The following is a 121896-nucleotide window of genomic DNA, read 5'->3' on the forward strand; positions in this document are numbered from 1 at the left end:
TTGAGATGTCAATGGGTGCTAGAAGTGGACGTCATATTATGGTCCTTGTTTCTACGAATACATTCTATTAATACAGCAATGTACAGCACTCGAATACCAAATTTGACCGCCTGCCTGCTCATTCATAAGATAGTCTTCAATCACTTTGTGTGCAACACCTAATTTTTTTAAAATCTCATCAAGCGACAACAGTCTATTGAGTTCATAACCTAGCGACTGTTTTTTCAATCGGAGTTCTGTTGAAGAATCATTTCGCAGCTTCTTAATACACTTTTTAGTATAATCAACTGTTTTACTGCGTTCCATAGAACATCCCTCACGGACTACATGTAAGTTTAAATATAGTTAGATGTCGACTTCGATCAAAAATACTCGAGTGAACTCGTAAATCGGTCCGGTATCGTAACAAACTTCAGAAATCCAACTAATGCCGAAAAATTTTTTTTGATACGCAAGTAAACGCTCAAATGGGCACAATAGTGTAGCTTCCCCGGACCTATGGCGACAAGGCGACTGTTGAAGACTCTGATAAAGCCGGTACAATAGGGGGATATTTCTAAAACTTATACATCCAGCCAGACAAAACGACTTTAGACGCACTTATACAAATTAGTGCATACGTTAATGAGTGAATACCCAGAACCGTCACTGGAAGATTTCGATGAACTAATGGCAAATGCAGTCTTGCTCCCACAAAATACGCCCGATGTTCCTTGAAAAAGGCCGTTTACCCTCTTCGAATCTCTCTGAAATCTTTGAACTTCACTCGGAATTTGAAAAACTGGGTGGTTTTTGCACTGTTCTGTGAATCTTTTGTAACGCATTGCTTTTAACGCAAGACAAGTATGGGCCTATTGCATACCATGCATCATAATGAGATCGTTGATGTCTTTCACTACCTCCTATCACGAAACAATATGACTGATACCTAAAGGCATGCTGTCCGAAAAGGGTGGTTTACTAACACGCAGCTGCTAGAAGTATATAATGACTGAGCATCCACGCGGCACCATTTCTTTCTAATTCAATATTTAGGGAGTGGTCGTACGTAAATTGCTCATCGCTTGTCGTACCTCGAAAATCGAATTTTCGCGGCTTAGCAACTTATGCCTGTTCAAACCGCCAGTTCCACCAGTTGCGTCTTGACCATCGAGACGAATGATACGTTTCTCCCTCATAATATTTGAAACTTGGTGTTTTAGCAGGGAATTTCGAGGGTTGTTTTTTGTGACTGTCGGCAAGGCTGACGAGAGTGTGCCCGACGGTTGCAATAGTAGTAACGAAACCTAGTGACGCAGTAACTGGCGAAGACAGAGATACCGTGGAAATCACTGCGGATCGACTGTTTCATCCGGTGCTCGGAGAGCGACTGACAAGGTGCATCCATTCTTTGCCGAAAATTGCCGCTGCTTTTATGCCAAGTTGGTGAGTCATTCTGTACCATTTTTTCTTCTTCCAGGTCTTTAGAACACTCGACCTTCTAGATAAACTGGAACGCTTTTTGAGCGTTCCAAAGTTTTCAGCTTTACATAGTACACAGGCTTACATAGATACAAGATAGGCATTCCCAGCTAGGCAGGGATTGAAGGTTGAAACTTGGACAAATATACAAAGAACGTTAAGGAACAGCGACCTCAAACTTAGCGACCAAAAGCAAAGTAAGGTATAGTACGGCATATAACTTATCTTTACATACAAGGCCACTTCCAGGGGTATAATACGATTGAATTCCAAGCATTTCGGAACGGGGAGAGAATACGAGTTCTACCATATTCTAGTGCAAGTAATACCCACCAAGAAACGGTCCCAAACAGATGATCCAGCACCTAACTGAAGGACAGACTCTTTCCTGTGAGTAGAACCTGTCTAAAAGACTCCTTTAAACGTGAGTAGGAGCAGCCAGAACAAAAGCCAAACTCGGTAAAAAGACGGAAAATCTGCCCAAGCAGCAACCTAAGATAGCGCTTCGCCAAAAAGCATCGCAATAAGGTTAGAGGACACACGAGCCAAACGATGAAACATATAGATCGTAAAGGAAGGAATAAAAGAACATAGCGATACGTTACTTAAACCCAAAACCAAGGCGGGTATCGAAAGACCTGCAACAGCGTCTTCGGAAACGACAGGCATCGCTCTCGGGCTACTTCCGCATGCGTGACTTATAAAGAGTGCGATTAAAAAAGAGAAAACAACAATGAAACGAAAGAGGGAGACATAGATAACGTGCAAACAATTCCCCGGTGAGTTAAAAAAAACGCTTCCAGAAGCTCACTCTGTCGACTGAAATGCTAAAAGAATTAAGAGTAACATAGCAACACGCAAAACTAGATCAAAACTGAGATCATGAGACCAGGAGTAGCCTACTAGGTAGAAGAGAGAGATGCTGAAGACAATTGCCATGATAGGGGATGGCCAGCAAGCCTCTACAACGCGCAATGCTAAGAAAAAAGGGCACCCCAGCAATGCACAATACAAAAGCTATGCTGATCGTGCGTGAAAAGAAAGGCATTATTGGGAAGAGTTCTTGGTACAATGCCCTTTAGCAACAGCTGTAACAAACCTACCGGCTGAATGAACCGTAATTCTCACAATAGCGACTTTATAGAGATAATTAACGACGACGGAAACCAGTTTCCCACACAGCAACGAGCAATTATTGGGATTCTTATAGTGGATATAATCGCGATAGACGAATCCTTTACCAGGTTTATTGACACGCTTGACAAGTCTACCATAAAACCATAATGACCAATAGAGAAGAACTCTAGCCTCCTAATGTCAGAAAAATTTAAGGGCTCGTTGCTGAGCCATTCGGTTGAGGTTCTGCCAAATTGTGAACAAACATGATAAGATAGCGGCTGGAAAGCTTAAGACCCCTCAGAGCGCGTAACGAGTCACGTCGCATAAGGGAATGATAAGAAACGCACAAAGCAATGCCGGCGTTAAAATCAAAACAGGGTCGACGTTTGAGGGAATACTTAATGCCATTAGAAACTACGTAAAACCATAAGAAGTGCGCATTAGTTAAGTTGTATCACTAAAACCGAGGATGGCAGAATTGTCACTAGGGTACCTGAAGCAGCACTCGAACGAGGGCATTTTTACAAAAACCATCCGAGGGAGCATTAACCCAACTATCGTGTAGAAAGCACTAAATAGCATTAATTCAGTAATGCCTAGGGGTTTAAATCGATTTTTAATAAAGAAATAGCAATGAAACTTAGACTAGTGTTGTGTCAGGCAGAAAGCGTAAAATTCAAAACGAAAGACCAACGTGTGGGTACAACTGGAAGATGGCATTTCCATGCCACTACTACCTCGTGCAGGGTAACAAAAATGCTACTGGCTCGAAAGAAGATTTAGGTCAGAGAGTCACTCCACAGGTTGAAGGAATAGGTAGCACTTTTAACATGTTCCGGGCATAAAGGTCTAGGGCATGTTGCACGAGACTGTAAGCACATCTATGTAGTGGAGAGATGTTAATATATCTGTAGGTAATTGGATATGTAGCAAAAGACTGCAACAGTTTCCCCCCCCTTCCCAGCGTTGTGAGCCTCGCAAACCGTTTGTCTTTTTCGGCCTCGCTTTCTCGGTTAGGTCCAAATGTTTATGTAAACAGTACTACGGTCGATGAGAAAAATGGAAACAACCTACCGAGTCACAACGACCCTCCAGATTTTTCACCTCACACGACGCGCTGTGTCTTATAACTCTGCAGCAGCGTTATTTGCATGACTTTTGTCCTAAGTTCTAGACCTGGTCTTTCTTATACTTCAAAAACAGCTTTTTTCTTTTTACATTTTTTTGCCGTGTGCCAATCGCCCAAGCGTTGAGGGTCTTGGTATATAAAGTTAGTAACTTATGTATGCTTCTGTAACTAATGTAGTAACTTATGCCATGCTCCTATAACTAATATAGTAACTTACGCTTATTTGCTTTCTGTAATTCTAACCCCTTCAAAAGCAAAACATGAGATGTAGACTACATCCTCCTCTGTTCTCAGATTGCAATAATGCAGCAGTCTGATAGGACCTTATTTTAGAAAAGCAATTCTGAAAGTCCCTATGTCCCATAGTCACCTTGGTGGAAAAATGGGCGATTGTTGTTCCCCGGCATTTTGCTATTCCGTTAGCGTAATTTCTTTTTTACTCTGTTATCACTCCTATATTTTGTCGGCCGTTCCTCTGTTTCGTAGTTGCGTTCTTTTTTTTACTTCCAGGTCGCATGAGAAGTTCCGTTAATACAAATGCAGCCGCTGTACTGATTGTTTTATATACCAGTACGACACGCAACGCGGCCAACGTCTGGGTCTTGCTCGTGTGATCGAGACGTGTGATGAAATCTTGCGGATTTTTTCATCACACGTCTTGATCGCTTTCTCATCCATGCTAAGGTTCTGAAGAGAGCAATGGATTCCGACAGACATCAAGAGCTCTGACGGTTAGCGCTCTACAGTTAGGAAAGAAGGATTCTGTCTAGTTAGTTCGCTACCTTGTTTGCTTTGGCCGAGGCCGTCTTCATGTGCAAGCTGCAGTTTAGTATTTTGCCCAAGCGAACCCTCAAATATCTTTATTACATTTATATGTTGGTTAGTTAACCTGAAATCAGTTTACCGCACCTTTCTTCGTCCAACCGGAAAAATAATTCTGCTCTTTTCTCAAGCCAGTTCCAGCCCACATCTCGTCATCCAGTTCGACACAACAGCTAGAGTCTTGTCTGCATATAATTCTATTTCCATTGCTGTCTTGGTCCGTACGATAATAGCAAGATAATCTACCTACGCCACTGTTTCTACTCCCCGAGAGAGAAGCTGCAGCCGGAGTATACCACTGTACGTTATGTTTTGGCTGCAAGGCCCTTGGCAATAGTGTTAGGTAGGCAGTTAGGCCGCTTCCCCAACCCAGTAGTACCACCTTCGCCTTCATCTTTTATGAGAATATTGTTGACTTTTGCAGCTGTATTTGCGAACTCCTTAAACAAAATTGTTACTGCTTCTAAAGGGATATTTTTAGGTCCCAGTAACTTCTTTTAGTTTACTCTTTAGCTGCTTTTACCACTTCATTCATGGTAACTGGTGGTATTATGACCAAAAGAAGGCGTTCCAGTTCATAGGTCTTTTGTTGGAAGTGCTCATGTTAGGGGAAAAAACTTTTTCCAATATGTCTTTTCGGGAGGTGAGATCTCGACTTTGGGCGATGGTCCCCCTCCCCCCCACTTGGGGTGGCCGCCTCCAGGAAATTTTTTGAGCTTTTCTAGGGTACCTCTAGTATCTCTGCTTGCTGTCTGCAGTGAAATGTTTAAGGAGGGCTCAACGTTGGTGGTAGATGGCTACCAATCCGGGCGCGGTTTGAGGGTCGTTTCTGGGACTTCCGTTATCTCAGCGAGCCTGCAGGCAAGTTTTACTCGGCTATTTTAGGATTTTACGATTACTTTGGCGTTATCGGTTTGATTCGTCTGGACGTGGGGTTGGGACGCGGATCATCTAACAGGCTCTAACGGAATTGTACTTTATGAAGTCATCTCTTATCGACAATCAGATCTTGTTCTGCTATGACCCTTTGTAGTCGCTTATTGAAAGCTCCTGAGATCCCACACCTGAGAGTAGTTTTCTGATTGATAATTCCTTGTCCGTCTGAGTACTCTATGCAAAAATGGTCATTGAGTCTTCTCTCATCCTATCTACCTGTATACAGTAATATTAATCAAGTCACCAGATACTATAGTTAGATCCTGATGAGACTCTTCCCTCGAGCGGTAAAAAGTCGGCTTTCTTGCGTCATTTGGAAAAACTAAGGTGTTTATGGAAAACTATTCCATGATTGCCTCTCATCTTCTACCTGTATTTCTAAAGCTCCAGGTTTCATATGCTGCGTTAAAGCCACTACCATAGAGTATCTTGTTTCGGTTTAGTGTACATTGGATGGATACAGTAAGACCGTCTAAAAAATTTGTTAAGTCCTTTTGCTTTCGGTTTGGCTTTATGTGATAGGGATATGGTCAGCAGAGTCTGTTTATGTGCAGCCATAAAGAGCCTCTTCCGTGGCTCTGAATGGATGCTGGGAGTGGGTAGTCTGAAATAATGCATGCGCATTTGTCTTCATCAGTGGCCCACTTGGCTTCTTTGTTTAAAATCGCGCAATGTGGCTTACTAATAAATAGGAGTTTAACCCCTTTTCTGCTAGCTATTTCCTTTTACATTGCACGCACAGGTTTGTTAAGGTCGCAGTTGATCTGAATCATTTTTACAGTACTGCCCATTTTCTGCTATAACAGCTGCTGCTTCTACAGTTGACCACCTATAGCGGCCTAATGTAATACTCCTTACGTGATTGCCTATTTCTTGTTGAATGAAATCGTTACATTTCAGTTTAAGCCTTCTGCTATTCCTGCAGCCTCAACAACCTCTCTGTACTTCAAGCCTATTACAGGCTGGCTGAGTGCTCATCCCTGGCATATTTATAGCAGCGCTCTGTCTAATCTGAATAAACCATATAAACTATCAACCTCTACAAAAAAAAACTTCCGAAGTCAGATGGACCGATGACTTCCAGGTATTTTCCAAACTAGTTTATCGGTATGCAATATTTGCATAAGGCTTACGAAAGGCTCTAACAACTAGGCATTAGTTACAATATATAAGTCAATAATCCTGACATATAGGTTGAAGAGCTGCAATTGCGCTCAAGAAATATGGAAAGTCATTGATAACTTTGGACATTTGCAAACGCAAACGTTTGCCAGGCAGATTTTTGGCCAAAATTGCTTTATTCAAAAGGCTAAGTGGCCTTCTGCTTCAGTAGGTTTACTCTCGTTAAATATGTTTGAATATTTGACTTTTTAGTTGTATAATAGTCATACATAGTCATGTATGAATGTCCTTGTACTTTCATTTCAACGCGTATAGGACAAATTTGTGTTCCACACAATCTTCCCTAACTTTACTAGTCTCTATACGAATAATGCCACCTTAAAAGTATCACTGTTATGAACAAAATATTCTTTCGTATTGTATAATATGGATTAGTACACAGGAGCAGCAAGAACTACCACGTTTGTGCATCCCAGATAAATGAAAAGAAATATCTTAGATATTTACGTTCTGGACTACGATATTAAGAATAATGTTAATAACAGATATACTAAGTGACTTGTAAATATCAGCTACAATGTTACAGGAGATTGAAACTTTGAGCGAAAGGTTTATCTTATCTCACTCAATATGAATATATTGTTCACAGACACTCGAGTAGGAAGGACAAAAACAGGACACTGATACTAAAGCACAGAAAAATTCTCTGAGCAACTATCTTTATAAGAGAATCGGCGTTAAAACCACTCTAACCAAGTTAACTATATATTCGATAAATAAGTACGGAACCACTGACAGCATTTTTTAGTAACCCGTATCAGATAGAAGGGACCTAAAGTTCAAAGGTATGCTCTTTTGAGGAATCTTAAAAAGGGAGAACGTTATTATATATTGGGCCCTAGAATTATTTTCTAAGCGAAATTAGAAAGAAATTTTGTAGATAGTTTAATTGCCTTAGGGTAGAATAGCTGTAAGTTGTTTTAAGTATCATAGGGAAATTGTTGGAATGGCCAACAACAAATATAGAGGAAAAGACGCCCATCTGTCGGAATGTTTCAACTACGAATACCTGTTTAAGACTCTTCTAGTAAGCAGCGATAGTAATCTTCTTTTGTAATACACTCAAGAACGTATTTTGCGTATTACGTAGTCTGTCACTTGATTACGAAAAATAGCTATATTTGTATATGGGACACTGATTTGTATACGCTGAGGACCAGTTACGTATTAATCAGTAACTCTAATAAATTATAGTGTAAGATGTAACTTTGTTATGTTTGATATACTACCGAAATAGTCCGTAAGTTAGAAGGCGCGGTAGAGAGAATGCGAGCAAACTTTGACAAGTGTCTGACAAACATTGCCTTCTGATTGCATAAACCGTTACGATGCTTTCTATTTAGCTCGAACGCAATTTTTACAGTATTCATCAATTTGATTAATAACAATGAGCTCGTAGAACGCACTGATTTCTCGTCATCAAAAAGACAGCACTAGCCAGCGGATCAGTATGCCCCTGTCAAATTTTTCCAAGACTCGTTACAGTGGCTAGTGTGAAAATGAAAAGAATCAACGTAGATTAGTGAAGCAATTTTTAAAAAACTATTTTCACCAACAAAATTGTTTTTTTCTTAACAAAACGTTACCCCATAATATATCCTTTCCCTTCATTTATCCCTTGGTGAAACTGCTGTAAGTACCACGTGGCACAATACCTTCTTTGTTCTTTTTCCAAAAAACTTCGCCCTTTTTTTAGCAGGCTGAGGAATCTTCTTTTTTCAATTAATTTGTTACGAATCGTGCTTGCGCTTGTGCGACAATTATCGCTTATGCATCTTTTACGGCACATAGAGGCCGGCCATTTTTCTGCTTAATGGCGCGCGTGCAACGCTTTAATCTCGGTATCACGATAACAACAACAATGACAATAATACATGCAAATCTGTTCTTGCATTGTTACATGAAGGACAATATGTTGTGGTCCAGGTTCGAATCCGGACATAAACACTCTTCGTTTCGTGCTAAGAGCTAGCCAGGCCTTTGATAGAATACCTGACGGTGATCCCGGATGTACAACTCAAAACATAAAGGTACAGAAAATCCAGGTACAAAACACGTCAATTCACCGTTTAAGTAAGTTCGGATCAACTGTAGAGCTACGCTTTGCCAATTACATAGAAAATTGTTTTCTTAAGTAAAAATCTACTCCTTTCTTTTCTAATTTATTCTTGTCTTTGTTTTCAGAACAACGAATGTGACTGAATCGATACATAGACGTAGAGGCTACCTTTGAGGTTTTTACTCAAATAATTGATGCTAGCTAGTACTCTGCACATGGGGATTATTATCATCATAATCACTAACTATAAGTTACGCCCTTTATAAATCCTACCTTGCTGCGAGATCAACATAGTGTCTATTTCAAGTCATAAAAAGATGTGGTAAACTACATTTGTAGAAGATACAAACATCGGTCATTGTTAGAATGAAGCTTCGGACCTTTTTCAACGTTAGTTGAGTGTTCATTCGAGGGCCGTTCGAGGAAAAGAATTACCGGTTCATCCATCCTAACAAATACACTTATTATATAATGTGTTATCATATAAATAACAAGCATTGTGTCGTCCTACAGCCGGCTTATGCCCAGAGTTGTAGGACGAATCAAATATGTTGTCGATTTTTGCGGCGTTCTGCTCTAAGTAAAAATAAAAAAAAGTAAAAAAAAGCTCTAAAAAAAAGTCGAGTTCGACAAATTTGCTGGTGATCAAAATTAATTAATTAGTAACTCTGTACGCCTTTGTAGATGTCGTCTACCTAACTCATTAATGTGATCAATCTATCAGTCTTAATCACCGATCAAATTGTTCCTACTTGATTCCACGGTAATTTAAACTAGGTTGATTCGTACCTGACATTGTCACATGAAATTTCCATTAAAATATATTAAACAAAATATTTCTATTGACGTCCACTTACCTTGCTGTCAAAATGGGGGCCCAGCTAACCTGGGGTGAGCTTTGAAGGGAACTAATCATGCTTTTTTGTTTCAGCTCCTCTACTGGTCGATTTACTAGCAACATTTCCTCAAGCTTCTTTGGATAGGTTTTCTTTTTTTTGGACAAAAGTACACCTTTGACCGTCTAAAAGGCGGAAAAGATGTCTATTAGTATTCAGAAAAACTATTGATAATTCCGCTCAGAAAGATGCAACAACAGAAAAGTGTCAACAGGTGGCTTTGAAAGCCCAAGGTAGCTCCCGTCTCATCGTGTTATACTATAGTGATTTATTTGTGAGTGTTAGATAAATTGAGCACTCGACATGTAGGACACAAGCACTTTTAGGATGTATACGCATCTGCCTGACTAGCGCCAGGCCATATTGTCGACGCAACACGATTCAAAAAAGGGCTATGCACTTCACTCACCTTCTCCCCGTCACTAAACAAGAAAGCTATGGCTGAGAGATACACACAAAGTTCATTCCTCGATTCAGCTGTTGTTTTGGGAAGTCACCATCGTAACCGATGGAAGCACATCGATCAGTTTGGCCTTTAGCATAAACACCTGTAGAGTAAAGCTAGCCCTCGCACAGACCGTGGCCAGTTGCCTAAATCACCCTCGTTCCTATCACTACCTGATAGACAAAACAGTGTTTTCTTATGCATGTCGAAGTAATTAAGGCCATATATGGAGTCAATTTTTTCTTTTTGACTGAGACTACTTTTGTTCACGTACACATTATTGTGAAGACGACTAGGCCTTGCACAGTGTGCAGTGTGTATTAATTCGCACAACTTTGTATACCCCTAGAAATGAAAAATAGGCACTTTTGACCTTGATCCGCTAATATTCATCATCATCATCATCATCATCACTGAAATGAAAACACCAGGGTATCGTTAAACTACTTTCGCTAGTATTTCTCGTAGAACTTTTCCCGGGACAGGAAAACATTTCGTACTAGTGAGAAGTCAAAATAGTAAGAGATAATAGAGAAATAGGACGAAAGTGAACGCTATTAGTAACAGCGTAAGAGGAACACCCAAAAGCTACGAATGAGAGCGTCGGCAAAAATCGAAACGAGAATAATCGTGGTAGCAGGTAAATTACTGAACTTCCGAATACTTTGGGTTGCATGTCTCGTAAGTTGTCATAAGTTTAGACCGCCGGACGTGTCTTTGACATCATTCCACTCCGGTTAGGAATGTTTCGGGCGTTAAATACCATTTTTTAGCTATGACGTGAGTTGATTATAAGCTTCTTTTAATTTTATTTAAATAGAGTATAGAGGTGGCTTCGTCTACTAGGCATCTTGGAGGCATCATTCAATATGAACTGTTTCCACAAGTGTTTTCTACGATCCTTATCATTGTTTAACATACCTGTTACATACATATATATCACTATACATACAACGAACGTAGTACGTTTTTTGTGCATCACGTAAACCAGTTGCTAGTATGTACTTGCTATTTTGCTTTAATCTCAGCTGACAGATCGATTTCGTCACAAGATCTGCAAAACTTGATTTTAATAACGGTAAGGCCGTTTTATTTTATATATATTTTTATATATATATTTTATATTTTATATATATATATATTTTTATATATATATATAACGTGAAAAGTACATATAATAGATTCTGTGATGCAGCCGTTGTTCGATGCTGCGTGTCCCACTATTTTATTCGTGTCTGTTATCGGAATAATTAAAAGTACATTACGTATGGATTTGGAATGGTTCAGGACTGCTTTTATCAGTCCCTACCACCATAATATCAGTTACTAAATTTTATAACAATTAACCCATCAGTGCATCTGTCTTCTTGATGTAAACTAAAGATTATATATCAAACGAAGTGTATACTATAAATAGAGCCGTTGTGTGTGAACCTAAGGTAGTACCTATCTCTGGTAGCTAAGGCAGCAAATCATACAAAAAACATACAGGTTATACCGAAACCTAATACACATCCTTTACCACTCCTAGGGGCTTTCGATATAACGATGCTTTTATTCACCAATATTCCTTGGCACAAAGGTAAAACGTAAGCAGATTTTCTAATATTTATACGGGTCCTTGTAAATAGTTACATAAAAAAAAAAAAAAGTTCAATTTTCATTTGCACAGAGATTGTTCATCAGATTCCAGTAGCCAAAATTCTACTAATTCCAATTATCAGTATTGGGATCGGTGAAATCAGCAAAGACAGTTTCGTTTCTCGATAATACATCGTCTAAAGAACAAGCCATTGTAACATATTATATTTTATATCATTCAAGAATATATAGGTCTTTAATTAAGCGAATCCCTCCGTGAGCGACTTCGGCTAGCGCTCGTTGGGAGCCTTCCATCCTTCGAATATTCCTAGAACGAATGTGGAGTGGGCTCCGTTTCCTGTAGCTGTGTGTTGATTGAAAGGACAGCTGTCAAACGATGTGCCTAGAGCCGTTTGGTGCAACAGGCTGAGAGTACAATAATTTTTATGGTGGCATTGTCCTTGAGAAATACTTCGATATCTGTGGATCGACGAGCATGGCTTTGAGCAACATAGAGTTGGTCGTAATTGAAAACAGATTATTCAAGAGAAATAACCTTATTTATAGTTTGGTGTTCTTTCGAGTATGGCCATTATGCACCAATGTTGAATCGGCAGCGGCTAAGTGATCTTCGAAAAGAATGAGAATAACCCGTGGCAATTTTTAAGGTAATGAGGTGCGGGTAATTTTGATGTCATTGTATGGCTTCGAAGGGTCAAGGTTCCTCATGAAAGTAATCGGGAAACTTTTTTTTTTTTTCAAATACAAATACCTTAAGACTGTCAAGAGCTCAATCGTGAAGTGCGTCGAAGACGGACTGAACGTGCGGACTTCCGAGCGAAGGGACCAATGCAAGATTGTCTCCGACCATTCAACTAAGGTATTGATACGCGTGTTACTGAGAAAGTGTCTCGAACTAAAGACGATATAAACCTTTTTCGATGCCCAGTGTTAATGGGCAGGATAATAGTATTCTTGGCAGCTTTCAAATATCTGTATTCAGCGATCTATTACACGAAGTGAGAGCAGTCGCTATCAGCCTCGCTGGTGGTCAATCTGTGTATTTTGAAGTGCCTCCACATGTGGAAGAAGCATCCTCAATGTCGACATCAGTGCCGCGTCTCACGACACCGAGCCAACTGGCGTAAGCTGACGCAGCGCACTATTAAGATGCTTTAAATCATTCGTCTCTGCCACATTTGTTATGGAGAGATCGATTGACGGCCCTCGAGGCCTCGGGTTTGATGATGTAGCCCTTGCCCCATACAATAGATGCTGTTACACGAAGACCAGGTGTTTTCGAGTTTTTATCAATACTGCATAGCTTGTTTTCGGTGACCTTAATGATGAGTACGCGGTAACGCCGTCAGGAACTATGGTTGCCCAAAGGAGCCACACCAAGCAACACTTTCCCGTTAGCGCACATTGTTTCGGGGAACGAATTAATGTTAATGAAAATAGTGAAACGCGTGGAAGTATAGACTCGCCTCTAGACAAGCACAAGCGTTACTGTAGATTTCTGTAGGCGCCAGTTAAGAGTCGATTTAAATGTTTAAATTTCATATTTCTGTTTTACAGTTGTCGTTGAGGCTCGTTTGCTTGGTCAGCTGGAGTAAAATATGAACTTCTTGACTCTAGATTACTGAATTATTTCTTGATTTCTAGGTGAGCGATCGTATTGCCAGATTTTCTTTCGACTAGGTCTGGCCGATCTTCAGACCATTGACCCTCGGGGAAGTGACAAAGAATATATAGCCACTGTGTGTTATACGTCATAGATAGGAACAATGAAGCATTGCCGAAAGTAGAAATGCGTCAAGGAATGGATGTATCGTCTGCTCATTATGGATAGGTCATCATCATTGTCGATTGAGGCCCTTCGTTGCTCAAAGAACCTGTTGATTGTATTGAGGATTATATGTTCACCGCTACGTAGGCAGGGTACTGTTAGTTCAGGCTGTCTATCTGATGCAAATTCACTAGCCCTACTCATGATGCAGTATGTATAGTAGCAGGGTAGGGTGAGTTTCCTGTTGTGCGTTGTCCGAAGCTGAAGGTGCCAGCCATCGCTTCTAAACTGGAACAAAGGAGTATATTAAAGACCGCCGTGGAGTCGGTGTGGTTCTGAAACGAGTTGGAGTCCGGCCGTCGTTGGGCTGTGTGATGATTGTCCTTCAGGACTATCTTGGTAGCGGAAAATGACGTGCCAGGGTGTTATGCACAAGTCAGCGACAGTTTTGAACAGTTAGTTCTACTTTATAAGTTATGGGTGCACTCTACGTGCGCCGAGCGCCCTTCATAGTTGTCGATTTCGTATAAATAACATGGAATAACGAATATAGTAGTTTACGTGTTAAAGCATTCCAATAGTTTATAGCGTGCCATTGGCGTCTGATCGCAGCTTGAGGGTTAAAGTAGGTTTTGAAGAAATCGACATTACTCTTTCATGTGGAGGCGCCAGTGAACCTATTTGACAACAAAACAGATTGTACGTACGCCCAAAGTATGCCAGCCCACGCCGAATGACGTCATGCCCTTGATTGCAGCTATGGTGGTTCTATATAGCGCATCGTGCTTCGCGGGTGGAGTGAAATTACCTCCATGCAGCAAAAATATGCCTTTGAACAATAAAGTTCTACAGTGACGGCACATCTCGTTAATTGAACCGAACACTTGGCTGACAGCGGGTTGTCTTGTGGGTTCGTGCTTCACTGGACAAACAGCCGAAAGGGTGTCATATGGGTCTTGATAGGTTTGCGGATGATTGGAAGGGGGGCTTCGTTGCGCAGGTGGCTGATTTAGCGGGCTCATCGGATGACTGTTTTCGACCAGCCTAATTTATCTTCCGAAAACATGTAATACAGTACATGTTGAAATAGAGTGTGTATATATATATATATATATATATGGAATGCGACACGAGTGTATGTTTTTTTCTAATTTTAATTTAAACAATATTCTATGATTTGAATGTTCTTATTGAGCTGTTGAAATTTTGCAAAAGATCAAACTCTGGGGATAAGGTCTTTCTTTGTTGCCGTAGCCCTTGACATCCCGCAGGGTCATGCAATCGCAGTGGAATACCTTTGTTCACTACCTCTCTGTGGAGTTTCTGTTTAATTATACCCTCCAGTTATTGGCAGTGCATTTCAGCCGCAATCGACGAACCAGGACTAACAAGGTAACACCTACATTAGACCACTAAAAAGCGCTATTAACTATTCACGTTTCACTAGAGTTATATTCAGCCGGTTTAATTGCACCCACTCTCTGATGTCATCGTCGGAGTTCTCATTCAAACTCGATGCAAGAATAAGTTACCCGAGAGCCAAATTCATTTTCATAGAGGGTTTTGTACAAAATGCATTTTCGAAGTAATTCTTCAAACCAACGGCTCACGGTGTTTGTGTAATAAACTAGATACAGTATGCGTCCGCTTATTTACAAGCACATAATTTTAGTTGATCAAGTTGACAAACTAATGTTGTCAAAAGCATCACTGCAAAGTGAGATTATTTTACGTGCATCTTTAGTTTGTTTAAATGTTTAAAATATATTATATCAAGGCCAAATAAATCGGGCGTTCCTTCAAAGTTCTATGATGCGTATTGATGAAAACAAAAAAACTTCTCTCAGTGGGTCTATCGACCCAACAAAATAATTTAAGTCTAGTTCGGCAAATGTCAAGTTATTCTGCGTGTGTGTCGCCTAAAAATGTGTTATTAAAATAATCAAAATGACATCTCTTAAATTTCTCAGTGGCCTTTGTAAGTGGTAAATAGTTCGAGCATTTGATTCTTCTATAACGAAAAACAATTTATGCTTTGTTCGTTGTCTTCTTAATTCGGTTTAGTGCAGTAAAATTCATTTACCCTTCTGTAGTAGATTATAAAAACTACAACATTCGGTATAAACGTATTCTTCTAATAATTGTGGAAAGACCAGAAACAACACATCTTTGGTAGTTAAGATGCTACATTTTTTTTAGCAAGATTACATGAAAGCCTACTCGGAGATCATGGTATCTACCATGCTATATTTTGCATCTAATACAGACACCTTTTGGAGTGACATGTGGCTCATAATGCAAGCGAAGCAAGTTCAAAGAAACATGCCTTTATTTGGTGTCTATCCCGTTAGCAGTTACTGGGGCTATCTTAAGATAAAACAGCGACTGAGGGATCGAGGTTTCTGACGATAGACATCGCTATCGTTGTTTTTGTGACTCTGTTTGTGAAGTGCGTTTAACAACTTCTACGGCTGAACAAAAGAAGTATTTCAACATAGCGAAAACAGTTTCCGCAGGCAAGGACGATCCCGCTATCGATAGCGCGTAATGGGACGTGATCCGCTCTCTTCTCTTGCTCTTTATCGCTACCGTTTTCGTCAGCTTGACAGTTAAATCGAGTCCTATTTAGATTGCACGCAGTCTAACTAACGCCTAGTAGACTTCGGAGCAGCTACTTCAATGGATAACTAGTCCGTCATTGTACAAGGCTATCTTCACAAGATATTTGGGCTCTCGGGTCCTCGCTAGTAGAGCCTTCCAAAAGCCTACTCTCCCGCACAAAGCCTGTGGTTCTTTATTTGATTTTCCCGAAGACTAGCCACTATAAGCTTAGGGTACATAGCTTTTTTAGGTATATCTCGCTCTGCCGGGAACCTCAGAACGCCGTTTATTGGTATCGAGCTAAGGCTAAAGGCTGCAAGCCCACAAACACAACGGCTTAGTCTGCTTAGCTTATAAGCTTTTGCTATCGACCAGCAGAGCTTCATACGCCATCTTGGTAGATCGGTAATCCGAAAAACCGCGCTATTTTTCCGGAAGTTTACGAAAACTTATTTAATCTTACTGTTACTAAGAAGACCACCAGTTTGTAGCTTATACTTTATTTGCAATGTCCCGTCAGGACGTTAACATGTTAGAGCCTCCCTTATTATTAGGAATGGTTTGGAGTATGGCATCTCTCCGTTGGACAGGTAGAGCGCTCTTTTGTAAGGCATTCGCAAATCCGCGCTGTCCAGCAAATGACTAAGGCGAGGGCGTCCTTCAGGTATATGTTTTTATCCGACATGAACCCTCCGTTTTATTAGGATGCATACCAAAAAAGGCATTGATAATCTTTGTCACTAAAAAAACAGTTGACAATGTCTTTCTTTACTGATCGTCTGCTCCAAGGCCGCCAAGATTACGATTAAGTTTCTTAATGTTGAATCGTTCGATCCGGACGCTGCAATGAGGTATTCGATCAGAATCGATGAGCTGATCGAGTACAGGCTCAAGGACGATGTGCGGTCATTTATATCGCCGGCGTTGAACTTCACGATCTAAGTTGCTGTTCGAGGCAACTTAGTCATGTGAGGCATAAGTCTCAGTCTGGGATAAGTTCTGAGTTCTTCAAGCAAGGCGACAGACTGCGTTAAACGCATGCTGTTGTTATTCCTAGCACGATTATGTATAACCTGCTGCAGAATGTCGACCAGTTGCTACGCGTAATTTTCGATATCGATAGGATCCGGAATAGGTAGCATTTCAACAAGGAACTCCTTCAGCATTTCCAGAGTCAAGTGCTGCTGAAAAAGCTTTATTTTCTTCACGTTAAACATGAAATACAGCCTTAGATCAATAGTAACCGGAACGTAAACACAAAGTGAGATTCCTCTTTTTGGGTAAACTACTTTTACCGAGAAAGTGTACTTTATTTGTTCATACATTTGTCGCCAAAACGTCGATGGCCGAACTTCCATTGTGATCGATAAATTAACAACCCAGCACCTAGAATCGGGTGGCTGGGCTAAGTTTCACCGAGTATCTTGAGCCTGGTGTGCCCAATCTTACGTCAAAATTTCCACAGACAATGAAGAGAGCTGACAGCTGCACTCCACGCAGTGCATTTAGCAACATTTTGATCAGTATAAGTTTCAGTATCTGGTATTCGTATGTAGGCAGTCAACAGACTGATATTAGACCCGTTCCGGACAATTAGATCAATATAAATTAAGGTAAGGAAGTCTACCTGTCTGCTGTAGAAAACTAAGATCCCATCTCGGGAGCGTTCCACACTGGCTCCGTTTTAACCAAAGCAATCTTAGTGGTCGTAACAATCAGTAAGGTTTACGCCCTCTAGTGCCGAAGGTGTGAACAATAGTATTGTCGCATCTTTGCAACCTAACTAATATGTCGTCGGCTACCTTACAGTCGATGGATAACAGCAGTGTAGATAAGACATGCAGCTCTTATCGTAGTGTGCGCGAATAAATACCTTTCCTTAAGTTCCATGCATTTATGGTATCTTGCTTGTACAAAGATCGTTACCGAGCCACTCAACTAGCTATGTACTTCCTAGTCTTTGTTTTGATAATTTTCACATATTTTTTTGGTGCGGATCGAACGATAATATGAGTCTTCTTCAGTAGAAGTTTCCTCGCCGCCGGTTGCAGTGCCTGTACCACTTTGTCACCAACCCAGGACACAGTTCGCACCGGCCGATTCACGCTGATTATTGCTCTCTACGTCCATTGGACCTCCGTCCCAGACCCTCCGCCTTGAAAGAGGCCACTTCTCGTTCTAAGCACAATAGACGAAAAACGTGCCATTTCACCTTTCATAGAGTTGGTATCGGAAAATTTCATAACGTGCTTTAACGATCAGTTTTTCGTTGAAACCTTTTACACATGACACAACCACCTAATGGAAACTGACTGTTGAATTCGTTTAATCCACACGACACAAGAAAAAGATCCTGGCGCGATCTCCACGTAATAGGTAAAGTTTCTAGCTTACAGTTAGCATGGTGTTGACATTCCTGCGTATGGCATCAAATCTACGCGGGGAACTGCTGTTGTCGCTTCTGTTAATTGAAAGGTTAAAGTGGGGTCGCTATGTTGGGAATCCGTTTGCGCTTCAAACCTTTGACGAGAATCGAGGATCGACAGCCGGCCATTCCCTCGCTGAAAGATCCATCTGGATTCATCGATATTCATAGAAAATAACATTCTTTTTTGTACTGTTTCTGTCTGAAGGCTCCGATGCACACCAGCTGCTGTAGGGTACTGCTGATGTTCCAAAAAGCGAACTCCTTTAGAGAAAATCGAGGGCTCGCGTAACGTCCTACTGGGCCAGTACATAAAATCTGTCTGTGAAAAGCTCGCCTCCGTCCCGTCAAAGATTACACCGGTTCAGCCTAGTGGCTGCTAGTAAAGTGCGTCGGATTCCACTCGTTTTTAGCTTTTTTACTTCTGATCTAGCTATCAGGGAAGCCGTACGTTAACGTCGAAACTCATTGAGATTTCCACGTCGGAAACTGGTTGTTTTGTTGTATTCTCGATGAGGTCAATCGAACTTCGTTGCACAACAATAAGAGCAGGGCGTAATAGTCGGTATCAATTATTCAATTGATAGTATGTTGAACAATTTGTGACACATCTATTCCAGTCGATGATCACAGACGATGTAATGTAACCGTTTCTTGAAAAACCTGTACATATAACGTTATAATCAAGCTTGACCCATAGATCAGGTATGATCGACACATTTGCAGATGTTTGATACGATTTCTGCTCTGGGTCAATCACTTAAGTGTATTGATATCTCGATGATGTTTGAAAACGAAGGACAAAACTAGTATTTTGAGGTAATCACTCGACAGAAAATGACTACCGCTGCCAGAAACCTGAAGGTCAGTCGTTCCTTCTACATCTTCACTACCGAATTCTATTGGATTACGTAATATATACTCGCTTTTGATAATATAATAGGTTAAAGAAGGAGCACGTACTGCGCTCCACATCAGTGTCTGAAGCACCGCTAGAGAAGGCAGGCAAAGTTTATGCCATTTTTTATAAAAAAAACTAGTGTTTATAACGCTAGTGTAACTTATCGTTAGTTAAATTTTTTTTTTTAAATATTGAAATGACATCTCGCGAATGTCATTTCAAGTAGTATGAGATCATTTGCGCCCGGATGCGATCTTGGAAGCTAAACACAATGGTCACAATCGAATACCCAAGATGGCTCGTATTTCTGGAACCATTGGCTTTCTCCTCGAATAGGAATGGCAGAGTTCAGTGAGTTTACTGTACAGATGTATTTCTTCCAGTAGAAAATATGAGAGAGATTGGGGCGGGTGTGAAAACAATCCCTTGTGCATTAGTGGAACAGTTGACTGATACTGCTGGGCATGCCAATAGTTGAACCGTAATTAAATCTTGCCCTATTGCTATTTGCTTTCACTAGCAATAAGATTTTTAACCTACCAGACAATAAAGGCTGTGATTACGATATCGACGTGTAGTACAATAGAACTTTTTTTTGATAACCTACCGGCTGTTCATTGTTCTACAGTTATAATGTACAAGAAAGAATCACCCGTAAATGGCAACTTACAGGTCGAAAAGTCGTAAAGCGGTCGATAGAGACAATCCGTGGGGGCTAAGAATAAAGCTGTCAAGGTCGTTCCGTATTTGTCTGTAATATGCTGAGAGGAACTTTGGCTAAATTAATAGATCGACTAATATACGTTAGCGGTAAGCCAGACAAATACGAGTGACGGCTCCGCCATTTTTCCTGGATCTTACTGCCTCAGTTTTGGTTGGGTCGATGGTCAGTTCCAGTATCGAGACGGCGAGCTGTAACTTGACTGGGGCTTATTGCACATTACAACGACTGCTTCCGGGAATAACTAGATCATATGCATGGGTGGGGGCGAACATTCACCATATTTCTGGGCCCACATGTCCTGTCCGGAAGATCCTTAAATAAAACTAAGAAAAGAAGAGGGCTTATGTTATCACCTTAGGTAACATTCGTAGCCTGAAAGATGACTGGCCACCCTGAGACCTTAATTATTCTCAGACCCTATTCTTTTCGAGTACCGCTCTTCAGGTCTTTCGATGAAGGCTTTATAAGATTCACTTGATATCGGCAAGTGGAACCAAAATTATATACAATTTTCGTCGAACGCTTTTCTCTGGGTCGCACTCACATCTTTATCACACAGAATCATTTAGTGTTCTTGCCAAAAGATACGAGAAAAGTGAATAGAAGACGCTCTTCTTCGCGATCCCGCATTGGGCCACCTTTAGGATGATGAGAAATGTTGCATCTCACTAACGAAAAAAAGCACTCCGCAGCAAAAACGTTAGTTGAACACAGTTATTTAGTATAGCAGCTTTAAGATTTTTATTCCGAATCCTGTCCGGTCTTTGAGCGTATGCTCTCAGGCGTCAGAGCCATTTACGTGGCTGAAGCTCGGCCTCTTCCAGGAGAACAATTTCCTGCTGTTCGAGATATGTTTTGCTTTGAGTATTGTACATCGTTCGACAAACCACTTTAAACGCTGTAGGCAATAGCTCCGTTGCTTGTTGAAAGCTAAAGGCATCCTGGGCGAGGCGCCAATTGTGATCAAACTACCGTTGACATCTCCTAAGGCGGCTTCTATAAACTGTAGGTAGCAAGATGCCGATGAAATGACTCGAACAGACCCCAATATTAATTCAGCTCGGCACTGCGAGTATCTCATGAGCTTTATTGTAGCTCCTTCAAGTCCAATTTATGCAATAAAGCTTTACTCTTCTGGACGAGCAGTGGTTACAAAGGACCTATAAGAATCGTTATCCAACAAAAATGTCTGCTGTCCTTTTACTCTTCGATGTATTTAAGTTCATCCGTGCTCACGTTCGTTGCGACAATATTTCCTGCAGAACTTTTTGCAGGATCGAAAAACGTTAGTACTGTGCTAAGATTGATTTTCCGCTAATAATGCTCTATTAATGTGCTTCAAAGAGCTGCTCGAGGTCCAATTATTAGCGCTCATTGAAGTAGGGTCGTAAACGTTGGAAATAGAATTCGCCACGGTTTATTGAGCGCCGAGAAGCTTTTCCACAAGGGCTAGAATACATACTGTACTGCTCAGTCACACTTACGCGGTCACAAGCCGTATTCTGCAGCCCCAAAACCATGACGTTGCTCTTCACATGACACAGAAAGACATCCCGAAGTCTATGATTGTAAAACACTAGGAATCCACTGCTGGAGTGGGCGCGGCTCTTTATATTCTGCGCAGAGTAAAATCCCGGTAAAAAAAATAAAATCCCGCCTAACCGGCAGACGATGCGGGATGCCTCGTTGGCGCAAAGGGCGTGAATTCCCTGACTTCTACGGGCGTTGCCAGATGGCAGACAAAGGAATCCCTATTAAGAGCCCCAACGTAAAGGCGCTCCCTCAGTCAGGCCTCCCACTGAATGATCTTTAGCTTTTCCCATGACTCTGATCCCTACCTCTGCACTGAAAACATGCTCGCAACTGACTACGAGGTTTGGAGTTGCTGTTCCTAGGCGTGGTCTACATTTTCAGTGTAGTCAGAATTTGATTTAAGAAGCCTTCGGTTATCGGTGATAGCATGGCTGCGACAATCCCACGGTAAGTAGCGACACATCGCTCCATCGGTCTGTATACGGGAAATCTTCTTAAAGGGTCAGGGTCGGCGTCAATCTTACGGTGCGTTTCTTACGAAACTCAAGAGGACCTCTGGACTGAAGCCGGCCGACTGAACTGTCGAGTTTCATCGCGGCAGGTCACCGGCGTTGCACACGTATCCCTACAACTCTTCTATAGACCTTCTCTCAAAGTCCTCTTGATTTTGCAATTGATAAAAATTTCATATATTTTGCGATATTATATGTGACCTTGTTAGCTGTAACACGCTTACTAGCTATATAGGCCATTCCCGAACGATTTGACGCTGTGAGATTTAGAGAGGCATAACAGCAAAAAGCAAATCCTACCGTGCTGCTTTTTTGGCAAGTATATCATAGCCCTATACAAAAGAGGGAGCAAATAGACATTGACGTAGCTTTTTCAGCTTCGTCGCAAGCGACCCAATGGCGGCTACGAATTCGTCCTCTTCGAACTCCACACATTGTATTCCCGCTAGCTGTCTTTATACAGTCTGCCTATATAAAGAGGGCTACCGGGCTATTTAAAACTTGGCTATATCACAGTATTTTCGTGGCTTCACGTACCGCGATTTATGTTTTCCGGGGCGGAAGCTCCCGCAAGGCTAGTTTTAGGGGCTCGACGCTCTCGTCGCCCGTAACTAATACTGTATTCCGACTTCCCTTTCTAAAGTTTTAATTGTCTACACATCTCATAAATCGTTCGGTTTACCTGCTCGCAACAGTTAAGCTGTATAGCCAATACAAGCGTTTCCTCACTAACTTAGCCAGCGGTCTGTCTCATAAGCCGTTTGGCATGTATGCTATCGCAGCATAGGCTTAGTCACTGCAGTCTTTCATGACATCGTGCACATAAGAGACGGAATCCTTTTAAATATAGGAATTTTTTTTTTCGCCCATTTAACAGTTGAAAATCTCTATGTTACACGAGCTTTCACGTCCGGCATTTTATTAGTCCGCTGGCTCCCAGTATCAAAGGAATTATGTGTCTACGCCCATGTTCGAATTTAGACCATGGTTAGAGTTGAAAACCTGAAGTCACTGCTATGTTGTCCATCGCCGCTATTTCAGCAGTCGTGTTTCGTTCTTGTACCATTTCAAAACTAGCGAGACAATTTCAAAACGCGAACTTACCCTTGCAGAGTTTACACAGGCAAGCTAGAAACGGTTTTCTAGCTATCCTTTGGTTTAATCGACTGAAACAAAGACTACGTAAACTTGGCTCGCGGATGAAGTGCGAAGCAACCGTGCCTCGGTCTACTGCCGATTCTGCTCGCAATCGAAAATCACAATTCAGATACTCGTATCAGCAGATCCTCCGGCGATCAATGTACGGGGTTGCCATCCGTCGATTGCCACATGGTCGCACCCGATTCGATCTGCAAGACCGCGGTGGTTACCAAAGAGTATTTTGCACACGTCCGTTTAGTTCGAATCTTCAAACAGTACGTAGGTGGACAATGATACTGATCTAAAGTGTGCCTTATAAAGTCAAATAGGCTCCGTTGGCCCTAAATGAAAGCGTTACTATCCGTAGCGGGTCTCGGCAAAAGAGGTCGGATGGCCTACACTGATATATTATTATTCCTTATAGTTAAACAAGATCTCTTGCAGCCAGTGTGAACACTGTATGCCTAAAGGTTTATGCTTTGTATGTATGAAGTTCATTCACTGAGTACCGGAGATACAAATAGCATCCCGGAGGACCTTGACCTTGTGCTCGATCAACTCATCGACCGTAAATCAATCGTCTACTTAATCGCTATGTTTCAACTGAAGCATACTCAGGGAGTCCTTGTGATTGGCAGCCAGCGATCAGACGATCAGTGGGGACAAACACATGATCGTGGCTGATTTCCTAATGACGGACATCGTTATTGTTCTTTTAAGTCCGCACTTCAGTAACGCAAAAAGGTCGGATCAGATAAGAAACGAGCGTTTGAAGGATGCCCTCATCCTAGCTTCTTTTTGGACGGCGCTCCTTGGTTAGTGCAAAAAAAAGGCGCTTGATCTGCCCAGTGATTAGAGGCCATTTAATCGTTCCTTCACTTGCCAGCCTAGTGGTACAGCTAACAAAAGTGTGTGTTACAAACTGCTAGCTTCTCTGATAATGACAAGGCTAAGTCAGTTCCTGGGCACAGGGTAGTTTTCGACCTGATCTATCAATCACTACGATGTGTAACTCTGCTGGTCAACGTCAAAAACTGATTAGATGTGCAAACGCGGCCATTATTTACCATGCTCGTGGATTTTAAAGCGGACTTTCATTCGGCGCTAAGAGATATCGTACTGAAGTTCCTGGTTGAGTAGGGATTCTTGAAAATATTCTGGAACTTTAATATCCAGTAAAACTAAATAAAAATCGACGAACTTCCATTTTTCCCTCAAAAGAATAACCTCAATTCTTATCTGTTCTCGAAGCTTTGGAAGTGTCTAAAAAGCCCAAGAGCTCAGAAACCTTGTGGAGATAGTTTTATGCGCTGATTACCTAGTTGTTTCTGGAAGAAACCATTTCTAAATTTAGCAATAGTTAGCTAGACTGCATGTAATCTCAATAAAACTCGGCCTAACCTTGTATCTAGTGATGAGGTTTAGAGGAAGAAGGCGGACTGCTTTCCAAAGCCCGCTTCCTACTGCGGGATCACCGCTCACCTGCGAAAACAATTTTCTTTACTTTGGATTAGTTATTTTGCTCAATGGTAGAGGCTTTTCGTTGCACGTCACGAAGAGATGCCTAAAGGTAATTGTAGCGATGTACACCAGCAAGAATCCCCATGTCCTCTTAGTCCGGTTTTTCGGCCCTAGGATAACCTTGGCTGCCGCCTACGCCATAGTGATCATACGGGATCGCCCCTTATTTGCAAACTAAAGTAGGCGTTTTTGAGGCGATTCACTTGCTTCATCTTAAATGTATTCTTGTATTCCACGACACGACACAAGATGGCTGGTTCACCTCCCCTCGGTAACACCTGTATTCATTTAAAACTTAAAACGATGTTTCGGCCTATCGCCTACTCCGGCGTATAACAAATGCCTCGTAACTTAAAGGTGTTTACCTCTGCAAGTTCGAAAAGTAGGCCCAAATATCTATGAATCTAGACCTATTTGAAAACACGCATGTATGGCACTGAACCGCCATGTTGTAACTAGGTGCATGGTGGATGGCCTCCGTTATGAGCTAGGCGCCACACCAAATTATCATAATATAAACAAATAAAAAGTGTATATATTATATGCAGGGAGCCATTCAATAGGTACCAGGATACATATAATTTACAATAATAATACAAAGAAACTCAACATTTTTACCATCCCAAAAATATATTGTTTCTAATGTTCGCAAAAGCTATGTCAATGGAGAACTCTGAAATTCCATAGTTTCCGTCTTTCTAAGTTCTGTTAGCAAGTGTGAGAGGTCAATATCCTCTACTCGAATAAATGCCTGGACTCTTTATGGTCCCCCCTATACCATTCGGTTAATAAATGGATTCGTTCGCGCACAATAAAAGAAGATTTATTGATAGGTCTAATTTCGAACCCTCCCCTTGTGTTCTAGATCGTGCTGCATAGCTCCAAACAGCTGTAATTCAATCATACATGATCTGGGGGTCAAAATTATTTTCCTGATAAGACTATTGTAAAAAATGCGTTTTTCGGTCGTTGTGCTTGCACAAAGCAGAGATAACTTTCTTTCTGCTGCACAAGCACTGAAATGAAGTTGGTCAAACGCGAAGACGGCAGTGTCAGATAAATCGTTTTTAGATCCTATTATTTAACAAATAAATGCAGGTAAATGTTCGCAACAAACCCAGCAAAATGTGAACAGTACGTAACATACTAAACCTAAATTAATTGATGATTATTCTAATAACTTTAAGGATACCTGTATTTTCGTAAAAATTCGTATAACACTGAGGACAGACTGGATAACTTTAATTACGTGCCAATTAAAATCAAGTTATTTGACGGTCACCTCGAACTTGATCCAAGATGATGACACCTTTAAGACAAAACCATTTGACAGTACAGGATATTACTGTTTTTAATAACTAAGATACATACGTAAAATGATATGTCTTAGATAACTATTTTACACAAAGCTAAAAGGCAAATCCTATATTTACTTAAGCTTACATTTACCTGGATCTAAAAGCGGCGTGCTTGTAACAAGCAGATTGCCTTATATGTACAAAAGTTTCAACCTTCGATAGAATCTTCTGATCCAGTTGGTGGAAAGCCTCAGAAAGCTTTAAGTGAATATGGTCGAACGAGTTTTATTAACAAACCGCAAGTTGTTGACTTTCTTTTTCAATCCGTAGTTAGCCTGATTTGAAGTTTTCCTCTTTTTTACGAATTTAGGGTGAGTACTATTTTTTAAAATGCTTCATTATAGTACCAGCGCCATATGAGCCACAAAAATAACTGGTTATCAGTAATAGGATTTTGTGTGACTTTAGGCTGCGTTTAAAAAAAGCTCGCTAAATTTCAAGATTATATCTGCCTCTGTCATTTTTAACGTAAAATACGTAAAACGCTGTTCACAGCTGCTTGATATGGATTTTGACTGAAGCCGTGTAAATTACTTTGCTATTAAACAAATATGTTAAAAATATTAGCTTTATCAGCAACATTTGCGAGTGTTTCTCCTAGTCGAATATTATACCTGATTGTTATAAATAGCGACTGTATATATATACAGAGTATAAACAAAATGTGAGCTCATTTCTCTAGGGGGAATAAAGTTCAGTAAATTAAATATGTTTACCAATAAAACCATAGAACGCCAAAATATCATTTTAAAGCAAAAAAGGGGAAATTTGTGAAAACGTAGCGTAGTAGAAATAGCTTAGAAGAATATATTTCTATGTAAAGACTACCGTTCTGTTGAAAAGCTGAGAGCTTTTCGTATAAAGGAGAGTTCTCTCTTTGGTTCACCGCTTATAAACAGGGTGATTACAAATAATTGGTAGTATTAAGCCCAATAAGTTTCAGCTGTGGGATGACATACTGCACCAATTATTTGGCATATTTTGGAAAAATTTAATGGTACTCGAAAACGGTAATACACGTTTGACAAGGAGAAGTAAGATAATACCTCCTTTAAAGGTAGTGGGTTTTTCCGAAACTACCTTCGTGATCTAATCTGCGTAGTAGGGTACAACCTGTGAAGACGGCTGAATCAGCGTATTTAGACGCTATAGTGTATACTTATTTGCACACGAGATTTGGGAATCATTGGGTTAGCGTAAAAGAGTCGTTGCTCGACAATTGTGAAAGTCAGAACTTGTAAATTTCTGCCCTTGTTGTTAGAATAAACAGAGGTTTTTGCCTGAAACTTGGGAAAGAAAATACAAAATTTTTTAGAGTTCTATTACCAAGGATTCCTTCTTCCGACCGTGACAGAGGATAACTTTTTCAAAACTGAAAAATATTTTGTAATCGATTTAAAATCCTCAGTATATTTTTATCACACGTTATTATTAATCCGCTAACCAAAAAAAGACGCGAGAGCAGGCTACATTTTACAACTAAATTTGGTCATCACAGCGTTTCCTCCGCAGTCATGCGTTTATCCCTGCGACATCTGCCATGCAACTTTTCGCAGAATTCCATTTTTAGCTATAAAATTATATATAGACCCCTCGCCGTCTCATTGAAAGAGCACTGATGGGCCTAACCTGGATTTAAACTAGGATTAGCATACTTTCCTTAGCTATGGCTTCTGAAGCGCGAAAAGCCGTGCACTTCCACAAGATCGTTGTTGAGCCTTTTTTTCGAGTGTTCATTGCTAATCGCTTCAATTTTTTTCACATTCTTAAGGAAACCAATTTAGAAAATATACACAACTTAAAGTTCTAAGACCCTCTAAGACCCCTTTGCATGGAATAATGTGGAGAAATACCAAGGGAAATGGACCAAGAAGATTTCCATCGGTGGTATTGAATACACCGTTATCACCAAAATGGTGGTCGGTCCTGGCTGGGACGTATCAATGATTTGTTCGATTAGTTGCCCGTCTCCACTTTCGCCCTCGTTGCCAAACCCGTTGCCTATCATCTGCACTAGCAGTGCTGCTAAATTATAAATGTCGACCTACATTCCGCCTATGTGCATCTCCTTTCCGCATCGACTATATAGATATATATATATATATATATATATAGAAACAAACAGAAATGCTGAGTCACTCTCTGACGGCACCTTGTATTAACATCATCGATAGGCCGACTTGTGGTTTACACTGCAGATACTAAACAGATACAGGCATATTGGCAAAATAACGTTCTGTATGATGTGCAACATTCGGCTGACTAGATATGGTAGGAAGAGACGAGGGCCAATACACGTTACCCATTGACAAAACCATAGTATATGACAATTCTCAGCAAAGATAACCGGACGACAGCAGTGGTAAATGTAGTTATGCGGTGTTAAGTCATTGGGTAGACGGAAGCCCTACGGCAGAAGCGGGCGGACTTACAACACCGGCCCTAACGAGAAGTAATATATGAACCCTAAGCGATAAGTGGACATAAGGAGAATCGATGCCTATGTACGATCGTAAGACCGCGAAATACAGGAACGCCGCACAAATAGGAAGATATGGGCGAAAACAGGATGCAAGGAGTAAAGAAGAAAGGGCGTTTACAACTATATAAATCAGATTGCAGCAAGCTACCTATCACTCTATTAATAGCACCTTAATAACAGAACAACTCCTCTTTTTGAGAAGTAAGGTTCTGGGAGAAGGCAAAAAGAAAGTTGACGCAAAATATCTTGCCGTTATGATTACACGTATCGTTTACTGTTCCGTATTATGGTTGCTATTATGAGATTGAAATCTTCCGAGAATAATGTTTTTAGGGAACAGGAAAGTTGTCGCAAAATCATCTCAGGCCTATGCTTTTTCGTTCAGTCATCCGTATACACGCGCCGTTCTTTTTTCAGTTATTTCCTATGTTCATGAAGTTTAAACATCTACTTCTTCAACAATTCCTAGCTAACGTTCGAATAAAGACGTATGTTAAAGTCAAATGGCTGACCTCTCCAGTACTGTGTTGTTTACCTTTTTTGCGGCGTTCGTCAGCTAACGTGAATTAAGTTTACTAATCTTATCACTGTTCTATATAAGACTTCAAAATTGCTTGCGAGAAATGAAGTTACTGGAGATTGGCAATCGGTGCTTGGGACAGTGTGAACAACTGCAACCTCGACTGGTAGGTATAGAGAGCATGTTTTTTCTAGTGCCTAAGGTTTGTTGTATTGATAGAAATTCTATCTGTTTTACTCTTAGCTAAATATAAGCTCCAAATACGTATTTAACCTAATATCTTAAGATTCAGGGAAATCGATTCTAATGTGTTGATTTGAGACAGCTGACCGTCATCTGCTTAAAATGACAGCCTCCCAAAACCTTTTCACCTTCTTTGCATTCGTCCGGCACCTCGTGCATTGATTCGAAGACTAACAAAAGGCTGTCATCTCATAATCGTTATCACAGAGATAGAATATGTATAACTATATATAAACAATGCTAATAGATATCAGTGATATTGTTTTTGTACGCCGTAGTAACTTGTATAGCAGTTGTTTTTCTGAACCGACTCAAAGGCATTGTGAGCATCCTTGCGTACAAAAATATTAGCAGCACCATTGTGTCTTTGGTCATTTTGATTTGGTCAATATATGCGAAAGACGGGCTTGCCAGCGAAAACGTGCTCGATGTGTGGTAAAGGTACGAGCAACACGATGCTTTTATATGCGCTTCTTAATTTTAGGTTTAACAGATACGATGCTGTCAGCAAAACGTATGCGATAAAGTGTTACCCTCAGATATCGTGCACCGGCCGCACGTATCCATTTATTTACGATGATTTAACGTTAAGATTTTTAATTTACATGTTGCATAAACGCGTTGAATATGTGTCTGCTATATGATTGCGTATATCTAAACGATTAAGTCATCCCAAATGTGGAAATAGAGTTGAATTTAAAAATTACCGTGTTTCGACATTAAAACATTCTTTTATCCAGATCTTTAGACAATATGTATAGGGCTGTAGTCCGAGACCTAAGACTAGTTTGTTTGTTTGTTTGTTTGTTTGTTTTGAAGGAAAAATTACATATTCTTTTTATTTCGGGATAATAATTGGTCTCGAGACTGTTTGTAAAAACATTTCTCAGCGTCCGTCAAAAAATGTATCTGTACCTATCGCTAAGTCACGGTGCACCACGTACCTATAAATATTTAATATAAATATTTATTTTATTTTTTTTACATTTATTATTATTATTATAAATTACATATATATAAATATATAGTGTACGTATTGGTACATATGTATACACGATTCTTTATAAAAAAAAAAAAGGCCCATCAGAAGAAGATTAGTATTCTGTATGTTTCTCCACTCCAACTAATCATTCAGTAATTCAAGAACCCCAAAGGATTACGTTTCAACTGACCAATATGTCGGCGCGTGGAAAAATTAGAAATAGGTTATCATTCTACGATTTTCAAAATCGCCGGAGTCAATAGTTTTCGGTGATGTACATGTGTGCATTGGCTTTAGTTTAGAACAAGGTCATTATTCCGCGTTTCTACACAAACAGACTTAATGTACCTTTCTGCTGGTAATCTGCCGTAGAATAAGATGAGCTCTGCAAGTTACCCATCAGAGACTCAGGTACAGTCCGTGCTTCTATAATCCAGGAGTCTAGCGCAACTCAACTGCCCTAAGGGGCTGTACACCGAATCGACTAAGAACCTAGCAGTTTCCTGGAAAATTGCATAGTTTTTTATTGGTAAATAGAACGGTTGCCGGGAGAGTAAAACAGGAAGTGAAATGTTTTTAAATTTATGAGAAACCACGACCTAATTCAGAGGATCATTGTTTACCTACACATTTGCGCTAATAAGTATGAAACCAATGTTGATACAACGAAAAATTAATCTATAATTCCTCGTCGGCTATTCAGTATGCCAATGCTAAATCACTGCTCGGGTTAGTGAGCATAATAAAACAATATACGCTTAGTAATATCTTCCTTTGCCTTGTTTTTCTATACAACACGGCCTTGCCTTGTCACTACGACGATCGTTTCTAAAGATATGTAAGCTGCTCAATGAGAGTACTGATATTCAACCAATCATTTAATAAAAAAAAAAAAAAAAAATTTCTTATCTATCAATCTACCAATTCGGAATTCTGTACGCCATTGTGCACAAAATTCGTCTACCTGATAATATGCCTGATAAAACTTCTTAGTGATGTATGAATGCCATTTCATTAGCCACTAATTGGCCGGCGAGGTTAAAGGGTCTCCCAAAGAAATGAGATGTAGCATGTATAGCACTATGATAAGAAAAATAGACCGTTTGCCCGAGCGTTCGCATCGCACGCTTTTGTCTACCTATTTAGCAGCTAACATTTAGCAAACCTCACTGAAGTACAGCCTTATGGAGTTCTATTTGTAACGGAATTGACACTTAGAATAACTATGCACTTTATTTATCCATATATTGAAGGTACGATGACCTACATACTGTCGTTGGCAAGATCCTATTATTATTATTATTATTAGTAATAGTTTTTAATAAGTTAATAGTTATTCAGCTCTACTGCAGGTGTTAGTTACCTTCATCTTACCACGATTCGTCTATTGTAGTTCATATATATATCGTATAGTAGAAGGTAATAACTTCCACAAACGAAAGTTATTACCTTTCGTTACCTATAATGTAGCCACTTGTCGTGAACAGCGGGAGCTTCTAGACAATCGAAATCTGGATTGTGTTGCAATATGGAACTTTGCCAGCATATCGTCTATCTTGGCATTATCAATGATTGAGCATCGATTTTACGCGACAGTATGCCTTACCCCAGAATTTGCACTCAATTCTACCAAATTTTTTCAGCATATAATTGCCAGTACAAAAGCGAAGTAATAATGTCTAAGGCATAAACTAAATGATAGTGATATAAAATATGTGGTAAGTTGCAAAGCATGGAAGTTGCATATAAATGTAATTAATATTCAAATCATGTCCCGGCTGCAATATTATCGTCCTTACAATATACGATTAAATACTATTATATGGCGAGATGGCGACGTAAAGACTACTGCCTTATAGTTCTTTTTTCTTCAAGTTAGGTACCATATAACTGGGATGTCAAAGTCTCTTCAGCTAAGGCACAGAAAGTATTTCTATAAATAGTCTTAGTTCTATATATATAAGGGAATCGCTTGTCACCTAACGTTCTAGCTATAATTTATTCTTTTTTGCCAAAAAATGTTCGGATGTGATTTTGAAGAATCCTCCCGTTTTTGAGCTCTTTTCCCTCAAACGCACAAGCAGCAATTTCTTAGCAAGTTAAAAAAAAAGACTGAAAAGGCAGTAGAGCGTCGGTGAGAGGTCCAGTGTATATAAAAAATCTCACTTATTTCAAGAGCTTTCTTTTGTGCAGCCTGACGCTGATTTTGCCTCGTCTATTGGGTCTTTTCTGTCGGAGAACTTAGTTCAGTCGACTTAGATGGGACGTATAAAGGTACGTTGCCAAGTGCTAGGCAAGGTAGTGAGAGAGCTGTATACCTTTTCCAGCTTGCTTAACTTATTGGAAGGATCAGGATCCCAATTTTAAAGTATATCCCATAGATTGAGGATACCTGTTAGTAATCATATGACTACAGTTTATCTATAATGCAATTCACGAGCTATTTGCTGGCGGTTTTCATTCAGAAGCGCCATCATGCGGATCTCATCGACATCAGATAGTCCTTTATTGTCAAGATGTCATTATTAAACTTCATAAACCAGTTTTCACTGGTCCTTTCAGTTGTAGGGTCCTCGCTGTATATGGTACAGAGATATCTTACTTCAGCAGGTTACTGACCTCGGTAAATGGCGAATAGACTAGGTGACGAAAACGAATTTTTCGTTGTCTGGAACCTATCGATAGAGAAAGATTAAAAGTATGGGAGAATTAAGTCGTGCTAAGGCCCGTTTTGCGAGAGCCTGGTGCTTAACCAACCGTGGAATAAAACAAACAAACAATGGATGCCGTGTTGTTGCAGGTTCAACGTAAGCCTGAATATTTATTTACACAACTATTAATACTTGTACCGTTGCAGGGCCAGAAGCAACAGCATGACTGTCTATTTCAAACGCCTGCGTAGATAAAAAAAAAAATGACACATTATACGCAGTCGCTTTTGCTTGCCGTCTCTCGTAACATTTTTTTGCCTGGTCAATTTTTCTTGAGAATATCGAATTCAAGCAACAACCACAACAAATACTTAAAATTGGGTAAAGACTTGTTTAATACTCATTAACATGTGAATACTTCACGAAGATTACCTAACAGATTTCAAATCGCAAGCTAAAATTCTACCATAATTAGCAAAGGACTTTACAAATTGGCGTAGTAATTATTGAATTATAATTCTATGGGCAGTAACATCTAGCAAAGGTCGTTCATAATATCTATACGATGTAACTTGATTAGCAGAACTTCGCCACGTTCATCTTATGCTCTTCGCTTACTCCCGCTTCTTCGCTTAGCCACTCTACAGCCGCGACATAATGAAGGTAAATGCTATACGATTACACTGATTGACAAGAAGTAATCCTGCGTGCTGGATCCAATGGGCCACACCCACACAACCTGGCAGACTCGTTACGACCAAGAAGTCTCACGAACTGCGAAGGCGGGGAGACCTAAATAAGGCCTAGTGGTAGCACGATCATTCGCACAGTTTCACTCGAGGTTGGATAGCGGCGTTCATCCCTTCCAAGTTTCCAAGTACGATCCCTCCTGTTGCGCTTCTGTTGAATTACGGGCAATTTTGTGTAGCAAATCCGCGTCGTCGCACTAGTTTCAGAAATATCAGGTTTAGGGCAGGCAGAGTTGGTTACAAATTGCAAGCGCTGATATCTACCAAGGCGACCTGCTTCGAACCCCACGACCTGTGTGAACAACGCAAATTGCTTTATACACTAGGTATGTAGGTGATAACCGCCAACGAAACTGTACGTTCGTCCCATGACAAGTCCAGCGTATATTTCTCGAAAGCAATTTTTTTACAAACGATAGCATTAGACCACAATAAACTATAAACCGATACTGGATTGAGGATCCAATTTTGGAATAAATGAATGTACGCACAATCAGAAAGATGGAGGGAAGCGATCAGCTGCATGTACGTATGTAGCAATCGGCACTTCAACTTTTCAGAAAAGTTAAACAATTTCACATCTTCTACTTAAAGCGGACCATTAAGAAATTTTGGCTTAAGTAGCTGAAGCTTCCTAGTTTAAAATTGCTGCAGCGTGCATTTCAGCTGAGTTCGTTGCCTCAAATCATGGAAGCAACGCAGTTGGCAGTGCGTCCGTCATTCTTAAAAGCACATGTGCGTAACGTTGCTTGTGTGCCAGAATATAAGTTCTTTCTGCGCATTATTGTGAATAAGAAAACAACTTTTCTATTACGGCCTTTAACTTACAAGAGAATGGCTATCCGAGCTCAGCTACGAAACTTCTGGAACACAACGAAGTGACAGCAAATCTAGACAGCTATTGGACTAAAGTTCTGTAAATTGAGTTCTACAGGTTCGCTAAATTGAGCCAAAAATCAATGTGACTTTGTCACATGAAGGCACCTTTTCGCATGTGGCTTTAACGACCATAAAATTCTGATATATTTTGAGCAAAAACTTTCTTGCGCTCCCGTTATATTGGACTGGGTATAAAACCGTATCCTTATTTATTGCCTAGCTTCCATAATTGTCGTTTTGCTAAAGGCCAAATATTATTTACTGTGCTCTCTTGCTAGTCGTTCATTTTGTTCATGTCATAAAATCTTACATGAAATTAAAGTGCCAGAGTAGCAAGATTTTTACAATGCAGCATTTAGCAATCAACAAACGAAGGATTATGTAAGAAAAGCGAAAGGCAAACACAGAAAGAATGTTTTCAATAAGCGAACAGCTCTCTCTATGAGGTTATAACAGCTCTAGGTCAGTATATTGAAAGCAAGAAAAAGGCACTAAAAAATATCGTCTCGATAAATTCCTTTTCACTTTTTAGGGGAAATGGTTCTTTAGTCAAAAGGTAGAGGGGGACAATGGAAGCTGGAGAAATGAAATCCTAAGTGAAATGATTATATTGCAAAAGTTAGCAATGCCTGAGTTGAAATGAAAAATGGAATTATTATTGATCTAGTGCGGAGTTGATTTACAGTTCTATCCCGATGTCGATAGCGTTGAGGTAGGAGTCCAGCTACTAGGTACGCACGACTACATAGACGTTATGGAAAAGAGCAACCGGGCGAATGACGCCGTCGGAAAGTACGTAGACACTTCAAAGATGAAGCGGGTGGGTCGACATCGAGGTGTAAATAGATGCCATTGAAAAATATCAAGGAAAAGGCGTCGGGACCAGCATAGCCAGATAGACTGATATGGATGAATAGGAAGGCCATCAACGACACTGAAAAGGAGAATCAAACTGAAGCTTCCCTAAAAGATAATTACAAATAAAAACAGAACAAAAAGCATCGTTTCGTACAAACCAGACTAGTGCTAATGACTGTGGATGGTGGAAAGGAAGATGTGATGAAGTTTCTACTCTAAATGCAAACCAGAATGCAACATTAACTTAGCAACCTTTAACATTTCATGCCTTTCATGCTACTAGCAGTAATTAATAGTGTGCGAAATCAACTCCAACAGTTTTTACCAAAAACGTCAGTTTAGGGAAGCGGTGCCTCACGTGTAGACCGGAAAGGCACATCGCTAACAAGCCAAAGCACTGTTATTACGATAATGTAAACGGTTTAGCATCCATGGTGAGTGGTGGCACAGGTGAAGTAAACAATGCCTATTCTGCGATTACTTAAGACAAATCTTAATTGATGCCCAAAGGCTGACAACATTTAATAAATGACCCCAGCGACATGAGTCGGTCTGTGCGTTAAACCTTATGAGCTCAACAATGGGAGAGCTGGGACAGAGGATCTGTGCCTAAAACATAGACCAAGCTGTAGTCTTCGTCGTGACCAATAACAAACTCTATATAACCCATGAATGAATAGGGAAAAAGAGGGGCTTCACGCGATTCAAAGGGAGAAACCTCGAAATCTCTGTATCATGCTTAATTCCAAATGAAAAATTCTACGTACTTAAAGAAATAATATGAATTAACCATTACAAAGCACCATAAACTAACAAATTTTATGCAACAAAATCGAAAAGTAATGACAGTTTAGATACAGAAGGAACACTTACAGATGGATCACAGCGGTTAATTTAAGCACCCTAAATCACCATATGGTACCCGCTTCATTAGAAGAAGCCAGATTTCAATTATAGACTTGTGACAATGCCGCAACGAATAATTCAGAGAGAAGCGAAAATGTTGGCCAAATTTGACAATTTAAGCGACTATAACTGTGTACAAGTACACGCACAAACAACGACAAGGAGATACAATACTGAACAAATATGGCTACAGAGGAACATGTATCTTCTTAATTAATTAACTGTTAAAAGAAGCGGCTACAAATTTGGTGTAGTCCCGTGCAATAGTGATTTGTAAAACTAAAATGCTGTTTTGCAGAAAATAGTGTTTTTCTGCATAACAGCGAATTACCCGAACCACGCACTGCACGATTCGGGTCCTATTGTGCACACTGCACTAAAAAACAATGGGTAAGGACTTGCATGCAGTAAAGGTTACCCGGGTTACATCTAGAACCGTACAGGTATAGAAAAACCAGATGAAAATCAGCATTTCTTATCGTGAAAGCAACGAAACCAAACGGTAATCTATCTGTGATAAAATTAACGACTTACCATGGAAAGTAGGCAAAAAGAGCGAATTATAAGTCGCAGTGAACATTAGCAAACATAATTGATGTGCTTTTTTGGTAGATATTGGTCAAAAACACAAACTCGCTATGGCGTCCACAAAAACGTAGCTAGGGTTGGTGGGGTTCCTAAGTGAAAGAAAAAAATGAGGAAACTTACAAACAGGTACAGAATAAATCGCTGAACCACCCCAAAAGACGAAAAGACTTGAAAATCACGCCTCATAGAGAAAGGGCAGTTATATACAACGGCGCAATTCCGAAGCTGGTAACACCGGTAAATATGTCCAAAGTAGGAAGGTCAGGAGACGTAAATAGGTAACTGCTGGACTCTGTAATCAATTTACTAATATAATGTGTAGCACTAATTATCAGCAGAGAACATCGAAATAAGCTGATTGTGCGCTCCCTAAATGATTTTCAGAGCAAACCGTCCTTGAGATTGTGGAGAACACAAACGACGGTATCGGCAAGTGTGGTGATTGTCTTGGCAGGCATAATGTCTGGGAAGTTTTTCATCGAAAATAGAGAAAAAGATTCAGTAATCAAATGATAAGACCTAAAAAACTATGTACAGAGCTACGGGTAAATGACAAAGCTGGTTGAATAACCCGACAGAAGGCACCGAAGAATAAATCACGGTGTTGATAAAGGAACCTCAAGAAATGGCTTTCAAAAGTACACTTAAATGGCTAATCCGTAGAGTTCGGAAAGCAAAGCCACATCCTATTCTAATCAGCTCAATATTTATCAATAAGATAGCCGAAAAGGCATGCTTTCCTAACCAGCATTACAGGTTAGGAGTTAATAGTGGACGAACCCTTGCTGCCGAAAATCAAGGACATGAAACTTTCTAGGATAAAACTCTATCGGACGACGCAAGTATTCAAAAGACATATCGAGTGTATATTTTTGAGGGAACGAACAAATACGCAGAAATGCAATTTTAACTTATAGTAACTTGATAAATTGAACATCATACCTAGAATAACGTATTCGTAACGAAGTAAAAATTTAATTCTCGGTAGTAACCGATAGATCGGAACCCGTAAAATAGTATCTTCAAAGAAAGCTGTGTACAGTTAAATAGGTCACTGGTCTGACATAACTGTGTAATATTAAGCAATAAATTCTAGCTACTACCAGACTAGTCATACTCAAAGGTAACTACATAAATAATAATATAGTGAGTGAGATTATCAAAATATAGTGAACCATAATTTATTGTAGTCTAAAATGAGTCTACCAACTTAAAAACCTTGTGAAAAAAATAACAGCAGGGATACTGTGCAGAATTACGCGAGAAAGCACAAAAGTTGGAAACCTTCAGTATAGCTAAAGGTATAAGGAGGATAGGTAAAAAGCATTTAAGTAACCCTATTAAGTTGATGCATGCGATTATTAGAACTAAGCTGATGTTGAAATGCTGCAGAATATATAGGGTTATTCGTTCTCAATGATTCAAATATATGGAAAAAGATATTGTCCAGAGATTGCTACTCAATTATAGATTTGAAACAAGGAATTGAGGAAATGTTGATGGCTATATCGTATACTGTACAATAAGTGTGCTGCAGTTTGTAGGACGTTTCTGTATCACCTATAAAACGTTTTAAGTCGACCTTGTCTGTAGCTGTTACTCCACGTCCTAGATGAATCATTTAAGAACCGGTAGACTGGACGGGGACCGATCACAAAACATAAACTAACTAGAGAAACAAACTCACTGATGTCCCATGAATGGTTTATTTCATTTTCATTATTTATATTTTCTTTTATTATAATTAGGTGTGAATGAATGATACACGGGGACTTGCTAACCAAGTGCATAGGTTTCCTCGTACGTAAAAGTGGCTCAGCGAACGTTTTCAATTGATAAAAAAGTGTATTCCATGGTAAAAAAATTACGGAAAACTATGCTGTTCTTTGAATTTTAACAGAGCAGCCCGAAAACACAAGATCTAAACCAAAAACTCATCTTTTTAATGCCAATCTTTAGCCTTCACTAAGACACTCAATACTCATGTTTAATATACTTCTGTAGGGCTAACTGATACATTGAAGAAAGCGTGAGAACCAAAACATATTTGCTAATCGATCCCACTGCCATGGCACTTCTGGGGTGTTAGCGATCCATAAAGGATCTTTTGGACTATCGAATCAAGTAGGACTATACAAGGCTCACCTTATAAGCGTCTTTTATCTAAACCACAAAATAAATGGACTTTGCTTAACCGCTGGTTATTAATTTATTCTTTATAGCAGCAGTATATAGGACTGCTTTTGAACAGATCAATTTGTTTTTGTGTTTTTTATTTAATCCTTTTTTCATCATTTTTACCATAACCACTCAAATGATAACCACTGCGGTATACGCCCGCCGCGAAGACTTCCCCGTGTTAAAACATGCTCGGATCACCTGCTATGTTTAGGATTCGTGCTGTCAACCTTGAGCCCGTCTGAAGTTCAACACCGGCGGCGTGACGTTACGATTATCGGGCCGACAGTGTCGCCAACGCTTAGACACAATAAATTTGATCCGTTTTTTCTCTCTTGGCCTCAGCTTGTTTCTTGAAAATTTTGTCAACAATCGTTCTCTGTCTCAACATCACACGGCGAGCATACGTTACTATCGCAATGTGTTACAAGGATGAGTGTTTTTTTTTTTTTGCTGGTGCTAAATACACCCTTGCTACACGTACGCAACGCTATACCCAGAAAGCAGGAGATGTCCTCGCGTCGGGCGCGAGGCGCGTCTCAACACACCAGACTCACACGAAAGCAAAAAAGTAGCTCGCCTCTCTCTTGATGGCCGTTCCGTTCTTTTATGCTTCACATCAGCGCAGTAGCTTTTCGTGTCTATCTCTTTCGCTATGTTACCAGGATACCATCGTTAGAAATTTGCCGCAATAATGATTAATGTCGTGCAATAGTTATTATGACCGTCCTTATACTGATAATAATCAACCAAATTGATCACCGTCGCATCCTCATCGCGCTATCTTTATCTGCAGTAGTTTATCAGTTATTGTGATTATTGTTATTGTAATGATAATTATTATTATCAATATTATCATCTCATGCTCACCATTAGTATAGTGATCTGATCATGTCAGCAACAGTATTCTCAATATAATTACCGGTAATAATATTATAATTCCCACCGACTCATTACTAATTATACAAACACAGTCTCTGTCTTGTTTGCTTTCCTTTATTCCTCATCGATAGCTACGACTGAGTTTGTCTATGCCTATCGTCGCGTAGGTGAGGAGTTGTTTCAAACCGTCCCTTCTCCTGTGCCCCTCTCCTTGCTTCGTTCGTCCATGCCCCCCATTCTCTCTTCACCGACAGCAGTAGTGTAGCATGGTAATATATTTCTGCACTTTTGCTTTTTCCATTTACTCGTTATTTTTCGTTCCCTTTTGCTCTGCTTCTTTTATATTTCGTACATTTCACCTTTCTCTCCTTTTACAGCAATCGTCCTTTTTTACGGTCGTCTGCTTTTTGTTTTTTTTTCCCGCTGCTGTTCCGTTACTATAATCGGTATTTTGTCTCATTCATACTCATTTCGAAATTCTGCCGTCTCTCTTACATGACCTAGCGATACTATTATTCTTATTGTGACGATAGGTGTCGCTGTAGTGCTGTCTGCTGTCTCATTGTGAGCAGAAACGATTTTTCCCAGCAGAAACATTAAGTATATTTTCCATAAATTTTTCGTTTGCATACCTAACATGTGTATTAATCATCATTATCATTACGCTCTTACTATTCCCTATTGCCATTTTTTAGTTTCATTCCAAATCAAAGCGCATCACTAGCAGTAATATCCCGCTCTACTCTATTTCTTAGTGCATAACTTTTGTAATTGCAATAATAATAATAATGTATAAATGATGTGATTTCCATCATCATCACCATCATAATAATAATAATCGTAATCATTTTAATTGTTATTATATGTATATATAATCGTCCGTTGCTTCCTCTTGCGTTAACACATGCTTTTTTTTTCTATTTGAGTTGCTCCATTTGTTTGTTTGTTTGTTTGTTTGCTTGTTTTTTATTATAGTTTAGTAATAATACCGCTAAGCTTTTAATGCTGTTATTAATGTTTATTATTATCATAATAGTCTAATATTAACCCATTTTAAATTATTAGTGTATATTATTTTAGGAATAGCAATCTGGTTATATATAAACAAGTTCCGGTAATCACCCTGACCCTCCGATAGAAGACATTGCATATGACACTGTACGTTAAGGGCAGCACGTATCGAAAATCATGTAAATGGGAAAACATGTTGTGAGACGAGTGAGAGATCTGATGCAAACATGTGCATTATCATGATAACCCATCGAGGTGTTCTAACTATACAATAAATTCATTGGAAAGTAATGAGCACAGCATTTATAGCTTGCGCGTAGCCATTTTTCTCTCTTTATCCATTGTTGTTATGGGCAATGCTCTCGAAAATAGCGTCCAAACGGCTGGTCAACATTTACGTGCAGTGCGTTAATATCGTCGTACCAGCCCGTCAAACGGAGTCATAGTGATTAGAGATGACGCGCCGCTTGTATTTGATATGTAAGTTCGACTACGGATTAAAAAATCATTATCAAACAACATGGACCCTCTTGTGCGTACTGAGGGCGTGCGCGTCGTGCGTGGAGTTCTCTAGTCACCTTTGATTTATTGATGCTACTTCGTACTTAAATTGTACTCAAATTGAAATGAGAAGTAGCATTCGCCCTCACTCGTCTGTGGTTCAGGTTTATTTAACTGTATTTCTATTTAGTACCAGTGACCTTTAATCTGCGCATGTCCAGTTTCAGTGTCTAAGGAGGGTCGGCAATTCAAAATCCGAAAGCGCCGTCCGGGTTTTGGAAATGGGCGCAACGTCGCAACCACTGTTGTGGGTCTTTTCGTTATCCAGTAAAAGACACAAGACGGCATCGTTAACGTTGAGGTGCGCTTTCCTCGCCCAGCTTCCTTCACTGTCATCACATATAAGAAAGTACATTGCTTTCATTATTACTGTTCTCGCTATTTGTATCCCTTCCATCGTAACAGTGTAGAAGAGACATCGTACCGGAAATGGCACTGGATGCTGAGCGAATCATTGACCTTACATTATGCTAACCGCTAAGGAACACGAGTTACTGAAAATTGCATTACGCCGAATAGAGTAAAACATGCTCTAGTGATATTATTAAAGGCTGATTTGTGAATTGATTGAAAATCGGTATGAAATTATTAAAATTAAAAAAAAAAATGCTGTAGCATTTGATTTAAGGTAGTAGATGTCTAGGCTGTACCTTTGAGGTACCACTTTAAGGAGAGACATCAAATTGGGTCGGTGCTTGTATGTAATGACTGTATTCTGAACTTACTATTTTGAAAGTTTTACAAGGGTTTCATATTCGAAGTTGCTGGACTTATATTATATTTTCGTCTGTTTCCTCGCTGCCTAGGCATTCAATGCTGCATCGTTTATACGTTACTGTCTGAATAGTAGATCGTCGAGTGTAAGCGATGGATGGACTGATGAAGTATGGATGAGTGTGTATGGATGTGTTACCGCGTCCAGTAATATTAGAGTGTAAAACAAGTTGCATCAGTTATACAAACATGACATTACGTCTCGTCCTTGCACGGTCAAACGAGGAAACGGGTTATCGGTCATTATGTACAGTATTGGGGTTTCAGTGTCCTTAAATCTCGAGCCCTTAAACAAGCCCCGATGCAGACACGCAAGTCAGAGTCTTCTCAGCTTCGCTATCTCTGGTTTTTCGTTTCTGACTATTAGAGAATGCCAACACCCATGGCATTGCGTACAAGGGCCGCTCCGCCATAATCGTAGATTTCAAACCACATTTGTATAGAATAGAGTGCCACTGTTCTCGTAACACGCATCTACCAAGGCCTCTGTCGGGCATATATATAAAATAAAGTCCACGAGACGGTTTCAAACCTGGACCGGTACCAATATGGAGCTGCTATTCATAATGGCGCTGATAGTAATCAGCTCAATCGAATGAGAGATACGTTACTCGTGCACTCTAGTCTGGCCACAAACGGTCACGGCGCACTATTCCGAAACTACTCCAACTAGTGGTACCTAGCGTTACAGGGTCTCCCGTAAACACGTACATTGTTTCGGACTTTCTGTGCAATTGTAGCTTGTGTGTGTAGAAGGGAGTTGGCGAACGCCTAAAGATACTTCGATCAGAAGGGTTTGATACGTTCTCGGATCGGCAATAATTGCCACGAGTGCTTAACAGTATCTGATCATCAGATACTGGGGACTCGCGTAGGTCATGTGTTGATAATTGAGCAACGCGAGTTCTTATTGCATACCGCGTCAAGCCATTTGTCCAACGAATTAAGTGATTGTGAGTGAAGTCGAACCTCTGTCGAATAATCAATCAAGTCCAATATTGCAGTGGGCAACCTGCTTGTCAATAGCAATGTACATGCCTATTGTTTCATTCATCCATGATGGCTTCGGCAACGCTGTTGGCGTTGCAAGGTGAAAATATATAGTCCAATGCATCTGGATTCAAGAAGACCGGAGCGCCAAAAGAGACCATTGCCGACATCAACAAATCATCTTCATCTCCTTAATCGTTACCTTGCTGACTAGTTTTTCAGTCTCACCATAATTATTGTTGATAATAATCATCCATATGATTGCTCTTTTACCTTCCATCTCTAGCGGTCGCTGTGATTATGTCATTCGGCTCTTCTTTACAGCTGCGATCTGTCAATGTGTCGTGCTTTAGGCCCTTCTCTGCATTTTGTCAGCGGTAGTATTTTTATTTCTAGCACAGTCAGAATAGGGAATTCTGTTATCGTAAGTTATTATGAATAGTTTCAATACGTTTTGTTTTACATGTCGCTAGCATTATTTTAGGGAACGATCCGCGTTTAGAGAGACGTATTTTCGTAACCATTTCGTTTATATGTTGGCAATAGGATTACATTGTTGCTGGCTTGCTTAATGACTAATCTTGTAAGAAGGATAATAAATATATAAGAACAATAGTTTATGATAAGCATCATCATCATCATCATCATCATCATCATCATCATCGTCATTAACTGTGTGTCTGAAGTGAGAGAAAAGTTTAACCTCAGAGAGAGAGAGAGAGAGAGAGAGAGAGAGATAGAGAGAGCGAGAGAGCGAGAGCGAAATACGTGGTGCGCCATCGTTCGAAAGTGTCTGCACTGAGACTGAAGAAGTACAACGATATATATATATATATATAATTAATATCAATGTTCGTATTGTCAGTGTTATTCTTGATTTATTTATTATGTGTCGCATAATCAGCGAGTAATGATAGAATAGTAATGTTATTAATGAACCCTAGAACTCGAATAAAGAGCGAGGGAGGAATCGAACAATTAAGGAGAAAAACTGCAAAATGTCCAAGTCGAAATACCTGCGGTCAAATTTATCCTGTTTCATCTTATGAGTTTGCGTAGTCGGCCTCTCGTTGGAAGGACGGCACGCATTGACGATTTCGTCTGTTTATAATGCTACAATCTTAACATAGCTGTCTGCTAATCCTTTGGCGGACAGTTTCATGCCTTTTCTACTGGCGAATTATAACTTCGAGTTGTTCCGGTAGCGCAGTAGCATTTACCAGTTGACCACGCTTGTTTATGCGATGGGCGTTTAAGGATCCGTAAGAATGAATTTTATTTCATTCATTGCACATATTTATATGGGTCCGTCACCAATGAAGATACTGAAAGACCCTCACTGCTACTTTCTGTTATTGTTGATAGTTCTGATGGGGTGTTTGTTGTTGGTTGTCGTCGTCACCACCATTGACGACACATTCTATTATTATTATTATTTTTATATTACGTTTTTTTCGTCATAACAGTAAGTTTTCGTTACGCGTTTGCTGTCGTTGCGTATGTTATCGTTACCGCTTTTCGAGCACTACACTCTGGATCATCATCATAATCAGTTGCTTTCCCATTAGTTACCGTCTAGTCCTTCATCATCATCATCATAATAATAATAATATAGTCATATTACAAACAACCGTCATTATTATCATAAATGACTAGAAAAATTATGTCAGTTCTTGTTGTAATTACTATTATCACTGTAATGGCTTGATGTACATCATGTAAATGATGTCCTATCATTTGTTTTTGCCATGATGGCGAAGGAGGGGGTGGCTGTGCTCATTTGCAGCTTTTTCGAAATTTGCCCAAAGGAATAACTTTAAAGCTTGACGATCAATAATCCTTTCCATCCCTATCCTTCGACTCATGTTGAACTTGTAGCTTTCGCTAACGTTGAGACATCAGAATCGATAACTTCAGTTTCGCTCACTTACCTCTTGTGGCGCTTCGAAAACCTAGCATCAATTTTTTCTAACATAACAAGTGGCTGCATTCAGCTAAACTGTTCAGTTTCTTCGTAGTATTATTTGATTTTGTTCATCTTAGTCGTCAATTTACTACCCTCACGACGCCATAACAATCTCTCGATGAGTCATGAAATTGGCTTTTAATTTGATTTTTCTTTCCTAACCTCGAATGCTCAACTATCCAATAACTTGTTTCAACCGAGGAAGCTTTTCTATAATCAAATAGAAAAGGTTTGTGAATCAATGATGATTTTTTTCGCCGTTATGGTCCTGTGCCATATTATATCCAATTAAGGCTATAGCAATTGCTACGCTGAATAGAACTAGAAAACTAGTAACAACGGTAGCAGCAAAGGTATATGGCATTACTTCGCGATAGCGATGGACATCACTGTCTATTTTGATAGCGTGATAAAGGATAGCCGTTATATTCTGAGGAAAGCAGTCACATATTATTATTTTTACTGCTTCGAGCTAGGTAATGTACACTTCGATACTAAGAACTGACATATCACGGTCCGTATCAACAAAATTGTCATACAATAATAAACTCAATTCAATAACCCGCCATTCGTCGGCATCATATTATCTGGCAATATATTAATAAATTCCATTGCTTTTTTTTTTCAATAAATCTGTTAACAAACATAACAGTACAACTTATAGTCCCAATGAAAATCTTAGACAGGATTTTATATAATATAAATAACAGTTATATTGGTTATCAATCAATGGCTTTATACGATATATAGGTTTGTATCAACCGGGGTGGGCTTGTCGGCCGGTGCTTATGTAATTATATATACGACCATTGTATACGACATGATTATGGCGCTGCACACTATCAGAGTATATCATGAAAAGCTGCTCTGGATGTCTGTAAGATCTAAACCTTTGTAAGAAATGAGAACTGATTTTTGACTATGCAGAAGACGGGAGAGAAGGTAATTTATCTATTAGCTTCCGTTTAACTGTTCCACGAGATTTACTTTAGTCCCGTATTTTCCCGTCGTCTGAACCCGACGAAACCTGTGACTCGTATTTGTGTCGCCGCATTCCCTAATTATCAGCCCATTCATTAAAGAGCTATAATTTTGTCGCTTTGCTTATCCAGGGAGAAACTAGAAGGCAAGCTGCATCGTTCTCTCCTTCTATATAACATGCGCACATCTTCTATAATTCTTCTTTCTATGTTTTCCCTATGCCGTTTATGACCAAATCAGTCTCCCCTAGAGAAAGTGAGTTTGATCTAATCAATTAATTTATTCCTGTTCTAATCTTTATGGAACGGTCCTTTTTAACATTTGCCGGTCGATACCATCAGCCTCGATCTTTCACCTGCGCTTCCGGGCGGGCACGACCAATTACATTCTACGGGATGTCATTTTGAATGTGGTACTACAGAAATCTGCAGTGATCTTCAGGCTGGTTGGGTCGGAGGTGATGATTTCCAGTTATTTGCTATTGTGAGGCGTTTTGGGCGTTGGTAGTATGTTGCGCGACAGCCTTAACCGGCAACTCTGCTGATTGTGCCCTCCAAGGTTGCATCTGCGTATGTATGACTATGGATGGGCTTATGCCGTATAAGCTGTCGCCCTATGTTGATAGTATTATCCTTTTCCCAACAAAATCGGAAAACGACGGGCCGAATATAAACCGTGATTGATGATGGCGGAGGCTGTGAGATGTGGTATTGTGGGACGGTCATGCATCGTCGTGGGTATTCAAGGGGTACTATTATCTGTTGTTGCTGCTCTTGTTGTTGTGTCCCTTGATTACCACTGCTACCTATGAGGAAGCAGGGGGTCTTCCGTCGGGCGTTGGTGGCGCATCTTTTCGTGGGGGCATGCGTTCGTTCATTTTGTCCAGCCCCTTCGCCTCCTCGAAACTGGCAATCTTGTGGTTCGGCGAGAATCCGGCAAGTGCTAAAATAAATTGACAAAAAAGAGGTGCAGGGCTAATTTTAGTCTGTCAAATATAGGCCGAGCTTATTACTTATATATTAAATGCGTATGAGTCATTGATTTATGCTAGGATGCCTACGAGCCATGCAAATCTGGCATTTGCCCGTATTGGCTAAAAAAGATATTGCTTATTATTACAGAATACACTCAAATGAAGATATGCAGCTATCAGCGCAATAGATAGATGTGTCTTACCGCTGTGTAGCGACGTTTTGCCGCCCGACAGGGCTCCCATCGGGAGTGTACCGGTAGGAGTAAGACCCTTGAGTTGTAAAACGCTTTCGCTCTCTTCCCTGTTTTATGAAAAATTATGTTTATTATAAATAACTCCTATCTGAGTTTGGAGTATACTTTTGTGAAGTTCAAATAGCTAAAGTCATTATATCCAATTGCAAAATCTAAATAAAGTTGAATAGGATATACCTACTAGGCTTTTCTTGTACGAGCCGGCTATTGTATACTTGCCTTACTGGCAAGTACGGTTTACATCATGTATATAATAATGTACATTATTTTATATGATGGAAATAATGAGACACCGCGATTATTTAGGTTGAGCTCCGCACAAATAAATATCAATCATTTTCTGTGACAACAAAACAGCCAATACAGTGAACCAGCTAAATGAAAGGCCAACTTTTATTGCATAAAGTGCAATTTTAGGACAAATACGTTACTCGAATAAATACATCGTGTCCAACGAGCCGTAGTTTATTCAAATCATGCTTTTTTGCTCCTATGTTCCTATGAAATAGGTTCTTTTTGTCATGGAAGTAAGGCGGCCTTATCGAGTGACAAAATACAACACTCGTTCAAAGACATGTAAAGGTACCGATTAAAAACCGGAGACAATTATTTCTGTAGGCCTAGGCCTGTTGCTAAACATCATCGCTTTTCTGTGTACGCGCATTTTGCCTTGGGAGTAAAAATAACAACGATAAAAATTAAAATTAAATATACAGAAATATAGAACCCAGTCGCATAGATGCCTCAGCCAATACATATCCTGCGTATTTTGGCCTTCATAAAAGTGATGGATAGCTGCCAGATAGTTTGTCACAAATGCCTTTTGAAATACGTTGTAGCCAATGCACCGGTTACTTCATATGTTTATAGAAACAACGCGCACTCGGGCTATGGCGCTGTAAGAGCGCGGAAACCTCACATGCCCATAAATGGAGAAGATGACGAGCGTAAAAGGTTTTAGAATTAGTGACTCGTGGCTGTACGAGCCCACCTTGATGCGACTCGCTGGGTTTAGATGAGATTAAAGCTGCATGAAAGCAGCGAATGTAAAGATTTGCGCCGGATGTGCAGCGGGGAAAAAAGACAATACAACTAGGCCTAATGGGTCAGTACTTCTCGACGACCCGCGTATACCTAAATATCGATTTTCTTCAAAGCATAAGTTAACGATTAGGACGTTGCTCGCTTTAAATACGCGTCTAGTCTTCTAACTTTACGTATGCAATTTCCTAAAAGGTTCTATTCAATGTAAACCAGACAACGTATTTTTATTAATGATAACACGCTGTGTCGTATGCCACAACTCTGGGGCATTGCGAGCTACGTACTACGAAAAGCCACCCTGGCTACTAGAAATTTTTCTGTACAGGACGAATTAGAAAATCTATCTTAACTATGCCTCTCAGGCCAATCCTAATCCGATGTCACAACTTCTACGCAGCTATTTAGCCTCGTTTCGAGGAACAAAATAATCCGGAAGGTAAATTTGCAACAATCCATGTGCGAAAAAGCACTGAAAAGTTAGGAGATGAAAATGTTTCTATTCGATTGAAATACCATTAAACTATGCATCGCCAGAAACTAAATATGGCGACGTCTGCTCAACTGCTATGTCACGTACCTCAGCACAGAGAAGACCCGAGCCATCTTGCCAATAGCACGAATTTTGTTGCGAATAACCTCTTTGCGTGCGCTGGCTGCTCCGCCTAAAGGAAAAAAACCGTTGTTAGAACCACCAACCGATGACTCGACGGCGATAATACAGACCGGCCGACCTGTAACGCAACTACTAAGCAGGCATAACAACAACTAGACACGGTATCCATCTAGATTCCAGACGACAGGTCTGCAGTCTCGAGAAATAAATAATAAATATTGAATAAAAACACAATTTCTATTGGATGACACATATGTACAATCTTCTACGAACTTCCGTCTAATTATTATAGCAACAGTATATTGCATATACTTCTTTTGCGAATCACATGAATACGAGTACAAAATCGACCTTTCAACTTTGCTTTTGTGTTTCGAAGTGGTCGCTTATCATTTTTGCACCAATAACCGCTATTCGGTCCTTGCAAATCAGTTCTAGGTTTACAAAACAAACCGTATCATTATGATTATACCGTTTCAATTGAAGTATATGAAAAAAACGTGTGTCAATTTTATAATTTTACTGATTGGCGTCGAGCATTTTTTATAGCAATTAATCGCGAGGTTGAAATGAGTAGTTAGATGAGGCAATGGGAAACGTTAATTAGGGTTGATATTTTTATTCTGACACAAAGCATGCTCTGGTACTATAGGAGAAGATAAATATGAAATTGTTTAAATATGGCTGAATCTTAAAAGGAAAAGGCGATCACATGTGCCTGCAACGACGTCTAGGGGTCGAGAAAACGGGAGGGAACACTCATAGTTGGGCGCGTCCTTATTCATTCCTTGAGCAAATGGAATTGGGCTATGCGTTTGTTATCACTGAAAATGTTATTTATTGAGGACGTGGTCACTCGCCAGAATAATAGCAGAATAGACGGACTTGCAAAAAAAATGCGAAACAGGCTGGCGCCTATTCAACTGCTTTTTTTGAACAAAGAAAAAAGTGAGATGAGTTGAATAACGGGGTCCGGATGAAGAAGAGCGCAAAATAAGGACGAAGACAGCAATAAAAATATGAGAAGACCTAATATGATGACACACCAGCATCAAGCGTCAGTTCTGTCGTATGTTGTTGTTAGTGGCTTAGGTTTGGCTAAAGTGCGAATGAGCCACGCGATAGCCTCGTCTTCGACACTACTGATTTAGAGCGACCGATATACGTGGTACGGTCGTCACCGACAATCGGCAAGTCCAACCAGTAGGCTCCACTTTAAAAGAAAACGCGCTGAACCATTGCATGGACCGTATAACGTGTTATCTTACATATACTTGACGCCCTCGATTAACGTGCCATCGTGCAAGCATGCATACGTACCCGGGCATGTGTTATAGAGACGTATGGAAAAATCGTAGGACACATGTAAATCGATGCGTAAATAAAAATATGCACCTCACCAATAACAGCGAAAACAACACGAGGCACATTGTCGTCATCCACAGGCCATGCAGCACGTGCACTACTGCTATGGAACCGCTCGCGACCACTCACACAATATAAGTAAACCCTAGATGTAATTAATCGTCACTGCATTCGCGGAACTCTTAAATAACTGATCTTTCTTGGCGCAGAATTGGTATAATAAATTATTTGCAAAAGGATTTGTTTGCTCTCAAAAAGGCTGGGTAGAGGTTTACGCGGCAAAAACCGGAATAGAACGAATGTTGTCTTATTAGCTTAAGTGTCTTTTACGCGGCGTTGGGCTTCCAGCATGGGGAAAGTCTCTGTCTCAATGCAACTGCTGTTCAGAATGGGAATTTAGTTTTCCCTACGTCATTGCTCTTCGGCCGAAACAACCAGCTAGCGGTTGGGCATTTGCTCGCGCTCGCAACTTCATAGTAGAACTAGGATGAGGACCGAGAAGTCAAAATGGTGTGAGACCATTAACAGATTTGTGTACGATAAAAATATTACCCGCACGTTTCTAGAAAAGGTTTCGGAGATGAGCTATATAAAAACAACGGTGAACTGCATACGAATAACAGGTCAGATACACAGATTAGGTAGATATCTGTTGCATTTAGTAGAAGGTACAAAAAGTGGTCGGTCTCCGTATTGCAAGAACCTTGAGCCAGCTTCTTAGTCTATTTGCCTGGTTTGTTAAGTTGGCATCCTTTTTAATCCTGCTATAGCAAATGCCTATAGAGGTTAGGTACGGCAACAGCCACAGTATAAAGTGATCCGGGTACTATCATACGACTTTTCTTATCGATCGTTGAAAACAACAGGGAGTCAAATGATTAAAGAAGTAATTTAACTATATTAATTGTTGAGTTGTGATGCCTTTTCTTCTTGGATAAAAATTATCCAGTTGCATGTATTTCAACTGTCGACATTGTTTTTAAAAATCAACACTTTAGTTTTGTGTAGAAGGTTTCGTGCAAAAAAGAGAAAAATACACGAATATTTTAAAATAGAGTTAGTTTTAAATGTCTCAGTTCCTTATTGCTCAATCCGGTAGTGATCAGCCAATTCTATGGATCTGATGTAGACAAGAAAACCCCTAAAACAGCTAGAAGCTGAATTCAAGCAAAAGACGTTAGCGTTTATAAAGGCCTTTTACTCTGAAGAATACTTTTACTCTCCCTTTTACACTCCTTAAATCTGAAGAATATATCGGTGTATATCAGATTTGTTTATAGGCAGGCTTCAAAATTCATTAAAATGAGGGTCGATTTTTATGTGAAGTGTCCAAACCGTCGCTCTTCCAACAAAATTACGATGCAATTTAAAGACCTAATAGACATCAGATTTCAAGTACAACACAGCTTCTAGAAATTGTACCATGCCGACATATTACGCATGACCGAATGCAGCATAGACGTTATTGGCTAACCTGTGAGCTAAGCAGAAGGCTATTTTTGTTAACTTCATAGAAAATACGGAGTAGCTAGGAACGAAAAAATCAAACTCAAGGTCGCCCCACACCGCGCTGACCGCTGACATTGAAACGCTAAGAACATCACTAGCACACGAAGGCTGTCTTTATTTGTGCCCTCCTCAGACACGTATATATAGAAATAGGGGGAAGGAAAGACGGATGCGCTCTCCACAAATAATCACACCTTATCATCAGCTCATATATACATATAGTACACATGTATGCGCTCATATCATCACATCATCATTGACACAGTTTTGTTGACATTATAACATATCGAGTGTTTTACGAATGGGTAGCAACCAATGGGTGATGGTCACTTAAACAAGGAATGAATCCGTTAAACAACTTACGTAGTCGAGAGATCGGCAAAGGATCGTCAGCCAACCCATCGCGGATTGACAAAGCAGGTGGTATTCGGGCGTCGCAGGAACAGAATTTTTGCGGCAAGCGATTTAAGTAGAGATGAAATAAAATAGGTAAATATCATCATTAATAAGCATGAATATATCAGCAAAGTATGTAAGACACCGCGTCGGGTTAGCGTTCAATTTTAATGGAAGATTAATGCTGGAACGAAGATAACGACGGACAAGTAGCTATAGTTAAAAAGGAAACGTAAAATGTGTGAACTAAAAATAAGCTCGTAGTGACTATTTCCGCAACAAAGTTCCGATCATTACATGCACTAGATTCAACTGTCGCTACAAAAAAGAAGCTGTTTCTGCTGTCATCCAGCTTAAGAACCGGTTTTTCTCTCGTAAGTCAGAGTCATTCCATGGCTTGATAGCGGTACACCTGCCTTCGATCATATCTTACACTATTTACCACCTCCACGAACTAAATACATTCCAATAAGATAACACGATCAATAAAAGCATGCACGCGCCTCACGGAAGCTTGATATCAGCTAGCGAAATTATCTTTAGTTACCTAGCAAAGATAAATATGGATTAAACACGTACGGAATCGGGGCTACACGTTCGGTATACACAGTTTTTTTTCCCGTAATAAAGTTTGAGCACCGTATGCATCATATGTCAATAAGTCGAACACATACTGCTTGCTCTCCGTGTACATTTGTATTGTTAAACAAATGGCGCCTGCATAGTGGTATGCAATTGTAAAATTTCGATTCTTAAAGCAGTCCAAAAGAGACGCATTTAAGAATCAGAGTATACGGCTTTGAAGAAAAATGTCTTTTGAAAAAATCGATAAGGAATGGTTGGGATCGTTAGCATGCGCATGCAATTGGAGACATTTAGGGTAAGTTAGGCCAAAGGAAAGAAAATAAGAAGAGCAAAGAGAAATGAAGTAGCGGTGGGTAGAAATCACCGTCGAACCAGCCGTAGACACAAAACATTTTCGGTAAATCAGTATTACAGTTGAGTAAATGGCGTCTGCACTAGTTCCGGTCGCTCGAAGTTCAGATAGACTTGAGTGATACAATGGAAAGCCTGTCACTATGATAAAAACATGAACAGACTTTGCGCATATGCACATTTATAAAAAATGGCTTAGGACACTTCTAGCCTTGGAAGACAGTTAATTTTTGTCTACGATACCTTGGTCATCTATTAAATATGTAAATAATGAAATATGAGTAAGCTTTCATGAGAATATGTTCAACGAATTTTTTTTTCTGTGACCGTTAACAGGTATCAGAATAGGATTACCAAAGTTAGGAAAGGCTAGTAAGATATTCTAGGCTTTTCGGCTCGCCATCCGCCGAAGGTCAGGCATCTCAGGTACAGTGGCGCGTCTGAGTATTTTTCATCTTGCTAGGATGAACTAAGCCTGAAGCCTATGAAGGCGCCACGTTGGCAAAAAAGACCTCTATCAATGCATCTAAAAGACACCTTTAACCAAGAGTAAACCTATAAGAAATAACCAGGTACAAATGGAGTCATTTTTCAAAATTGATTCAGTCAACCGGCCATTCTCGGAGCATCTGGCTAGTAGCTATATTCATTGTCAGTAGCCACTTAGCTCGACAAACACGCGGTTTTGTTTAAGTTAGACTCCTAGTGCGAGGGCTGTCAAAAACAAGACCACATGGGTTAGTAAGTTGAATAAAAGAAATTAAACTATTTGGATACAAGTTTACAAAACCGGCTCTCGATATCAATTTCAAAATGCTAAAGCATGAATGAAAGTACACGTGATTGGAGCAACACACCTGCCTCCGAGAGCTTTCAAGCCACACACTATACACCCAACTAAAACCTAGTATTTATGCCTCAACCGTCTCGTTCATATTAGACTAACTAGTAACTAACATCAGTGTCAACACAGGTAAGCATACATTCAAGCACTAGATATAGTCAGTTTTTTCATTGGGATTATGGAAGCCAAAAGGCTATCGATAATTCCTGAAATGTATATCAGACAAGCACACACAAGCTTGCTATAAAGGGATAAAAATCTGGCTCCAGAACGTCATGTGGGCGAGGCCTTGTGACAGAGATAATCTTCGTGTGATCAAATAGCTGAATATATTTTTATGTAGTCAGGGGCATCTATGCTCCAATAAAATTATGCAAAAGATCATTAATGCCGTTATTAAATTTCGTCTGATGTAAAGATATATAATATGAGAAGAGTTACAAATGAAAAAACGAATTCATACAGTTAAAAATTGAATAAAATGTAGGAGTATTATTCTAAACAATGAGCAGTGGGTGATCACAAGAACCGTAAAGGCTTGGCTATTTGTCCATAGGATGATTGTATAGAAGGTTTGTTTGCCTAGATCTGCTGTGTCAGCATGTAGTCGTCTATATATATATACATATATATGCCTGTTGTAATGGGCAGAAACCAAGATGGCGGAGAATAACGACGACTTGATCTTACTTTCTACCCATCTATGCTGGTATTGGTGGCCATACTCACTGTCCTCCGTCGAGTCTACTCCACCAGGCAGGCCTGATATGTCGTTGCCATGACGATACGCCATGGCGACATAGCCATGGCAACGACCGCGCAGAAGGCGGAGAAGTACAAGGAATGGTCCGAGTTTGGTAGAGATTGATGGGAAAGAAAGAGAAGAAATAGAAAGAAAGAAATTGAAAAAGAAACAATATAATAGCAATAGCACAACAGTAAATAAGAACGAAAAATAAACAGATACGAGAATAACAACAATAATGAAAGTCGGCTTAGTATGTCATAATCAAGGTCATAGTAATTATTACTATCAATCCCATCGTAAACGCTATCGGAGTAACAGGTTCTGGTAGCTTAATTGTAATTACCAGCGTTCCCTCTAAATTATTTAAGGATTCATCCCTTGCCCCGGTTTCACTTACATATACCTATACATTATTCGTCTCCTATCATTAATGATTCTTTTGTCACATTTCTCGATATTTAGAAAACGATGTAAAGTTCAGTAATGGCTTAAAAGGCGCAATACGCATCACCTTAACGGGTCTTTAAACCACATGAAAGCGTTCTATTCCTGTATCTTTTTATTAGTAGAGGAATTATAAGTTCTCATAATAGTCTCGAATGCTTTATGGGATATTTGCGTACCGGAAATATATGTAGGACGACCCGAAAATAACTAAGGCATTTGAACGGCCAACTGAAGTAACTTATATGCGGCAAATGTAAAACGATCTCTTTCACATTTTTGTTTGAATACCGCTAATCATGTAAATATTTTTTGAAAAAAAAAAACCGGTTTTTACTTCAATTTCATTCTCTCTGGTCTTTGAAGGTTAAAATATTACAACTACGTTACGAAAATAACCACCACCTAATTTAAAGTCTACCTAAAGTGCACAAGGGGCTACAAGGGATAGACCGGGTGAAGACTAGAAGCGCCGGTCGGTGATCGGACAAAAAACAGGTAGAAAAAAAAATACTGAAATAATAAATATCTAGATATATTTGTAAGAAGACATGGTATATGTGTAAATAAATATATACATAAGCGTGTGTAAATATAAAATAGAAGTGCACAATACGAATAAATAGGGAGATATATTGTTTATGATAGATATTGAATCATGAAACAGTTAGAAAGACTAGAGAGAAAACGAGAAAAACAAGAATGAATGAGACACTTTAAGATTCAACATTTTAAATATATTAGAAAAAAGATGCAAATAAATAAACTGACAATACCTCGCATTGAATATATATTATTAGACTGTGGTGTAAACAATTCGCAAATGACTGACGTATCATATATGAAGAAATGGATAGAAAAACCTGACGCCAAGTGTTCACGAAAAATTAAATTTAATTTATATAAATTGATATATATATATATATAACCATAATAAAATGAAAATTCGGAATGTCAAAACGGCTGAGTTCTTTTTGTTCGATATAAATAGCGCTATAGAAACAAATTCAGCTCAAGGGTTATAATTTAAGCTAGCGATAAAAAAATAACTTATTACTGAATCCAACATCCCTGCAGCACGTGTTGAAACTTCTTCTTAATTGCATTGATTTTTTGTTCTATAACAGTAGCATCGACAATGACGTTTATTGGTGAACAGTGAGGTACTTTCAATAGTGAGGTTCATTTAACTTAGATGAAATCGGATCAACAAACAATCAAGCAGGACCATACCTTCAAATGTATCGTCGCCCTCAGTCATCAGCTCATCGTCTGAACATATGTTCAGCACGTTCACCAACATCTCCGTCACTGAAATGATCACACCCAGGCCGACAAACGCGATTTTACAGCGAACAGTTTAACACGAAAGCGTCAAAGGACCAAAATATCATTAGCACGGAAGTTACCTTATTTCTATAGGGTGCTAAACTGTGACCAGTGTGTTCTGCGTCAATTTACGCACATCTGCATACGTATTAAAGATTTTTACGGCGAACGCCAACCACTTTGTGGTACAATTAAATTATGGAACCAAGCAAATCATTACGATTTGCGGGGTAGTTGAGACTGGCAAAGTCGGCCATGACAAATTCTGCTGAGGCTTTCCTTTCTTTCTAACGGGGAGGCGGCATAAGCGTATTCCGGCAGATTAAAGATACTTATAGTAGAAAACGTAAGGGGTAATTACACGTTTGTCGCGAGTTAGGGTGTGCATAAATCGATTCTACAAGCCAAATTTAGATGCCCAACTTGGCTAAATAACCCGTGGCTATCTATATAAGCGTTTTAATCGAAATTGGCTAGTTTAGCTTATACAAATATCTAACTTCTATACAAATAACTCTATGTCTAACTATTTTTTCTGCGGAGACGATTCTACCAAAAATACGTAAATCTGATTTTAATTTAACTGAAATTTCCTCTAGCAACTTCTTTCGTACTTCTTTGTTTCGCCCACTAGGCTTTCTCTGTTAGAACAAACTTCAACTTTTTTAAAGGGCTTAGTGCCAAATCTATTCAATATCATACATATCGTCATAGAAAAGAGAATATGAACGGGCCTCTTCCTAGAACCTACGATGCATACTAGACGATCTACTTGTATCCTGAATATTATGCCGAAAACGACCTTAAATCATCTATAAAAAGCTAACGAGTTAATGGACAGATTAGCAATCATCGATTTGAATAATGGTAGATTAGTAATTTTCGGCGAAATATGTCAGTCAACGATAACTGAATCGCATAGAGGTACGCAGCGAGGTTATTTTTGGGTTTGTAGCTGCTGAGGAGTACGCAAGATCCGATGGATATAAAAAAAAATGGGCTAGATGAAAAAAGTCGCTTCAGAATAGGCATTTTCAACTTACCCTTCTCGCCAACGAAGGGCAGGGACCAGGTGAAGACGTCCATGAAGTTGGGCAGCCAGTATGGGTGCGGAGAACAGTTAAACTGGCGAATGTTCATCACGTTGTTTTCGTATTTGAGCACGGCCGCCTTGTTGTTGTACACGTCGAGGTAGTTGGGCGCGCTGAATATGGTGATGAGTGAAGGAAAGCCGGTCGTTTGGCTTTTGCGGTACATCCTGTAACCGGCGTCCTGGGCCTCGTGGGCGCGGATGATCGACAGCAAGTTGTTATGCGCAAGGAAGTCGCAGCACGCTGCGTACGAGTAAAAGTACGAGCAGCCGCGAACGCTATTGTGGCTAAAATGTTCAGTGGAACTCTTCTCCGAGCCGAAGTCCTCAAGGGGGTCCGACCACAATAGATCGCACATCGGACCATACGCCGGAGGCTCCTTGAACCGGTCTAACCTGTAAGCAACAGCGTAGCATTGATAAGAAAGCAAGAAGAAAGGCGTTAAATATGATTAGCCGAATTACTGCGTCGTTTAGCAGCTGACACTCGGAGGCCAATTTGCCCTGATAGCCTATTCAAGTAAATCGGCTTACCTTGACAACTCGAGGAGAATTCAAATATTGTGTTTTTTTAAATGTAAAACAATCAAGAGCTGTTACTTTGAACAGTCAATTTTTTACTGCTTTTATATGCGTCTCGAAGCACTGAAGTACTTTACCTAATTTGAAATATTTAAGGCAATGATTAATGCCTTCAGTTTTAACAATAAGGGTATTTGAGTCAAGTGTATGATATGTTCCCTTTTTTCTGTTGATAATAAAATATTCAATGGTTGCTTTTGGCACTGTACTTTCATCTGTGAGAGTATCCCGTGGCTAGCCAAGCGTGCGGCTTCACGAAGATATGATGCAGCATTTGTGCTGCATCGTATCCATGAAGCAGATAGCAAACAAATGAACAGCGTCCATAGGCACGTTAAAATAGAGGGCGCTTATTTAACAGAACTGCTGAATACGGCAGCTACCACGCGTTCCCTCATTAAATGAAATCGAGTATGTTGGTAAACCTTTGTTAAAAACTGAGTCTCGCAAATTTTCGCGTGACTAGGTGATCGATTGTGATCGCTTTTGGAAAAAAAAGCTTCTGCTATATATAGCTTCTGAAAATCTGCTGCAATCTCGGGTCTATTGGGTAAGTCTATATATTAAGCGGTCTGTGATTTTCTCAAGTGAAGCAACGAGCGTGCATTAGATATTGTGTTAAAGATAAAATTAATCACACATACACCCTATGAAATACCTACAAGAACCAGAAACCGAGCAAAGTTCAAAAGCGTCCATCGAGGACAATCCTTATCTTGGAAGGCTTATGACAGCGATCACCAACGAGGACACGGAAAGGGTGAAACAACTTGCGTTTGTAGACCGCTGAATATCTATAACGGACCTTGCAGAAGGGATAGAGACTTCAATAGGCTTATCTGAGGTCATTTTGACCTATTTTTTTTAGACGTTTTTGAGACTTGAAGCTGAACGTCCAGCAGGTGAACACTCGTGAAAAATGGTGTCAGTGGAATTTTTAGCACTCGTAGAAAAGCCGATTTTGCTTGACCACGTCATTACGGACGACTAGATATGAATGTGCGGTTACAACGAAGACACCAAGACACAAGTTCCCAAAAACGAACCCCGAGCGAAGAGAATCCAACTCGAGAGACCAGAATAGTGGCACAACAAATCCTGCTTCCCCCATCACGACTACGGCTTACACTTTACTATTCGTACAGCGGTACGGCAAAGACCCGCTTTGTACAATGGCCCAACCCACGTATTCACCAAACCTAGCCACCTGCAACTTTTCCTTACCTTTAAAACTAATAAAACTTTGAAGAGAGAATATTTCGACACAATAGAAAAAATAAAGGAAAAATCGTTGATCCAATTGATGGCTATCGAATTTCAAAAGTGCTTCATAGGCTGGAAAAAGGATCGTGTAAACGGGCTGTGTCTGAAGGGAATAACCTCAAAGAGAGTAATGGAAACGAGAATGATTAAACAAATACTTATCAATTTAGAGAAAACAGCTTATCCATTTTTAAACAAAGGGGTGTATCAAAATCCGAGCTGAACAAGTAGGTTACTCAAAGGACCCGTCCAAATGTTTCCAAGACGTTTACCTTTAAGGACTCATACTCAGAACTGACGTATTTGTCTATCAGAGCTCATTTTACGCCGGGGACGTTTTTATATACACTAGCTTTTTACCAACAAAAGTGCGTCTATAAAAATATTACGAACATGTTTATTCAAGTTCATACCTCCGGATGTCGTCGAGGGTATGTATTTCGGGCGAAAGACCGCCATGCACGCAGAGGAATTGCTGGTTCATAAGAGCCGCAAGCGGCAAACAGTCAAAGGCCTCCATGCATGCGTCGTATACACGTTCTGAGTACTTAATTTTACACTCGGTCTTGAAGGTAAAGTACTCTGTAAGGTGGCGACATTCATGGTTACCGCGCAGCAGGAAGAGTGTGTTTGAATAGCATATCTTCAGGGCCCACAGGTATAATACACACTGGAAGAACAGAATTATGGAACATACTAATTAACCATCGATGCTACTTGAAAGGGAACGTGTTATTATGATCAGTACTACTATTATTATAATTACTATTAATAATTATCATTCGTTTTAACGATTAGAAATTTCAAGTTCTGCAAGAACGATTTGTCATAAAGAAGTGGATCACTCACAATAAGAGGAAAGTACATTAGAAATAACAGGTATGTGCTGAGGCACATGCTACCTAAAGGATCGAGTCGGGTTAGGAGCTTGAGAACTGTTAGAGACTCCACGAGCGAGAATCGAATGAACCGAACTAGTCAATAGTGAATGTATTTATCATACAGCTGAGCGGCTGCAGAAGACAAAGTGGCTTTCAGCGGAAGATCAGTTCAAGTGAGCAAACCGAATACCTATATGTACTTACTTCAATACTAAAGTATCCTCGATCTACGTAGTCCCCCAGAAAGAGATACTTGGTGGTAGCTGGAGGGCCACCCACCTCAAATAGCTTCATGAGGTCGTAGAACTGTCCGTGGATGTCACCACATACTGTAAAATGGAAAAAAAACGGGAAAAAAACAGCTATTATAAATATGTCATAGACTAGTTAACTGTGAACGGTATTGCTATAGGAAATCATTTCTTAAGTATAATAGCAAATTATTTCACTTGTGTCTTGTTTTTGTATGATACGTAATACTCGGAGTTCGTGGATCTTCTTTCTTTTGGGGGTATGTGATTATTGTGAAGATTTATATTGCCCATCAAATTAATAATACAACTCATAAAAAATATTTCCAGTAAGTGATTTAATTGGTGTGGTTGTTTTATACATTGCCGATTGATATATATGTTATGAATATATGGGCTTTTATAGACCTACGTATATTGCTCCGTCCTAGTTGACCTAGTATCTTTATGCAAAAACAGTGATTTTTAGTTTGAAAATTCTAACACATTTTCTACTAGAACTCTTTTGCATGCTTTAAATGTACTGTCCAAAGGATAAACTTCGAGTGACAAAAGACTGTACAAAACTAACATATAGAGTTTTAGAAACTGAAACGTCATCTTGTTTGATAAACAAGTATCCCTCTGTATGTTTTTAATTCTCTTCAGCTAATCCTGGCTCTGTCCTAAAAGTATTCCGGAATAAAGGGTTTCCACAAAGTTCATATGTACGGACTTCGGCCGGTTGTATTAATAATGCTTACAATCCTTATCCATCTGATTTTTTACATACGTTACGCAAGATACGAACTGCATTTCGGTACTGCAATGTGTTTGCGCTGCATAACGTAAATAGGAATTCATTTATCTCTTCCCTGTTATCCTGTCTCATATTACCCTTCTATACTTACTTTAAAACCCAGTTGCAGTTAGCCCGCTACACGTATCCAATTATCATGTTTTAATTAATCTATTATCGTACGTCAATAAATCCGTAACTTCGGCCCAGTTACCGGCTTTCCTTCCTACTACTATTTTTTTTCGTTTCCCAAGTATCTCATAGCAATTTCAACTGTTATTCGTAACGTGGAAGACTCCTTCGTACCTAGTACCCTTTGGCTGTCGACATCACGGATCTATTTTTCGGTAGAATCAGATAAGGCCTATGATTATATCAGCACCCTGCTGCAGTTGTCCGAGTCTTGTCTCCCAGTAGCCTTTTTATATAGTTGCATTTGACTCACTGTCTTTTTTATAATCGTCTCGTTTTTGCAGCTTATTCCATAAATCCTCAAGCCAATCTCAATCAAGGTACTAGACGTTGCTCAAACCAAAGGAAAATGCGAACAATTAGCTTCCAATGGTGATTAAGAAAGCTATCATACGTTTTTTTCGATAAACATCTCGGTTTACGAAAAACTGTTTGTTTCGCGAAGCGTGATGTTATTACTGAAAATCAGTCGTGGCACAAGCCAGAATGAGCGTTATCTGTCTGCGGAAAAATAAGATTCGGATAATGGATATATTTAGCCTTCCGTGAAAAGCCAAACAATATACGGAAACAGAATCGTAGTAACACACGAATTTAGCTATAAATACAATAGTAATTAGTACAATTTGTGCTACATCAGGGCGTTGATGTTTCCCAGTTGCGCAATGACGCCTAACAATCTGAGTAAGCAGTAATCTTCATATATGACATCACATGTTTTACGTTTTACGTTCATTAATGCCATAGAGTACTGCGTGGGTCTTAGATCTCGAGATGTATTCTATTTCATTATTATATGTATAACTATATACTGTAACGCGTGTATGGCGTGCAGTATAGATACTTAACGAGACCTGGCATGTCATTAGGTCTTTTTAGGGGCAAGACCTTCTGCTTTAATGTAACATTTCGAGGAGGCATAAAACAATTAGTGAAGTGCATCTTCGACACCCAAAACTTCAAACAGTCGATATACTTATGTAATGAGAATTATTGTTTCGGCTCTCTATTTCAAAGAAATTAATTTTTACATTACCGTTGAATGAGTCTGGCAGTGTTCGTTTAACGATTGCCCTATCCACGAAGCTACGAAGCAGCCGGCGAAACAGTGACTTTGAGGAGTGCTCGGACTCGTTCATCGGACACGAAATTCGCTCACTGAACTAGCAAAAATTACTGTTATTATTTACTAATCCTTGAATGTGAGCACTAAATAGAGTCATATATGCTTTGAGTTTCGGACGTATTGATTGAAGACCAGTAAAGCTTCAATCAAGTAATTTTCAAACCAACAACGTAGAACGTTATCGGTTTTTTATGGGCTTATTAATCCAGGATTTCAATGTTAGCCTGGAAACATAATTTTTTGCGATAAGTAGATGCCGAGCTATGATGTAAAATCTGTAAAGCACTACCCATTGTCCGATTATTTTATCTAATAGGGGATATACTCTGATATTCCGTTTTTCAATGACTTGGTTGGGTGGGTTATAAAGACAAAGCCTAACACTTCAGAGCGAGATACCTGAACATGCCAGAACGGCGATGATCTCTGATGAATGCAGCTCTTGCCGAAAACACATTTTGCCACTCCTTCGCCCCCTGTCTTACTCATGCCGATCCCATATATTGATTTCGTACGCTGAACAAAAATAAATATATGTTCGGTACCTTTCTAATACATTATCTAAACCACTAACACCATACAGCATATTCAGCCAAATTAATGGGACCTAATTAACTATTGAGATCTAGCGGAAGTTCCTGTCTAAAACCGACAGCTACCGTGCAGAACAAAACCAATCAAATGCTTGAGGGCTCGTTGAAAAATCAGATCACACGAACAATAACGCTTTCACATAATACCCCTACAATAATTTTATAAATTTATTTCAGTTTTAATTAATTCTCAGTAGCTACACCACACCGTATATACCTGCGATAATAATCATCAGGCATTCTGATCTTCTTGTCCTTCTGATTATTATTTTGGGGTGTTATGGGGTTTGCACCATAGATTTCACTGCCAATATCCACTGCCCCAATACTATAGGAGTTATTACAATCGAACTTAGAATAACAGTGAAGCAATTTAGCTGAAATAGGTGCCCCTGTGGACATCGGCGGAGGTTGTTCTCATCTAGCCAGAGTTTCCAAGGATCCTCTCAATGGATGGCCAGTTATTGGTTGTGGTAGACAGGTAAAGCCGTATTCGATTGTTGAAGCCCATTAACACTTACAGAGTCACTGACTGAACCGACGGACCAGCTTAGACCGGGCGAGCGAGCAAAAAAAAATGAAAACGCTCTTTTTAAGTTAAGTGATGATAACAAGTAAGACGGGCTGCGCATGTATTGTCCCATCATCGCCACAACCACTGTAAAAATACCTGCGCGAACGCACTACAGACCGGCCGCTAAAAGACAAGACGGTGGCAAAGGTGTAGGTGGAAGGATTGAAGAAAAAGCGACAAGGAGCCTCTGATACAAAAACGAGTGTCAGCAATCGTTTGTATCAGAGAAACGATCTGAAGAAATGTCGGTTATGTTCATTTCTTGCAATAGTAGACCGTTCATTGCAACGTACACTACTTTTATTAGCGGGCCTTACTTGCCTACTTGAAGGACAATATACAAAGAACATGCGTCGGTCGCCTCGCGTTGATCTATTGACTAACATGCAAACGGTCAGAGCATATTATGCGCCTAACATATGACTCTAATGTTCACTCTAAACAATTAGCGATATTTGCCGTAGCAAACTTTTAGGCCGGCAGCGGTTACAGAGTTTAAACAAAAGATGACCCACACCTGTTGCGGGTCAAATTTGATGGCTATTTTCAGCACCAACAATGATACATCTTTCAAACTGTCTACTATTATACATACAAATTCCATAGAAATCCTCGAATGTTGCTGGCTCAAGGTTCGGAGGACTTCTTTTCAACACGTTTCTAGTACCCCCATCATATCTATACATGGACACTAGACCTTCCCGATTCCTCCCCGCATGGCAAGCCAACCAGATCGGCGGCTGTTGAGCTATCGGACTAAAAACAACAAATCTAGATCTTGCATATAAAAGTTAATGGACGGATTTTTCCCCATCGGATTCACGCTAGTCGTCTGTTCTTATATGTTACATGATTTAGGATCATCGAACTAATAAATTTCAAGTGAAGCATAACAAGAAATTACTAAGAAAGCGAATACTGTACAAAATGATTGGCGCATTATCAAATTTGCCCGCTGCTTTTATTGTGCCCACTTGTGTCAAATTAGGTCACAAATTGTATACAAAATATTTTTTAAAGAAAAAATTAATTTCACCTAGAGCTTCCCTTTGAATTGAATAATTGGAGGTCATTACGTTTTTCCTTTTAGAGATCGAGAACAAATTTCTGTTATATATAGAGGCGGGTGGGGCTAAATAGAACAAGGACTATATTGAATTTGTTGATTTCTTGCAAGGAAATGTTTATTTAAATTAAAATATGATCAATTTTTTTTTTCAGGATCTTCGAGATATACGTAAATCAGAAGTTTAGTGCAGCTCGCATTGCTCGAATTCTTCTTTGACCGAATTTCAAAAGGTGAAACTACATGGAACAGTTGTTTTCTTTGTACTTTATCGAGTTTTTATTGAGCAATACAGAAAAAGAATAATAAATTTCATTCAATTGTGCCTCTGCTCAAGCTATATTTTTAAAATCAAATTAAAGGCGAGTTATGATTTACAGACGTTATTACACTGAGAGCTATTATATAAGCCAGGATGAGGTGAGGCCATATGGGCCGTTGTATGGAAGCCTAGACGAAACCGGCTGCCTCCGATGCGAATTTAATAGAGAAACTAAAGGATCTAAGTGCCCTTAAAGCACAATTCAGTTTAGTACAAATACGTATATATGGAAAGCTGAACTGAGTCTTCGGCAACGCATAGCTCGGTCAAACATATACACCACGACGCAAATAATCGCGGTTATGGTTTAAAATCTACAATGGATCATGATTTATGCCCGAATCATGTATAACCGTAATAGTTTTAGTTGCGATTCACTTTCGGTCATCGGATCCGAACCGAGAGATATTGCCACGGGAATCATCTAGGGAAGGGCTCACGTCACAACGTAAATCTCCCCGCGAAGGGCAGATTTACGTTGCGAGACTCAGCCTCGATGTGAAATACTGTATATTATATTTTTTTTGATTGATTGCTTAGTATTCGACTTTGGCGTTTTGCTGGATTTGACTGGGTTTTTCTTCAATAGACCTATGAGCCGGCATCATAATCCCAAGTTATAACAATTGCGTTGAAAATGTTGAAATAGCAATGGTCTTAAGGCTACGGGCACCATAGCAACACACCTGAAGAGATCCCGCCATCTTTATAACACGATGGCTTCACAAGCTTCAGTTAGTATAAAAGACAATGCGCAGATTATTACTGTTACTTCTCACTTCTAGGATAAAATGTAACTCGTGTGTTGATGCTTTACCCGTTCCTACCAGTATTTCAGGTGCGCCATAGTAGTTGAATCCTGATCTTTGAACTTTGCACTAAATAGTTATGAATTACACACAGCCTTTTTTGCACTGCACAGCCTTTTCTAGAAAAACAAGCTTTTTTTCCTCTAGTAATGGATGTCTAACCTAAAAATCACCTAAAAATTTCACCTAAAAATTATTATCTCTTTTGGCCTATACAACCCCGTAGAGTTATAGGGGCTATTTAAATAGTTGTCATTAGGTAATATTATTTCGTAAAATTGATGAGTTATACCAAGTCAGTGTAGCCATCATAAGTCATGTGATAGAAGAGCCTTTGACAAATGTATTAATATTTATTTGCTCTCTTGTGACATCGGCTGTTTTCGACGATAGCGGTAGGCAACGTTTAGGCCATTCTTTTCTGTTTAAAGGGCATAACTATATTCACTGATCCTGCTGAACAACTTAATCAACATCTGTTGTTGCTTCGACATCAGGCCGTCATTTTAATTGGTGGCTTCGGCCAACAGAACTCAGTATCTTCATGCAAAAGTTCACTTAATTATTCCTAACTGGAGTGGCCTACTTGGGATGTCACTGACCGCAGAAGCTGAATACGTAAATTTGTACGATAAACAAAAATAAGAAAGTTTCGCTGGTCTTCAGCTTGCTTTAAACAAAATCGTGATGCATAAAATTTATGCAAAAAAAAAATTACTTCAGTACTTCGTAATAGTTAACAACGGCACAGAAATGAAAGAATACCATATATGAATAATCGGTGGGGAAACAATTAGTCGAGATTTGCTGGAAACCTTTCCGTATCCAAAGCAACAAGATGATTTGATACGACGGAAGTACGTTGTTACCAGTATGCAATATAGAGAGACCAATGATCAACGAACTGATGTGTCACCGAAACTGTCTAGCGGGTGCTTGCTTGTTTCATTATCTCATAGGCAGAAACAGCCGTAACGATTGCTAGTAACCATTAGACATCTAGTTTTCGATTTATTAAACAATGCCAAATAGAGAATATTGTCATTTCAGGTCTTATCGTTATTATTGTATGTATGTCCACTTTTACCTGTGACAGGTGCCTCGATGTCGATCATAGTCTTCTCCTGGCGCAGGAGGGCAGCGCCCTCATTGATGACCTTAAGAGCAGCTGCCTCCTCAATGCGGCCTTCATGGATAAAGTGCTGCTTAAGGACGTCGACGCGTGGCTTGCCGGTCTTTGCATCGAACACCTCGCTGATCGTCAGCTTGTGTGATGGAGGGAAAGGGACACCTAAAAACGCCAAAACCTCTCATGTTATTATGAACTTCTCTTGACGTCGACCAAAACCGCCATTTCCGTTTAACAGCTTATTCCGAAAAGCGAAATTGGCTTTTGGTTTGTTAAGAATATAATAGATGTTTTGTTCAATGTTTCCCTTTTCTAATTACTCGTTTATAGGTTTTTGATCCTTGGATTTTGGCAGGAACTCGACTTGAAGTGCGTTGTAGCCCACGGCTCCCAAGTCGTAAGCGATAACGCACTTCAGCATCTCGAGCATTATCGCCAGGAAAGCTGTGAAACCTGAACGTTTGGCCTCGCAGCCATGCGATTTCCCCGTGCGCCTCGTTTTGCTCGCTGCTGGTCAAGTGTTTTATAGCGTTGAAAAGCTCTTTACACTAAAAGGATCTTTGACTCTAGGAAGCCATTTTCAAACTTCGCAAGCTATTATACGTTTGGCTAGTATTTTCAGTTGTAGAGTTTTTGTCTGACACAGTACACTTGTTTGAAGTCTTCCTAGCGAACTTATATTTGAAGTTCGAACGCAAACTGAAGTCCTGTATTTGTTAGTCCTGTCCTGAAAACGTAATACAATCGTCGAACGATTTCGCTCTGCGACGGGGTAACTATTACCATTTTTATTACGTGAATGTGGATAAAAATATATCCGATACCTTAACATGCCGGTCATATATGTATATATATGACGCCTGCAGGCCATCAAGCATCAATTACATTATTTTCAAAACTTTTTTTTATCGAAGCCAGCGAATAGCCTACGATCAAACAAGCCGAATAAATATATATATTCTGTGAAAACATTCAGATGTAAATTTATACCTGATTGCTAAATGTTGAAATTAATATATTTAATTAAAGAAATGAACATTCTTGTTTCATTTTACATAAATAAATTCTTTAAATCTTAGGCAGCTCCAATCTTATAGCACAGATTCTTAACAGAATAGTAGGAGTAGAGGGCGATGTTGTGCCGCTTTTTCTAACATAAAAGATTTCTACATAAAGCGTCGTATTGCATCGTTATTATACAAGCCTATATCGTGCTTGCAGGTGGTTATTGCTTCTGCAACTAATGGCAACGTTCCCAACCTGTCGTTTGCCATCGTTGTTTGCATGAAGCTGCCGTTTGCTGTTCGGCCACCATGAAACGAGCCATATTTAGAGTTTACTAGGTGGTATTTAGCAAGGAGAAGGCAGACAGGATGAATAACTATAGCGTCTAATTCTCCATTCTTTGGTCACGCCCCTTAAGGATTCTTTCACTTTCACCAGTTTCCACCACCCACATATTTCGTAGTAGCGGCACCAGAAGCAGGACATCCCCTCCGCTAGGCTACCTATAGATACCCTAAGCTTGTCCTTGCATTTATTGTAACTGCAGAAGCTGCCTTCTCATCTAGATAAGTTGTCGCTGCAACAACCAGAACAATTAGTGACAATTTTTTATTATGTTTGCATCGGTGCATTGTAAAAAGATAAGGAAAGCGTAGTGCGATCAAACAAGCACTCAATAACTTGATATCAACAAATCTCATTTTATAGCTATTGAACACTCTTCTGTTCGACAGACACAAAAGCTCATACGTAGAAATTTTTTCAAACTATGCTGTACTAGCTGTCACACACTGTCCTCGCTTCTCCAAAAGACGATGGGTGCGCATTTGTAATTATTAGAGGATGATGAGCCTAAAGGCCTTCTCGATCTTCAGCCATCATCGATTGTGGTAGCTGAATGACACCTATCATTCTCCGGAGCTCGTGTTCATATTTTTTATGTTTTTCGTTTTTTTTTTTGGTAGCACTTATTCTTATATCTTCGTTCTGCCTGTTCGATCCTTCGTTTTTGAAATAGAAAAATCCTACGGCTACTCGATATGTATGATTTTCATGTTATCTGCCATATTTCCGAGCGACCCAGACTCTAGTACTGTTAAAAGTTTATTGATATTTTGATATAAGCAATAGATTCGCTTTCGAGTAAATTTAAGCATGTTAATGAGCCCATAGAGCGTACAACCATTCATAATTAAGGTCAGTGGTGTAATGATATGGACATCACAACAAAGGAAACTCCATAAAGAATATGTTTTTACGAAAACTGCGGCTTTAACAGTTGTAATAGCAACATTAAGTAACGTAGCATACAATGACATATACCTGCCATAGTAAAGTATTATACAAACACACGCAGAATCTTCCCAATTCTTACTTTCGTAATTCCGCCTTCCTTTCCATCCGTTCTTTTGACTTGCACCCTCTACTCGTGCCACCATATCGCTTTTGTGCAGGGGTTTGTGAATAATACAGGAAACTATTGTGACCATACCAGCCACACACTCCGCAACCCAGCAAGACCCCAAGAAAGCTACCGCTACTATCTCACGCTCTACTGATAACGCAATGCGCCCCCTATGTACGGCGTTGCAAACAACAGCAACTAAACGAGCAATGGGTGGTTTGTCCATCGCTCCAAAATTTTCGAGTTTAATCAAAGCCTTCCAAAAAGCGGGCGCGATGTGCGGGGGGGGGGGGGTAACCAACGAACGATAAGAAACAAATCAAACAGAGTTTTCTGCCAAGTTCTGCGACACTGCTACAGTAGAATTCTGCTAAACCTCCCGAATCGGCGTAACAGTTCTCATTGTACAAAATCACCCAATTCCAAGATCGCATAAGAATACACAGAACAGCACGTAAGAGGTAGGGCAAGCGGTCTGGGTACCCCAAGCTGGACGACGCGAGCTATACTCACGAGCGGTTATGGCAAAAAGTCTTCTACGTAATTGCGTTACAGATAAGAAAAAGCACTTTTTTACCGACTTAAAGCAATTAAAAAAAAACTGAGTCCCTTGCAAATAATTAATTATCATACTGTCTCAATTTTACCAATTGCAGTGGCAAGAATCCTCAAGTCAATAAACATGTATTTGACATCTGTAAACGTGAGACATCGATGTGTTCGTTCTTTATTATCTTAATGCATAATCTCAATGCTGATTAGTTAAATGTAGGACATATCGGCAAACAAAGCTATTTCGTCGAATGTAAAATTTTGGCTCAACGCATATTGGACGCAGGAGATTTGTATAAATTTATTTGGGTCAATCTGTGGTGACCCTAGGGGATCGTTGTCGGAGCACCTGACCATGAGCTTTTACAGAGTTCCATCTACATTTCCTAATGAGCTGTGGGCAAGGTTAGAACTGAAATACGGCTACGATTCGGGGTTTCACATAAACCCTATAATAATTATTATCTTATAAAATCTACTTTACTTAACAAGTTATCAACGAAACGAAACGAAGAAAAGGCGAAAGCCGCGGACATGGTTAACAGGATGACAAAGAGAGAGAAATTCTATCTAAGTCAAGCATACAAATTGTTAAATATAGGTGGTTGTCGCGTGGCGAATCTTGTAGCCATCTGCGTCATTTTCGCTGTGAGGCTGGGTCAATGATAAATCTTATTGCCAGCATAACGTACATGCAGAAACGTATGAAGCGTACGAGAGCTTAGGTATTCTCGCTTGCTACCTAATTCCCTCCCGCTCAAACCTTCAGCCCGAACTATACGTATCACAGCAGTTTCCACGCTCTACAGAGTACGTATAATGAAAGACGGGAATTTCTGTAAGCGAAACGTGGACAGACTTTTATTTCTAGTTCTCTCGTGCTTGTAGAGCCCCGTTGCGGTTATTATACCATCTACTAACAAAAAATCGGTTAATTTTTTCGTCCCATATCTAGCTTCCGGCGTCTACCATCAGCCTGCCACGTCGAATTATTAGACTGGTCGATCGCTTAATGTCTGCGTAGCTCCTGTCCGTCGGTGCAGTTCTACTCCATTGCGTCTCTGAGTCCTAGGTTGCGTTGTATATCGTCAGACGTAACGACATTGTCGGTGTTTGTGCTATTATAGGTAGTGTCACCGATATCGTCATTTCTGCCGGTTGAAGATACCGTTATTTTGTCGGTAAAAATCTATACCCAATGTTGTGCTGCTCCGCACGTTGGTTAATCAAGTTACAGGAATGATTTTCGTCTGCGTTTTCGAAGGCCAGTAGCCCTTAAATTTTTCCTGACGTCACTCTGTTAGCAATGGACAACTGCAAGACATTGGAATACAAATGGCGGCAACTCAGGAGACACCCCGGTAATGTGTGAGCACATTTCCACGAAGAATGAAGAACAGCGACGGCAAACAGTGGCTAAAGGGAATAAGCAGGAAGAAGCAGACCATTGTGTTACGGCTTGTGTCTTAGCAGAATAAGATTTCTACGGGGAAAGAGGTAACTCATTTTATTAAATCAGCACATCGGCCAGGTACGTTTGGCAGTTTTGCCATATGCGTTTGTTCTGAGCGTTCTACTCCGCTTGGCTAAAAGCGGAACACTTGACGTTGCTGTCGTATACTCTCCCTAGGATATTTCCCTGTATCCGTGTTTCATTTTTATATTTTATGAGAATTAAATTGGGATATGAACCATTATTACACAATGACGGAATCATGAACAACTGCGTAGGCGTAAAAGCCTCACCGCTTTCAAATGGCAGCCTCGTATGCATGAATGTCATTCGCAGAGAGGTTTTACTAATTTCGAAAAATTAACATGCGTTGTATTTGCAAGGGGTGTACAGATCCTTATTGGGCAATGTACAGGCGCCTCGTCTAAATTTGGACGAACTTTGCGATGTTGTTTACCATAGTAGGCGGACGCCCGTCCGCTATTCTTAGTGCCAGACGAAAGCCAATTCCTTCTCGAACAAAACTACAACTCACCACGGTGAAAAAAGCGGCGTCATTTTCGTGACCTGAGCCAGTATCAGCTAATGTATATTTTTTTTACATGGGACAAAAGGTATAAACTTTCTTTTTCCTGTCTAAAATGAATGGTCGAGGTTATTGTTATGCGGTTTCTAAAGAAAATTCCATGAGTCAACGCGAACTATCCTCAATAAAGGTTAGATTTAAGGGACCGAAAATGATACAAAAAAATACATTTCTAATGATTCCGATGTTTTTATGCAGAAATTAGCGGCTATTTTAAAGGACACTATCTAATGCCAATAATATTATCTAGACGAACTCCAACAGTCACACCTTAATGGGATCTTTCGGCCAATCATCTCAATATTCTATTTCGCTGTTCCTTTTATATCGAGTGTATTGGGAGTTTAACGAGTCTGAATTTACTAATATTGTTTGAGGCGCAGCTACTGTTAAAAAGCTATTTGCGGGTTTTAGAATGAGTCTTTTAAAAATGGCTAGTGAGTTTAGGCCTTAAAGCTGTAATAAAGGCGAACGGAACTTATATATAATAAGCATACTTATCAGAAATGAGCATTTAAAAACAAAGTCCTCAAAATATCTGACTTTGTCTATACACACTTTTAAAAGCAAAGCATGCAAAAAAATCCTAAATTTATTAATATATATATCTATGCCTTAGTAGGCATTACCACATTTTTAGTATTACGTTTACATTATTGATTTTTCGCAGAGGTAGAATTTCCAGTACAGGGTGTGCTCGCCAAGGCAGACTTCTTCGAATTAAAGTACGAAACCTGTAGGAGGCTATTTAAAAGTTTCTGAAATATTATAAGTTGGTAAAAAGAAATACTCTTTTCTTTTAGCGTTCCCATTCTTCTTTCCTTCTGCAGTATTTTTGATTTCTTATACTGTTCAGAATGCTCCCTCTTAACTATAAGTCCGTTGTAATTTGGTCCTATGGTAAACTTTATCTCAAGGATAGATGTTCATGGTGGCACCAAGTGCATTTTAAATACCTTTTGTATTTCATCTTTTATTACCTTAAATGTACACCTAGGTATCCGTACCACACACGATGTAAACTTCGTGCCTGAGAGGACTGCTTAAAGGTGTTTTGCTATTTAAGTTCTAGATGGAACTATTAATATGGAGAAGGTGCCTTACTCCGATCGGCAATCTGAGCTTGATTACGACCTTAGAGGGCAAATCGTTCTTTAATTTTGCAAGATGATGGGCTGTAAACACTCGATTATCATTAGAGTTTTTGAATTTATTTTACAAACAAAAAAATTGGGACATGAGCGCTTCATGAACTAGATGCAGGACGCAAGAAGAAAGAGGCCTTGTCTCCATTGATACGTTCACCGATACAGATACACACGAAACTATAATAACGGTTTCCTACATAGAATTGTTACAAGTGAGGAGAAGTGAAGCCTACACATCAATATAAAGCAGGAGAAAGAATGCGTGCCTACGGTAAATCCGCGTACTTCTACAATTAAGCCAAAGCGCCGATAAGGATGCCGAGATTTGCCTTTGGCAGTCACCTCACACCGCATGAACCAGCCGCCTAGAGCTAAGAAACGACGTAATCCGGTGGAAAAAATTTGACAAAAAGGGCAGAGTTGTCCCTTTCCATGACAACTCTAGTCTGATCGTGACTAGTTGTTAAAGCTGCTCTGTAAGAGCTGGGATTCACCCATTATATTTCCCAGAATTGACGTGGAAAAAATCATACTAAATGATTTAACTTGTTTCTAAAATTCGAGTGAAATGTATTGTTTTTTTCTTATGTAAAAAAAAAACTAGCGTTATTCTTTTACCAACTTAATATATAGAAATATATGTAATAGCTTATATCGATTAAGTTAAATGATCGACGCATATGCGGACGGAGAAGGCAATCATTTACTTTTACGAGAGTGGATTAAGGAAATTGGCCAAGAGGTCGACTAGATTTTCTTTTATTTAGGTTTATTGTTATCACAAATTATTATTCCGTAATTGCTTCAAGAATCACTGAAACGTTCGCGAAGCAGAATGAAACACTTTAAGAATCGCTGGACAAAATGTAAAGGGTTATCACGACCAGTGGGCTTCTGTATGTATATATATATATATATATATATATATATAGAGATGTGTGTATACTGGGACTTTTTATTCTTTGTTGTTAAAATCGTATCTATATAAAAAATTAGAACAGAGGAAGTGTCATTCCTGATGGTCATGTTTACCCAGTATATGTACCACCAAGCACAGTTATGGTTTTCATCTAGATGCTAAACCGTTTACAGGCTTGTTTCAAATGTTCTTCTCACGATTTCGAGTAAGTAGACGCTGTTATGCCGAAACTTGTTGGATTTTCGTTCGATATCGCTCCATACATAGAAATCCAATGCCTTCCGATTTGGACTGTTTGATGCTCTTCCCAAAACATGCCTGTATTTTTGAGCAGTCAATGGTATACTAATCTGAGCCGGTGCACTATCTTACTGAAAGACGCGTGTTTTTTTTCAGACGCGTCCACTGTTTACTGTCGCACAATTATTTGTAATACAAATGGGTAAACTGCTTTAACGATACGTTCGACGTTTGCGGAAACAGAATGACGTAACGCTTCCTTCGCTGGACACCACACTCTGGGCACGAATTTTTGTCAGGGGTTTGCTTCTACCCGCAACAGGCCTGAGCCAGTTTTTGTGGTGGTTTTTGCCGCAGTTCATTTTTGTATCAAGGATGAAAAATTTCTTGTCAGTGAGAAATCAAAGACGACCTGCTGTTTTATTTTTAAGAATTGAACAGCAAAACACCGGTCTAATTTTTTGGCCTGATTGTCCTGATAGACTTGGTCGAAAAAGGAGAATCATTAGAAATGCACTTTTAAACGGTAACAATTAACCTTGAAGTCCGCATTGTCATTTCTCTATCGTGGATTTTTCTTTATGCTATGTTAGAGCCTCCTGAGAGAGATTTCCTGCAACCAAATACTCATTTGCGAAGCAATTCATTATCGATTCGGGGTGACCCAAAACGTTTATAATCTTGTATGAAACGAGCCATCATAATAAATCTGTAAAGGTACAAGCTATCATATCTTTTATTGATCTTAAACCTTAAAAGCATACACTACAAGTGTAATAACATAAGGATTTTTTTTATACTTCAGAGTTTTACTTATGATTCCAAGATTTTTTTATTTAAGCAAAAAACAATGAAGTTCTTTGCATACGCGAGAAACGTTAGTTCTTACGGTCATGTTCATTTGCATTACAACTTTAATTCGCAATAATTATATAATAATAATAATTTAAAAACTACTACTCTAATAGTAACTGTGCATAAGGGAATGTTAATGAATATAGATTCGTGAAGGTACCGCTCCATACGAAAAATAACGACCAATCAAAAAAAAAAAGAATCAAAATCCTGCATTGATGATACGGCAAACGTCCCAAAAATAAAAATTCTCAGACGGGCCAAAAGGTGCAAAAAAAAAAAGTGCTACGTTTTAAAAAATACTACCCTATCTTGCCGATATCGTCGGTAATAGATACAGTCCTAGCAAAAACAATCGCTGACGTTCGTCTCAAAGATCCTGAACTATCCTATACGGCTGTTTTGATGAATTTCTGGTGCCTTTCAAATCTAGGCTCGAGTGAGGTACTTCTACTTTACTTGGTGGGATTCTTCAACGAAATCCAAACGACACTAAACGGAAAATCCAGCTAATTTTCAGAAACCCCATGGAAATTGTCTATCACAGAAGCCGCCGATTTCGAGCAAAATTTGAAGGAGAGTCTAGTCTTGGTGTGATTCGCCCTGGGTGGAAAGAATAGAAATAGCGAACCTTGGTTCATGTTCTGTAGGCTAATTTTCTACCGCCGCACCCATGAGTCTATGGTTTTTGTTTAAAAAAAAGTAGGTTTGCTCCAGAACCAGAAGGAGCGAATGAGCAGACGTCTGTTATATGTGTAATGAGACATAAGGGTACCTTTACTTTTTAAATTGAAAACCTTTTAGGGCAGACGGAGAAAACCTTGCTTTAATAACGATTAAACGTATTGTTCTCACAATCGAGAAGTCTACGGTAGCAACGCGGGTTATATTTATAAAAGCACTACACGATAGTAGGTGGTCATATGCCCATTAAGCGCACTCTTAACCCCTAACCTTAACCATTAATCTGGCCCACATTGGACGTGCGGAATACAAGGGACGCTGTTTAATTGCAGCAGCAGTAGCGCAGCGTGGAGCTCGAGTCCCACGCGGAGACCACCAGTGCTTCATTTGCCTGCTCTGTGACCACTTCTTCAACCAACTGATTCATAGGAACCAACGCCCTTTGTGGCCGTCACTTCACTGATCTAACACCCCTAAATTTCTTCAGAAGCTCAAAACTAGTCAGTCTGTCACCACTTAATGTTTAACATATTTAACCTTCCTTGTGACGGCAGTTTAAGGTAGGTCAGTTAGAGTAGAGAGTGTTTCGTCCAAAAACAAAAAGCACTCAGCGCAGAAATAATGCCAAATCGTCGTCTGGTTGCCCGAACGTTGCCACTGTAAAAATAATCAGTAGTCTATATAGCTGCCGTCCCGTTACATCTTGTGGACTTTTTCAATGCCTCTTTTGATATAGATAACGACAGGCCAGGAGCTTTCGAAGCCCTCAGAGCAGACAATCACTTTTCAAAAGCGGCCTGAATGATTCACATCGTGAGGTACTTGCTAGTAACTGACTCCGGCGTCTATGTCTCCAACAGACTTTAATCTATATATATAGTCCAACAACTCCCCTCATTACACCCCACAACGAAAGGATGCTGATGCGGTCCTTTACGTAAAAGTAGAATGACAGAGATGTTGGTAGCCGTAATATATTCATTTGGTACAGCGTGTTCTTGCTTTAAGCGACACCTCCTTTATAACGGATTGAAAACACAATAATTATCTATACACCTGGACGCATTTCGTCCCAAGAAACCAACGTATGGCAGTATAGATAGATTCAATTTTTTCATCTAGCAAATCGCGCTAGTAAGGAGCACAAAGAGGAAACTTAATTGACGAACACGTTCTACATCAAATTTTGGAATTGCAGAGACGTTCGCACATGTTAACATATAGATAAATTGTGTATTAGTAAACAACTGGCGCATGCTTGATTAAAGCTCCGTCCATTGCTGACACGTAAAACATACGGCATACGGCTGCACCACTTTCTAACCAGCCATACGAACTAGATGATACTATATTACTGAGGAATGTTATAGCGTATTGAGAGTACAATCGTAGGACGCTTGACGGTGTGACTGCTCATGACAGGAAGTTTCATTAACATTCCGCACAAACACCGTGTGAGAGCCTTGGCGTTGATTCATTATTTTCAATTGTCTCTATATAAAATTACGATCTGCCGCGCATTTCGACTTGCTTGAGGCTACCGTGGCTACTGGCAATTTTCAGAGGAAACATCCAGCAGGTCGTCTGCAAATGAACTATCGATGGCGGTCAGATGAGACGTTGTTGGGCTTTTTTTACTTCCTTTTCTGAATAGCCTATGTCAGAGCCATTCCCGTGGGGTGTGTTAATGTAATAATCATGGCACATATAGATCCGGTTACTGCACGATGAGGTACGCCGTCGGCGGTTGAATCTGCTGGCCTATTCACGACAACATGAATACAAAGCGTATATAATAATTCGACTGGGTACCACTTACGGAATCTGTTCCAACAATGTGTAACATCGTAAGGTTGTTCCATTGATATCTAACCGTAAGGCACAATGGAGACGTCAATGACGTTGTCGACTGCTAGTTTCCAACGGGGCCCTATGTTATGCTGTCAGTCTCGAACCGATTTCAACCATCAATATGTTTCTTCTCCTACTATAAAACAGGACCGTATTCGGAAAACCAGCAATAACCGTTACGTAGCTCAACAAGGAAAAAAAAAAGGAGGAAATCCTAGTCTTTCGCCGTCTCTGAAAGTTCGTATCAACTGTATAGGTCAGTGTATTCCATCACACAAAATAATCACACATTAAGTATCGCTTCATTTTTACAGTATCTTCATATTTTTTGAATCCCAGAAAATCTCAGAATTACGACGTAGTAAGTGAGCGGCGGTACGCGTATAGCTTACGCCTTTAGCACCCCCTTACTGCGATTATTACTACTACTGCTATAATTTATCACAAATTTTACATTATCGAATTGTTGACGAAAAAATTCAAATAACTAATTATCTAGGAGAAGCAACACATTATTACATTAGATTTGAGAAAATATTCATTAAACACGAGGTGGCTGCATCTTAGTCTGCGAATTCGAAAGTGTGCGGTTACACATCTACAAGTACAAAGTCCTTCAGAGTTAATTTCACATAAGATATAAAAATACATTAAATGTGCAACACGACTATTTCCCAGGCAACATCATGGGTCTAGGGGAACATTTTTGATCTAGCAAGAAAGCAGACGTGACACTGCACCGAATTTACCGAAGGCAGCAGCTGTTCCGGCCGATTCCGTGATATTAACGACTGAGTATCCGTTCACGTCTGCAAAGTCCTTTGTTTTGTCTAATGTGATACTTTTATTTTCTCTTTGCGAAAACTTTGAGCGTTGTTGGCGTAGCTGATATTGTACTAAAGAGGATACTTGTAAAAAAGCAGTTTATACAGTTACCAGTTTTAAGAATAGTTGCAAATAAGCGTAATTGGACTACTGTTAATTCCATTAAACCATTTAAGTTTTCGATTTTAAGCAGTTGTTGTTATTAATTACGTTTAAATTTTGCTTGAACGATCGAAGTGTTTACCTGCTCAGTCGAACGACTAACCAAAAGGCAGAAGGCAAAAAAAAAGGTAGTAAGGTCTCTACAAAGCCAACGACGGTATTAACACGACTACCAACTGACCAACGAAGCGAACAGGCCGTCTTATATTAAAGTTAAGTTCGTCTGCCTTGAAGGATGGAAATCAGTGGCAATATAAACAGTTTTCAACTAGCTTACATTATGCCAAATCAACCTTTATCGCCCAGCCAATTAAAACACTGGCTACAAGTAATTAACAAGGGTTGGAAACCTTCCGAAGACAACCGGACCTTAGTTTTTTTTTAGCTTCAATGAGATTTTAGCTTGTCCCAAGCAGCAGTTCACCGATTAAGCTTTTTCATTTTTTTTACAAACAATCTTTTTCTCAAAGATTTAGTTGGTGTTTTTAAAAATGGGAGAAATTACGCTAGCGATTATGTCCGGAAAGTTCTAGATGCGTTTATTTTATTTTTCTATTTGATGACGTCAATGGATAAGTAGAAAAACTAGTCAAATTTAGGAAGCATTTACCCTTGTACGATAGCACAAGCCAGCCAAATACCTACATGACTGCTTTCATATTGAAATTCATTTTTTTGCCAGCAGATTTGGCATTATTGATACATATTCTGTTTTTCAGCCTCAAGCAACATTCTATTACCTTATTATTATTAGCAACTATTTAACCATTATATTTTGCGGCTACTTTTACTAGTGTACTTTTCCTATTATGTAGGTATTTTCAAATTGCCGCTTCAAAAACTTCAAAAAGCCGCTAACTACACATATATTTTCCCGTAACCTGATGTAGTTATGTGTCTCCAGATGTAACTAATCTGCAAGATAAAGCTCGGTCCGCTATTGACAATTATTCCAAACCTATTTCCTCTGTGATATCCAGAGCTGTTTATTGCGTTCTTGCGTCATTGTGTCAAAATGTTAGTCTACCCACAACCTTTACATCGTGACCAAGGGTTCACCAAAACAAATCCTCATTCTAATTGTGTACTTTTGCACACGTCCACAGGTCGACCCATTTTCGAAATGGTGGCCATTTGCATTTGAAAAAATCTATCCAAAGCTGGACTTCACAGCTTTTCCGAGTTGCAAGCTTTATTCTATGGAAAAATTGGGTTTCACTACTTTCGGTTGGAAGACAGGGTCATGACTGAACACACGTAGCAATACCTACGCTACTATTACGAGCAGCTGAGCAGCAGGCATCGATAGCACTGAACGCGCGTCTGGGTATCCTGCAGCAGGTAGCAGTGAATTAGTCATAGCCGACTTGCCACAGCTCACTGATATAAAAATCGGATTTATTCTAAATTCTACAAAAAAACACCAGTTCGAAGATATTTTAACTAAACGATAAGTCACGAACGAGGATACAGGGATTACATGCTACAGTGTAGTAAGCCACTCTGAAATTCTGTCGAGTAAAGCTGAAGTTCGTATATATGCATATAACGTTACATGACATTTTCTAGTATCACTTGGCACGTACATCCGGATCCATCAGCGAGTAAGCGTCTGAGTGTTTATGATCATCGACTCGGCCGTGTGGGCTCCTACGCAGGGCCCAAACACGCGGTAACTCAACACTATACTATTCCACCTGTACGATACGTTGTTTAGTCTTCGCGCTCAAGTCGAACCGCGTTTAATGTATTACTAGCGGAATGTCGGAAGTCTGTTTCCCTGCGTTTCGATGCACCGAGGAACTTTTCGGTTTTTCATACAGCTGTGAGGTGCCACTCAGGTAAAGAGCACGAACAGCCCACATGAGAACTACCGCCGTGATGAACGCCGGCCAAGCAAAGCACATTAAAACAAAGACAGGCAGGCGGTCTGTCCGTTCATCCGTGGCAATAGCAACAAAGAGTGACTGGGCAAGCGACGACTTTGTTGGACCGCGAGAAAATACCGTAGACCCTTCCTTTTGGGCAGACATCGTTGCCGGTAGCTCGTAGCTTCAGTGCACAGGCCAGTTCGCTTCACACAGTATCAGCTTAGGCCACACGGAATTATTTGGTAGTACAGGCCAAGAGTCTTGCAGGATGCAACCTACAGCTTAGCCAACTCGATTCATGATGATCGGTACTAAAGCTTGGCGAAGGCAAGGGTAACCTTTAAAGCTAGCTAGCCGTGATTATTCTCCGGACAAAAGCTGCCTTTCCTATGACTTCCTAAAAGATACAAAACTAAACCAGAAGTCAGCTCGTTTCGGAACAGCGTAAACAGTTTGTCTTAATATTGCATAGGAGGCCGCGTGTGATCCAATCCAGTGTCGCAATAATATACATATATGTTATAATAATATATCGGGTTTGCGAAAGATTATTTACTGTTCTCCTAGTTAAACGGATTTCCAAGTCAGGTAATATCGGCGTTCGTTTCATTTGGATCAAATCATTTGGATACCTGTGCTCAGACTGAAGTTTCAGCAAAAACTATCTCTTTTTTTTTTTTATGGTAAACGCATAAATGCCGCTCAGATCCTAAAAGAATTGTACAGTTTATGACCAAGATCCGCTATCTGAAGAAACGGTTCAAGGATTGTTGTGTCATCTTTATTTCGAAAATTTCGTTGTTCGTCGCGCTGTTCGAATGGCTATGAAAAATTGATAACTTTCAATCTAACGATTCAGACATTACTTCTTACAATTTTTCTCTCAGGAACCACAAGAGTTCTACAATGATAGGATTATGATATTACTAAAAAAAAAAAAATAGTAAAAGGTCATTGACAAAAAACAGCGCATATTCAGTTTAGTAATATTGTTTTAAATACAAAACATATCTGCTTCAATTTTGGCTTAGAAAAACCGTCAATATTTTTTTGTATATATATTTTTTTATAACACCCAATATATTCAAAATAAAACCAACAGACCTGAGTTAAGTCTTTCTTAATTAATTCATTTACCTAAGCTTTAATCCGCAGCTATTACAGGCAATCAACCGATAGGCTTGTAGATATTTTTCTAACTTCAATTCAATTCAAGAGTTTAACAAACAATTAAGACAAAAAAATCAAAAAGACAGCGTAGCACAGAAAAGTACTAAGGCTTATTATGCTACTTTCAACACCCGTTAGTTTGCTGCCAAAAATCTTACTATATTGACAAATTATACAACATATGTTCATTTATATAAACTATGTACAAAGGCAAGAAAAGAAATGTATATTTTTGCGTTTGCAAAACGAAGATGCCAAGGTTACTATGCGGCGCCTGCAATAAATCTATTCTTCGATAATAATTTCAGGCCATTTAGTAAATTTTGATATGACACACATCCAACTTTTGGGGTAGATAGAAGAAAGGTCACATATTTTATATATGGGATATTGCGTATTACGTAGACCCACTGAAATGATTGTTATACGCTAAAAAGCAAAACTTTTGTGTTTCTCTTACACTTGTAAAATTAATGAAAATCGACTGAAGATAGAGATCGCTTGCACACATATATACAAAGGAATAAATTGAAGACCCATGGCGTACCAGCAGAGACAGCGCTAGATTCACTTATTACCGCTACATAATTTATAGATTTGTCCAAGGCATTTAAGCGTTATTTGGAACTAAATTTCTTTAAATTGGTTGTTTATCTGGTACTAGAAATCGCTACGGTCATATAAACAGGTTTCTTTCTAGTGTAATGTGACATCATACCTGCGTTGTCCGAACGTATTTAAACTATTAAATTATATTACGTTGTGACGAAGATAAGTCTGAACATCTGATAAAAAGATGCATGAAGCAACAATTTACGCAGAGTCTTATCTACTCTATTCATCATGAGACACAAAAGCTAAAAGCACTTGGCAGATCGAAATTTTTTGTTCAGTAATTATAGTTGTATAGAACATACCGTGCAATGGGTGTTTCTTATGAAGATCAGATTCGATTAGATGGATCGATCTAGATACCCTTAGTAGCCTCCGCCTCACATGTGATGGTCATCCTTGGATGAATTTATTCGTTTTTATGTCGTAGGTCTTTTTATTTTCTGGTTTCGTTAGTCTGTCTTCCGTCGACGTGTGACTGCCTTCTATGTAATAGATATCCGAATGATATCTTGACATCTACATTCGTCGAAGAAAAAGTATTAACTGTTTGTATCTCAAGGTAGATGTTCAAGTCGCCCGCGTCTTAGCTCAATTATCCATCATCGTCGCACTGAATACTATAGCCAAACGACATGCTATCGTCAAGTATTTCCCGTTAGCTTCCCCGGAGTGCCTCATCGCCCAGTGCGTTTCACCCTCGGTCAAGAATAGCGTTCTGCTACCGCTAACATGTTTTTTCCGTCCTCATTTTGTTTATATTATAGTAAAACTAATACTAGATCAAGAATAAAAAGATAAGTTAGCTACTAAATTACACGACCAATTTGGCGGCTTATGTATTTGGCCATTATCTACAAAGGAGCGAAGAAGGAAACCCAATTGTTTTTGTCGATTAATTAAGTACTATCATCACTTACAGCTGTCATTTCTACCTATGTTAACCTCTGAACTCACTACCACGGTGATTGTTAGCATAGTTTAAGACTTTTGGAAGCTTTTTGAAACAGAGATATTCAATTAGCCCAAATAGAATTAGTCTTTGAACTGAGAGCCATTTTTATGAAATGAATGACGTCTGCTAGAAAAAACGACGACATTAAACAAAAGCTAGTCTTTTTTTCGGCCCGAGTTCTAATTATTTTTCACAAAAACTAACAGTGCCACACTATTATAAGTAAAAGCTGTATTTTGACTTCTCGAAAAGTGTTAAGCTTTAAGTTGCTTAGCTTTTACACTGGCTTGTTTTCCATTGCTTTTCGAAGTCTACCCAAAAACCTAAATAGAGGGATAAACCGATTTAGCATCTGCTATCGATTCCACATATCCTCTTGCTTCTTGGGTATCCTTCTGTGATATTCCGGCGTCAATGGTCCAAAACAATTTTTTTGTTTTTTAAAAACGCAGAAGACAGTGTAGCACTGTTAACGGTCTCTTATGATCCAGTGTTGCCTGTCATAAGGTATTATTTTGGAAAGTCGTATTGCCGTATATCATAAATCCTCTATTAAATTGTTTTACTGCAAAGCTTTATGTGCATCTACCATGGCCGTTAATGTTAGCCGACGACATCGACCAGCATTTGCATTTAGTCCAGGTCTTAGGCCTAGACAAAGGCAAATCCTGATGTGCCTTTTTTTGCTTTTGTACAAATAGCATGTACACTGGCACTGCCTTGGAAATACAACTAATTTTTCTAGCTCGAGTATGCCAATAGATAGATAATAGTATATACAATCGACTCAGACTTAGTTTATGCCAGAAAGGCTCCGGCTCAAAGTTCGCCTTTAATTACGAAAATACTTTAGGCAACTGGGCCGGGGCAGCCAGATTAGACCGACTTTGAAGTGAAATCAAAAAGTTACCGGAGTCAACTGAACCAGCGTCCTCTTAAATGAGGATCATCGAAAAAACGGGAGAGCAATAGAAGGTTCCCAACCTCCCAAAAGTAGAATGGGGAGAAAACGAAGATTGGTGGGGGTTCAAGCTACATTAGTGAAAACGCGCGAACCTAAAAACCTTAAGGCTACTTTGCCTCTGTCGATGCTCACCCTTCCATTTTAGCTGGTCTTCTCTAATGCATAACCGGGACATCCCCAACCCGTTATCACTATGTTGAATCGTGCAGCAAGGGCAGGACACCCACATAGAAAAATAACTTGTCCCACTATAGATGGGCGGTGAAAGCTCACCAGAGTCTCTTTCTGTCTAGCATCTCTCGATGCAAAATATATCGAGTAGGAACAAGCGAAAAGGCCTGGGCCTTGTCGTCCTTGACAAAGACTACAGTGAACGACGACTGGCTGCCGTCTTTTTTAAAAGAAGGAATAAGCGCATGATCCATTGCCGTACTACCGCTACTGTTGTAACTGGCCGCATTAAATGAATAAGGCATCGCCGTTTCCTTTTTCCGATCTACTTTGTTTTCTGGCTGGGCTCCCACATAATTATTTGACCACTAGAGGCACGACGATAACGATGTACAGGCTCCCTGGAAACTCAGCTTGCTACAATAGCAACGAACGACAAGTCTTTATTTTGGCAGCCTTACATCGACAATTTACACACATTGATGACCATGAACAGCTAACTTTAGCACAGTGAACAAGCAAGTTGTCTCTCCCGTTTGTTCGTCTACACTGTGCTTCCAAAGATATGATTATGTACTTTCATATAGTATGTCTCTCACGCACCGAAAATTCAATGAAATGGGTACATTCTAGCAATATTCTGTGTGCGTTCTCGTAAGAGTTTACGGAATCCAGTTTAACGTGACCCTCTCAAAACCGCAAACATACGCCATGTCGGTTTTTGACGAAAACCATCGACAGCTAGGTTGTATCAGCTAAACTATGCCTACCTATGCGCAAATGCAAAAAGTTCGGTATTATGCGCCGGTCTGTAATATAATGTCCTTATGTCTACTGTAATCGTAGCATTCAGTGCGGACTGCTAGATGCCTCCTATAGCTAATGAATCGAAAATTATAACCAACGCTTACGGTTTAATACGTAACTATAAAATAATGCTAGTCAAACTTGCAACTGAAGCATAAAACGATAGAGATAAGCCTCTTTTTGGTGCCACTGAAAGTCAAGGTAGACTATATCAAAAATCGTCGTGAAGTGAAGCTTCCAATGATACCGTAGTTTATAAAAAATTGAAGCACAGTGTTAGGATACATCCACACATTTTCTTTGCCTTCTATTTTTTGTTACTATGCGAAGTCTTGTTAAAAAGCGTAACGGTAATCAACCAACGAGTGGCAAAGCTATGTACTTCCGTTGAAATCACCAACGGGTTTTTGTTATAGAGAAGCCAGCGGGGATCGCTTAGGCTGCAGTCCCTCGTCATTTGGGAAGCTGCTGCGTTCCTGCGTTACGCCACAGCGGTTTCTATGTCACCTTTCCGCAGGGTGCAGGGGGCATACTGGGACTATATAGCCGGGTAGTAAGTACCTCATTGGCAATGTCTAGGTGGTCAGCAACGGTCGCTTAGAGCGCATAGTAGTGGCAGTGATATTGGACCGCGGTCAAGAACAGAGAGAGGCTGAACATGGAGAATTTCGTTGCACACGGTCGGAGTCATCACCTGCGCAGAGTTATGTTGCTCAAGACACACCGCTACGCAACGTTCACCGCACTGTCACCGCTAAACGTGACAACCCCTTGCCTGGCTGCCCTATCAGATAACAGGTCTTTGTAACTAATCCGATCCCACCTCCATGTTTCGATGAGATGAGACAACACTACTTCGCAGCCTTGCTATGCAGCGTTGACCATCGCCTACAAACACTGGCCGTCACAGTAGGTAGCTAACGACAAAAGTGAATCGCAGTCTGGTTACGCGAACACTGCCTATCGGGCAGGGAGGACGTTTGCAATGGCAAAAGCAGCAACTGTTATTAACCTTGTCGTAACAGAGCAAACATCTTGGACGTAAGAAAATTCTGTGAATTTACAAACAAACATAGTAACACTGAATGCAGTAATGTCGATTTTATAGGCGAATTGCGCGCATACAGGGTCATCAAAAGTTAATATGCAGCTGGAAAAATGTAAATTTTACAGGTAATAGGTGTGAACTTATCCTTCTCCCAATATGGTCTGGTCAGCCAGTGTCATGCAGGCATGTTTTTAACTAACTGCTATCATAATATTTTGTGAACAGTAGGAAAGTATGATTATCTATCAATTGAATGTCATAATAGGGCAAGTAAGAAAAAACGTACAAAAGCAACTCAACAAGAATACATTCTTCTTATGATCTATTCATACCGTTGCATTAAAATATACTGACTGCTACTTCTGTGGAATTATTTCATAATTCAAGGCTAGTGACATCCATAAAGCGAAAGATATTATAAGGTGACCAAATACGGAGGTTGCTTAAGATAGCAAACCCATTTTTATACATACCGTAATTTTTGGCACAGAAGTCGAGGGACATGTGAATCTGGACGATGACGCACTTCAGAAAAAGCCTATATATATATATATATATATATATATATGCTTTTCCCGCGACGTTGCCGATGGCAGGGACACTATTTCTACGACCTACAAACAGCCTCACCGATCAACAGACAACCTACTAAGGTTCTTCCTGCAGTCTCCTCTCCTCGCAATTTGCACAGTATTTTTGCAGACATGGTAACGAAGCGGGCTGCTTTAGGGAACGAAGGAATTTCGGGGGTTGACAGGGAGTATGGACTTAGTAGCGCAAAGGGAATGGCTGATCAGAGGCTTATGAAACCTTAAGAGACTAAACAGAAGCTTGGAAAGGGCCGTTGAGGGTATTGTCACAGAAATGCTGCAAGGATAGGGTGAGCCGTCCTGCCTCATTTCCACGCTGTTATATATAGACATCCTCGTCCTCTTGAAGCCCTTGTATGGTGCATTGGTGCCGAAGTCACAATCGCCGCGTCGTCACTAATGGCGAAGGTACTTCGAGTCGTACCGGCGATTGAGGGAGCCTCTCGCCTGTCGCCTTCACTTCTGCCACTATAACCTATCCGGAGCTTGAGTTTCAATCCTATGAAGAAGAAAAAGATAGAAGGATAAGGTGCCAGGGGTTGACAAAATATGGACTTAAAGAACTAGATATGAACAGTTTTAATAGTGATACTTGCAACCGGGCTGTGGTTGAAAGCCCGCAATGCACAGAAACGACCAGAAGGTAACCCAGGAACAGTAACATATCCGAGCGTCTACATTTCAGTTCTCCAATCCAACTCTTTGAATAGTCAAACCTGCTTAAACTAACTCTCCAGGGGAATAAAGAATCGATATAAGCAGAGTTGTCAAAGCCTCGCATAAATACACTAGAAGCAAAAAATTCAACGGAGTCAAATCTCAGACTGGCCGTACGTCCAAGATCCAAAATAAACCCAAATATTCTAAATGGTGCAAAGTAGAAAAAAAAAAGTCTAAAAACAACAGCCATTTGACTATCTGACCAATTCAATTAGCGAGAGATACTTTCTTTCCGAAAACATTTCAAATTCCTGCTTTAAGATACCGAGTTCATCAAAAATGGCTTTTTCCGAAATTTTCATAAGCCCTTAAGCCTTTTCATTAAATTCGAATCGTAACTTTTCGTCATAGAAATCGATCTCGGACCCTTCGGAAGCTGCATCGCGGCCGCTAACGATGTAGGTAATCGATTTCGCGCAGGCAGTAAAGTATATAACCTTTGTCCACCATGAATAAACTGCACAATAGCTAATTGTGGACAATATTCCGAACACGAACCTTTTGCCCTCGCGATGATTAGTTCGTAGCTTTGCCCCACATACCCGAAACCGGCTTTATTCTGGTACTAGAAATAGGCAAATAGCACGCTAACATGTACCCCGATATACACTGAACACAAATAATAAACAGTATCGGCAACACGGCCGGCTTCTGTCGTCTAGGGGCTGACTCTTAGCAGAATTTATTAGCAGGATTAGGACAGTCACCTGTCTGTTATTCACTTGTTAGGGCGCTTTGATTGCACAATCATGTTTGAAGTGAGTAACGTTCCGCTTTTTTTCCGTTCTTCTTGAGTATGTATGTGCTAATGCTGTTAAAGACTTTTGAGAGCCTGGCTACGAGTCAACGGCGATTGCATGAGGGGCTTCGCGAAGAATGAAATAGCCTTCGAGATCATTCTTGTTCAAGGCGTCCTGTCACAGCAAGTACAGATACAAACCTAGGAAAGTGCTGATGGAAGTCCTTGAGAAACTCGCTGAGAGCTAAACCCTCACAAGAGTTACGGCAAATTATCGTGAAAGCGAAGAGGCTTAGAGCACGGATGGCGCTAAACGTGCAAATCTATCACCAGTTGTTTCACGAAAATCTTAATGGAAGAAAATGTCTACCTCATATCTACTAGATCTTGCCCCCTACGACTCTTCCTCTTTTCGAAAGCCAAGAAGTACCTAAAAGGAAAATAATTTTAAACCACTGAGAAACTACAAGAAAATCAATAGCAAAGTTGACATCTGTTCTTACAATTAATTCCCAAGACCGCCTTGAAAACTGGCGAAACATACATTGAATCCTGCAAGGTCACCTACAAGGGGACACCTAAGGTTAGCCGATTAAAACATATGTAACATATGTAATTGATACGGTTTGCTAAATTTATGTGGATTTATATATATGTATTACTAAGGATTATTATTATTGTTACGGGTTTCTAAGGAATTTCCTGCGAATGGGTCAGTCATCTAAAAGTAACTGAAGCAAAAATGTTTTGCTTTCTAAAAAGGGCTCGGACTATGGCTAGAAAAGCCAGAACTTTATAATAATATACTGCTTAGTTGCGGAGATCAAAGGCTATGATTCGTCTGCCATAGGTCTACGTGAAGTCTTACCGCACAGTGTGAAGTCAGCCTTTGAACGGCCCAAGTACTAGCACATCCACAAACTGCAATTTTCTCGAAGAGTAACAATGTGCACACCGTTTTCCAAAGCCAGCTTGGCCGGACTGAAACCTGTAACTGTCGTGGTTATACATGATTGTGTCGTAATTATTCATGGTAAATTCTACTCTATGATCAATGTAATACGTATGTCGACTATATTATTTTATTCAAAGGGGGCATTATGTCAACAAGGTTGTGATTTTTTTGAAAAGCGACCAGATATAACATGTGATTCACGATATTGATATGCGATACAACCGGTGTAAAGCTACAATTCTTTAAATTATTTGACACTTGACGCATACATATTCTAACTAAACTGGGTTATAGTTTGAGGCCACTTAGTCCTTTGAATTTTTCTGAAAATCAGCGTCAGAGGCATTAGATTTCATATATATATTTGAAACGTAGTGACTTACAGAGCTTCTAGGATGATCATATGCTGTATCTCAATAGAAGGACTTTTATAAAATGTAACCTGCTTCGATTTGCCTTCAAAAATGTGGCTTTAGAACAGGCAAAATTGTGATTAAAAAATAAGGTCTGTCAATTTGCTCCTCTGTCATATAACCAAAGTTTGATAAAATACAAAAAAAGTACTTCGCTGTTCTACATATAGCCCATCTTTTGAGATCTGGTCCAAAAAAACTCGGTTGAATCACGCTTCATTTCCAAGCCGTGTGCACCTTAAAAATTATGAGTGAGTATTCAACTTTAAAAGTAATATTCTATTACTAGAGAGAGAAACAAAGTAGCCCATATTGCCTCTTTCTCATATGGTCTGACCTTCTTTTATATATTAGGCTAGCTCATACTTAGTTCCTTTTTATGGAAAATTCAATCTCAATTTCGGGCTTTAAGGTCGATGTACCTCTTTCAGAACAAGATAATCTTCACACCTTATAAAATAAGAGCAGTATATAAGTTAAGAACCCTGACTATATGGGATAAAAAACGACGCCGATAAAACATTAAAAAAATTCGAATAGGAAATAAAAACTAATTTTAAATCAGCCAACGAAATTGACTGGGAAATGATAGAAAAAAACCCAAAGATCGCCCAGAAGCAAAAAAAATAAATTTGCGATCTGAAAAAAAGCGCTTTCCAATGTTATATAATACTTAATTACTTAGAAACAGAACATTAAAAGAAAAATCACAAACAAAAATGGCAGGCGTCTACTTCTAACTTGCATCATTATTTGGGCAGAAGTATGTAAAATAACATTTTTATTTTCTACTCAAAACTAACTAAAAGGCATTCTACTCTACTTTAAATTTGATTCGCCGGCGAACGAGATTTTACAATTATTAACGAGAATCCCCTCGTATTTCAGGTCTTTCATATACAAAATACCGATTCCTACACATTCTGCTCGAGTTCTGCATGCCTTTTATTTTTCCCCTTTTTCTCTTCCTCCAGTAATTTTGGTTTTTTGTGGTTTTCCAGTAAACGTTTCAACTAGCATATACGGTGCACTTCAGCAGCTATCGAATGGTACCTTTTTTGTTTATTATTCCACTCTTAAGATATAGATGTGTATTTATTGAATTTAATTAGCTTATTCGGACAGAATTAAAAGCTTTTGAATGTGTTGTTGTAATCTGCGCTGACCTAGAAACAATAGTTAAGGAAAATATTTCAACAATATCAAAAAATACTATTTTCATACGTTTTGACTCAATGACTAATGGAAGGCAGAAACTTAGCCGAAACGTTATACGATACCAGTGATTTTATGCATTAAATGATTTCGAAAATAGCTGAACACAGAGTATTCCGGTAGAGTCATTAAGTAACGTTATATCATATAGACAAATATTCTGGGTCGTCCACAACGGATTGAACGAACATCATCGAATTTGGGTCAAACACACTGTATGCTATCGCTATGCTTAAAGCGGTAGTTGATAGATCTTTTCTTATAATTTGGCTCAAGTATATTTCGATTTCAACTTCCGTCCTCTGCGGATAGTATATATCTAGTGTCATTTCAGGTGTTTTGCCAAAAATCCACGTAAAACGACACATAAAACGTAAAAAAAAAACAAAAAAAATGTTGAATGGAATCGGCCTACTAAAACTACTAGTTCTTCACTATGCAGAGGATACAGAAATTGGTTCATCGCATTTGCAACATACTGTATACATAGATTGTTACTCAGCTAAAATAATTCGCCCACCAACGAGTCTATGACAAATTTTACGATCAAACGCAGGTCTGAATGCTTTTTATTTATTTTTCAAGACGAAAATAGATAGTAAGCCGATTTTAGCAGTTTTAAGCGAATCCGGAAGACACTGATAAAGTAGTACAAAAAGCAAATTTTGGCTGGCAAGCGCCCTGGGCTTTTAGAAATTTGTGAGTGAAAATCGGTTGAGTGTACCCCAAGAGAAATGAGTTCAGGAATAAAAAAAAATTTAGTCTCAAAAATCAACGTTCAATGGGCAAGTTCTTGCTCCTCAAAGACCATCGTGCTGCAAAGTGTATGAAGGCATTAGGTGAGAAAGCTTGAAGTGAAAGCATAGCACGTGCAAGCAATCGTACAAGCTTTTCAACAACGAAGATTGGCTTGTTGAAGGTCTGCAGGTAAATTATCAGGTGTCGGCACCCGAAAACCAAGAACGCATTACTGCAATCACAACTGGTTCTATTGGCAAAAATTAGTATTTTACATGTAACTTGCTATAGAACTATAACCCAAACTCTGAAAATGCAGGAACTTAGTAGAAAATGTGTCCACCGTTTGAAATGCGTGTAATGTGTTCAGTCTGCGAAAATTTATCCGACGAAAAACCCTTCATGTTGAATACGATCGCCATAGGCGAAGCATGGTTCAATTTCTACCGCCAATCGGCAAGGCGCCAAGTTAAAGAAGTTCGACCGTCGCCCCGGAAAGAAATCGCGTTCGGCGGTAATGTCGAGTAACGTTTTATCCTGAGCTAACGGTAGTACTTGCTATGACATCAGGAGCATCTATTACTATGGGATGCTCGCCCAAAGTGAAATACTGAATGCAATCCTTTATACCATATTCTTTAAGAGGCTCGTAAACCGTTACCATGGCAAACGCAGTCCAGTTACTTAATAACAACCATAGACCTCATTACCATACCTTGGTTACTTCCTAGATTGAGCAAACGAATATTCAATGTTGGTTTCAACCTACTATTCTTTAGAACTAAATCCATCCGATTACGGGGCTTTCTATGCCCTGAAAAGGGAAACTAATGGGCAAGCATATTTGAAATATTTTAATATCGATTTGTTTTGTGAAGCCATAAATGGCGAAATTATATATGAGAATCTGAATGGTAGGCATATGGTTGTTCCAAAAGTGCGAGAGCACTTGGACCAATGTGTAAAAAAATAAAAGAAGATACTTCTAAGACGTGTCAAAATATTATCACTCTAGGTCAAGAACTTCAAAAGCTATTCAGTTTCAAAGTCTAGTAGGTTCGCTTGTAATATATATATATACATGACGGGCCGCTTCAATCCCGATTTTCCTTATGAGTTGTTACTAAAACAGAATAATAGCGTTACACATATGACTCAAAGAAATCAGAGGAACTGCATCGCCTTTTCGCCTGACTGCAAAGTGTTCTATTTCTTAATTATTGCACTGCTTGCGACCATCTTAATTACTGTTATAAAAATACATATATGTTATTTGTGCGTACTGCGGTAATAAAATAAAGCTCAATCTTGTTGTTTGTACGTAACAACAAAGCATCTTGCTCCATCGGAGGCAATGCTGCTATTAACTTTATAGGACGACCATTTAGAATAGAGTAATGCTTGAACAAGAACGCGCGTGCTAAATACCATGTTTCACCGTATAGTGTATTCGGAATACCATTGGCGACGACAGATAGAGAAGCGTTGGAAAGCGTTGATGGAACTGTTCTGTCAGCCCTAAAGCCCCACGATATTACCGGTGCGTTCACAATCAGAACAATGGAAACACGCGTCGATACCCCACCGCCCATACGTTTGGAGACAGTCACGTTTGATTCTAGGGAGGGTCAGACTAAAAGAGAGAATAATGGGACCAAGCAGCGCGCTCATTCACCTTCTTGGTTAGTTGAGATGTCGTAGTTTTTTGATAATGTACAAGCACGTGCGAGCCTTTAAAATATCGAAAATGAGCAGAAGTAGGTGCTTTGGCTTTTTAGTGTATGAATGGTGCATTTGTAATTGGTTTAAAAAAGTTCTTGATACTTTTTTCGCATAGATTTTTATTGAAGCAGTATTGTAAACTAGCCGAAAAATACCTGAACTGTTAAGCATGTATTGTACCCCTCAGTTAGATGAAATCCCGAAAACAAGAAGCATTTTTTTCTAACGGCATAATTTTGTGGACCCGATTTAAATTAAGGTATATATTTTAACTACAATGGGTAGCTTAAAAAGTTCATAGAAGTAACATAAAAGGTAAAAAAGTCAATAGAACTGATATATACGTTTCTGTCACGCAAAAAGGAAATATCTATAACTCTCCTAATGACTTTGAAAGGTTAAAACGCTAAGTGTTCTATTACATCATCTTTAATTTTTGAACAAACTCGCCTTTGCCAAAATAAATCAAATTTTTGAAGAGGATAGATTATATATATATATATATATATATTTGTAGTTTGTAAACCAAAATTAAAACAAATATTTTCTATATTTTAAAAGAATATTGCGAGGCTAGACGTCTGTAATTTTAATCGATGGTTTTTTGCCATCTTTTTGGTGGCATTACGATTCACTTACTGTAGAAGTTCTAAAGACTGTAATAAATATAACCTTTGCGTTTTTTTCGTTGGAACAAAATTAATACTACTACGGGAGTTTTGCGATAGTCTGTTGGTGCGAAATCTGGACGCAACGGACGCATTAAAATTTCATTCAGGTTTTCTCAAATTTTACCGAGTAACTAAGGGTGTACGTGGTCTAGAATTGCCATAATGAAAAAAAATTATCTACTTTTCATCACCCGTAGTAAACAGCTTTAAAAATGACTTGATTTGGACGCATTTCTGCAGCGATCCGCAGATGAATTAGCGATCGAATAAATTCTTATGCATCAATTCGCATGGTAGACAAACATCAAGCTTCATTTTGTAGCCATTTTTCAAAGGGTTTGAAACTGTTATGTGGTAGATGTTTAGTATTTACCTATGCCGTAGCTTAACCCTCTAGAATCCAATAGGTTCACCAATATGTTTTTCATTTGAGTTACCTCTACGAGTAACATCTTTTTCACATAAACTTGAAGGCAGCTAAACCATTTTTGTGCCGTTTTTTCTGATATTGCACCTTTACCGCAAATAGCATAACTTTTATTAGTAAAAAAAATTGTGTAGCATTTATTTTTTGTTGAAATTTTAGTCATTATTGAGTTGCTCTTTTTTAATTCTGAGGATAGGCATCCAGAGAATTTTACTGGCTCGTATACTGAACTTAGAAATATGTGATTTTAATGCCATCTAGTGAAAAAAATCGTCAATGCTTTTTCAACAACCCAATATATACAGACACGACACAACCGCCATCAATCACGGCTTCACTTAAAAATTTAAACCCGTTAAGAGCTGCTTCTAAAAATTCCTTCTCTATGTTAGTAAGTAATATCTACACTGGTTCAAACCTTGTTCCGGCGCGTCACATACAAAAACCAAATTCCTGTTTATTGTTTGTTCTGTAGAAACCTAGGTGTCTTCTACAGAGAATAGCAGATAAACGCATGTTCGTGCACCTAAAATAGCCTGCTTAAATGTGCCGTGCTTTATCCAGAACATGTTCATATCTTAAAATCAGCCTTAAACATATACTCTTGCTATGGAAAAACAAAAAAACTCGTTTTTCGCTGGTCACGATGAGGGATAAACGTAGTTTTTATCAGACGGTCAACGAAGTTTCATGTCCGCATTGTTTTTTGACATGTTAAAACGAAGTACATATACAAATATTTAACAAATATACGGAATATGTTTTACCTTGCATTTAAGCTTAAGTAAGTAGGTTTAACACGATATTAAATATTAATCGTGAATATATGCAACAGATGCAAACTTCATGCCATAGAAACACATTTTTTTGCTATCTCCTGTTAGTAACCTTCTTTGAAGCTAGATATTCCCCACCAGTAACGGAGCCTAGTTGCGTTCTATAATAGTAATACCGTTATCACTATATCTAGATACACATGTTTATACCACGGTACGTTTAAGCAGTGCGAGAATCAATGTCACCATGACCACCGCGAAACATCTTGTACTAGCCCCAGATTTTACTATAAAGAGGGATCAAAACGGCTTTCTCAGCGCGTTGCCCCAGATTTTACTATAAAGAGGGATCAAAACGGCTTTCTCAGCGCGTTGCTCTTAAAAATTAATAACGTATAACAGGTCAGTCTAAAGTATCTCATCTGTGCACATCCGATAACAAGCAAACCGAGATCGATAAACTTTTTGGTTAGCCCAACGAAATCCCACCAGAATATATGTCCTCGGCCACCATAGTAATCACGTTTTATTTAAATTGATTTGCAGAAACATAATCGTACGAGACCTGTTTAAATGACAATCGATAGGTAGCATTTGTGGAATTGCACTCTGATAAATAAAAGGAATACTAGCCACTAAGTACATTTGATCCTGTTTTAGGCCAATACCTAAACAACGATGTTATGAGCCTTTTTGTATACCATTTTCATATACGTTGTATGTTGCATATAAAGGCATGCCAACCAAAGAAGGCTACCATTAGTACTATTATTATTGGTTCTTATTACCACAACAACGGTTGCGTCTGTAGGTAAATAAATGGCAGATAATGGACTTATCTTCCGCAAAAAAAAATTTGTGCTACGATGCAGTTCTCACAGTCATTAACATAAGTACGTTTTCGTTTTAAACTGCGATGTTACACTGCTATTTGTGTAGTGTGTGAACGCTGCACATTATTAAGCATATACTTGTACATTTAAAACCAACTCTGCTAGAGAAATCAGTTAAAGCACTTAGTAGGAGGCTATCTACTTTCTCAGTTCATAACCAGAGAATCATCTTACCATAGTACCTGAGTTACGTCAACGTGCTACATAGGATAATGTACAAAATATTTAGTAGTACCTCCACTATTAGCGGTAAACGTTTTATAGTCTTAAATTTCAATTTTCTACTGTAAGTAACGCTGCATATGGAAGACTATGTTGAAATTAGGATGCCGAATTCAGCACTGCATCTTCACAAATAAATAAGGTGAAACGCTATTAGTATTTTTTGCCGTCTAAACTAACAAGTTTCGCTGGGGCGTCTAACATCTCCGTGCTTATTATCATTTTTTGTATGAAACCAACTTGATGGACCAACTTGATGAAACCAACTTGTATGAGACCAATGTGATTATAAAGTGGTCCCGTATATTCTTTTTGTCATAGAACCTGTTGTTGCTACAACTTGTGCTTTCATCTGATAGCTTTAATTACCCATATTAACCACAAAAGCAGCTCAGACTTAAAAGTCCGTCCTTCCGCACTGTTCTGAAAACGCTTGCTGTCGAAGTGCAGTGTTTTTTTAAATCAAGTAGCGTTGTTGATGCTGATGCTGTTCTGTCGATTGCAGCCAGTAGTCATCGTGCATATTTTTCTCATCGTGTCGGTCTCTTGCTGTCGACAAATCAGTAACCCCAGTAGACGTTCTGTCACACAAAAATGCACACAAACGTCCATACAGGCACACCATTCTATGCTTCCTGATGTAGCACCGCGAGAGGATGACCAAGATTCGTAGGGCTCTTTCCTAGACGAGCGAACACGTCTACCGCATCGGCATCAGCAGCAGCAGTAACAGCATTTAACCATCTCAATCTCAAGAAAACAGACAGTGCTCAAACTTTTCTATTGGCCATAACCGCTGCTGTCGATTTTCCTTAAAGAGCGTCACAGCCGACTGGCACAGAGTAATAACGCGAGTGAGTATATCCACCATAGCAACCATGATGGATTTTTTCCTGTCTTTATTGTCCATGGTGAAAACCTCACCACCAATCGGTCATTTTCGTCAGTTACCTTGCCAGTCACTTAGTCAGTGGGGCTTACGCTGGCGAAAATTCAGCACGATTTGAATAGCCCTTGTAGCCTAATTGTTACTCCTCAAAGCATGTATCATTGATTTATTTTTTGTTTAATTTATCGTAGCCTTTAAAAGAAGATTTTTTAGTGATATTTAGTGATAGATTTTTAGTGATTTTTAGTAATAAAGCAGATATTTAGTGATAAAATTTAAAATACCCTTAAATTATGGATTAATACGAAATAAGCCGGAAACATGTCCAGAGGTGGGGCATATGAACACACGTACAGCCGAATTCAATACTACGTATTATAAAATGTAGACGACTTTGGAAAATAGATTACCCTGTCTTTTTTAATACTAAAGATTCTTTTTAATAATAAACTATTTATGCAAATTATTTAGCAATAATTATATTTCGTTTAATAAATAAATAAATATCCAAGTAATTCGAGTCGTTCAAAAATGAAAAAGCCATAGAATACTTTCCATAGACGTGTCGATCATTCTCCAAAATTGCCTAAGGCACCCGTAAAACGTTGCTGACTCAGGACCATTCTTTGGTTATATAACTCAGATTGTATATGTTAAAAAATTGCAAAAATGGAAATGTGAATGGACGTACTGGTAAAAGAAAAATGTCTAAAATTCCACACGTCTTATTTTTCTTTAGGCAGAGATGCACGAAATGTATGATTACACGGCCAGTGGTCAGTAGCTCCACCCAATATCTGAACGTACCCTTACTACAAATAACTATGACTTATACCACACTGACCTCTTAGTCGATTTGCTGGCTCGTATTGGATTGTTACTATAAACGAATGCATTATGTGGTCAATATTCTTTCACAGTTGATCTCAGAAAAGCAGAAGGTAGAAAACCAACTTGTAGTTTTCATTAACATCTCATACTACAGTTCCTTATTATTAAGAAACACACTAATCACTAATGCTTATATGCTTAACTTCATTCTGTACAATATTATTGTAGTTTAAGCAACTTCTTTAATTTCGGGTAATACAAGTAGACACAGGCAAATAATATTGCCACATTCGTAATCGGCAATGGTTGTCCACTACTATATAAATAAACCTAGTTACAAATACATTTATCTATATAGACGCTTATATGCCTTTCTTCATTTTAAAACACCCTGCCGTAGAAAAAATAAATTCGTACAAAAAAGTACATTCGAAATTTACTAACGATTTTCCTAGACCATATTGACCTTTCCTTCTTTTAAACTACTTCTGACTTCTGAAAATAGAAACAAGTTCTACGAGATTCGGCCGTAGATGTGGATGGAATATAAAGAGAATTGGAAATTTTAGCATCTACAGCGTGACGCGGCTTATTTAAGAATTTCTCTTATCTTTGGTTTCTAAGACTATCTGTGAACAAAAACAGATCTTTCAACTAAATTACATACACTTCCTAACAGTCGCACCTATTCGATATAACCATTCCTCATCGCGTTTACAGATTTGGAAACGTAAGTTACAAATGTGTCTATTTTAAAGTATTTTTTTTTAAATCTGAAAATAACTTTAAACAGTAACCGTGTATCAAGCGATATTGGTAGGTCTAAAGTCGCTCAGATGCCTACACACGAACAATTCCAACGTTGTTCAATTTTGGGCCGATAACAGACCAAAGTTCCAAAAATGCAAGAGCTCAGGACAGCAGAAAGTTCAAAAGGTACGCAAAAATGTCAAATATTTAAAAAAGAATAATCGTTCAACCTTATCTGGACGAACCGATTGGCGATATCATCCTCTCTAAAACAGCCATTTCTGTACCACGAAGCTAGATGTATTGAAAACGGCTTCTTGGGTAATTTTGAAGAATTTTAATATAAAGATAACATAAAGAATATTACGGGTTTCTTCATGAAAGTCTTCTGAGAGTTGTTTTGAAACTGCATGAAAACTGGCAATACCGTAAACTGTCGGCTTCGGGCAAACAAGAAAGTTTCCAGTTCCGGTGGGGTTCATCCAACATAAACAGACTGAATAACAGCTGATCTTCGCTCGAATCCCGGAAACGACGTACTGTTGTTTGCCATAACGAGCTTATTGCTTTGTTCTAAAAAGAATTGGCTTTCGTCTGCTGCTAGGAGTTACGGATGAACGTATGCCTGTTACGATAAACAGTGCCCACTAGAGGTTTACCCAATTTGAACGTACCACCTTGTATAATGTACTCGCTTTTTTGTGTGAGCCGATATGTCGCAGTAGTGGAAAACCCATGAGTTATTCCTTTAGAGCCTTAACCATCCTCTCTGCTCTTCAAGTAGAGGCTGGTGCCCCTAATGACCACCAATCCGTATTCGATTAAAGTGTCGCATTGGCTAGCTCGGTATTTTCGTCAACTCCTTTTTATTAATGATGAAGTTACCCTAAAATAGAAGCCATCGTCGGTATATTTCCGTTGTTCCTTTTGACTGAAAATTCTTTTAACTCTGCTTAAAAACAGCCTTTTCTCCAGCGTCTGTAACATTGGACGTAACCTATTCACCATCTTAAAACAAAACCTAAGGCCTGCTCAAACGTTTTCGTGCATGCCTGCTACTTCGATAAACATCATTTATTGCAGTCATTCCTTCATAGTACATATAGGATATATATAATAGGACCACAACACTGACAGCTACGTATGGGATGAATTACATTCACTATTTTTTTCTGCCATTTGGCAAATGATACAAATCTGGATTAGCTCTCGCAGAAAAATAGTGGTGATTTGTTTCTGGCATAAGTCTCAGTAACCTTCTAATGCAGTCTAAAGTAGCGAATAAGCCTACAGAAATTGCAAGCTCAAAGTCATTTTTCTTACTCAGGTAAGAATGCTCATTAGCATACGACGATTTCGGTTTTTGTCGTTATGTGTTGAGAAAAAGCCCCATTTAAGCAACGCCGATGTGCAACAAATCGGGTTAGTTAATAATTTTTTTGTCTTTTAAGCCTTAGCTAGTGCAGCGAAAGAGTACGCAAAGAACTACTAAATACCTGTTGCTGAAAAATAATTTTATACTTACCTAATGTTTCTGTAAAATTCGCGCACTTTTGGCTCCATACAAATAATGCCGAATTAAAAAAGCACTTCCAAGTAACGTTATCGTATTCTAAAGAGTGACGTCGACACAGAAAAGTTCGATACAGATGGCAGAATTGTTTAGTTGAACTCTTGTTGTTTAATCGGTATAAGGTAAATGAGTGAAATTGCCCCTTTCGGATCGCCAATAGAGTTTAATTTTCACAATTTAACCTCAAACTTCCGACTTTTTTGAGTGTTTATTAGCGTTTATTAAGTGACTTCGTATTTTCTATTATATGTCTTCAAGCATAACTATTCTTAAATAAAATTAACACGTTACTCTTCATGAAACAAATGTCGAATCACAATAACTTCGCCGCGGTGTATTCGCCAGATTATCATGATCTACATATTGATGTATACGGGCTTCTTCTAATATAGAGTAATCCATTTTTCGTATCAAATGCAGTCGTGTTAAATGAAGGACTGCAACTTGTGCCTAGAGAGACTTAACCGCTTATGTTTAGGCCAGCGGTAGTTTAAAATGTCGAGACGGGGATCGCGCGATCAATGCCAAAGCAAGCCAAGGGACTTTCTAAATCGTTCGCAGAGACACTAAAGTATTTCGATACATGGGGTATTGTAGCATTGCGCAGAACTTATGTGCACAGTGTGTGTGCATATAATACAACGAATTCTAAGTATTTTATGCGCATTCCGGTAAGTATGACTATATTAATGACTAATAAGTTTACGACAAGCATGTTACCAAAAAAAAAACAATACAATGAGCATAATACTATGCAGTGTTAGCCAATATATGAGAAATTAAGAAACTGCCACCGAATGATTCGTCACATTATCCAGGAAGAATTTCGAACGTAGGGAACATCGGAGATAGATATTCTTCAACACTTGCAACAAGACAATATTCTTCGACACTACCACAGCGCCACTATCCAGACCATCACTGTTCATTGAAGGCTTATTGTGACTTTCAAGTTGACGAAATCGAAATGGAACAGGAAGGGAAAACGCCTGACTTCGGCCGTTAATTATTTACAACATAAGCCATATATATTCGTATGTAAAAAAAAACCATCAGCTTGTGACTAGATTTGTGGCCGATGCTGACCACCACACAGAATGTCCAGGAACAGAATGTCCACGTTCGTTCCATAGAGCGAGCCTTGATTCGAGGGTCGTGACCGTGCGTTACGAAGTGGATTCATCTAATGGTACATAGTTTGAAATTAAGTAGAATATTGTCGGTCGTAGGTCAAGTGTTGCTCCTTAATAGGCCATTTCTTCAAGAAAATTGAAAAATGTTAACATTGCCGTCGTCATAATCAGTTGTGTTTCTGTCTTTTCTGCAGCAGCTACAAAAACAATATCTCAATAAACAAGCAAAATACGAATGATTCTCCTTCTCTTATTGTCGTCAGCGGACGCAATAAATGAACAGTAGAGACTTTAATGATCGACGAGACCGATAAACCAGGTTTTTAATGAAACCCAGTAACATTGGTTAACAGTTAATTATGGATGTTTGCACGAATCTAACACAGCCATACTTTCGCACTTATTTTAGAAATTGCTAATAACATTTCTCACCGGTCAGAAAGTTTACAAGAAGTATTTCTAGCACAAAATACTGTCATTGTGCGACGATTTATAAGCATAAAGACAGTGGTAATTTCCAATGCAATTAGCATTTTCATAGTTACTATTATCTTGTTATATGTACGCCGAATTTGAGCCACAAATAATCAAAACAATGTCTCACCGCAAGTTGGCTCGTGTGTGAGTGTATAAAGATCGTATACGACTTAGTGTTCGCTACGAATTTAATAGTCGGTAGAATCCAGAAGAGTTCGCAAGGTATTCGCTACTGACGCAAAAGCAAACGCTATTTTCTGTGCTTTGATTTATATACAGTTGATCAACTCACTTTTGACGACCCGTTCGGTGGTATTGGTTGAGGTCTGTTTGCTGCTAGAAGCCTGTGCGGTCGAGCAAGAGGGGGTCGATGAGCCCCCGGAGTTGGAGGTGGCGTTACTTGACATGTTTCTTTACGGTGTTATAATGGTATTTTTCAATCTGGCGTCAGCTGTTAATAGAAGGTCACAATAAACTGTCGAGGAATGGATACACTATACTGCTGCTGCTACTGTAACTCTTTATAAGATGGTGACCGTGTAACGGTTGTTTGAAGTAGAACACTCACAGTCCCGGGCGGCTCGACCATCAACTGATACGGCCTTTACTTCACACCGTGGCTAGTTAATTACTTTACTATTTGTTATGACTATTAACAATCTCCACTAATTGGAGTATCCACTGTTTCGACTAGATTTTAGATTCTTCTTCGTTTTCTTGCGTCTGTAATTAGTTGGACACACGTTGGATCGTCGTCGGGTGAACTGAACACAACTGAAGAACGCAGTCACTTTCAATATTATTATTATTAATCTAGATGTAATGATACAATGTTAGTTTCAGATATCTCTTCCTTCTGTTCTGGTCGATGCTTTCGTAGTCGAGATTTGGAGTTAGTTATAATAACTATCATCAATACAGTGTAATTGTTATTTCTTCAATAGCTTTTCAGTTGGGGATTTGTTTCTTCGTTTACACCTTTTCCGTTATATTTTATTATACAACAACAACCTACTAGCGGTGATGGTAGTTCGGTCTTCAAGATCCCTGCTGATTCTGCCTTTACTCTTTTACACAAAGAGACACGCGCGTACACAACACACCCACAGAGCGACGGTAGTTCCACTAACATCAGCAGCATAACAACAATCTCCAGCAACACCAGTCTACTGCTACTTGTTCCTATCGTCCAAAGCAACGAATGACAACGACCAGCGTCGGCGAGCGTGTACGGCTCTATAACAACAACAACAACAACAATAACACGACGACGACGCTCTTTAGACCAGCGTCCAGCTTGCCTGCCTGTCTGTCTAGCGTCTTTCCACCACCGCCGCCGCCGCCGCCGCCGCCGCCGTCAGGCCGCCACTCGGCTGTTGCTGTTCGCTCAGTCACTGGAGACGACAGTACTCGGTGGAGACAGATTCACCGACGGCTGCTAACGGCTGCTTTATTTCTTTCTCAGTTGGCTGCTGTGGCAGCCACTTGCCAACTTCGGGGCTGCTTTTTCGGCTGCTACAGGCGGCACTACCGCTGCCGCCGTCAGCACCAGTACCGTTGCTGAAACTGCCGTCGTCGTCGTCCGTCAGCTGCCTGTTTGTTGCTCGATCGCGCACCAACAACGAGAACCAGCGCCACTAACCACTGCACGACCACGCTATGGGGGCTCGACTAGTCGTCGTCGTTGTCTACTGCAGGCCCATTGCAGGCCGCAAAGACGACGACGCTAGTGATGCCGCAGTTGCTGCTGCTGCCTCCGAGACGGCAGACTCACTTACCCGCTCGCTCACTAGCGCAGCAGTGTGGAGACACTGCTGGATGAAGATTACTGCTGCGGCAACCAGCGCTGTTGGTGTTGACAGCGGCCTCAGCGGTGCTCAGTGGCTCGTCTTTCTTTTTTGTTTACTAGCTTGATAGCTAAGTAACTAGCCAAATGCATGGTGAAAAAGGAAAGGTTACTGTCAGTACGGGCCGTGTATCTTTATCTACCCGCACTTTTGTTCGAGAAGCTCAAGAACGAGACTCTTAGAAGTAGCAGGACACGCACGCCCAAATAGATATACAGGCGCTCACGTACTGTTTTCCCGTGGAGGCCACCCGTCGTTGGCTCTTTTCTTTGCGACTGGAACAAGAGAGACAGGAAAACACTTTCTCTCACAATCGTCTTCTCTTTCTTGAGCTATTTTGCCATTTTTATCTTTCTTTATGGCTGTCTCACGGCAAAGGTCTGTCTCGCTGGTGCCGGCTCTCAGACGTGCCTTCGACTGCTTTCCTGTCTTTGGCACCAACGTTCTCCTGCCGAGGGTGCGCGTCGCTGACTCGTACGCCGACCGCTTTTGGTCAGCGGCCAGCAGCGGCCAGTAATTAGACTGAATTCCTTGACAAACTCTTCGACGATAGCCGAAAGCTGGTGGTCTCTGAGACAAGCACTTGCTAACCGTCAGATTCTGCAATACCTTAAAGCAGTGATGGCGCGGCCGCGCTCAAAACGGTCACAGCTGCCGCCACTGAGGTGTTTCCCGCTGCTAGTAACAATAATGATGAGAACTGTGTATAATTCGTCGGTACAGTTGCTCCTCTACGAACTGCTGCTAACAGTAATATTAGTAGTACCGCTGTCGTTGTTTCTTGTTACAGCCGCTTTCATACAGTCATAGTAGACGCAGGCCACAATTGGCCGGCTGGCATTGATAAACAATCGCGGGATTTGCTGGTTGGTACTGGTTATTGGTTGTAGCTAGATCACTAGTAATTGCGCATACGATCGGTACTATTATAGCGCAATGCAATTCCGCATCTCTATTACGTTGCTGTTGTTGTTGTTGTTGTTGTTGTTGTTGCCCACGGTTGTCGCCCGATTGTGCGGTTACTTCCTTACAGCATCACGCATGCTTTATGTTTACTGGTTGTCATTTTCGTTCTTTTCGCCTGTAATAAGCTTTTTCCTTTATGAATTAGGATTTAGTAGCTGGATCAAGCAGGAAGGGCTCAAAATTTAAGTTGAAGAATCGTCAACATCCTTCTTACAGCTGCGAAGCTATGCGGCGGAACAATAAAGTCGGTGAGGCAACTGATACAACGGGATACGAAGATCGGGATAGAAAGATGACAAGCTTCTTTTCTATTTTTAAAATATATTTGAATCAATACCGCTGGAATTAGTGGCGGTAGTACTTCTTCCTTTGGCCGCTCTGGTGTCTCGCTTCTTGTAGCGCCTCGATCCCCTCAACAGCAGGAACACGACGGCGATTGATGTTCTGCACTTTCCGCCCTGTCCAAAGTGGACCCGCAAGTGCTGGATCGAAATGTCACTATTTTTCTGTGCGTGTTCGTCTTTCTCTTGTTAGTTGCACTACTGCTACTGTTGTTGTTTTGATTGTAATTTGCTACAACACAGAGTGGCTATTATTATAGGTGACCGTCTAAAGCAGTGTGAATATTGAGATACCGCTGAGCGACAAACGAACAAAACGCGCGCGAGCACACAGACATCCAGAATACATTGACAGACAGTCGTCTGACCAATTTAGGTACATATAGGAATTGTAGTAAATGACGAACGGACAGTCTCATAAATCGACACGCGCACTATCGGCGAGAAGGACATTCGAGTAGACACCCCAGCGACGGGGGCGGCAACAGAAGCGACAGCTGAGTTGACGTATACCGCTGTTATTGGGTGTCTAATTTTTCGAAAAAACGGAATTGATCAGTGGACTGATGTGTGATGCGAACAAGCGCAGAGGCCCTTAGCTCTGTCCTCTTCCGAACGTCAGCTGCTAATATTATTGCTAGCTATTGATGTGACAATGTTTCCCTTTTGGAAAATTATTATCATTAGCGGTAATTTTAGAGTTGTTCTTTCTTCCACTGCTGCTGCTACTGTTTCTAGCCTTCTTAGGAGACAACAGGTTAGGTGAGATTTTTGTGGAGATCGTCGGCTAGTTGCTGCATATATTTTCTGTTGCTGATTGTTGTTTCTGTCGTATGGACACTACCTTCCATGCGAACCGTAAGCCGTTTGTCTTTCGTTAGTAGGACTCACCAGTGCGCAGTGTATCGCTGTTCTACCTGTTTGTATTATCGACTATATACGTTGGCATCTCGTTTGATCTGTTCTTTCATTGTCCATATGCTTGCGCGTTTTTTGATGAATTGACTAGTAAAGTATTTCGAAAACTACTGAACACTGGTATTTCTTTGTTACCCTATTTCGGTTGTATCCACGGCACTATATAGAATTGCCCGGTAGCAGAATAAATTGACGAAGTCCAGATGCAGACAGGCCTATCAGATATTCTAGTGTAGGTAATACTAGAAGTGTCTTGTAGAAGGTTTTTCGGTTGAACCACGACGGGGCGAAGAAAAATCACTTATTGTTAATTGTTGTTTCGGCAGAGGCTGTTATTGCTGTGGCGATAGTATTGTTGCTGTTCTTACTGCCTTTTGCCGTAGTATAATTCGGAGTGGAGTTTTCAGCGGGTCTGCCACGGTCAGCGCCGTTATCATTTCAGCTCACTCCCACCGAAAGCGCGATTGGCTCACTAAATTGAGACGCTGCTGCTGGTTATGCCTATCGGCCGACAGGCTGTGTGGTCTAGCTCGTTGTCGCTACCTCCAGCTACTAGAAAATATTTTACCTGTTACCACCATCTTTAGAGCTATAATAACCTGACGCAAACGAATATCGCCGCAGGACACCTGCAGCAGGCCCCAGTTGCTGTTGCTGTTTCGTCTTACCTCTACTGCTAAAGTGGCTAGCGTGATTGAGGTACAATCTACAGAGGGACAGCTCCACGACGTACACGTGAAACGTTGCACGGTACCAGCGGTATTGAAGATAATGCCAGAAGCAATTCTCGCTCTGCTGTTGCTGCTGCAACGGGTTATAGTGAAAACTGCAGCGACGATAGTGGGGATAGTCAGCGCCCTTACCGCTTCGTACCCAGTCGCTCGCTCGTTGTAGTTCGCGGAACACTGTTGTTGTTTTCGTTCCGTACTACTGAGCACAGACGTCCAAAGATAGACGCAGACTTCACCAATAAATACTCGGCAGTACACTCTTAATTCAAATTTCGCGGGCACTAGCGGATTCGCGACTTCGCCAGTAACGGTTACAACAGCAACAGTTTACATAATAGAGTGGAAGGTAATGACGACGTTGGCAGTACTGACAGTCATCTCTTTGTTTTAGCTGATACTTGTGACGATCAACGGATTAGTTGTCCGTACTTGCTCACTGTGGCTAAATATTGTAAAGAGACAGAGGAAATATACTGGCCGTCTAAATTGAATCACCACACCAATTAATATCGTCCCATTATTATTTTTATCATTATCATTGGCTGCGGCCGATAAATAATAGCGGTGTTTGTTTTCGTTGGTGATAAGAACGCTTCTGAATGCACGGTCGTTTATTATAGCTCATAAAGCCGTCGCAAGAAGCTCGTAACGGGAACAACTGCAATCGCCACGATGATATAAATGCTGATTGTCCAGTTGAGGGTTGCTTGTGCTGCAGTGTTTAGCTAGAGGACTGCCGACGGTTGACGACTGCGAACTGCTCCCTAGACAGCTGTAGATTGCCTTGATTCAGCTCAGCTCGTTTTGGTATTGTTGACGGTCCTGACGATGACGATAGCAACAGCTACCGCTGTTTTGCTGCTAATTCGACTTCTGCAGCCGTTGTTGTTCTAAACTGCCAGGGATGTTTGCTGCTACTGCTGCTGCCTATCAGTTCGTTCGTTTGTTCATGGGTCCATCGGTCCGTCCTGCTTACGTTCACTACAACTAACACCAGCTTCAACTGCTGGCAGTGGCCGCAGCGGCGTATAGGCTCTCTATTGTCGTACTAGTGCAAACTGATGACGCGATCAGGTTGTTTTCGGCGATCCTACTCTCGCGCAGAGTAATCTGAGCGCCACCCCTTTACCTTTAAACGACACACAGATCACTGCTGCTGCTGCTATTGATGTTTGGGGGGGTGGCTGGTCTCCGGGGGAGCTAGCACCTTCCGTTGCCGCTACGGCTGTTCCACTAGTCGCAGTGATGACTCCGTCACACTCAGCACAGACACCATAAATGATAGATACATATGTAATAATAATTGTTGTTCTACTCGTAATAGTAGCGGTACACGCAAGTGATTGAAGCCCACAGTCGTCGTCGTCGTCAGTGTTCTTTCCAACCGCTGATGCTGCGCCTGCTCTGACTGCCGTTTCACTGCTGTCTAGCAGCTCCCTCACTCATACTCACAACAGCGCAGTCTCACAGGTCACACAGACGATCTTCCAGTCGCGTGAGTGACGACGACGACGACAATCCGACCGTCTGTTTATCTGTTCGTCTTTGTCTGTGTGTGTCTATGTTCCTGACTGGTCGCTGCCGTTGCAGCATCCAGCCTGGCTCCCTGGCTGCCTGCTTTCAGCCCGGCTAACTGGCTCTTGGCTGCCTTTCTGTCTGTTCGTCTGCCTGCCTGCCTGCTCACTTCCTTTCTCGGTGGCTTGCCTGTTCGGTGCCTAGCCTGGCTCCTGCCTGTTTTCAGCCTACCTGGATCTCTGTGGCTCTCCTATCCGCCTTGTCAGCCACCCGCTCGTTGCTCGCCGTCACTTCTCTCGGCTCAACCAAGTGCAGCGGGACCCAGCGCCGTCTGTTTGCCCGTCCATCCGCCTGTCTGTCTGTCCGACCGCCCTCCCGTCGGTCGGTCTCTTGCTTGCTTGCTTGCTTGGCTCACTGGACGCGCGGTTTCGATCTGTGTTGTGGCTATGACGGTTGTGTGTTCCCGCCGTCGCCGCCGCCGCTGTTGCTGCCACTGCAGCAGCTAAAGTCTTTGCTGCGTCTCTGTCTACTGCCGCGAAATTGTGTCTGTCTATCCGTCTGCACGCTTATTTGCCTGGCTTAGCGTGTGTTTGTGTGTGTGCGGACACTGGCATGTAGAAAGACTGTGGTGAGTTCGTGTGGTGTCACTCCCTCCGGATGTTCCTGTGTTGTGCGAGAGTCCGCTGTTTGTTGTGTATTTGAGTGTGAGCGTGTTGTATGCGTTTATCTGTTTCTCCGCGCCTCTATGATTAGCGTATGTGTGTGTGTGAGTGTGTGTATGGTATTGTTGCTGCTGGGAATATGGGTGACTATATCAGGACACTGTCTGTTGGGTCCTCGGTTGTTCCTCTATATTCATGCGTGTCCGACTATGTCTGTCTCGTAGCTCTTTCCATACGTCTTTATGCGTCCAATGCGCGTTGCCTATACTACATTAAAGAGGACCATTCCTTTCCAAGGGATCAGTCAACCTACAGCTGAGAGTTAGAGTTGACTGTGCCAATAGCCAAGCTCGCGGTGTGTCTTGTATGTTGAATGCTGGATACTTATAAAGAGTATCCGCACGGTGAAGTGTGCACGTCCTTCGAATACCAATGCCTGTGGGAAGTGTATGGCTATGTGTGTGTCTGTGTAAGTTTGCTGCGGGTTTGTAGCGAGAGGACCTGACGGACGCGGTGTGACTATCCAATGCCAGCCGTTGTCGATGGAGGAAAGGAGAAACGTGCGACGCGCCAGTACCACACGACGTACCACAGACGAACAGCGAATGAACCACAACCAACGACAACGACAGCAATAGTGCCATGTATTTTCTGACCGACGTTGCGGTGTGGTGGCGAGAATAAGGAATAGCAGCAGCCATCGGATCAGCCGAGAGCGACGACGTAATGTGTACAGTCACTACCATTGACCAAATCATTAGGGCATCACAGCTGGCGTGTATCAACATACAACGGGACATCCACGCACAAGTCCGCCGTTGCCGCCTGCATACAAAAGTCGCGCGATATGAAGTCGAAAAATATGTTCGCTACTACCGTTATAAGTCTTTTTTAAGAACAACGATGAACGTTATTGAGTATAGCACGAAACTTTGTATAACAAGACGGCCACTGTGTACCTCACATTCAAGTGACTGACCGAATGCTCCTCTACTTTGAAGGGAATGTCCACATACGACATGTGTTGGTTTCAAGTTCAAACAGATTAGAGCACTCCATAGGTGAAGAGCGCAGAAGTAAATATTTAAAGAAGAACAAGCAATTTTAAGTTGGTCACAAGCGAAAAAAAGCACACGAATAATAGAACTTGGCAGACTGCCTGTGCACACCCCTATATATATAGTAAGCAAATATTGCAACACACGATAGTGCTTTGTTTTTAAGTGCAGAATAGACATTAGAAAATACTCCTTCTAATCAAAAGCTAAAAAATAAGTTACAGCCTTGACACAGTAGTTTCTATTCGACTGAAATGGTGACATTTCTTTCGTGGCGCCTCGAAATTTACGATGCATACACGAGAATTTTGCGTTACTACAGTAATTTTATATATTTGTTTGTTTATACCATTTGGTTGTAATGTGCTATCGTTGGTATTATTTAACGCCAATTTGGTTTCGAACGTTGTGCGTTTTATATATATATATATATAGTAATCGCTATAGATGTTGTAAAATTGGCTTTTAGTAAGTCTGGTTAGGTGTAGAACGTTTCTAGGCTTGTGTTTATTTGTAATTTTTTGGCTATTCTGGGATAGTCGTTATTTCGTAATCATTTTCGTTAATGAATTGAAAGGATAAAACTTCATTCCATTATCTAAACATGCGAATGTTATCCCTAGCTGTATTATAATATGCTCGTCATAAGTCTGTATGAACACCTTCAGATCATAGCTATACGGTACGTGGCCGAGTTTCTAGTCTGCAATTGCCCTTGTGAGGACATTTTTGTCCAGTTTGGACCAAAGCGAGTCTCTCCATTATGCAGGTTCCTTCCAGGGTTTCATGGAATCGACTCGAACGTTAACATTTATCAACTTGTAAGTTTGTTAGTGTCAACGTTCGCGCGACTGATAGTTCGAACACGTCCGCACTACCGGTACATAACAGGATTCTTTTTGTTCCCTCCCTCTCGTCCTGTAGCAGAACGCAACAGAGCCAGCCATTTCACCCAGGGTTGGCTGGACTTCTCCTAGAAGAGAACAGCTAACCAGCGGAAGTCCAAATCGCTTCTACAGTGGTCAGAAAGGGGAAAGAAATTAGCCTATGCTTCTGTGTTGAGCATCAGCGTATAATCATCCAGCAGGGTGTCGATACTTTGTGCTCAAACGTTTGTTAGTTAGATTGTCCATTCAGACCTGCTTCCTCCCATTAGTTTTTCTCAGGTTCATGCTAATGACTCCTCGACGATTGTTGATGAGTAGACCAGCGTGTCTGCTCATCGGTTTTTTTCGCTAAATTTGAGCTATAGCAATACACCGCTGCAGGGTTCTTCCGATGCCGCTATCGTTAAATGGTAACGGCAGAAGTGCCGGAACACCTAAAGTTTCGAGGTCACTTGTATTAATCTTCTACGCAATAGACGCTTCTACAACGGAGAACCTTGTTTGTTTGTCAGCAGGGTAAATCCTGCCCATATCTCAACCCCAACAGCCGCAGCGGATTTCAACTTTCGACCTCAAAGCTCTATGGACTATCTGCTTTCCTGTTAATAGTTGCGTACCTCTTACGACTAGTAACTTCTTTCGATTACTGCAAAAGCCTCGTAATCATATCTGTGTCAACAATAACAGCGAAGGGCGCACCAAAATCAAATCCGTTTCGACGTTTTTACTCACCTTTTGGCAGCCATAATTGTACCCGCAAGCTCATACATCGTTGTTGATCAAATAAGGAGCATAGATGGCCGGTGTTTTGTCTTCTTTTTTCATTTGACAGCTTAAAGCCAATTATGTGTAACAGTTAAGCGTTACACATACTTGGCTTTTCCTTAAATTGTTTAACGTTCCTTGAATTATTTGTATTTATGCATTATATATTTAAGTTAATTCCAACATAACGTAGTTATCATTAATGAGTCAAACATACATCTTGAAAAATATCAAGCGCATTAATAAGCTAGCGAAATACTTATTGGGAATCGCAGCTAATACGTCCTTTCTGGGTTGTTCATACTGATATAGTTTGGTATACAAAGTAGTCCATGTAAGCTTGAATTTCTTAATATAAATACTTTCTACTATAAAAAAAGATAATTTTACGAATTTTGTATGATCTGAGAGTTTCATTTCTGTTGGTCGCTGTTTAGTCCATATACTCACCAGTTACAACTATTTTTCAATTCAAGGCCTAAATCACTAACTTTCAAATAGCATAATAGGCGATATTCAAAAAAATCTAACGATGTTACACTTTCGGCTAATAATAGATCAAAGGTCCTAAAAATGCAGGGGGTAAAAGCGGCGAAAAAGTCTAAACCTGTTAAAGTTAAAATTCAAAACTGTTAAAGCTTGTTTAGACATATTCTTATCTCTTAAATTGGCTGTCAGTTTCTGTAGTAAAAGCTACGTGAATCAAAAAGAGCTTTTATAACCATTTTGTTAAATTTTTGAGACTTTCAAACCTAAATCTTATTGAATATCTTCCGGTTTGTCTTATGGAAATCGTACTCGAATTTTTCAGAAATCGCATAAAAACTTGCAATAAATTAGACGGTAAATTTCGGGCAAATAAAAGAAATTGTTGATCTCGTTGGAGATTCGTGACGCCTAAAAAGATTAGATAATAGCTAATTTTTGCCTAAATTGCGAAAGCAATTTACTGATTTCTGCTATAATGAGTTCATTGTTTTACTTCAGAAAGAATTGACTTTTTCCTATTAAGAATAATGAATAAACGTTTGCCTACTGTGTGTTTAGAATAGTGTAAAAATACAGTAAAGATATAATAACGTGATAAACATTCAACTTCGTTTGAACCCAGTACTTTGACCCATATTTTGGGTGTCCTCGGTGCATCTATTCATTTTTTTCTCAACCATTTTAGTGTTTTTATTATTGATATTTAAGCTGTATTTGATAAACAATATTCCCACAGTTCCCCAGATGCTACCAAACATTAGTGTGCAAATATCTAAGTGTGACCTTTAGTTACCTACTACTTACGGCTTTGGCGTAGCTCCTCTTCTGATTTAAGAATCGCAGTATTATCTATTACCACAGCGGCCATCTGGACAATATTTTACGACGGAGAACTGCACTTAGTAACCGTAATACTTAATGCCGTCAACAGCAGATCTTGCTGCGTATGAATTTTCAGGAACCCCGCCGCTTTCAGCGAACAGCTGTGTCCGCCCTGATCACGTCACAGTTAACCTAGGAGCGTTGAGAAAAGGGTTACAAAGGTACATCCCTATGCTACATACATAAATATATAAGTAAGCAATTTATTGTACTCTCGGTACAAATGCAATGCATTTCTGAGCTGTTTCATTTATATATATATAAAATACTAGTTCTGCATGCCGTAACACTCGTTCGCGTCACTTGCGCATAGGTCTCAACACACAGCTTAAGGCGTTCGCGTTTCTAGCTAGTTTATATTCAAAAGTGCGAACTCTATAAATACGCGATGCGATGATAGTTGAATAACGGTCGTTCAGGGTTTGCTATAACAGACTTGACAGATCATCAATCACCAACATTCACCCGAACGCTCCGATGCTTGTTAATTTGCTGAGAATTAACTGCTGAAGCTACATCTTTAGCGTCGTCTAAAATTACTTCGGATTTGATTGGCAATTCAACGTATTCCAACAGGAATCGTTTCTCCTGCATAACAAGGCTTTAGGTTCTCGTAGACGTGTTGCAGTACGCTGCTTCGTGCGGTCGTGCTCTCTGTAAAAGCTCCAATAAACGAGATTTCAATGCATCCCACGTCCCCACGTTTCTAACGACTGACTCGAACTCTTAGTAAGCTGCGTGCTATACGCAAGATAGGGTAGACGTTTATGAAACCAGTCGTAAAGTTCGTCAGCTTTTCCACGCTCCCAGTCCATTGCTCCGGCTTTAAGCAGTTAAAAACTGGTTACTTCGGAAACGCGATTCTTTTTACACCCTGTCAAATATTCCAGCGAAAATGTACCCTTATAGGTTGGCAACCTAGGCTGATTTCGCACATTCATAATTATTTTGACGTTCAGCGACTCAACTTCCATAATTCACTCTACTCTTATAGTGACGAGGTCCTGCTAGCGGCAAGTCAAATACTTGCACGGCATCTTATTACTGTATCATCATCACGATCGGTATGTATAAATCGTATGCGTCGTAAGAACACATATATAAAGCTTAAGATCAATTATCTTAGCAGCTGACATAGCTCTGTAATTCAAATTTCTTAATGGGACTACGAGGAACCGGTGCATCATTTTACGAATGAAAATTAAGATTTAAAAAATATCATTGCAGGTATGACTTACATCAGGTGTGCTGATGTGCTAAATACGGTCTCGATAAAAATTCCAAAATATGAAGTTTGTGAAAAAGGGTTTTGATATTTATTCTCAAAAATTACTAACAGTAATTAGTCACACGGAGTTCTTTTTTTATTTCATTAAGTTTGGATGGACTCTGAATAAAATTGCTAAAAAAGTTGTCGTTCTGGACAGAGATTGAGACCAAAAACTTATGACGCATGACTACTTTTCGATATAACTTCACACAAAATTCGTTAGAATTATGAAAACCAAACATAACAATATTTTCTCTTTATAATGAAACATGAACTTTGTTTATGGAACTTCCTCAACAAACAAAACACAAAGACAAAGATCACTAAGGTACGTTATTATCTGCAGATACCCGGTACCCTTAATATTGAAACTAACCGATGTCGTTTTTTTAATATAAATATTTCACTGACTCCGATGTTTGTTTATGTAGCTTAAACCATGTATCGTTTATTTGAAGCAATTTTGTTTAGCTCTGTTCGCACAAATGACGAATGATGGCTTTTTAAGGCTTATGAGGCTTTTATTATTTTTTAATTAGATATCCATAATGGGTAGCGTTTCTGCTGCACGCTACTTGGTCTACAGCGTTCGTTATTCGAAACAACAGTATGACTTTCGCTGCCTCAAAAACCCCCAAAACCTTCTTCCATGATATAACAGTGACCAATGCACTGCATTATGCAGAAAACCTAACTTTCAATAATTTACCATTTGTTTAATGTACTTCAGTGCCTTAACCTATTTTCGTCGCTGATTCCGTTCCGGTCTTGATCTGCAGGTTCCCCAAATAAAAGGTCTTAAATTTTCAAGCAGTAGTTTCGCCATTGCACATGACGTTGGTTTTCACACTCAGTTGTTTGCGCAATTAGAATGCACAACATGGCTCTTCTAAGTTCATTTACCTACAAATAATAACTTGTTATTTGCGAAACAAATTATCGAAGCAAATTATTCAGACTTGTTGTAACTCAACCTCTTCACGCCTATCACATATATTCAATATATTTAGCTATTTAACCTTTATAAACACTTAAAAGGTTAATAGAAAGAGACCAAAACTAAAGGGCCTTAATATTTAGCTTAGCTTTGCCTTCGATTTCCAGAGACGTAGTTTTTCACAGCTGATCGGTCTCCACTTATATAGCGGTCGACGTGTACTTATTTATGATTTCACATTATAATATTTGGTCCAGTATAACTCGGCTACGTTTATTCGGCGATCGCCAGGTGGCACCTAGTGGATTTAACTTTCACAGTTTGGGCCTCCTTGTAATTTGTCAAGACGCGCGTCGGCGATATTCAGTTCTTTCTGAAGTCAGCTACGGCGACACAACCATTAACCTTCGACATCGTCAGGAGTGTCTTACTTGAATCTGCATGTTTTATAGCCCAAATTCCTCTGTCCCCAAAACAACATGCTAGTAGGGAAATAAGAGTTTTCTGTGCGCTTGGATAATCCTAAAACATTTTGAAAATAATAAGGCCTCGGCTGCCTGCGGAAGCAAGGGTCATGGTCTCTTGGGTTTAAAACGGCAGAGTGTACTTTTGCTGAACGAAAAGCCATTTACTTTCGAAGTTACAGGGTACCAATCACTAGTGCCCACCAACGTCTCGCCGGTTGATACACGGCGAAGTGTGAATTGTAAGGATTCGTGGTTGTCGATTCCTGGTTCAAAACGAATTTTTGTCAGATTGTGCCTACAGAATGCGGAGCTAGCACAACTCACTCGAAGTGTAATTAGGCCGGATTCTTCCAACATATAGTCTCGAACTAACTGAACTAACTCAGTGTAAAAGGTTATCTTGGCCGCAGTGAGAAAATCAGTGAGAGGTATAGATCTCGCCGTTTACCCAACGCAAGCCAAAGGCACATTAAACTTGAGTTCTACTCAGCTCGTTTACCAAGGACCACTTCAAACTCACGAACTCATTAAGCATTTCGTCAGTCTCTCTGTAGCGACAGAAGAATTTTTCCCGTGAGCCGGCCTTCTTCTCAGTTCGCACAGCTGGACTTCAGAGCTTTTCTACCTCTCACATCTACCGATCCTGAAATCTGGTCAAGTCCGGGTCACTCCTTGGAAGTATCTACGTACTCGTCTGATAACTTGCTTTGGTGACCATTTTCGTTCTTTCACAAACCGCTCGTTCTCCTCAGCTTATCACTTAGGCTTCTCTGATCAAACACCACCGAGAACGACACCCAATCAGCCAGCCGTTTCGCAATTTTAATTATATCGCCAACCATTTCACCGCGGCTAGCGAACTACAGTAAATTGCTTTAGCTTTGTTGTTGGCCGCCAGTTTCGAATACCCTACAATTATTCAATCTGCGTTTAATTCAAGTTCAGTGTGTTAATTGATATTATAATATTCAGTTCGTTCCGATATATAAAGATCCCTGAAGCAGTCCGATGGTAACCTTTAGGAAGCCTAACAATTAGGCAAGGTTATATTGTTTACTCCTATGTCTAACAGACTAAGTTGTAGGTCTACAAATAGCATTGCATAATTTAACTTAATGTCAAGATTTGTTTTAATAATTACACAGCCGTTTCCATAGAATAATCGCATCTTATGTTTATCAAAATTTAATCGTTTATCTGCGAAAACCGTACCAAATAGGGTATAATCTGCCTTATTAAGCTCTTTTATATTATTTTGCTGATAATAATGAGCATTGATATCTTGCAATTATCAATGTATAGACAGACCTTGTTGTACATAATTCTGTTTTCCAAGTGGGTGATCAGTTCTTTTGCAAAATGGTTGTTTCTCTTACGGGCGAACGCCAACATTTAAAGCTATTTATGGAAAAAAAACATTGGTTCGTTTTTTCTTTATTAGAGAGGTAACTTTGCCGTAGTCGACAGTTAGTCTTTCAGGGTAGTGTTCTACCTTTTGCATTGATACTTTTGAGTAGAATTTAGTGGTTTTCATTTTCTTACTACTTGGATTACACCCTTTTACTTTGAATCTGCTGTTTCTTAATTAAGTATTACACTTTCTTTCGTAGATATTTGAGCCGATTTGCCGATTGCCGGGTGTCATCTCTAATCGAAATTAAGACTCTGACTTCTCTTTTGCAACCGCTTCTATGCAGCCTTTCACCTTTCAGTGTACTCTTGCATCTGGCTTTCTATAGACTCGAACTTCCAGCTTGCTTTGCTTTTGAAAAATTACCTAAGACGCTCGTGCTTTCTTTTTGTCGTGAAATGCTTTCAATACCTAGACACATCAGTAAATTTTCAGCTAACTTGCGACAGAATTTACAACTGTTATGCGACATTTTGAAACTTTTGGCGGAACTCGCGCTGTAATCATTGTTGGTCGAAAAGCTCTTTGACCATCGCAAACAAATTTTAGTTAATTAGGCATACACTTTAGGCTCTCTACATTTAAGTAAAGCTTATCCTATTTCTGTTGTACTTTACCAGCAGCAGGACGCCACAATTATACTACTTTTTTCCTGTATTTTTCTCAGCGTCTATTTCCTTAACAGTTCTAATATAGACCTCAAAGAGAAAACTGTTTATTTCTAACTTGATTTACATGTAGACAAATTAACCTACACTTATTTGGCAGGCAGATGGCAGACGATCGTAAGAAGAAACGATTTTCAACGTAAAGTAGTGAAGGATGGGAGGCAATTCTTGCAAATTCAAAGATTCTTTTGCGCCTTTCATTTAAATGAACATTTTCTGACACCACAAAAGATTCGTCAATTTAGATATAGGATACTTTACTAATACAAGTATATGGGAACTGTTCGCTTTCTGATCCAAAAGTAAGGTAATATTGTCTTGCTGTCAGATCCTAGGAACATATCTATTTCGCTGCGATGGCACACATAACATTAGCTGGCGAGGGAAAAAATTTTCTGGGTTAACTTCTTGAAAAACTTACGATCATGAATTAACCAGCGGGACAGCTAAAAGGCTAACGCTACAGACTTGAGATCATAAAATGCTTGATTTAGATCTCCCCAGTATATATAAAAATAGATTATATTCTGTATTCGCAGATCTCTCAATTTATTATTGTTATGAATATATTGCTATTAGTGTTATTATCACAAACTGTAAAAACGGAACTGGATATTTTGGGCAGTCTCAAAAATTCTTCAACATTAGCATTTTGAGGTATTACAAATACGAGTCTGTGTTCGAAATAAACATACACAAGTCGATGTAGTAAGATCAACAGGAACGGAAGTTCTCATCCACTTGAAAGGAAGTATTCGAAACTTGACAGTCCACAGTATTTGACATTGCGCTATTTGCTATTAAATAAATAATCTTACTAATCGTCCCTAAACTGAAATAGTGTATCTCTAAGAGGTTTTTTAAGCATGTTCAAGATGAAACTGAAAAGCAGTTCTTCTAACTTGCACCCTGACTAGGTTTTCGAGAGTACGTTTATTGTCTTTTGGAAATAATGGACTAGAAAAAGTGAAGTGTTGGATGTTTCGTGTCTATTAACTAACTAAAAAAGACATTTAAACAAAACGATGCTTTGTCTTTTGCTTCAACTATATACGTGGCTGTAATTGAAATAAACTTCACTATCAATCCATAACTTCCTTATTACAATGGCAAGAAGAAATACTGTGTCTTCCTGTATACGATTAGAAACCCATTAAATATAGCACATCCTAATCTATGAAGATACATTTATGCATTAGGTCATTACAAGCGGATCCGCCGCATTTTGAAATTGATTAACTTTTGAACTATACAATGTTAGCGCACGACAGTTGGCTTGTAAAGACTCCAGCATCCTAGACAATTGAGCGAAAACCAGCTGGGTGTACTCTAGAAGAAATTAGTTTATCGACGAAAAACATGTTTTAGTCGCAAAGATCTACACTAAGTGGTCAAATTTTTATCTCTCGAAGGCTAAAGCGCTACGGAAACCCATTAAATATTGCTGAAGGTATTAGGCTAGGAAGTTTTAAGCAAAAGCACAGCACGTGAATAATGCAAACGTTTTAAGAACGTTGAGTAGAGTGTTGAATATTAGCGAGGAGGACCAGATGTCATTACTCAATGACAAGAACGCATTCCTGCAATAGAAAAAGCTTTTCACAAAAGCAGCGATTGGAGTCTTTAGGTCAAAAACGTTCGAAATTATAGTCCGTATACTAAAAACCCGGAAGCTCAACAAAAAATGCTCCCGTACATTGACGCCAAGCCGGGTGGAAATACCTACGGTGTGTTCGACATTTAGTTCACGAAACATCAACCAACAAAGAACCTATAGACGAGGCACGATTCAATCTCTATCGTCAGCCGAAAAGCAACCCGGCAAGAAAATGGCATTGCCCTGGAAAGAAACCTGGTTCGGCAACAGTGTCAAGTAGATTCGGACGTAAGGTGATGACAGTAGGCATGACAGGGGACCTCAGGGGCAGCTGCTATTATGAGATACTTGCCGAAAATGAAACACTGAAGTACAGCCCGCTATTTTAGGTTTCTCAATAGACTCATAGATCGTTCGCACTGCAATCAAAAGCACGTTACTTGATGACAAGCTCAGACCTCATAGTCATGTCTTAATTCCTTCCTGGATTGATAAAAGGAGATTAGGAATATCCAACATTAGTTTTAATTTGCTTACTCGCACAACTGAAGTCCGTGTGATTATCGGAGTTCCATGGTTTAAAAAGGGCAGCTGGGGGGCAAGCGTTACACCGACTATCGATAGAAAAACTACATATGGGAACGCAAGTTACAGGTATCAAGGTCTTTCAACTTCTTTTACAAAAGTTAACAAAGGCTGAATTAAAGAAGATTATTATAAATAATGGAAATCAATTAATGTGTTTGTAATATCGTAAAGTTTAGATGAATTTAACGCAACAGTAAGTAAAACATTGTCAAATCATTGTTAACACCAACCATACCGACACTTCTTGTATATCTGTTATTAAAAACGGTCAAATTTAGGTAAGTTTAGAACTTTTTTTTCATTTCACCAAGTTCAACAGCAAATACATCCTTCAGAGAACGTAGTTCAACGTTTCAAACAATTTCAATACAGGCAATGAACAGTTAAAGATTTGTCTCTAGGTAAACTTACCTTACGGGTTTGAGTGACCAGTCATTGGCGAACAACAAATAAAGATGTTCTGTTTTAATTGAGAAAATATAGATTAAGCAGAATGAAGCAACCAGCACAATATTGGTCCGCTAATTATGGTAAACAAATACACACTACGTACTTTTTCGATTTAGAACGCACGGCTCAAGGCGAAAATAGTTTTAGCACGTAAATCTTGAGCAGGCGACATATGTGTAACTTAGTGCTACTATGAGTCAGTAAATAAACGCTTAGATATATAAGCATATAGCTATGTAATGGTTAATCTATTATTGCTAGGTGTTAAGTAAGCAGTTATCAGAAATCACGACCTACTTTAGTGGGAAAGGGATTTTGGTGCGTATATTGCAGGATTGTCATCGTTTGTGGTCAACTATGATGTGCTTGTCGACAGAAGTCACATTCACGCGTGGCAATAAGAAGTCTCTGTGTGTACTGCGCCTAATCAATTGGCCATATGCAAGACCGCGAAAGTTTTCTTGAAAACATTTCCACATACACTTTTCCTTTTATAGCCTTCCTTTCACATAGTTTACAAAATTACGAGGATTATGAACCAGTGACAAATTTTGTTTTTAATTATACCTTTGGAAAAATATTATTTTTTGACACAAATTACTCGTTCGATTCTCGTTTAGATTCACTCGCTGTAACAGTGAGTACTAAGGGTTTGCAAATCTCGGGCTGCAAAATATTATCGCTTCAAATATGTCAATATGACTTGCTACTATTATTGAACATTTATGCTATGAACAAAACATGTTTAAAATGGGAAAATCAACTCTCACTGTAGAAAAAAAAAAAAAGCTGTTGAAAAGAGCACGGGGATGATTATTAATTTTTATATAAACGTAAAAGTAAAATCTTAGCTGCGAGCCTTGGCTGTAACCTTATTCGATGAGTCGTAGAGATGTACGATAGAACCCCAACTCTCCCAATTAGGTTGGAAGGTCATCGAAAGGTAACTGGACGGCAGGAGTCTTTTTGGCTTAAATATAATAC

General features: G+C 39.7%; 1 protein-coding gene and 1 long non-coding RNA gene across 8 annotated transcripts; one reads left to right on the forward strand and one right to left on the reverse strand.

Moving 5' to 3' along the window:
* The first annotated feature begins 39195 nt into the window (after window positions 1–39195).
* Window positions 39196–42198, forward strand: LOC147759096 (uncharacterized). The gene is made up of 2 exons (XR_015319780.1): window positions 39196–41543; window positions 41786–42198. It is a non-coding gene; the product is annotated as an uncharacterized LOC147759096 (long non-coding RNA).
* Window positions 42199–47004: 4806 nt separating this feature from the next.
* On the reverse strand, window positions 47005–121154 carry LOC111243269 (serine/threonine-protein phosphatase 2B catalytic subunit 2-like). 7 transcript variants are annotated; one of them, XM_086978346.1, is made up of 11 exons: window positions 121016–121154; window positions 113447–113656; window positions 67405–67608; window positions 60811–60935; window positions 60139–60395; window positions 57834–58276; window positions 56695–56772; window positions 54999–55031; window positions 49184–49268; window positions 47512–47609; window positions 47141–47277 (listed from the first exon to the last, which is right to left on the reverse strand). In XM_086978346.1, exons 2-11 carry the CDS (start codon window positions 113508–113510, stop codon window positions 47141–47143), a joined length of 1524 nt encoding a protein of 507 aa, XP_086834472.1. In that variant the 5' UTR covers window positions 113511–113656; window positions 121016–121154. The 7 variants fall into 7 exon arrangements, with proteins under 7 accessions (XP_022644277.1, XP_086834472.1, XP_022644278.1 ...); XM_022788543.2 differs by lacking the exon at window positions 121016–121154 and adding an exon at window positions 120874–121009; XM_022788539.2 differs by lacking the exons at window positions 113447–113656; window positions 121016–121154 and adding an exon at window positions 102756–109201.
* Between the last annotated feature and the right edge of the window lie 742 nt (window positions 121155–121896).

This window comes from Varroa destructor, unplaced genomic scaffold (assembly GCF_002443255.2).
Source record: "Varroa destructor unplaced genomic scaffold, Vdes_3.0 BEIS01000001.1, whole genome shotgun sequence".
Taxonomy (NCBI): Eukaryota; Metazoa; Arthropoda; class Arachnida; order Mesostigmata; family Varroidae; genus Varroa; species Varroa destructor.

What these genes read in the sequence shown, in the direction of transcription:
- LOC111243269 (XM_022788539.2), bottom strand. Translation starts at nt 102,870, where the DNA reads ATGTCAAGTAACGCCACCTCCAACTCCGGGGGCTCATCGACCCCCTCT. An exon ending in CATCGAGGCACCTGTCACAG is followed by an intron (nt 60,936 to 67,404) that starts GTAAAAGTGGAC and finishes TCCATTTTACAG; the next exon opens with TATGTGGTGACATCCACGGA. An exon ending in GAGGATACTTTAGTATTGAA is followed by an intron (nt 60,396 to 60,810) that starts GTAAGTACATAT and finishes CTGTTCTTCCAG; the next exon opens with TGTGTATTATACCTGTGGGC.